Source organism: Haliotis cracherodii, unplaced genomic scaffold, assembly GCF_022045235.1.
Source record: "Haliotis cracherodii isolate W230 unplaced genomic scaffold, xgHalCrac1.p SCAF_30, whole genome shotgun sequence".
NCBI classification, from domain to species: domain Eukaryota; kingdom Metazoa; phylum Mollusca; class Gastropoda; order Lepetellida; family Haliotidae; genus Haliotis; species Haliotis cracherodii.
In genome coordinates, this window is record NW_027266287.1 from 3,831,982 (window position 1) to 3,941,772 (window position 109,791).

The 109,791-nt window shown below is 41.1% G+C and overlaps 5 protein-coding genes across 5 annotated transcripts; 3 read left to right on the forward strand and 2 right to left on the reverse strand.

The window, feature by feature from the left end:
• Window positions 1-6,547: 6,547 nt before the first annotated feature.
• Window positions 6,548-15,657, forward strand: LOC139476906 (sodium-dependent glucose transporter 1A-like). The gene is made up of 3 exons (XM_071259469.1): window positions 6,548-6,688; window positions 12,738-13,023; window positions 14,603-15,657. The coding sequence occupies exons 1-3, from the start codon at window positions 6,548-6,550 to the stop codon at window positions 15,655-15,657; spliced, it is 1,482 nt and encodes a 493-aa protein (XP_071115570.1).
• Window positions 15,658-22,532: 6,875 nt separating this feature from the next.
• On the forward strand, window positions 22,533-36,849 carry LOC139476911 (uncharacterized). The gene is made up of 5 exons (XM_071259475.1): window positions 22,533-22,829; window positions 23,702-23,792; window positions 24,005-24,421; window positions 32,134-32,283; window positions 36,605-36,849. The coding sequence occupies exons 1-5, from the start codon at window positions 22,533-22,535 to the stop codon at window positions 36,847-36,849; spliced, it is 1,200 nt and encodes a 399-aa protein (XP_071115576.1).
• A 15,543-nt stretch (window positions 36,850-52,392) lies between these two features.
• LOC139476919 (C-type lectin domain family 18 member C-like) lies at window positions 52,393-62,196 on the reverse strand. The gene is made up of 4 exons (XM_071259482.1): window positions 61,897-62,196; window positions 61,141-61,222; window positions 57,765-57,938; window positions 52,393-52,730 (listed from the first exon to the last, which is right to left on the reverse strand). Exons 1-4 carry the CDS (start codon window positions 62,194-62,196, stop codon window positions 52,510-52,512), a joined length of 777 nt encoding a protein of 258 aa, XP_071115583.1. The 3' UTR covers window positions 52,393-52,509.
• A 13,814-nt stretch (window positions 62,197-76,010) lies between these two features.
• LOC139476900 (serine/threonine-protein phosphatase 6 regulatory ankyrin repeat subunit C-like) lies at window positions 76,011-84,061 on the reverse strand. Its single transcript, XM_071259456.1, has 4 exons — window positions 84,001-84,061; window positions 81,878-81,976; window positions 81,613-81,645; window positions 76,011-79,287 (listed from the first exon to the last, which is right to left on the reverse strand). The coding sequence occupies exons 1-4, from the start codon at window positions 84,059-84,061 to the stop codon at window positions 76,025-76,027; spliced, it is 3,456 nt and encodes a 1,151-aa protein (XP_071115557.1). The 3' UTR covers window positions 76,011-76,024.
• An 8,168-nt stretch (window positions 84,062-92,229) lies between these two features.
• LOC139476899 (uncharacterized) lies at window positions 92,230-100,336 on the forward strand. The gene is made up of 4 exons (XM_071259455.1): window positions 92,230-92,371; window positions 94,007-94,105; window positions 94,932-94,964; window positions 96,203-100,336. Exons 1-4 carry the CDS (start codon window positions 92,275-92,277, stop codon window positions 99,493-99,495), a joined length of 3,522 nt encoding a protein of 1,173 aa, XP_071115556.1. The 5' UTR covers window positions 92,230-92,274; the 3' UTR covers window positions 99,496-100,336.
• Window positions 100,337-109,791: the final 9,455 nt, after the last annotated feature.

A 109,791-nucleotide genomic window follows, 5' to 3' on the forward strand; every position in this document is an offset into this window, starting at 1 on the left:
AATGATGACTATTTATGAGGTACGTTGTTTCATTTGGATATATGAAAATAATATGAAGACGAGGAATGGGTCCTGGATTAATTATGGTTATTCTTATTACCATTATGATGTTTCAGCTTTCTATTCTCGGCCGTGTGGTTCATTAGAACATTTTTTTGGTGTGTGAACTTTCATTTAAACATATTTTAACAAACTTAAAATAAAATCACAGTGATTTGAACGAAATAAGATGTCTTCATCGAAAAATACATGTTTGCCAAATTTCAGCTTCACCAGACATGATGTATAAGAGGAGAATTTAAGTTAGAACACGCTGAATGTAAAGAGGTATTTCCACTGCTTATGTACAGGGTTATTGGGGACACAGTGTCAAGCGCCTTTAAAGTAGCCCATCACAAGAGCCCTCTTACACTTGCGCTCTTCACTGTCTCAATTATCATTGCATTATGAGAAATAACAAAGTGTGTACCGATCGCCTGTGAGCATCTTCTTGGAGTCTTAAACTCCTGGATAACCTTTGCTGGATAACACTTTTAGTTGACCCACTATTGCTATACGTGGAGTGAATGAGTAGGTGAGTGAGTGAGTTGGTTGTAACGCCACTTTGAACAGTATTCAAGTTATAATTGGTTCCGAACCCACAATCATAGGTTTCAGGCATATGCCCAGGGGACGCAACTCAACGAACTGCGGTGCCTGAAAACGACTGGGCCACACGTCCCCACGCTGAGATCGTGTAGATCGTGCATATATGAATAGAGAAAGCTGTATTGTTTTTTTACAAGCACTGAGTTGGGTCACAAGAGATTTTACTGTTTTGGGGTTGAATTGCTATGAAAAGTAAGGACACAACAAAGAAATGTCTATGTCTTGGCGAGGGCGTATGAATGTTGTGGAGATAAGCGAGTCGATCGAACTCCGTAATTAAAATCCATTCAAAAGTGGATGGCAAATCCAGTATAACACATTCCTCAACGACAAATAAACGAAGATATTTCCTTTAAGTGTCAGCTAGTTTGACCGAGGATGCGCCACTGCACTAAGCCCATTGTCACCCAAACGCTTCCCAAGTACGAGGTGCCTCAATATGGTCATCTTTTGACTTGTTTTCTTTCACACTTTGATCACATTAGCTACGTGGCTGCTTGGTTACAGAGCGTACGTCGAGTGAAGATGCTCAGGATATATAAGGATTGCACAACTTGCTGTCATTTACGTTGCTTGTTTACCAAGCGTTGCAACTTTATTATCACCTTGATACTGGGCATAGTGCAGATTACGTCGCCTTCATGCATATATTAACCCGGTTATTAACGATTAGTTACACCTTACCAAGAATATGTTCCTTTCATTAAACTCCAACACCACCAAGATTAAATAATGACAAAGCGCTTATGTAAGGTAACGAGAGTACATGCGATGCCATTATGGTTTGTGAAATGAGTGTACTTATAATGTCAGGATAGGTAAAGCGCTGACTCGCGCTGTCCGTACGTACGATATAAACTATCCTTCACAGGAACACATATTCTGTGGTTGATCAAGCAGATCTACTTGCAGATAGGCCCGCCCCACTTAACCGTGAATAACACATGAGTTCCCAATCCCTTGATGCATCTGTATACCAAACTTCATCTAAATGCCTTCGTGTTAAATACAAAGACTAACATGGTGGTCGCTATTGTGGCTAATGGATCTAAGGTGCTAATCGTGACTGTTCCATTGGGGTCCCGACACCTCCACTGAGGTTAGAGCCCTTAGCGGACATGATGGCAGAGGGCACAAACTTGCCAAGATTCTTTAGAGGTGCATACAAGTATTTTATGTTTCACTATGATGATGTAGAAGTATAGGGAATGTGTTGCGTATGCAGGAATTATGCGGGTTGTTTGTAAAAATCAATTTTAAAATAATAAAAAGCGACAAAACCCTTTCTATATTCATAAACAAATCTTTGCGATAAGCGATTCCGACTATGTCAGAGCATGTATTTAAGAATCACTATCAAATAGTGATGATACCAGGTGTTCGCGAGATTGTACGCGTCACAGACACCTGCAAAGGCAATAAGAATGGTGTCATCGCCAACATAATATACATTTAACTTTGAAGAAGGCCAACTCCTTTATGGGGATTTGCGGGAACACCTTGCCAATAATATATATATATATATATATATATATATATATATATATATATATATATATATATATATGTGTGTGTGTGTGTGTGTGTGTGTGTGTGTGTGTGTGTTTGTGTGTGCTGTGTTTGTGTGTGCTGTGTGTGTGTGTGTGGTGTGCAGTGTGTGTGTGTGTGTGTGTGTGTATGTGTGTGTGTGTCACAGTGAAGCCCCATAAGCTATACTGTACAACATAGACTATCATTCTGATGCTCAGTTTGATGCTTAAGCAACAAAATAAAAGTTCTCACTTAAACTTATAAGGTCTACCCACAATTCATGGGCCGACTCTGTAACTAAGCAAAAATGTGTAATTACTCCCCTAATAGTTTGTACTAAAGGTGGCGGTGGGGTAGCCTTGTGGTTAAAGCGTTCACACGTCACGCCGAAGACACAGGTTCGGTTCCCCTCATGGGTGCAATGTGTGAAGCCCATTTCTGGTGTCCCCCGCCGTGATATTGCTGGAATATTGCTAAAAGCGGCATAAAACCATACTCACTCACTCACTAGTTCTCTAATTGCTAGATAAAAGCTGTTATGGAACATTTTATGGAAAACCCGGTATTGGAAAATTTTGGAAAATGACCGCCATTGTTGCCAGATTAAAATCTGCAATGGCCTAAAAGCTAAACTTCTTTCTTCGTGCATGCTCTGACAGTGTGCCAAAGATCATGATTGTAATCATCAAAGGCCCAATCCCCTGAAATATTTGATGGAGCTGACAGACCAATGGGGCATATTTTGCACAGGAATCACTGGTGTAGTGATTTGAAGGCTTTTATCAAAGTGCGATTGCGTCATCAGAAGAGATGCCTTCACTGGTTTATCTTTTCTAGATACAATTTTTTACAACCCGCAGTCACAAATGTGGAATATTGCCGAGTTGGGCGTTAAACAAACAAACAAACAAATACCCAGTAATAATGTAAACATGTTTTTGCAAATGTGTTTTTAACGTGTGCCATAATATTGTTCTGATTGTGTTCGGATCATTTAGTGAATCAGTAGGACCGTAGGAAAATGGGTCTTTGCTCTTTTCAGGTGAAAATATAAATTCATTATCAACAGATTAACATGGTTCCTGACACCCCGAACTCGATATCTAGTCCTTTTTAAGCTAGTATGTTTACATGGAGAAACCGACAATCAGCGACAATATCTATAATTAAATCCTTTCATTTAGCATTACTTGCTCCAGCCTTTGATCATAGACATTGATCGATTGTTCATACCGGGTTAAATAGAGAATCTCACCCGAGTGTCTTTTGATATCAAATATATCAACACGAGTTGATAAAAGGGGAAAAATTCCGAGGCTTGCCACTATATCTACAGTGTAGATATCGCTTGATCTCATCCAAGCGATATCTCCTGTGGGAGCCAGTTTTGGATGATAAAATAACATTTTTCCTCCTACCAGGTTCACCACCGACCACTCAAACATCTCCCTCACACACAGCCACCTCCTCCCCCACACCCAGCCACTGTTTACACAATACAAGGCAAGGTCATATGACCTATACCTGTCAAGCAGTAATCGTTTATGTCTAAATACGCCTTATCATGCTATTGTTAGGCATATCGTTGATGTTTTCATTAGCTTTGCTCCGAATGCGTTAAATCCTACTCGGTTAAACTCGTGAATGGAATATTCCTTAAACGATAATATCCGGGCCATTCACGCGTTGACATGTTTATAAAACCCGGGCCTGTGGGGACACTTTGTATTTATCAAAACGCATGACCTCTGATCTATTACGTTTTATTACTTTGTTGAGGATCATTTTCTCGAAATGCATATTGTCGAAATATTTGTGAAATCAACTTAGGTTTACAACTGCTAATTTAAAATGAAATTTCGCAAAGAAATGATTTTTAAAGCCCAAATTGGATTTGAAACATTTCAAAAAGCTTATATTTCTTAATTAGTTAATGAGATCTAGCTACAAAGTGAAATAAAAAAATGTATTTTGATCCACATTTTTGGAAATATTATGTAGGCGAACCCGAAAACCAAAAAAATGAAATTACTTGCCCTAATTATACAATGTTATTGCAATGGTTGCGATGAAGATATAAGATGATATATACATAGGACGTCTATATCTGAAGATGAATCAGCGCTGGCCAGTTTATGTTCATGGACCCTTATATTCGGTCACATTTATTGTTATATCCGATTACCATACAAGCTGTTTCTCTTTGAATGAATTTGTAGTGTCTATGTAATGCTGTGAGGTTCTACATTGGGGGTATCACCATGAGCAGTTTTCTCTTTATATATATTAAATACAGAATGCTGAGACCGTTTAACTCAACATGCAACTCATTGTTGCAACTTTAGGTGTAACTAGCGACTTCTCATGATGTACAAACTTAGCATTACGTTGCCTTGTACATTTGCTGACTGGTATGTTGTACAGAAACTTTGTTAAAATACATGTTCCCAGTAAATGCTTCATGGCTTAAGGTTGCAAATGGACTTGAGGCTTAAAAAGGGACTATGGTCTGTGATCTGATCCCATTTTCAATTGCATTCACTGCACTTGCTTTACTTGTCATTAGTAAGTGTAAGAACCATTCAATGCACTTGTTTTACTTGTCATTAGTAAGTGTAAGAACAATTCACTGCATATGTTTTACTTGTCATAAGTAAGTGTAAGAACCATTCACTGCACTTGTTTTACTTGTCATTAGTAAGTGTAAGAACCATTCACTACACTTGCGTTACTTGTCATTAGTAAGTGTAAGAACCATTCACTGCACTTGTTTTACTTGTCATTAGTAAGTGTAAGAACCATTCACTGCACTTGTTTTACTTGTCATCAGTAAGTGTAAGAACCATTCACTGCACTTGCTTTACTTGTCATTAGTAAGTGTAAGAACCATTCACTACACTTGTTTTACTTATCATGAGTAAGTGTAAGAACCATTCACTGCACTTGCTTTACTTGTCATTAGTAAGTGTAAGAACCATTCACTGCACTTGCTTTACTTGTCATTAGTAAGTGTAAGAACCATTCACTGCACTTGCTTTACTTGTCATTAGTAAGTGTAAGAACCATTCACTGCACTTGCTTTACTTGTCTTTAGTAAGTGTAAGAACCATTCACTGCACTTGCTTTACTTGTCATTAGTAAGTGTAAGAACCATTCACTGCACTTGCTTTACTTGTCATTAGTAAGTGTAAGAACCATTCACTGCACTTGTTTTACTTGTCATTAGTAAGTGTAAGAACCATTCACTGCACTTGCTTTACTTGTCATTAGTAAGTGTAAGAACCCGTCACTGCACTTGCTTTACTTGTCATTAGTAAGTGTAAGAACCATTCACTGCATATGTTCTTCTTCTCATAAGTAACTACAAGAACCATTCACTACACATATTCAACTTTGAATTTATTTAATGCAAGAATAATTCACTTTTAATTTAAGAAATGTGCCAGCTGTAAACTGGCCAGCAGTCACACATTGTTGATACATTTACTCAATTTATATTAGATTTATCAGTGGTAATACATTTACAACGTGTATGTAAATATTCCACCGGTTACACAAACGTGTAACATTTACAACCAGTGATATATATACTGCCTACAATTTACTTTTTTACATGCAATATATTTATTGCTTGCGTGTTACATTTGTCGCATACATAATTGATACACAATCGATACATAATCGATACATAATTATAACATTTACCACGGGTACTACGTCCACTTCATTTATACAAAATTTACCACCGGTAATATATCCATTTCATTTATACAACATTTACAACAGGTAATATATTCACTTCATTTATACAACATGTGCCACCGGTGATACATCCACTTCAATTATACAACATTTACCACCGGTAATACATCCACTTAATTTATATAACATTTACCACCGGTAATACATCCATTTCATTTATACAACATTTACAACAGGTAATATATTCACTTCATTTATACAACATGTGCCACCGGTGATACATCCACTTCATTTATACAACATTTACCACCAATAATACATTCACTTTATTTACACAACATTTACCATCGATAATACATTCACTTTATCCATTCAACATTTACCACCGGTAATACACCCACTTCATTTATACAACATTTACCACCGGTAATATATTCACAGCATTTTACTTCACCATCGTTAATTCATTCAATGCAATTCATATTTAATAAACGATGAACAGGTATATGCCTCGCACGAAATTCCGAACTACCACATGTTTAATGCATATTCTAAACAATCAATAACTCCCACATCTGGAGCCCCATTGAAGTATAAATGTGTGTCATTTCCCGCGTTGTTGCTACACGTGTTCTTAAAATTGCGAGGTAATAGTTGACGAGGAGACATGGAGACAAGTGCAGAAGTTGGATCGTGTGCATCGGAAGAATTTGACCAAAGCCGACGATGGACAAACAAGCTGAAGTCCACACTTTACAGGAAGAAGTTTCTATACACGGCATGCCTTTTGTTCGCCAACTTTATGTCGGTAAGTCAATTTAAGCTGTTGCACACGAGTTCAAATTACACAAACGCACAATTTGAAATCTTCAAACCTTGTAGATAACATGATATCGGTTTCCCGTACGCGGCTTGCACTGAATTGGTCACAGCTGGCTTGTTTTCGGAGGACGTACCACTTAAATCTGATGTAGGCAACATATTTGCCAGTATGACAAGATAATCGTGTATTCTAATTACAGTAAACTACGGTTATAACGAACTCAAAGGGACTATCATATTAGTTCGTAATAACCGTAGCTCGTTATAAGCATGTATACAGCATATATACATCAAATGGTCGGGACTAAAAATAAGTTGGCTATATCCGTCAGTTCGTTATAAGCGTGTTCGTTATAAACGTAGTCTACTGAGGTAATTTTATCTTTTCCAAATCATCAACATTACATAAAACTTGAAACCTTTATTGGGACCTTGGCGTGTGTCATGGCCATTCAGAGACAAGATATGTACATTCTCCGTATGTTTAAACGAGAAGACTAACTGGGACCTTGACTGTGTCTCTTGGCCATTCAGAGACAGGATATGTACATTCTTCGTATGTTTAAACGAGAAGACTAACTGGGACCTTGACTGTGTGTCACGGCCATTCAGAGACATGATATGTACAATCTCCGTATGTTTAAACGAGGAAACTAACTAGGACCTTGACTGTGTCTCATGGCCATGCAGAGACAGGATATGTACAATCTCCGTATGTTTAAACGAGAACTCTAACTGGGACCTTGACTGTGTATCATGGCCATTCAGAGACAGGATATGTACAATCTCCGTATGTTTAAACGAGGAAACTAACTGGGACTTGCGTGGCCACATGGACGACTGGGAATCGATATTCGATCGGGAACAGTTGATAAGAGTTGTGACTGTACTTGTATGTTAAACTCAAGGTACTTGCTCGTGAAACGACATATGGGTAATATGGTAGTTTCGTTGAATGATAAAGATTCCATGACTAAATATATGTACTATATGTGTTTCCCAAACGATAATCTCCGTGAAGTTAAAGCATATATTACAAATGTAATCGCTGGGATCGATTTAAGCAAGTTCAGATACGTGTTAGCTTTTTTACCAAATGCCTTTGGCCAAACCCTATGACATAACATATTAATGAGAGACAAGGTTCTAAATATCAGGATAAGTATGTATTTTTTATATTTTATTAATGTACTGCTTTACCTGATGCCCTCAAGATAATATATTCCTCTTTTATGAGCCACAACCTCGGTCTAGTATATAGTTAATGTATTGCTGACACCAATGTCGAAGTTATACAGACAACCTGTGAAGATCCGGGTCAGAATAGGTCTTCTGTAATCACTGCATGCCCTAAAGGCGACGACGCGATCGATGCTCATGATGTCAATCACTGGATTATTTGGTCCAGACTCGATTATTTACAGGTCGCCGCCATAGGGCTAGAATATTGCTCATTCGCTTACATTCTTACTCACTCCACGTATGGCAAAAGTGCGTCAACTGAAAGTGCTCCCGATTATCAGATTGAAGCACCTTGCTAACATTACGAGGAACATTTACAATAGGTCAAAGTAGGCATGCAATTTCCATAGTAATCATACCTATATATGAACCTATACCACGGTGTGGACAATATTCATCAGCTATTGTACCCACATAGTCCTGGTATATACACCTACATGTTAAGTTATGTACGATTCGTTTCAATTTGGCTTCCTTACACGTACCGTATCATTTTGTCGATCTCAGTGTTGTTCATAACTGATAATGATTTTAGTACTTTGAAATCTCTCAGGTTGTCCTGTTTATCATGTCATGTTTATAGATCGCCAATAATTTACATTACTTAGACTCAATAATTATCATTTCCCATTGTTTTGGCTACATTTGTGTAAACTGTACAATAGTTTGAAAACTCCTCAATACATTGACAATGGCCTACGATAACACTCGCGTTAAGGGATCGCTATTGCAATATCACAAATTCATCATTCCGATGAAAACAGAACTTGAGAGTACAACAATAGTTTATTTTCGGGTTACAGATCCTTGTGTTCAAGTTATATCAATCATATTGTTCACATGTGTACATATGTCATGCCTTGTTCACCACCCATACTAAAAACGTTTCAGAATGAGGTTTGTTTTTCCTCTCCCTAAATACAAGTTACATATTTACATGACCCCCTCGCCCTAAATAAATAAACAGTAAACGTGTTCAAATGTGTTTAACAAAGTATTTGAACAAATAGAACTGTAATTTTTCCATTCCCCCTCCAGATCTCTCCGGCCTCTAATGACCAGTCTCCCCTAATGACCAGTCTCCCCAGTCTCCCCTAATGACCAGTCTCCCCAGTCTCCCCTAATGACTAGTCTCCCCTAATGACCAGTCTCTCCAGTCTCCCCTAATGACCAGTCACCCCAGTCTCCTCTAATGACCAGTCTCCCCAGTCTCCCCTAATGACCAGTCTCTCCAGTCTCCCCTAATGACCAGTCACCCCAGTCTCCTCTAATGACCAGTCTCCCCAGTCTCCCCTAATGACCAGTCTCCCCTAATGATCAGTCTCCCCTAATGACCAGTCACCCCAGTCTCCCCAAATGACCAGTCGCCCCTAATGACCAGTCACCCCAGTCTCCCCTAATGACCAGTCTCTCCAGTATCCCCTAATGACCAGTCTCTCAAAGCTCTCCTAATGACCAGTCTCCCCTAATGATCAGTCTCCCCAGTCTCCCCTTATGACCAGTCTCTCCAGTTACTGCACTTGCTCTACTTGTCATTAGTAAGTGTAAGAACCATTTACTGCACTTGTTTTACTTGTCATTAGTAAGTGTAAGAACCATTTACTGCATATGTTTTACTTGTCATTAGTAAGTGTAAGAACCATTTACTGCATATGTTTTACTTGTCATTAGTAAGTGTAAGAACAATTCACTGCATATGTTTTACTTGTCATTAGTAAGTGAAAGAACCATTTACTGCATATGTTTTACTTGTCACTAGTAAGTGTAAGAACCATTTACTGCATATGTTTTACCTGTCATTAGTAAGTATAAGAACCATTTACTGCATATGTTTTACTTGTCATTAGTAAGTGTAAGAACCATTTACTGCATATGTTTTACTTGTCACTAGTAAGTGTAAGAACCATTTACTGCATATGTTTTACTTGTCATTAGTAAGTGTAAGAACCATTTACTGCATATGTTTTACTTGTCATTAGTAAGTGTAAGAACCATTTACTGCATATGTTTTACTTGTCATTAGTAAGTGTAAGAACCATTTACTGCATATGTTTTACTTGTCACTAGTAAGTGTAAGAACCATTTACTGCACTTGTTTTACTTGTCATTAGTAAGTGTAAGAACCATTTACTGCATATGTTTTACTTGTCATTAGTAAGTGTAAGAACCATTTACTGCATATGTTTTACTTGTCATTAGTGAGTGTAAGAACCATTTACTGCATATGTTTTACTTGTCATTAGTAAGTGTAAGAACCATTTACTGCATATGTTTTACTTGTCACTAGTAAGTGTAAGAACCATTTACTGCATATGTTTTACTTGTCATTAGTGAGTGTAAGAACATACCCGTCCATATGTCAGTAATCCAGACACCATTGTTGACCAACTACAGTCATTGGTTGATGCAATCTCTCTCCTTTCCGTAACCGTAAAGAAGTCTCGGCTGTGAATGTTAGAATTAGGGCGACTGGTCCCATAGCCCCATGATATTTATACGTGACCCCGAGGTCATATTTCGAAATGAGTCTGTGCTAGGATATCTGCCCATGTGACCATCTCGATTACTAGAAAGATATTTGACTCTGCAATGTTCAACTGCAGACCTTGGCACCATCAATAAGCTGTGGACAGTTGTTTGTTTAACATCTTGTTTCCAAGGCCAACTCATGAAGAATATCCTGTAACATCTCAAAGAAGAAATTATCAAATCGTTTGAAGCAGCAAATATGATATCGCACAATGCTCTTACATGTAGTTAATATGATGTCCACAACACTGGCTCTGTTCAATGGCACACGGACAGTTTTCTGAAGAAATCTTCACTTCAGAATATTCTGTCAGGAAAATCTGAAAATATATTGAATCTTGGAAGTTCTACTATTAAACACTAAAAACATCGTGCCCTGTCACATTTATTTTGTTTTAAAAAATATAACTCAAACTAAAACTAAATTTGTGCTGCATGAAAGGTTTGTGCATGACCATGGTTGACACAAACAACAATTTCTATAAACAAAATCAAAATCATTTGCATTTATTACCGTTGCAATGAACATCATATGGTATATAGACTAACCTTGAGATAGGTAGGTAGGTAGGTAGGTAGGTAGGTATTTTATTCGGTATTTTAGGCCACATGACCCATTGTACAGTTGACACTTTCAGTTTCATTATTTTTGTCAAGTGACATACATGATATATAAAAACTATCTGACAGAACATATGCTTCAACAATCATGGCTAATGAACGTATAACAGCAGAGTTCTTGGATTTTATATGACTGATCACTAACACCTGTTTTTATGCCTATTGTTACACATTGGAATATACTTTTCTCTAAGATGTTCATACTTATCACATACTAATAAAACATGAAATTCATCCTCAATTTCTCCTAATTGACAGATTTTACAGATACCCATTTCAACGTCCCCTTTTTCACATCTACGTCTAAAATTTACACTGAAATTGTGTAATGACACTCTGAATTTACATAATGCCCTAACTAGCGATTTATCATCTAACATACTTATATACTTCTCTGGTTCTATAGCAGATTTGATATCCCTGTAATGACTAAGGAAACGAGAAGAAGATATACTATCGTGGCAGTTTTGACTATACATATAGAGCATAAGAACAATTGGTATCCCCTATATCTTGGGCCACATGAAAATAATAAATATCTGATACTGGAGACCAAATTCGTTTTGCCTTTGTCATCAAGAGCTTTCAGTAGTTTATAACATTGGTAAGGATATCTTTGCGGCTCCAACCTTAGTAATTCTAACCAATATTTTGTCATTCGAAGTTGACTTAATACATGAATGGTATAACGTCCTGTTTCACCTAAAATAGCTTTGTTGGGGGCATATTTTCCAACCATTAAAAAGCGCTTAAAGTCGGAAGCATGTACTTTTTCAATAGCGTCATAATATTTTGCGCCCCATAGTTCTGCTCCATAAAGTACAGTATATGCTGTAGAAAAGGATACATGTATATTTTGCTTGAAAAAAATATAGATAGGTATAATTGCTTTTGATGCTTGCGATGCTAGTTGTTTGCAAGCATTGACCATGATAGTTTAGATGATAGCGTCAAGCTTAAATATTTAACAATTTTTAAGGCGATATTACTATATGTCCATTTTTCCTGTTTGGCAATGATACCTCCATTTCTAAAAACAATTACATTTGTTTTTGACAAATACACTTCCAATCCCCATCTACTGCAAACAGAATGCAATACTTTAAATTATTTCTGTAGACCATGAACAGAGTATGAAAACATTATAATATCATCAGCAAATAGAAGTAACATTAAATCTCTAATATCATGTGTGACAAACACACCATGATGACATTCACGAGCTCATTAATGAAAAAAATAAACAAAAATGTATTTAATATACATCCCTGGGGAACACAACTATATATTAAGAAGCACTGTGTTCTACCAGATTGTGTTTTAAGACAAGCCCTTACCGTTCCGATGAATACATATTTTTTAGAACTAGAAACAAATTCCCATGATATCCTTTGGTATGAAGTAAATATAACTGTTTTTTCTCTATCCACATAATCGAAAGCTTTTCTGAAATCTACAAATGCACAAAAAGCGACCCATAGGTTTACATAAGCTTGCAGTATAAATAGATTGTCAACCGTTGAATAGTTAGTTACAGCTTTTCACATTACATGAACACCTTCCTATCAGCTTAGAGGACGATTGCAAAATTGATTTTATGAGAATTCGTTTCGTTCAGTTTCTAAAAACTCTTCTGATTTCAGGGCTGGATAAATGGGCAGAGAGGGCCTTCACTGTTGGACCTACAGCTCATCACAGGGACGGACTTGTCTCAAGGCTCCGCCTTTTTCACTGCTGCTGCTACTGGCGCTCTGGTTGGAGCCGTTGCTGGTGGAGCCATCTATGACCGGTGTAATAAATACCTGTCGTTGTTCATCTCGATGGCCGGGCATGGACTGACTGTCGCTGTCATACCACTGTGTACGCCCTACTGGCTTATGATTGCCGTGTTCCTAGCACATGAGTTCTTCCTTGGCATATTTAAAACAGGTTTGTGTTTCGCCTCTTTTTAGAACAGAATGGAACTTTATTCACAAGACCCTATCAGCTGCATGAGATATAAACTGCCGGGACAAAGATGGTGGCTAAGACAAAAAAAAAAAAAAGAAAGAATTATTCGATGGTTTGAAACGGGTACCAGAAGCCATGTCACATACATCGTATCAATGATTATCTCACAACAGGCGACTGTTTTCAACCTAGTAACGTTTGAAATTTCTTTGTCAATTCAAAGTATATTTTTCACTCCCAGCAGTATCTATGGATGGCATAAATATATACATGGTGTTAATTTATACGTTGTGAATGAGTATTGCTTTACGCTGCTTTTAGCAATATTCCAGCAACATCACGGCGGGGGACACCAGGAATGGGCTTCACACATTGTACCCATGTCGGGAATCGAACCCGGGTCTTCGGCGTGACGAGCGAACGCTTTAACTACTAGGCTACCCGACCGCACCTAATTTATACGTAGACGTACATACATAATATGTACTTACATACAGATATAGTTTTCAGAGGACGCAGAAATAAGGAGAAAGCATCGGGTATTTATTAGTTGGGTGGGATTTGAATGTTCTCATTATTAGAGCGCACATGTTTTAGAGCTTTCTTAACTTTCCGATTTCGTTTGTGCTGATTGCACACTTGAAGCATACTTGCATTTTCATTATAGTGGGCCAAGAAATAGTGTTTGCAATCATGAAATGAAATAGAAAGCAATGAAACAGAGTTAGAATGCACAGACAGCGAAAATACAGGACACACAAAGACAGAAATGACGTTGTCAGTTTGCAGTCACTGTAACACAACATGACAGGTCTCTATGGATGGAGTGAACATGATCACAATCAATGCCGCGTGTGTCCCGCATTGTGACGCACCTTCAAATACAAGACACACCTGCACACGACGGTTTGTAGACTTCTTTGACGTCAGGTTATGTCATTCGGTGTACGGTGCCATGTATGTACCGAATGACGGTATGTACATGTGCGGTGCTAGGTCGTGTACAAATCAACAATTGACGTTACACATTCTGTCTGGGATTGAAGATGGGGTTTAAGCGTAACGGGCAAAAGCATTAGCCACGAGGCTACCATGTGCGTCTTTGTTAACATTTCTGAACTCCTTGTGCATTGACGAATAGTTTGAGTGTCACTCGTATGCATCCTGTGATCACGCTGCACCTTCATTCCCAATTTGAAAAAAATAATTTTACACGGAATTCAGCTGCACCCATGTCTGTTGCATTTCTAGGATTGTTTTGTGTTTGGCTCCTTTTGGAGTTTGGAGTTTCGTTTGCTCCTTTTCTTTGACTTGGTTGATTGCGAGGCATCGTACCCCAAAATAATCTCAATCAACTAATAAACAACAAACGAACAATTAAACATAATGTAATCATTAATAAATGTAACGTTGAACTGGACATATTTGAAAATTATGTTATTTTACATGCATGTGAAAATTGGCAGTGACCACATTCCTTCTTTTTTACATGTCAATATGTTTTTATTAAATAGCAGATAAAATACGTGTATTCAATTGTATGAACTTATGTTTTCAGGTTGCAATGTGGAACTTGTCCGAGTGTGGGGAGTGGAGAGCAAACCTTATATGCAGGCTTTACATTTCCTATGGTCGTTAGGGGGAATTATCTCCCCTTTTGTCCTTGAACCGTTTTTAGCCGTCAGAAAAAATGGAGGTTATAACATAACACAATCTCCTGTCATGGGGACTGAAAACAGTAAATATTTAGTGCAGGATTTCGTTAGTGCATCAAATATATCATCGAATAATCAGCTGCAGACAAGAATCATTTGGCCTTTTTTGATAACTGGGATTCTAACGATCCTTTCGTCACTACCGTTCTTTATTGTGTTTTTATTTGCAAGACAGGATAAACATAAGGACATTACAAAAGCATTAGATGGGAAGAGACAAGGTAAAAGGTTGTCCAGGAAACTACTCGCTCTGACACTTGGCCTCCTGGGTATATTTTACTTCTTCCTGGATGAGGTTGAAGACTCGTCGGTGTCCTTCCTGGCATCATATGTGGTCAAGCAGTTCAAGTGGACAAAGGTCACTGGAGCAAGAATCACATCGGCGTTTTGGGCAGCATACGCCTTTGGTCGTCTAGCTGCCATCTTCTTCATCACCTATGTATCTCACGTAAAGATATGTGGTTTATTCTTTTTCTTTTTAATCCTAGCTCAGCTTGGCATGATATTCGCCGGAATGTACCTGTCAAAAGTATTCATATGGATCACAGCTTGTGCTGTGGGGTTTTCAATATCAATCAGTTTTCCTGCGATGCTAACATGGATCGAGAAGGACTTTGTGCAACTCTCAGGAAAAATCATGTCCGTGATCTTCATAGCTGTAGGTCTTGGCGGAATGGTCAACCCTCAGATCATTGGTCATCTGATGGAAGTATCCAGTCCTCTCTGGTACAATTATATCCTGACCATTGAGAGTGTTCTGTTGTTCCTCAGTTTCCTGGTGTTAGTGTGGCTGGTGAAGAACGTCCTGAGTAAATACCACTCATCCTACAATGTCACTGCAGATGATATGGAAGAAATTGAGGTACCTCTGAATGACAAGCCAACCCTAGCTTCATAGTAATTGTTCATGAATTATTTAAAGGTTCTATTTGAATTGTTCAATCAATGCTGACTTTACTTGCAGACCGTACACTGCCTTCGCGTTTGACAAAATAGAATAAACATTGAAAGTGATTGTTTCATGTGAATAACTAACGAGCTAGGAGAATTACGGTTTATCTATCTCGAGGGATATAATCTCACAGATTATTTAATTCCTAGTTTCGAGTAAGTTATTCTCCTTTATACCCATAATCATACTGGCTCTCGACCCTATCCAATACTACCTTCGAAATTTCTAACGGCTGTAACCCAAAGAAAATGTATCCCTACACGCAAAAACAAACGACGTTTTCACGACATATCGGATTATGTGAAGTAGCTCGCTATTACCATTCAAATTAAGTATGTTTGTACCACTTACTCTTACACAAGAGATCATGCAAAACGTGAAAAACGTGTTGTTACATCTAATTCAGTAACAATAACAAATGCACGTATATATAATACAAATTTTGTAAATCTCAAAACCGATGTCGCCACGTTCACATTTTGAACTTGAGAGTTAAAAGGCCTGAAATTCAGTGTGTTTCATAGATAATTGCACCAAGAAGTCGTCACTCAATACAAATACATCGGAACTGTTATTGATGATGCATTTAACTTTACAGAAAAATACCAATAGAATTTACAAAATAAATTCAAAACAACGTCTCTACAGTTCACGTAAGCAAACGACTTTTAATGACAGCAATTTTACTCTTGTTCTGTTGTACAAATATTTTGTCAAAGCATCCTGTGTTTCTGCATGCCCAGTTGTTAAGGTTCTCTTTCTCTTTAAAACAAAAACAAATTATCGAAAATCATTAACATTGCCATCAAAATATCTGGAGTCCCTTCAGATAGTCTTCCTTTTTTGGCCAGCGGCAAATTGAATACCTATGTGTCAAAATTGTCACAAACTCTGAACACTTCCTTTATAATGAATATAAACTTTTACCTTCAGGATGCCGCTTTCAGATCCCGGTTTCAGAAGGAACAGAGCATAAAAAGCATTCATTCGATGCAGCATTGCTATTTTACACAAAGAATTGCTATCAGCTTATAATTCATTCAACTAATTTTTATCCCATTTATTAATTTTATTTGTATGCTTAATCTACATTGTCAGTGTTTCTTTTTATGTCATTGTGTAAATATTATGTTCTTAATTCTCTTTGTGTTTGTTTCTTGAACATATGTCACCATATAGCTTCCGGCATCACATCAATTGATTTGTACCAAATTCCCTTTCGGGCAAATAAAGTAGTAGTATTTTTGTTCTAAGCACTTTTTAGTAACAGAGTAAATATGATTGCAGTGGAGAGTCAATGTTGCAAACTCTGGAGTTATTGTTGAAATTCGATTTTGCCAGTGGGTAGTTGACACATAATTATCACTTCATTAGTAGGCATGATTAATTGAGGCATTTTGAAATAGGCGCATATGTTTGCTGCACCTAATGAGCCTTCAACCATTTGTTCATCTGAAATATTTATGGTGCTAAATAGTCTTTTAAGCTTTGTTTTGAGGATCTGGTGATATATTGAAATGATAGTCATATTTTGTCCATGTAGAATGGGGTTTCTCTGGGACCTTGGTCTCTGTCCCCAGCACCCTCACGCGGGGCCATACCCTTTATCAGATTTCTTTTGCCTGTCGACACAGGATTGCTCATTTCCTTTTCGTCGTAGCAAGTAGATCAATAACGATACCCTTTTCAGTATAACTGAGCAATTTACTTGACTCGAGAACTTGCTCCTGTGTGAGGCGAGATGATGTAAAAAGTGGTTTACCTCACCATACAAGTTTATTGCACAACTATAGCGACTAATATAGGTGGCGCAATTCGCACGCCAGAAACCTGTTATTGTATGCTCAATTGTCCTTTCGGGGGCACGGGTGACCCAGTCGTCTAAGGCGCCGCCATTTGCTGTGCAGAGTTGCGTCCCTTGGACACGCCAGCAACCTATGATTGTGGGTTCGAATCCCGGTTGGCTCCGATTATGTTTCTAGGTTTGTCAGCACCATACCCATGCTCGTGGGTTTCACCGAAGTGGAAAACGTTCGAGACCTGCATCACTTCGGGCTTACCTCCCACACTAAGTTGACACGCCGTGATATAACTGGAATAGTGTTAAAAGCGGCGTTTACCCCAACTCACTCACTCAATTGGCTGTTCACCCCGATTATGTTTGTAGGTTTGCGGCACCATACCCCAACTCGTGGGTTTCACGGTAGTGGTAAACGTTTGAAACCTGCACCACTTCAGCTTTTCTCCCACATCACGCTGACACACCGTGATATAGCTGAAATACTGTCTCACCATCTCACTCACTCACTTACCATCAGATAGACATATTTACTTTCAACTTCAAGTGAGTGAGTTAATATTTAACGTCACATCGGTAGTATTTCAGCCATATCGTGACGAGAAGTTATACATTAATGATACATATATTTAGACTTAATAAAAAGCTGTCAACGATGGACAGTACAATAACTAGAATATCACAGATATACTAGTTGAGAATATTAAAAAGCAGTAAGTATTAATGAACAACACAAAATAAAAAATGGGCTAGAGATCGTAAGTCACTGAAGAGTAATCACCATACTAGGGACCATGGGGCCTTATAATACCTTTCCTTCCTGCATTGAACCCGGCATGGAGTCATATCACCCTACAGTCACTGGCGATAATTCACCAGTGAAGCCTAAAGTTAAAATAATGAAAATACTACGTTTAAAGGTCTGGTATGCATTGAAATAGTTTGAATGACGTGGGACTTGTATACCCTCTTAGGGGGACAATAATTTTACGCTACTTCAACCCCCCTCGAGGGCACAGCCACTAACAATCTAAGTTATTAATAAGCACAACCAATATATAAAATAACACATTATGTATATCAAAATTTATGAATTAATTCTATTTCTTTTAAAAGCACAATATTAAATTAATTGAGTGAGTGAGTTCAGTTTAACGCCGCTTTTAACATTGTTCCAGTTATATCGCGGCGTGTCAGCTTAATGTGGGAGGAAAGCCCGAAGTGATGCAGGTCTCAGGCGTTTACCACTTCGGTGAAACCCATGAGCACGGGTATGGTGCTGACAAACCTAGAAACATAATTATGTCGAACCGGGATTCGAACCCACAATCATAGGTTTCTGGAATTATCTGATTTAAAATGAAGAGATTTCTTTTCATGCTGCTTTTGGTATTTTTGGAATTTAGGGACATAGTGAGCCGGAACTAATGATCACTTCCGGTCGGGAAATGGTCACTTCCACAAAGGTCAACATGGACTGACCATTCGAATTCATTTAGTAGATCTGTTATTTAGTGGATCTGTTATTGATTAATCTAGAGAGGTATATGTTCCTGTACCATGATAATACAGGGCTTTGGGAGTTGCTCATAGAGTGCCTGCAAATCATTTTGATGAAGAGTTTATGATGGAGGAAGGTACAAAGAGTACAAAGTGAAAACAATGTGCATGGTCACACGGACAGCCCCAGCTTGAAACTGAGTATTTAGAGTAACAGGGCAGTGGATAACAAGCCTCACAAGCCTCACCAAGATTGAAGTACGTCCAGTGGCTTTAGGTCCTGGAGGAGAAATGTAATGATATAAATTATTATACTGTCTTATGTTGATTTGATCTGTTTGTTTCAAGTAAGTTTCTTGAATACAAAATGCTGATGTATCTTGTATCAGTAATTGTAAGTCGTTAAAATTATAGCAGTTCCACTGAATGATTGAACTTGAGATGCTCATGTTGGTTCAACAGGAGACCTTGAGCGAGAGGAAGGTCCATTCCCTCTGAGTGGGAGTGATGGACTAATCTCCATCTCTAGAGGCTCTATAGGATTATGAACCCCTAAGAGTAGGCCAGTAATTCTGTTTGAATATTCTCAGGAAATAAATGAGTTAGGAGCTAGTAGGAGCTTACTCAAAAAGTTGAGATGCATGTTTTGTTAAAACTTACTGTTATGACATATCAACACTATGTTACATCCTATTTAAGGATGTTGATGAAATGGAAAAGCTTTCAAAATATAAAACCCTTTTAAAATAATGATGACTGCCTCAATACTATTCCATTTTAGGCACGTGTGGGTATATCCCGCACATTCCCACAATCGCCACTACGAAAATGAACATGAAACATTCATGAAAACACTGGAGATGCAACAGTAGAATAATCAGGATGGTCGGTTGATCTACTGTAACAATGTAGGCGTATTGTGCAGCCCACCTGTGTGCGCGTAAGTGTAACATAGTGACTGCACATAACCAACATGCTCTGCACCTAGTCCTCTCTGTGGGCATTGTCTTTGTAGGCTTCAGTGGACCTAACTATCAGTACTCCGTGGGTTTTGTAAAGAAATATTGTCACAACTTTCTCCATGAATGCTTGCGGCTCCTCTGCAGTCTTCTCAATATGTTTATCAACGAACCACAGAGAAAAGGTCTATTTAAAAGTTTAAACAATGTTTCCCCTCATGGCGTAGGTAAAAGCATTTATAATTACCTAATCGAGGCCCGTAGGGATCTCCTCACTTTGCCACCACCTATTGTTCCCAGTATGACAATCAGTCAGGCATGCTAATTGGTTAAACAATAGAAGGCACCAGGGGTCATCTCAAAATTTTGATGTATGATATGCACAAAAAATTCATTATTTTATTCTATATAGCAATTAATATCATATCATGAAAATTAACCTTCTTATATAGCAGGATCTACAAACTGAACGTTGATCGTTAATCAGTAATTAATCAACAAATAAGAAAATTCGCTCACCAATATTGCCAGCGAACACTTTTGACATTAATTGAGGGGGTGAACTCAGTTCAGTATTTGGTGACTTTGATATGGCCCCATGCTTGTATAAACATTGCTACTGTTAATCCCTGGTGGCCTGGTGGCAAAGTGAGGATAAACCGTACACACATGTGTTATAGAAGTCACTCATTCACCCGTCACGATGTGTCCATTGAGGGTAATATGCCCTATACGCTCCGTCAACCTATCAGTGTTGGTAGGTCAAATACGTCTCTCGTGAATTTCTTGAACAGACTTATGCTGGACTCGTCAAAGTGTGACAAGTCCTTCAGTGGTATATAGCTCATAAATGAACGACGCCAGACTGCCGATAATTACATGAATAAAAAAAGAACGCCCTCAGCCAATAACATATAATTTCCCTTGTCAATTAAACAATACTACAGAGTTAATTAATTTGTTTCGGTGAAGCCAGAGGTGCCAAATAATCAATGCCTATTAGAGCTAGAGCTCTAAACCGTTTGAAGTGATATAAGACAACATAAACAGACCGTATTTTAAAATAACTAACTGTGTACATGAAAATGTATCATTGAATGATATATCTTTAAAAATCAACACATAACTAAATGAGAACTTATGAGAAGATTAAAATATATTTTGTGTGTGAACTTTTTAAACTTATATCCCTTGTGATGGAAAAATCACTACAGCCGGCTTCGTCATTGACTTTCATCATTCATTTAGCAAATCTACGACTTGTCTTGCTTTCACCAAGTTGGATCTCCCAAAGGTGGTATGTGGAGAAGTGCAGTTTTAATTTGTACATTGTTTCACCACGATCGCGTATGATTACACCCATAATAAGGCCTAAATAAATAACGAAATGAGCTGCTGTTAGTAGGGGTGACTATTGAGCCAAAATGACTATTGCGATATCAATAACTATTGATATTGAGAGATGTTATTGCAATACTATTGCAATAACTATTGGCAAACATTACTTCATCCTTTTAAGATAAAATATTTTAACAAACAATAAAACGTTTGAAACTTTACCAGTTTGTTTTATTTTCAAGTTGTAAACAATACCAACCATACCAAAATGTGAAACAAAACTCTTTCATGGAGTCATGGTAGAATAAGATCTTATTTCACTTCTGATTTAACTTAACAAAACAATGTTAGCACTAGTTAGCACTATATCAATGATATGAAGTAATTGAGAAACTTCTCCATGTCTTATACTCAATAATCTCAATGTATTGTGTGTGTTTTATATCAAAACAATACCTAACAATTAGAATAGAAACTCACTGACACAGAGAATTTCTTTCAAACAAAACAAAGCTTAGCACCTACGGTGAATGGTCAGATTGTTCTATACGTAAAAAATTATCCTGCATACCACCTGTACCAAAGTGCTACGCTTATGGTTCTTATAATATTAAGTATATATAGAAGTAGCTGCAACTAAAATAATACGATTGGAATATATTATTCGTGATAAAATAAAACAATGCCTTGGAGAACCGAAAATACATTTTATTGATTTTAAATGATAAATTATCATGTCTACTGATGTTTTATATCAAATTTCATTCTTTTATTGACAAAGTTTGTTATACCTGTTTATTCATCTGAATTCCCTGAAGGGATACGTTTTCAACGCATGAAGACACCTCTAAATTGCTACAAAATAAAACAAGTCCGTACACTATCGAAACTATCGATATTGGACACTTACATCGATACTATCGATTGCAACACGCGACTCCCATCGATAAATTAATATCGGGGCACTCACTATTGCAATATATCGATAGTGCCATGTATTGTTACACCCTTAGTTGATAGCCGTTCTTCCAAGACTACAAGGATGTTCCTTTTGTTTTATAGATAAACGTGTTTTCCAGTTGCTAGGAAATGACATTGATTATTTTCAGCTTTGTCTTATCTTTTTGCTCTTTGACAATTGGACACAAAGCCCCAGATGCATATAGGATGCTGTTCATTTATCTCAGATGATTGCATAAGCATTTGTCTGCTTGGAGGTTGTGTACATGTTGTGTTCAGGAGATCACTTTCCCCATCTTTTAGGCATGTTGGTGCTTCAGATTACATTACTTTTGTGTATAAATAATGTCAACAGTCTGAACGTTGTAGATTATGTGAACTCCATGCGACGTCCACAGCTACCTGGGTCGGTATTGTGGACTGGCACTACAAGGATGTTTCAAACATGTTCCTCTCTGTGCCACCATTACACCGGATGCGGAAGTGTCCACTACCGACACGTGACCGGAACTTGTACCCTCCTGGCTGCAGTAGAGAATCCGCTTTCTGTATCCTTTCAATCGGTGAGACCTTGCTTATGTTGGTATTGGTAAATGAGACGTTGGTATTTTACAGGAAGGGATTTTAAGGTCTATGACAGTGACGATGCTGATATGAAACCAAGACATAGTTTTCGAAAACCACATAACGCCATGCTGTACCTGAGCAGCCCAACACCACATATATACAAGTAGTTTCACAAGTTCGCTCAGCTCTATTCTCATTTTTTCGTTAACGGAAACTCGTAATGTATAAGGTTCTTGTCTACACTTCTCCCGCAGTATAAGAATTTATGTGTTTTGAAAATAAACGAAAGAGTTAATATAACCGACAGATATCACTTTTCCTTTTACCAATGCCACTGTTCAGTAGTAGTTAGTGAGTGAGTATAGTTTTACGCCGCTTTTTGCAATATTCCAGCAATATCACGGCGGGGGACACCAGAAATGAGCTTCACAAATTGTACCCATGTTGGGAATCGAACCCGGTCCTTCGGCATGACGAGCAAACGCTTCAACCACTAGGCTACCCCACCGACCCTGTTCAGTAGTAAGCTTAATTGGGTATACATATAAATTATATGTTTTTTGCCTGTGTTTTTCTTAATGCAAAAATAGCTGACATAAGTAGGTTCATCATGATGAAATTAAAAATAAGTTGTGCACGTGTGGTTTGGTTCATTTTTGGCACACAGATGAGAAATCTGAAAACCCGGCCTTTCAGCCACCGTGTCCATGACACAAAGAAAGACAAATAGGCGTGCAAAATAAAAAATGCAAGATATTTGTCAGTCACAGCAAGTATTCATTTTATTGAAAATACTCAAATGTCCTGAATACAACTGTGTTGTACATGTTTCTCATCTATTCATTGTTACACATACACTCATCTACAGACTCACGCTTGCAAGTCTGCAGTTTGCGACAATGGACAATTCTGTGTGCCCGTGGAATCTGGAAGAAAACATATATGCATCAAGTCAGAAGGTGAACATGTGTGAGAAAAAACATTTTAGAAAATGGCCATGCCTCTTTGATAAATAAACATTATATGTGATTATTATATGTAGTAAAATATTTTGACCAAATATATTTTCCAAGCTTGCAAAGTAACGACCATGTCAAGAGTCATTATTCCAAGTTTATTGTCATCTTTGTTTACTTAATCACCAATATGGAAATTTTCATTTTGGAACTAGGAGGACCTTCACCAACTACCCAGTCACCCGGAGGACCTTCAGCAACTACCCAGTCACCCGGAGGACCTTCAACAACCACACAGTCACCCGGAGGACCTTCACAAACTACCCAGTCACCCGGAGGACTTTCACCAACTACCCAGTCACCCGGAGGACCTTCACCAACTACCCAGTCACCCGGAGGACCTTCACCAACTACCCAGTCACCCGGAGGAACTTCACTAACTACCCAGTCACCCGGAGGACCTTCACCAACTACCCAGTCACCCGGAGGACCTTCACCAACTACCCAGTCACCCGGAGGAACTTCAACAACTACACAGTCAACTTTTTCATCGGACGGAGAATCCACCGTTGGACCTGCCGAGAGTTCTGGCGGAGTATCGTCCGGTAGTTCATCTGGGGGTACATCCGATGGTAAGTATTTTTCATATGACAGAAATAACAAAGGACATTGTTCCTACTTTTGAAATACAGATTCTCGCCATATAAGGAACACATAAAGTGTCCCATACATGTTTTACTAAAAACAAGGCGCATGCCCCAGCTAAGTAACTCAAGGATTTAATGAGAGCATATAGCACAGCAACTACGTATTCTAACACGAAGAAGGCTCAGCTAAGTGACTCAAGGATTTATTGAGAGCATACAGCACAGCAACTACGTATTCTAACACGAAGTAGGCTCAGCTAAGTGACTCAAGGATTTAATGAGAGCATACAGCACAGCAACTACGTATTCTAACACGAAGTAGGCTCAGCTAAGTGACTCAAGGATTTAATGAGAGCATCCAGCACAGCAACTACGTATTCTAACACGAAGTAGGCTCAGCTAAGTAACTCAAGGATTTATTGAGAGCATCCAGCACAGCAACTACGTATTCTAACACGAAGTAGGCTCAGCTAAGTAACTCAAGGATTTAATGAGAGCATCCAGCACAGCAACTACGTATTCTAACACGAAGTAGGCTCAGCTAAGTAACTCAAGGATTTAATGAGAGCATCCAGCACAGCAACTACGTATTCTAACACGAAGTAGGCACAGCTAAGTGACTCAAGGATTTAATGAGAGCATCCAGCACAGCAACTACGTATTCTAACACGAAGAAGGCACATCTAAGAAACAAAGCAAGCAATGCAATGTTTTCCTTCAACACCGGTATTAGGACGGCATAGTCATTATTGTGACGCAAAAGATATCCCCAAACCTTGAAATACACAAAATCTATTCCCGTATATCATAGTAACCTTAAGTTTGCATTTTACAACCTGTACATGCTAAGTTGCACCTAACACCGACCCCCGGCATACTGGAACATGCACCTAACACCGACCCCAGGCACATCGTAACATGCACCTAACACCGACCCCCGGCACATAGATACATGCACCTAACACCGACACCCGGCACACAGGAACATACACCTAACACCGACCCACGGCACAAAGAACCATGCACCTAACACCGACCCCCAGCACATAGGAACATGCATCTTACACCGACCCCCGGCACAAAGGAACATGCACCTAACACCGACCCACGGCACATAGGAACATGCACCTAACACCGACCCCCAGCACATAGGTACATGCACCTGACACCGACCCCCCGCACAAAGGAACATGCACCTAACACCGACCCACGGCACATAGGAACATGCACCTAACACCGACCCCCAGCACAAAGGAACATGAACCTAACACCGACCCACGGCACATAGGAACATGCACCTAACACCGACCCCCAGCACAAAGGAACATGCACCTGACACCGACCCACGGCACATAGGAACATGCACCTAACACCGACCCCCAGCACATAGGAACATGCACTTAACACCGACCACCGGCACATAGGAACATGCACCTAACACCGACCCCTGGCACATAGGAACATGCACCTAACACAGATCCCCGGCATACAGACCATGCACCTAACACTGACCCACGGCATAGAGGACCATGCACCTGACACCGACCCACGGCACATAGGAACAGGAACCTAACATAGACCACCGGCACATGGGAACATGCACCTGACAGCGACCCCCGGCAGAGGGGAACACACAGCTAACACAGACCCCCGGCACATAGGAACATGCACCTAACACAGACCCCCAGCATACAGAACCATACCCCTGACAACGACCCCCGGCACATAGGAACAGGAACCTAACACAGACCCCCCGGCACATAGGAACATGCACCTGACAGCGACCCCCGGCAGAGAGGAACATACAGCTAACACTGACTCCCAGCACATAGGAACATGCACCTGACACCGACCCCCCAGCACAGAGGAACATACAGCTAACACCGAACCCCAGCACATAGGAACATGCATCTAACACCAACCCACGGCACATAGGAACATACAGCTAACACCGACCCCCGGCATATTGGAATACGCACCTAACACAGACCCCCGGCACATAGGAATATGCATCTAACACCGACCCGCGGCACAGAGGAACAAACATCTAACACCGACCCCCCGGCACAGAGGAAGATGCACCTAACACCGACCCATGGCGCAGAGGAACATTCACCTGACAGCGACCCACGGCACATAGGAATACGCAACCAACACCGACCCACGGCACCGAGAAACATGCACCTGACAGCGACCCACGGCACACAGGAATACGCACCTAACACTGACCCACGGCACATAGGAACATACAGCTAACACCGACCCCCGGCACAGAGGAACATGCACCTGACACCGACCCCCGGCACAGACGAACATGCATCTAACACCAACCCTCGGCACATAGGAACATGCACCTAACACCGATCCCCGGCACATAAGAACATGCACTTAACACCAACCCTAAAACCGACCCACGGCACAGAGGAACATGCACCTGACAGCGACCAACGGCACAGAGGAACATGCACCTGACACCGACCCAAGGCACATAGGAACATGGAGCTAACACCGACCCCCGGCACATAGGAACATGCATCTAACATCGACCAGCGGGAGTTAGGAACAAGCACCTAACACCGACTCCTTGCATATAGGAACATGCACTTAACACCGACCCACCGCACATAGGAACACACACCTAACACCAAACCACGGCATAGAGGAACAGGAACCTAACACAGACCACCGGCATATTGGAACACACAGCTAACACAGACCCCCGGCACATAGGAACATGCACCTAACACAGACCCCCAGCATACAGGACCATGCACCTAACACTGACCCACGGCATATTGGACCATGCACCTGACACCGACCCCCAGCATACAGGACCATGCACCTAACACAGACCCTCAGCATACAGGACCATTCACCTGACACCGACCCACGGTTCATAGGAATAGGAACCTAACACAGACCCCCCGACACATAGGAACATGCACCTGACAGCGACCCCCGGCACAGAGGAATATACAGCTAACACCGACCCCCGGCACATAAGAACATGCACCTAACACCGACCCCCGGCACATAGGAACATGCACCTAGCACCGACCCACGGCACAGAGGAACATGCACCTGACATCGACCCACGGCACATGGGAATACGCACCTAACACCGACCCATGGCACATACGAACATACAGCTAACACCGACCCCCGGCACAGAGGAACATGAACCTAACAGCGACCCCCCGGCACATAGGAACATGCACCTGACAGCGACCCCCGGCACAGAGGAACGTACAGCTAACACCGACCCACGGCACATAGGAACATGCACCTGACACAGACCCACGGCACATAGGAACATGAACCTAACACCGACCCACGGCACAGAGGAACATGCACCTAACACAGACCCACGGCACATAGGAACATGCACCTAACACCAACCCCGGCACAAAGGAACATGCATCTAACACCAACCCCCCGGCACATAGGTACATACACCTAACACCGACCCACGGCACAGAGGAACATACACCTAACACCGACCCACGGCACAGAGGAACATACACCTAACACCGACCCACGGCACAGAGGAACATACACCTAACACCGACCCACGGCACAGAGGAACATACACCTAACACCGACCCCCGGCACAGAGGAACAGGAACCTAACACAGACCACCAGCACATAGGAACATACAGCTAACACTGTCCCATGGCACATAGGAACATACACCTAACACCGACTCACGGCACATAGGAACAGGCACCTAACACTGACCCATGGCACATAGGTACATGCACCTAACACCAACCATTAAGTGATAAAAGCAATACTATATAGAAACAGATCAACGATCTCCAGTTTCTTCATCGATTTTAAAGGGCATGTGAAACGATGCATGTCAAATGGGGTTTTAGACTCAATTACACAAAAATAAATTGACGACACCAACGTCATGATTTACATATGGTGCTAATTTTCTTAACTTCTTTCGTTCGTTCGTACGTTCATTCAAAGCTCTGTATTCATTTTCAGTTCGTTCGTTCGTTCATTCAAAGCTATGTATTCATTGTCAACCCCTGTTTTGAAAAAAACATACCCATACTTCAGATAGTATTACATTCCCTAGTCGTGCAGTGATATTATCATTCCATATCTTCAGTTACGAAGTGAACATGGTGAAAGTCTCACATTTTGTTTGTGGACACATGGCTGAATATTAACTGGTTGTAATTTATTGTATGGAAATATGACATACCCTCCCTGTGAATGGTGGTCATTTTGAAGGGATCTTAGTCTGAAGTCAGTAACTGTTCTCTCGAGTTCTTCAGGACATCAAATATATATACATATGCTGAGTTCATTATCATTTATTAAGTAACATTTTATGAAATTCCAGTTTTTTCGGTTTTCTCTTTTATTGAATGAGTATCTGAGTTTACATTAGTGTTTAGGTACGAACTTCAAAAGATAACCTACCTGGTTTAGTAATGGTCTGAACAGTCTGAACAGTGAGACTGTTCATCATTAATCGTTTGACATCAGATACAAACCAGTTACACTACCAACAAGAACATAATCAGTAAAGACGCAAATATATTACTTACAAGTCAGTATTTACAGATGGATCCAAGGACGGTGTGGCTGTTGCCAACGCCACGTGCACTATCGTTGGAGTTTATCAGTTAGATTACCACATAACACTTCCTTCTTCAAAGGCCATTTTAACACCTCAAGAGTGCATCAATGATTAGTGTAAACATAACCCTTTTATTATTTTGTCAGACTCGCTGTTCTGTCTTCGGGCTATTAAAATAATTCGTTCCAGCATCTAGTTTTACTTGAATGACATAATAATCTTGCTGCTGGTCAATACGACATTGTCTTGTGTTGGTTGCCTCGCCATGTTGGAATGTCTGGTAACATAATGGCTGCTGCTGCTCTTGAAGCAGTATTCCACAAATCTGTGACATCACTTCTAATCCAATAGTGAGATGAAACCTGACTTTAGATGTTACACGAGAGATCTTATTAAAAGAAGTGGGACAAGCATGTATAAATAAATTTAATGCAATAAAGCCAACTATCGGTTACATCTTCTTTGGTTGTCAGTCATTATGCGACGATGTCGTATTGACCATGCAAGATATACACAAGCATATTTATTGAAAGGAGATGATCCTCCGTTCTGTATCCCCTGTGATGAGAGAATCACGGTCAAGCATGTCCTGCTCGACCATGATGATGTTTCCATCACAGCGATCAATATTTCAAAATTGCATCCATTAAGTATAGCTTTGAAAACATAAACTCTCATTTAATTATTGAGTTTTTAAAAGAAGTATATTTGATTGATAAATGTTGATGCACATGTTGTTTCTTATAAACTGATAGTGTATAATTATTAACTGATTGTATTGGCTGGGTTGAAGTACAAAAAAATTCGTCTTCCCCTGAGAGGGCATGTAAGACTACGTCATTCAAAGTATCTTTTATTACTGTCGCTTTAATCGTAGTATATTTGAAAATTTAAGTTAGGAACCCCTCACTCACTAGCAGGTGAAGAGATGGTGAAAGTCCTGCTGGGGAACCTTGCAGGTGGCAGAGATACTGTCAGTCCCTTTGGTACTTATTATGGTGATCTACCTGTTGGTCTATGGCCCGGTTACATTGTACTGTCAATTGATAGTAGTACCTTCCTTATGTTCTGATACAAGTTTCAAATATATTATGTGATATTCTAGTTATTGTACTCTTCGTTGTAAAAAAACTTTAAAGAAATGACTCCGTTTCATTCTGTTTTTCATCATAGTGGTCGAAATGGGTCATGTTTCAAACATGGTCATATATTCAATGAATTCAATATGACTGAACACGTTCTCAATAATCAGGTTTAATTTCCAAATAGCTCAGTCACACATTTTCAATTATATGGTTCCTTGTATACTGGCAAATGCATATGAATAATATTGATCACAAATAACATCAGTATTTTACATTCGCTACAGTTTGAGGTATTATAGTTTGATGCAGTTGCCTTTACAATTTACCGCGGAGCTGCCATTGCAATTTACAGTAGTTGTTTATTACGATTTCCCGCAGAGCGGCTATTGCAGTTTTCACTAGTTGTTTGTTACAGTTACCTCAGATGAGTTATTACAGATTACAATAGAGTTTTTTTACAATTTACCGCAGATGAGCTATTGCAATTTCCAGTAGTTGTTTGTTACAGTTACCTCAGATGAGCTATTGCAGTTTACAGTAGTTGTTTGTTACAGTTACCGCAGATGAGCTATTGCAGTTTACAGTAGTTGTTTGTTACAGTTACCGCAGATGAGCTATTGCAGTTTACAGTAGTTGTTTGTTACAGTTACCGCAGATGAGCTATTGCAGTTTATAGTAGTTGTTTGTTACAGTTACCGCAGATGAGCTATTGCAGTTTACAGTAGTTGTTTGTTACAATTTACCGCAGATGAGCTATTGCAATTTCCAGTAGTTGTTTGTTACAGTTACCTCAGATGAGCTATTGCAATCTCCAGTAGTTTTTTGTTACAATCTACCGCAGATGAACTATTGCAATATACAGTAGTTGTTTGTAACAATTTACCGCAGATGAACTATTGCAATATACAGTAGTTGTTTGTTACAATTTACCGCAGATGAGCTATTGCAATATACAGTAGTTGTTTGTTACAGTTACCGCAGATGAGTTATTGCAATTTCCAGTAGTTGTTTGTTACAGTTTACGGCAGATGAGCTATTGCATTATACAGTTGTTGTTTGTTACAATCTACCGCAGATGAGCTATTGCAATTTCCAGTAGTTGTTTGTAACAATTTAGCGCAGATGAGCTATTGCAATTTCCAGTAGTTGTTTGTTACAGTTACCTCAGATGAGCTGTTGCAATATACAGTTGTTGTTTGTTACAATCTACCGCAGATGAGCTATTGCAATTTACAGTGGTTGTTTATTACAGTTTACCGCAGATGAGCTATTGCAATTTACAGTAGATGTTTGTTACAGTCACCTCAGAGCGGCTATTGGAAATTACGGTTGTTGTTTATGACAAATCACCACTGATTTTAACAATTTACTACGTTATTACACCTTGTAAAAGTTCGAAGTGAATGCAATAGAAAGTTACTTCAAAACCTTCAACTCTTACAGAGTAACAATCATATGTTATTTTTTAATTTACCTTATCACAGTGTCCTGTGGAATTTGAAATTACCTGAACAGAATATATCTAGCAACAATATTAATTAAACATTGCCAATGATTAGGCATTCAATATATTTCATTGTTTCCAATTATGTATGTTGAGCCACCTTCCCTCCTGTCCCTGGTTTAATCAATCAGTGTGTGGAGAGAATAACTGAAGTGGGTTGTATTTAAAGACGAATTATGCCACGTCAGACAAATAATAGGTTCTGGACCAGGCAAACCAATGACTGAAAGCATGAGCGTGGTGAGTCTAACCAACTGATCCCCATTTACTGGGACAAGCAAGAGGTACTAGGAGCCTAGTCTGGGCCCGGAATCCACTCAGATTGCCAGAGGGTTCTTTCCTGCTAACTGTCCCCACGTCAGTACAAATGTAACATATCTCTTATGCTGTCATCATGGGAAGTCAGATGCAAGGGTAAATTTCAGCAACTGAGGCCAAAGCTTCCAAACATGTATCACTCTGTGGACTCGCTGGCTTTAATCGTGTATTATCTTTTTTTAAACTCAGGCACTGCTACAGGAACAAGTTACATCTACACTTACCACCATGTAACGATGTCCTGGGATGATGCTCGCGTTGAGTGCAAGAAGGACGGTGGTGATTTGCTGTCCTTTGACACACCTGAAAAGTTAATGGCTCTGAAGGACTATTTTGCCAGTGAGTAAAAATAGAACATTTAGAACATACCTTTTAACACGATCAGGGTCATGTGACTTTGCAATGGCATGTGAAGTTTTGCGTGCTTTTCTTGACAAAGAATTTTGTTAATCGAAGATGAGTCAAAAATAATTATATAGAGGACCTTTATGTCTTAGGAAAATGTCAAATTATCAAATTATTGATAACCTTGAAATGTTGCCATGGGAATCAGATGTGGCCTTTTCAGTTCTCTTCATATAAAATGTTCTGATCAAGTATGCCTAACGTGAGTGAAAAGGAAACAATGAAATATGTTCCAGAGAGCCATAAAACAATCTCCTGTTAAGCTCTATGTTGTCCTTAAAATACACCCTCTTAGTCTAACGTGTTGTCTGCCCAAAAACTATTGCCACACATAATGTGGAAAGCGTAGTATTTGAAACTCTGTATTGTGTTACCTCAGCTTGCACATACCACGTTCTCACGATTCCTGGTTACGCATGAATAACAATAGGTGTTGAAATCTCACAATTTTAGCATAACATATAACATTCACAGCACTTGACATTATGTTTTTCTATTAACATCTAAGTTTTGTGACAAGAAATAAGCAGTCTGTCATGTTTGCTAAGACACAGTTGCCCTCTTATGTTCTGATAAATCATATATTGCGCTTCATGAACATGACGACAAATGTATTCAAATAAAGATGTTTGCAGCCAAATAACAATACACCTGTATGGCAGACGTCAAAATACACATTTCTGCCCATTCCTTCTTCACGAATTAGGGATATATATTCCGGACAAGCATTCATTCTGCTGAAGCTGAAATCAAATGTTGCCAAGGTTCAGTCTACAAGCAAAAAACCTTCTGCCGAGGATTTCCTGTCTACAGCTTGATGGAAAACGTCCTCTGCTAATATAGGATGTCCTACGTTGGTGAAACCAAACATCTCGAATATCTGTGGAAACAGATTACATCGGGCGAAAAGGCAAAGTCGTTGTGAAAAGCAGATATAACCCAAGGTGTTCGCGGAAAGGCTACCGGTGACATGAACCGGTGACATGTCATTAAAAAAGACGTGCCTGCGGAGGAAGTGAAAAGGTCAATGAAGAGGGTGAAAGTCATACCAACTATGGACAAACATTATTCATTTTTGTTTGTTTGTTGTTTAACGCCGCACTCAGCAATATTCCAGCTATATGACGGCGGACCAGACAACGCGGGGATTGACATCATGAGCATCAATCTACACAAATGGGATACGATAACATGCATCAACCAAGCCTGCGAGCCTGACCACTCGATCATGTTAGACACCTCTTACGACAGGCATACATGTAGTCGCCTGTTACGACAGGCATACATGTAGTCGCCTGTTACGACAGGCATACATGTAGTCGCCTGTTACGACAGGCATACATGTAGTCGCCTGTGACGACAAGCATACTTGTAGTCGCCTGTTACGACAAGCATACATGTAGTCGCCTGTTACGACAAGCATACTTGTAGTCGCCTGTTACGGCAAGCATACATGTAGTCGCCTGTAACGAGAAGCATACATGTAGTCCCCTGTTACGGCAAGCATACATGTAGTCGCCTGTTACGACAAGCATACATGTAGTCGCCTGTTACGACAAGCATACATGTAGTCGCCTGTTACGACAAGCATACTTGTAGTCGCCTGTTACGACAAGCATACATGTAGTCGCCTGTTACGACAGTCATACATGTAGTCGCCTGTTACGACAAGCATACTTGTAGTCGCCTGTTACGGCAAGCATACATGTAGTCGCCTGTAACGAGAAGCATACATGTAGTCCCCTGTTACGACAAGCATACATGTAGTCGCCTGTTACGACAAGCATACATGTAGTCGCCTGTTACGACAAGCATACATGTAGTCGCCTGTTACGACAAGCATACTTGTAATCGCCTGATACGACAAGCATACATGTAGTCGCCTGTTACGACAAGCATACATGTAGTCGCCTGTTACGACAGGCATACATGTAGTCGCCTGTTACGACAAGCATACTTGTAGTCGCCTGTTACGACAAGCATACATGTAGTCGCCTGTTACGACAAGCATACTTGTAGTCGCCTGTTACGACAAGCATACATGTAGTCGCCTGTAACGTGAAGCATACATGTAGTCCCCTGTTACGGCAAGCATACATGTAGTCGCCTGTTACGACAAGCATACATGTAGTCGCCTGTTACGACAAGCATACATGTAGTCGCCTGTTACGACAAGCATACTTGTAGTCGCCTGTTACGACAAGCATACATGTAGTCGCCTGTTACGACAAGCATACTTGTAGTCGCCTGTTACGACAAGCATACTTGTAGTCGCCTGTTACGGCAAGCATACATGTAGTCGCCTGTAACGAGAAGCATACATGTAGTCCCCTGTTACGACAAGCATACATGTAGTCGCCTGTTACGACAAGCATACATGTAGTCGCCTGATACGACAAGCATACATGTAGTCGCCTGTTACGACAAGCATACATGTAGTCGCCTGTTACGGCAAGCATACATGTAGTCGCCTGTTACGACAAGCATACATGTAGTCGCCTGTTACGACAAGCATACGTGTAGTCGCCTGATATGACAAGCATACTTGTAGTCGCCTGTTACGACAAGCATACATGCTGTCGCCTGTTACGGCAAGCATACATGTAGTCGCCTGTAACGAGAAGCATACATGTAGTCCCCTGTTACGGCAAGCATACATGTAGTCGCCTGTTACGGCAAGCATACATGTAGTCGCCTGTTACGACAAGCATACATGTAGTCGCCTGTTACGACAAGCATACTTGTAGTCGCCTGTTACGACAAGCATACATGTAGTCGCCTGTTACGACAGTCATACATGTAGTCGCCTGTTACGACAAGCATACTTGTAGTCGCCTGTTACGGCAAGCATACATGTAGTCGCCTGTAACGAGAAGCATACATGTAGTCGCCTGTTACGACAAGCATACATGTAGTCGCCTGTTACGACAAGCATACATGTAGTCGCCTGTTGCGACAAGCATACTTGTAATCGCCTGATACGACAAGCATACATGTAGTAGCCTGTTACGACAAGCATACATGTAGTCGCCTGTTACGGCAAGCATACATGTAGTCGCCTGTTACGACAAGCATACATGTAGTCGCCTGTTACGACAAGCATACGTGTAGTCGCCTGATACGACAAGCATACTTGTAGTCGCCTGTTACGACAAGCATACATGCTGTCGCCTGTTACGACAGGCATACATGTAGTCGCCTGTTACGACAGGCATACATGCATGTAGTCGCCTGTTACGGCAAGCATACATGTAGTCGCCTGTTACGACAAGCATACATGTAGTCGCCTGTTACGACAAGCATACTTGTAGTCGCCTGATACGACAAGCATACATGTAGTCGCCTGTTACGACAAGCATTGGTTGCCGAAGACCTATTCAGACCAAGATCTTCATGGGTGTTGGGAAAAATAAAGAATAAGAGTATGTTCGTTTCGTCAGGTTGGATAGCTGTTCGAAAAGACATTTTGAATCAGTGACATGACAAATAAATTTTGGTTGAAACAGAAACAGAAACAAAAAACCGACAAACGTCATTGTCTTTGTGTATTGTTTCAGAGAGATAACTATGCGTGTAAATTCCCCATAGTCATATATATAATGATCAAACTCATTAAAATCTGATACACCACAGTTGGTCGCCTCAGGTACTTGGAACGTTATAGTTCCTTCTCGAGATACAGGAGCCATTTATTCTGGTCTGAATGCATAGAAGTTAGAAGCCAAGACGCTGATTGTCTCAAAAGTCACTTGACGGGACCTCTTATGGACATATCCTCGGGTCTTGATGCAAGGTTAAAAAAACATGCTCTTTAACGTTGTTATTTTCTAACATTGTGACAACCTTGTAGCAACGTTATTTTGTTTGCTGAAGAAGAACGTTGCCTCAAGTGATCCCTGAGCGAACACTAGCCATCCGATCTAAATGAACGCTGCGTGAGGGCTGGGGTCAATTAACTGTCAGCATTTTTAAAAACTATTTTGTTTTATTTGTTTTCACCTTGATCTGGAATTTCAATTTGTACAAATGAAAACCGACACAGAACACAAATATTCCTTTGATGGTACTCCCTCGCCCGGAAATAACCTGTGTCGTATCCGAATGATGAATGAAAAAAATATTTACGTTTTACATCGTATAAGCAATGTTACAGCTATTCGCTGCTTATCGTATCCGAGTAAAATATATGATTTCAATTAGGCTGATACATGTTCGCGGATGACACATGGACGTAATTATATCACTTATATTTCAGCTTATAGGCAGTCCCACAGTGTGTATAACAGTGTGTGGGTTGGAGTCAGGAAGAACACAATGGATGGTCTATTCTACTGGGCTAGCAGCAACGTCCTCGGCAGCACCGTTACGTGGGCATCTGGGCACCCTTCATCGATAACTACTAGGCAATGCGGGTACACATCCCCGTTCGAAAATTTTGTGATGAGATCCTTGCAGTGTAGTTATTCTCTTGCCTTTATCTGTGAAACATCAGGTCAATGATTGACGCTGACGCTGGTGTTTCACACAAGCATCGTTAAGACTTTAATTGGGTACCGGTTGGCATGGTATGATCGGTATTAAAGCGTTGATATTCGGTAATGTTTGCGTAATTCGTCCAGTATTTAAAACGTACACATCAAGTTGGACAGTTACACTTTCTGAAACCAAATCAACTATGCATTCTAAAACAATATCCGTGGCTATTAAAAAATAAGTAGTAATTCGCTTTTGAAAGTTATACATTAGAAACATAGCAGGTATATCTAATACATCGAAATATCCATACTGTTACATTTTTTAATTGGGGTTATTAATTTATCATGCTTACAGTTATTTATTGATCTGTACCCCTTATGTTCTGAGAAGTGTTCAGTAGGATTGGCCATGATGGGTAGCTATATATTATGCCCTTAATTTCATTCTTTACCAATATTTATAACATATTTAGCAGAGGCGATCTCCATGGCGATGGAAACTATTTACAATTAATTTGATCAGTAAAGAAAACTAAATGTCAGTGTGTACCTCTCATGATCGTGATGATAAGGTGGATACTGTTAAAATCATTCGCTTTTGAAAGTAAAACATTAGAAACATAGCAGGTATACATAATATACTACTCAAAATAAGTTAAGGATCAACCGATTCGTTCATAATGGTAAAGTTAATATGTCATGACATGAGAGATGAACTATAGTAATGTGAAAGAATCAGGTGATCCTTAACTTCTTTTGAGTAGTATACATCCAAATATTCAAGTTATACTCTTAACATTTTTAATTTTGGTTATTAATTTATAATGCTTAAAGTAAATTATTGTTCTGAGAACCCCTTACGTTCTGAGAAGTGTTCAGTAGCATTGGCCATGATGGGTAGGCTAAATTAAATTCTTTTCCACAATATTTATAACATATTTAGGAGAGTAAATTTCATCATGTCGATGATGGCATCTGGAATTAATTTGATCGTAAAGAAAACTAAACGTCAGTGTGTACCTCTCATGATCATCATAAGAAGGATACTGTGAAAACCATCTTGTTCCCTATTTCTGGACAGTCCGACCAAAGTCTTAATCAAACGATTGGGTCATTGAACTTGGTTTAACGCCGCTTTGAACAATATGTCTGTGCCATAACGGAGATAAAATAATATTGTTGAACCACGTGGAAGGGTTCAGGTCCTCGACGTTTACAAAATTGTTGCAACTGAGAAAAACAGAGGTCGTTGACATGACAAGAATCGTACTGAACAATCTGGCATAATGTTTTGAACTCTGCACAGCGAATTGTTGCGCATTGAACGACGCCCCCCCCCCCCCCCCCCACCCCCCCCCCCACCCCCCCCCCCCCCCCCCCCCCCCCCCCCCACACACACACCGTCAATAATTAAGTGAATAAATAAAAATAATTACCACTGCATTGTAGGTACAGTATCCATTGTTCGTACAACTTTATGTTAGATACAACATCCATTGTTCTCACCTATTCTATGACGTACCAGTGTATATTAGAAACAACACCCACAGTTATCACAAATTCTATATGACGTACCATTGTATGTTAGATAAAATCGCCATTGTTCTCACCTATTTATGACGTACCATTGCATGTTAGATACAGTATCCACACTGACCTATTCTATCTGACGTACCATTGCATGTCAGAACAATATCCACTGTTCTCACCTATTCCATATGACGTACCATTGCATGTCAAATACAATATCCAGTGTTCTCACCTATTCTATATATATGACGTACCATTGCATGTTAGATACAGTATCCACTGTTCTCACCTATTCTATATGACGTACCATTGCATGTTAGATACAGTATCCACTGTTCTCACCTATTCTATATGACGTGCCATTGCATGTTAGATACAGTATCCACTGTTCTCACCTATTCCTTATGATGTACCATTGCATGTTAGATACAGTATCCACTGTTCTCACCTATTCTATATATATGACGTACCATTGCATGTTAGATACATTATCCACTGTTCTCATCTATTCTATATGACGTACCATTGCATGTCAGATACAATATCCATTGTCCTCACCTATTCTATATGACGTACCATTGCATGTTAGATACATTATCCACTGTTCTCATCTATTCCTTATGATGTACCATTGCATGTTACATACAATATCCATTGTCCTCACCTATTCTATATGACGTACCATTGCATGTTAGATACATTATCCACTGTTCTCATCTATTCTGTATTGCGTACACATTGTACACAATAACGTCTGTTATCACCTATGTTAGAGACAATATCCTCTGATATCAGCAAGTCTATATAACGTACCACCGTATGTTAGAGACAATATCCACTGTTCTTACTTGGTGACGTACTATTGTATGTTAGAGACAATATCCACTGTTACTTACTTGGTGTACATGAGGTACCACCATATGTTAGATACAATATTCATTGTTCTTACTTTGTGAATATAACGTACCATTGTATGTTAGAGACAACATTCACTGTTATCAACAAGTGAGTGAGTGAGTGAGTATGGTTTTACGCCGCTTTTAGCAATATTCCAGCAATATCACGGCGGGGGACACCAGAAATGGGTTTCACACATTGTACCCATGTCGGGAATCGAACCCGGCTCTTCGGCGTGACGAGTTAACGCTTTAAACACTAGGCTACCCGACCGCCCCTCGTTATCAACAGGTCTATATGACGTACCACCGTATGTAGATACAATATCCACTCTTCTTATTTGGTGTTTATGACGTACCCCCGTGTGTAAAATACAATATTCACTGTTCTTACTTGATGTGTGTGACGTTCCATTGTATGTTAGAGACAACATTCACTGTTATCAACAAGTCTATATGACGTACCACCGTATGTAGATACAATATCCACTCTTCTTACTTGGTGTTTATGACGTACCCCGTTTGTAAAATACAATATTCACTGTTCTTACTTGATGTGTGTGACGTTCCATTGTATGTTAGAGACAACATTCACTGTTATCAACAAGTCTATATGACGTACCACCGTATGTAGATACAATATCCACTCTTCTTACTTGGTGTTTATGACGTATCCCCGTGTGTAAGATACAATATTCACTGTTCTTACTTGATGTGTGTGACGTTCCATTGTATGTTAGAGACAACATTCACTGTTATCAACAACTCTATATGACGTACCACCGTATATAAGATAGAATATCCACTGTTCTTACATGGTGTATTTGACCGTATGTTGGACACAATATTCTGGACCCGCACACCAAGCTCCTCAAGACCAAGAGTGGCTCTGGTGCACAATGCTTGTCTGAGCGGGAGTCCTGGATTCTGGAGCGGTTCAAGTTCCGGAGTGTGCTCCAGCGCACCAAGGCTGCGCCCATGAAAAATGTAAGTATACTACAGTTTGAATTCAATTTCATGGCAATGAAATAATTTTTGCATTCATTTACTTGTGATTTTCAATAATTTATTACTATCAAATGTGCATTATTGCATTAATGTTTGCCTTCATTTTACTTATGATTTTCTACATTTGTCTTTGCAGTTGAAGGCTACCAGTGAAGCTCATGCTGGTGACTTCGAATCTGCTGCGGCTGCCTGTGCTGAGGCTGGAGCTGCCGCCGTGAAGCTGGACTACCCTACCCATACCTGTACCTCTTCACGCAAGCAGCGGCGTCCCAAGGACGACCCAGACACACCCCTCCTATCCACCCTAAGGAGAGCCTCCAGCAGTCAGGGAAGCTCCTGAAGGATCTTGCAGCATAGCGCCTCCCCGTCAAGCCCACTGCTCGAAGTGCCTTCGCTAACTACGTCAGGGACAGTCTTCTCCGCAAGTCTGACAAGAAGTACAAGACAGCAAGGAGGGACATCTACGAGGTGCCGTCTGACCTCATGCTGGTGGACAGTGATGAGGAGTACATGGAGATGCCGCCCTTGAGGCGCATCCTGGCAAACCCCAACATCCCTCAGCCAGTGCGGCCATGTGCAACACCAGTGTTTAGCCCTGCCTCATCCCCATCCCCGCCTGAGCAGTACCAGCCAAGGCCTGCGATGTGGAAACACCAGCGACCATCTTCTTCAGTGTGGGACTCCCAGACTGCGGATTACGTGGAGAGGTGCTTGCAGCAGTCCCACCAGTACCAGTAATGTCTCCTCTCACCCACACTATCCTGCAGCCGCGACAGCGTACACAGCAGCCGTCCTCCACCCTGTACTCTTTGCAGCCACAGGAGGAGCAGCAGCCCCTCCCCTTCTTGGATGGTAACATGAACTTGGGAAACATTTCAAACCTTTCCACAGTGTTGGACACCAGCCTCCCGAGGGATGCTGAAGGTCCAATGAACACCTCATCAACACAACCACCACAAGACCACTAGAATGGATAGCGACTGTGTATATTGCCATGCGATTGATGTGTCATTGATTGTACCAACTACTGTCATAATACAAGATTTCTGTATAATCTGTATGTAAAAATGAAGTGTTGTTTCGTATAATGATAACATGAAAAACAGTAAAGTACTTACACTCATTGGCACTGAACCGGCTTTAGAGTTGGCCCAATGTTTGATCAGGTACTGCTGCTTCTTCCCGTCCTTGCTGGAGGCGTTGGAGGTGGCCACGACATGGGTGTCCTGTAGGTTTCTGCCCTGGCTCCACGCTCCAGGGATGAAGTCTCTGTTGGCATTCTCCCTACGGTCTAGCTGCTGGTTCTGCAGTGATTGATACCTCATTCTCATCAAGGGGCGGAGAACAATGCATGACTTCACGATGATCTTGACGGTGGATGGGTGGCGTTGCATTGTGGTCAGCAAAACCTGGAAGCGGTTTGCCAGAATTTCAAATGCATTTTCAACAACCCTCCTGGCTCGGGACAGTCTGTAATTGAAGACCACATAAGGTGTATGTCTTTATCGTGTTTTTCCATAGGCCAAATGCATCTTCACCAACGAAGAAGTATGGCACATCCTTGTAGGCATTAGGAAGAGGATCTGGAGTAGGGAAGCCAATGGTTCCATCTTCAGCCAGTTGTTTGAGTTCAGACTTGTTGTAGATCTTGGCGTCAGACGAGGTTCCGGGACTACCAACATCTGCCCAGAGGAATTTGTAGTCCGTATTTACCAGTGCCATGAGCACGATGGAGTAGAATTCTTGTTATTGTAGTATAAGGAACCACTCTTTGGAGGAGCCTTGGAAGGGCCCCACTGTTATGTGGGAAGTTCCACTTCTCCATGAACTGGTCTGAGATCTCATGCCAGCCTTCAGGGGTTGTGGGGCAGGTCATCGCCTCGTCAAGGTACTCCTCAATGATGGCTTGGCAGACTTCTCTCACGGCCAATGACTGGGTGTTGTGGGGTACCCTCCAACCAAACTTCAAGGCCGTGTACATGGTCCCAGAGGCGAGATGGCACAGAGTGATGTTTGGTGATCCTTGGCCCAACTCGCTGTACCAGCTCGTCGTACTTCTCTGGGGGCATTCTGAGGAGGTTCTTGAAGGCCCTCTGGTCCTCTCTGCGGTGCTCCACCAGCAGCTGGTCAAACATCCCAAACTGACGACGCCTGCTGATCCATGGTCTCACCCAGATTGATCGATGTACTTGAGGTCTTCTTCTTTTTCTCCTCCTTCTGGCCTGGATCTGGTAAAGTGTCAACTGGGTCACCTGGTTCTGGTGTTGGAGGACATGTACAGCTATTTGATTATCCTGAAAACACAGGTCCGCCATCCTCGGTGACAAATAAAGGAAGGACGGGCTGGTAATCTGTGCCCCTATTTATATCTAAAGCCATAGCGTATCACATCGCTAAGAACCGTGGTACATCGTTAGTCATCGGTGCCACTGGAGAGCCAACGATCCATTACGCGGCGCAACCGGTGCTCTACCGACATAAACGAAGCTATACCGGAGTACTGCCGTTGTACTGCTGTTTTAGTGGCGTTGCTCGCCCCGGCAGCGCAACGGCGTAAATTTTTGAGCATGTTAAACAATTTCTACCGTCGCCTGCCGTTGCTAAATTTTTCGCCGATGCCCTGAGCGATGTTTTTAGCGATGTAATACCAAATTTATGCTCCGGTATAGCTACGGCGATACAAATCGATAGTATTAAGTTTATTCTAAACAATAATTCTTTTAATTTTATGGTTCTCATTTTAAACAAATTAGAGGCACAGTAATCTGGACAAAAATGGCCTCTTCTTTTGCGACTCTAGTACTCGGTTATTTGCGGAAAACTTTGTACTGAAAAAATTGCAAAAAAATCGGCATTGAATTTTGACAGCGATTTCAAGACAAATAGAAAAGACTTTTAGATGATTGTTCGTTTTGTGGAATAAGAATGAAGACGATTTACGGTGTTTCATAGATATTTTACAGACACTCCATCCAAGCTTTAGCCTTACTTTAGAGATGAGCGATACATCTATCGTTTCTAGATGTAATGGTTACAATTTCAAACAATATCATTGAAACAGATGTATATTACAAACAAACCGATTCCAAACAATGCCTCAATTACAATTCCTAGCACCCCCGTATACTAAAAACAGTGTCCCTTACTTATTAGGACGTAGAATCTGCGCGATAGTATCTAATTAAGATCGTCATCCTACCCTAGAAAAATAGTAGACGAAGCAATAAACAAGGCTAAATCACAACACCATGGTGATCATTTAGAATCTAAAGATTAACCGATGTGCCGGGAATAAAGCACCAAATTTTGTGATATTCCCATTTAAAAAATGTGAAAATGATGCACTGAGAACGATAAAAGATAGTTATAATATTCATACTTTCAAACAAATGATTGTACCTTTTTCTTCAACTACAAATCTTATTACTGTATTTCTGTATGTGTCGTACGCCTGTCATAAGCCTTATAGTGACGTCACAATGTTAGATTCCATTATGACGCCATACTACATGTATGTTAGTGTGCACTGTGACGTCAAAACGGCGTATAACTGTACTTGGTATAACTGTACACTTGAAAATCACATTCGTGAAACTGGTTGAGTAAATTATACAGCTCATCTTTTGACTTTTGTATCTATCTAAGAAAGGATTTCGAAAGAAGACACACATGCATTTTCGTCATGTGGTGACATGATGGTGCAGTTCCGAATGGAGAATTCCAACATTTTCTTCCAAAGAAAGGCTCATTCTCAATTTCACAATACAACTTGTTAATACACTTCATCACTGGCTGATGACTTCGGAATGGGTTTGATAATGTCAAGCCCCCCACATAGATGGTGTACTTCCAGTATTAGGAACCGACCATTTAATATTCTTGGGGGTATCGGAGTCACAACACATTTTGGAGTGTTTCTTCCCTATCCACGAGTGTTTGTCTTTGTGGCCCATCATCCAACCCTTGGAGAAATGCAAAGCGTGAGATAAAATTTAAAGTTTAAAAAAATATAAATTTTAGAATGAAATACGTTTATATACTTATCCTATCTCACACTCTATATGGAGCTTATATTTGACATGATCAATTTCTACCTCCAACATATTAAAGGGAAAATGAAACAAAGCAATACATTTGTCCGCCCTAAAAGACAAAAAGGACCTATGTCCAGACCATAAACTCATATATCAACCAACTGTTGAAGAAGAGGCAATAAAATGAATTGTTGATATCCAAACATTCGATATCGGAAAAGGGAGAGATAGATAAATTAAACAATGAACCAACGAATGGCGGCCTATTCAAATATGAAACAACAATGCCAGAGAAGTCAATCCCTTGTGTTTCAAAACCTCCAGTCTCGCTGAACAATATGTGATAGCATGAGTCTTTTCAACACTACTTTTTCCAAAATATGTCTATTACTGGTTACCATTCGCACGCATTCCCTTCTAGAAGTAACCATGCGTTGATTCACTTTTTAAGGCTAATTATTCTTTTGAGTTCAATTGCAACACCGCTACCTTTTCCATAGTTCATTATAAGTCTATGCACACTACCGGTTCTTGGAAGGGTGATGTGTGGGCAATAAATCCGTGGTCGCAGATGGAGAAATATTCTTGTGTATTGATGGAACTGAAGGGGCACTGGCAAGAAAGATGTCACAGTCTTGCACAATAATCTGTCAGACGACTGCTGGATACCTGTAAAGATGTCAATGATTAGAAGCACCTCCTCGTCTGGCAGATCGTTGAATGCAACCTTTTTATCATATTGTTGTTACCGCCTTACTGGTACTGATCTTTTCGACATGAGAAGTGCACTTCTTGATTGCTGTTGTTGGTACTGTGAAGGCCTTGTTTTGGCAATTCCTTTCTGTTCCCTTTCCATGTCTAAAAAACCCTGATCATCACATTGCGAATGACGTTGTTGAGATACGTTGTATTCTTCGTCGCTACTATTTGTTTGTTTTTTAAATCCTTGTCTTGGCATGTTCCTGTGCCCTTCCATGTCTCGTGGCTGCTCTTCTCTTTGGGTTCCATGAAGTTGTAGAGCAACATCGTGTTCCCCTTCTTCTTCAGCAAAATTGCCAAGATTGATTCTTTGGGTTGCAACACTATGCAGGAATGATTTTTACAGTAGCATCATTGCCAAGCAAGGAGTATAAGATAATATTAACATTAAACATATCTGAGACTGCTTGCAGTGTTGTGTGGTCCATATAGGTATCTTCATCTAGCATACCGGATGTTGATTACCACATGAATTTCAAATTTGATTTTTTTTTTCGTTTCTTATGCACAAACTTCAGATTGACTGTAACAGATAGAAATAATTTCATTGAGTATGTGCCTTCTAAATTTCCTGACGTTAACACATTTACTTCATAATACAGCAGTATTATACTAGGTAGGGCTTGTCTACTTTCACAATGGCATGTACATTTGACAATAATGTAACTTTACACACAAACTTGGAATTACACAAAATATGTAATGATAAAAAAAATGTGCTAAAACAATCCACCAACTGCACTAGATAAACAGGAAGCTTAATATTTCATATGCCCTTCATAACAACACTTATGAACAGAAGTTGAAGTCTAGTATTTCCATAATCCAAGTCTACATCAGCCATTAAACCTAAATTATGAAGAATTAAGTTACTATGTATGGTAGAAATTAAGAAGATGCATTCACCAACAAATTCCTATTTATGAATTATCAAATAAGTGAATAAATGTGTCTCACCATCACTTTAGACATCACAAAACATTCCTCGCACGACTTCCGCATGCATGTTGTTAAAACCACATGGTGATTTGACCTCACCAGTGTGTGATTATCTTGCTTCTTTTTAAGGATGACATAACCTTGGCACATACTCAAAAATGAAACATATCATTCAAAACCAGGAAATTAAAATACAAATCCTAACCGTTATGAATATTTAATATTTTATAATACTGTTGTCATATGCGAAAGACATTGTGTAGAAGTACTATAAACCAGATTGTATACCTCCTTAACAAATTAAGCTATCATAACTGATAGGAAAATAAAATAAAGATTTGACCATTACACCGGACTCCTATGATTGTGAGTTCGAATCCCGGTTCGCCCCGATTATGTTTCTAGGTTTGTCAGCACCATACCCGTGCTTGTGGGTTTCAACGAAGTGGTAAACGTCTGAGACATGCATCACTTCGGGCTTTCCCCCCACAATAAGCTGACACGCCGCGATATAACTGGAATATTGTTAAAAGCAGCGTTAAACCCAACTCACTCACTCATTCACTCCAAAGGGAATCCATCTGAAGTGTACGGATGTTCTCGAAGTGTTCTAGACGATCTGAATAAACCAATTTTAGATAAAAGGTGACACAATCCTGCAAACTGACAGTCGCCGTTCCTCGGATTGTCATAAACGATGTTACCTTGTAATGTAATTGGCCTGTCCGTGTCCAATAATGGTATTTGATACTTTGCTCGATGATGCCCTGCGCTGTAAGCGACAACTGATATCCATTCAGACGTGACTTATTTTCCTGTAATAGGATCTGTGAATGAAATTTTATACATAGATTTCAACTTGCGTGCAAGAACCCTTTCTTTTTAGGGGCCTTTTTGGAACCATAGCTGCATAAAACACCATCGAATACATTGAACACTGAGGTTGCAGTCTTCGTTGTCTTTGTATACTGAATCTGTCGGTTTTGTTTGTCGCAACTTCAGTCCGATGGCTAGTCCGAGAAACGTACTTACTCTTCTTCAACATGTCCGTGGAGTTTGGCTCATGAATATCTACATTCACTACATCATCTTAAAATCATCTTTCGAAATACACTTCAAAAGAACTCTGCCATCCTATACTTTCTTTCTGTTCGTTATTCAGTGTTGAGGCAACGTATCTTCGCTTATGTGATGCTCAGTTGACGCCCTTGGTGCCCTCAGTTACAAAATCATACATTTTTTTCAAATTGTCTATGGGATCTTTCCACTTTCACTTGAGATTCAGGGTGGTAACGTCCACTACGTAAGGGTTTGATATTCAGGGTTTTACATATCATTTAAATTTGAGACCTCGGTCCAATTGTAACTTGTTAGGTGGTCCATGTTCTTCGTAGATCACCCGCAGAGCACTGGCTACACCTTTGCGTTTCTTGGTTTGCAATGCCACAAGCCACGTGTATCTACTGAACACATCCACAGGAGACAGGACGAATGTATATGTTTTCCCTTTCCACCGAACAGCATTTGTGCTGAAATCAACTTGGTTGTGTGATTGGACACACTTTGCTCTCACTGGTCTGATGATAGCTTTATTTGCAAACTTGGCAGATTGGAATACTTCTGCTATGGTAGCCACTGAAATGCCAGTCAGAATCTCTTGAAATATATTTTGTAAGATGTGCAGCTTTAAATGTAATTTGTAACCCCTCCTAAGGAGACATGTACCATATTACATCCTACTAAGTAAACATTTCTTCAGTTACTGTGAACAGTATGCATTTTCAATGAAAGACATTTAGACTTCATTTGATCTTCACTATCAATTTTGACTATTGTAAAACGTCTATCTAGAAATATACCAATTATGAATGATTGAGTGAGTATGGTTTTACGCCGCTTTTAGCAATATTCCAACAATATCACGGCGGGAGACACCAGAAATGGGCTTCACACATTGTGCCCATGTGGGGAATCGAACCCGGGTCTTAAGCGTGACGAGCGATCGCCTGAACCACTGAAATATGGCACATGCTACTCATTCAAAGTAGGTCACTATGTGCAGAAAAGGGCATTTTAGTGATAATGGAAAACATCCTTCACGGCTGACCTTCACCTTTGCATTGACCTTACACTTGGGTCACTCTTGATCCTTTTTCAATCTGAGTCTGTCCTGAACAAAACACATAGCAAATGTGTTTGACCTACTGTAAACCTTTTTTATATTATCACTTTTAATTTGAAAGTGTTGACCTTGAAAGTAAATTTAATATTCAATATCATTAACATGTATTTCATAAACATTTCAAAGGGCTATCCTGCACATCAACCAAATATTATGTCCGTTGGTGGAATTCAAGGTAAGAATTAAACAATATGCTAGTCATAAAAAGTAGATCACATTGACCTACCACTGACATAAATCATTGTCATCACTTGCCGTGAGACCCGTGAAGATCCGGGGTAGAATAGGTCTTCAGCAACCCATGCTTGCCGTAAAAGGCGACTATGCATGTCGTAAGAGGCGACTAACGGGATCGGGTGGTCAGGCTCGCTGACTTGGTTGATACATGTCATCAATCCAAATTGCGTGGATCGATGTTCATGATAATAATCACCGGATTGTCTGGTCCAGACTCGATTATTTACATATCGCCATCATATAGCTTGAATATTGGTGAGTGCGGCGTTAAACAACAAACCAACCAACCAATTGTGTGGTCATTGCCATTGTTGTGTCGGGGCGGTCGGGTAGCCCAGTGGTTAAAGCGTTCGCTCGTCACGCCGAAGACCCAGGATCGATTCCCGACATGGGTACAGTGTGTGAATCCCACATCTGGTGTCATCCGGCGTTGTATTGCTGGAATATTGCTAAAAGCCGCGTTAAACCATACTCACTCACTCATTGTTTTGTGTATCAACTTTTATTAATGTATCCATCGTTTAGGTATGTGATGTGTGAGTTTAAAGTAGTATAAGTATGTTTCATTTGCATCGAACCTAATTTATACCTTTATAAACAATCTTAGTTCGTTGCAGAGAACAAAGTTCAATGGAGGTCAACTCAAAAATACTTGAACAGTGTGTGTTTCGTTTGATTTAATATAAATGTAGCTGCTGACTACATCTTTCCGAAAATTATTTTTTATTTCATTTACCGTTGTTTCGAAATTGTCTTTTTCATAATTTAAAAGGTCAATGTTCACAAATAGATTTAAAGATTCGTGAGCATTGCTGCCATGAACCTTGGCGGCATGTAACTTTTCAATACTCACAAAGGATTCCAAGAAAGTCATTTAGCCCCCTTTACCGTTTTCATTTATCAACATTTTCCTTTTAATTCCGTCTCACCTGCCTGCCCAAACACATTTAAATAAAACTGAATTCAGCCTTTTAAAGAACTGTTGTCTGGGATGGGAAGCGCCACCAAAATTTGTGTAAAGAGAGGGAAAATCTGAAATTTTATTATTGTTATTCTACCTATTATGTTTTGCATATTTTGGTAAAGATCATATCAAAGTTTAAAGCGGTCATTTCCTTTAAGCAAGTTGAAAACATTATTCGTATATTTTGAAGGTTCTTTTGACCATCAAGGTGGTATATGTGAACAAAGTTGCTCATAAGAATTTGTGTTCGATCCAAATCACACCGCAATTGTTTTGTCACAATTGATAATCAGACCAGATATCGATACTTTTGCATTTTTTATAATAGTTACTTATTCTAAAATTCCCCTTCAGACCATTAAAAGTGAAATTTGTATCAACCGCGTATTGAAATATAAGCTATTCTTTTCCTCTAACATCAATTCCCGTTTCATGTTATTTGATATTACTGATAGCGATCCACAGTTTATGGTTGCACTGGAACTATTTTTCGGAAATAGTTCGATCCATTTCCGAAATGAAGGGCCTTCTCAAAATGTAATGATACAAAGTAGACCGTGTTTATTTCATACTCCTCACAGGAACGAGCACAAGCATGGAAACACTACATATACTACATGCGGGATTGGACCCGTGAAGATCCGGGGTAGAATATGTCTTCAGAAACCCATGCATTGACCAGACTCGATTATTTACGGACCGCCGTCATATAGCTGGAATATTGCTGAGTGCGACGTTAAACAAACAAACAAACAAAGAAGTTGAAGATGTTTGTTTTTATATAACCATTTCATAGCTCCTTTAAGGTCTCCCTCTTCTAAAGACAATTATTTTGGTTTTGTTTAAATTCACTTTCATTCCTGTAGAATCACAAATGTTTATAACACGTGTATTTTCTGTATAATTGTAGAGCTGAATAAGCTATTTAAGATGCATCATCAGCAAATAGCAAAGCAAAAATATTTGGAAAGTTAGCCGTTATAAAGCTGACCCTTCCCTTACCATTCTCCTCCAGATCTGATATTGATTTAGTTAGAAAGATGATAAATAATATTGGGCTTAAAACACATCCTTGGCGGGTTCCCACGTCGCACTTTAAATAATCAGATAAAGCTGCTGGATTTCTTATGATGATAGATTAGAATACATGATGCAAGTAATTAAATAAAGTTGCCTTCAAGGCCTACCCTTCTCAAACTATTCATTAAATCTTTATGATTAACTCCATCAAATGCCCTTGAAAAGTCAACGATGAAGCTGTAAAATCTACCCTTAGATTTGGATAGGTATTTTTTGTGCAGCTACCTGTAATGTGAACATGTGATCACAAGTTAACTGTCCGGCTCTAAAACCAGCCTTGAGGTTTGTATAATTAAGAAATCAACGACTCGTGGGAGTTGTTTATCGTACAATAAAACACTGCAGGGAGAATAAACCATGAGGGGCGGAGCCGAGTGGTTTATTCTCACTGCAGTGTTTTATTGTACGATAAACAACGACATCGAGTCGTTTATTTCTCATTAGAGAAATCAACATTACGTGCAGCCTCTTCAAGGATGTTACTAGAAAGGAGACACTTTAAAAATATTTACCCGTATTTAAACAATGATGACTCCCTGAATAGCATCCAACCGCGGCAATGTCGGACAAGTCTTTACCGATTGTCATATCTCTCCCGCTTTTAGATGCGATCGTTCGGCCATTGCGTTTATCTGCGTTACCCAGCTACATCTATGGGGAACAACTCAAGAGACACTCAAAAATAACGTCGTCTATTATACGACGTCATCAAGTTGCGAGCGCGTGTTCGAATCTCCAGAAATGACGTCATGATAGAAAAATGTTTTATCGTGAAATAAACCACACTTCGTTCTTCATTGTTCATTGCGATTTATCACGTAGCTATGCTAGACAATATTATTAATGTCACACCAGGACTGTAGTCCTTTATCCAGAAGGGGGCACGGGTGGCCCAGTCGTCTAAGGCGCCGCGATTCGCTGTGCAGAGTTTCGTCCCTTGGGCACGTCAGAAACCTATGATTGAGTGTTTGAATCCCGGTTCGCCCCGATTATGTTTCTAGGTTTGTCAGCACCATGCACGTGCTCGTGGGTTTCACTGAAGTGGTAAACATCAAGACCTGCATCACTTGGGGCTTTCCTCCTACATTAAGCTGACACGCCGTGATATGACTGGACGGCGTTAAACACAACTCACTCACTCACTCACTCACTCACTTTATCCGGAATATATGTCAGAACATTGCATTGTGATTCAATAAGAGATATGCCACTGTATTTATATGACTGTGGAGTTATGGCTTCCTTGTTTCAAAGTGGTTGTTTACACATGCTGTCGAGCACATGCTCGCTTTGCCCAGAATCAGTCCCGGCTATTTGTTGTACATATGCTGTATATGAGCTTATAACGAACTACGGTTATAACGAACTAAAATTAGTGGTCCCTTTGAGTTCGTTATAACCGTAGTTTACTGTATATATAAGACACGGTGATGCGCTGGAATATAGCCGACGACAGTGTTATACAGTATTTACCCAATTACTCAAATCAACACAAAAAACAACAACGAGCTAAACCGTGATCCCTTATATTCCATAAACATTATGTTGACGTGATGCGCATATTGTGGTTCAATTTCTTCTATACATGTGTGCTGGTGACAAAAGATTCTTTCGGAATAAATGGTCGTGGCAATTGATTCATCGCGAGCTTTACAAGTAATTTACAACACTGTGTTTCAACTCCTCTAAACATGAAAGAAGCGGCGAATATTTGGCGAAGTTTTCCAAGTTCGTGATGGACAAACCGATATTTGCCATGAGACATGTTTGATGTTTGTCACGTTTGATGTGCCGTTTGCGCGATAAGCACTCAACAATCCACGAAACAGGTGAGTATTCAAATAAATCATCGTCAGTGGATCCATTGGGGTGGGGGTGGGGGTGAGGGGTGGTTTGGGGTTTGAGGGTGATATTGAGATTGGGATTGTTAATCGCTCACACACACACGCACGCACGCATGCACACACACACACACACACACACGCATACATGTCGCTATGTAAGTGCAATAATCTTGAACGAGACGTTAAACCCCATTTCACCTCACCGCGCCTGTTCAGTGGAGAGTAGAAGTTTGGCATATGTACATATTTTCATACCAGCACTTCGAATTATACCATTCTAAACTTTTCAAAACCATGCACCGTTGAATGACGTCTGCGTCTGGCTCAGAAGTTGCCCAGTCATTGTACATGAATTCAGTCCCATCCACCCATCGCCAGGTCCTCCACTCTGCAGCATCCGTTCCTCCAAGCCAAAATTTCTTAGAACTGAGACCTGAGAGAAAAATGAAAAGAACTATAACATCAACGCATGGACTCAAAAAATGGGTTAATATTTTTTACGCTGCTTTTATCAACATTTTACGGAGGGTGTCGCCAGAAATGGGCTCAACACATCGAACCCGGGCTTTCGGTGCGAGGAGAGAACATATTACGACCCCATCGTCCCTTGAAATTAATAAAACACACTAATCAGAAGAATCATATTCGCTCACTGATATTTTAACAGTTAATAGATTTAGGCGGTGAGGTGGAATTTCGTGAATTTCACAACGATTTTTCAGTCTATTGCATTTCTGCCATTGGTTTTATATGATTTTGGAGCATCGTATTCGAATCCAAATTCTAATATATTTTAGTTAGGTATGGTTTCTTTTGCTCGTCTGTGTACTTGTTATCCCCCCCCCAAAAAAAAAAAAAAAAAAAACCAAAAAAAAACGTTGTTATTTGCATTTGTATATAAACATACGCACATATACATGATTTCATACACGTGTTTTACAGGCCACCAGAGGGCTAAAACAGCAAAACTTGCTGCGCAAAGCACGAGGTTAACCAGTCAAATACGTATCTCTGGTGAGCGAGAAAGGGACAGACTATTATACTATTAGGCCGGAATGCGCACGGATGGCCGACGTGTAGAGTGTTAGGGGAATTACATATTTTATCGTTATCCTCCCAATTGTCAGATGGCCCAATTATCAGACGACTTATACCGGGATTAGGTAAGGTGAGAGCACAAGTAATTGTTACCTGTTTACCTTAATGCAAAGTGGAACAGCCCTACACAAATGAAAGACACAAACATAGTATCGCTCAACCAAGTTTTAGCAATCTGCACAGACTCACTGTACACCGTCTTCCTGTGTCAGCGTGGCACCCCTTGACTTCTTAATCCCTTGTACCAAATCTGAAGAGGTTGTTGTGCTGCTGATGTGGGAGACTGCGTTTGCACGAGCATGAAAACACTACATATACTACATGTGGGGTTGGGCCCGTGAAGATCCGGGGTAGAATAGGTCTTCAGCAACCCATGCTTGTCGTAAAAGAGGCGACAAACGGGATCCGGTGGTAAGGCTCGCTGACTTGGTTGATGCATGTCATCGATCCAACTTGCGTGGATCGATGCTCATGGTGTCAATCATTGAATTGTCTGGTCCAGACTCGATTATTTACAGACCGCCGTCATATAGCTGAAATATTGCTGAGTGCGGCGTTAAACATCAAACAAACAAAATAATAGTTTGTGTTGTGTATATATGGCCTGAAAATTCAGTTATGTACACTCACACGCAGTATACATGTTATTTATTTTCAACAGTAAAGACAAGAAATACTATTAGGGCAAGATTGACAAATATTTGACTGCAAACAGTTTAATGGATTAAAAGGCAGATGACATAATTGTTTTTTTCAAATGTTAAGGGCTTAGACAGTTTTGGGTCAACACCCAAAATGTCAGTCAATACCTGGTGTGACCACCATTAGCATTGATCACTGCCACACATCTCATGTACATTGAGTGGATCAGACGATTTGTGAAGGCCCTAGGGATCCTCCTGCACACATCCAGAGCAGCTGTGTGTAGTTCATCGGCAGTTGTAGGGACTGGGCGCACATTATGCAGACGTCTTTGAACCTCATCCCAAACGTGTTCGATGGGGTTCAGATCAGGGAAAATGTGTTGTTGATGTTGTGCAAAAAAAGGAACAACGTGGGGTCTGATCACTTGGTCGATATACCGCTGAGCAGTGACGCTGTGTCCCCAACCTTGACCAACATTCAGAAAGCACATGGGTCCAAGTCTCGCATTAAGTCCAATCCCTGTCCATATCATGACGCTAGGTCCACCCAATGGATCCCTTTCCACAACGTTTCTGTCAGCGAAACGATCACCTCGACCCCGCCAAATTCTGACTCTTCCGTCTGCATGGGAGACACAAAAGCGACTTTCATCAGAGAAGATGACACGCCTCCACTCACGATGACGCCAATTGCGATGACCCTGTGCCCACTGAAGTCGTGCTTGCCGATGCCGTGGTTGGAGAACAGGCCGACGTGCTGGTCGGCGACATCTGAGGTTGTTGGAACGGAGACGTCGGATCACAGTGTCCCGGCTAATGTGTCGATTATGTGTTCCTATGGTCTGTCGAGCACTTTCACTTGCGGTTAGGAACGGATGTCGCTGGTGTTGACTGGTAATCTGCCAATGTTGTCGAGGTGTGGTGACCCTAGGACGACCGCTCCGAGGAAGGTCATCTGTGGTCTGTGTAGCATTGTATCGATGCAGGAGACGGTAAATTGTGGTTATATTAACGTTGAAATGACGGGCAACATCTTGGACAGACTCTCCAGCTTCCAAACGTCCGATAGCCTGGTTTCTCTGAATTTGAGTTAGGCGTGGTATTGTTGACCAAAGATTAGGTCCAAGAATCGGGCACAGTTTTATACCCACTACAGTTCGTGCATTTTCGATTTCGCAAGAAATGGGTGCATGATACCCACATATTCATTGAAATGGTGCGTTTTGGCGATTCGTTTTTTATTTTGCGTTTTTACTCGGGGCTTCGAAAATGCAACCAAAAATATTGATAACACCATCAGGCTTCACTGCATGCTAAAACTCGTATCAATTTATGGCTCCGTGTTTGTTACGTATTTGCTTAAAGCCACTTGAGTTTTTTAGCGTGCGAGTATAAAATGTGCATCACGTTGATTTGTTTGACAGTTTATTGCAGGGATTTCAACACGATAGAACCAGAAAAATGAGAAAAATGCTTGTCGTAAACGGCAACTATGCTTGTCGTAAAAGGCGACTATACTTGTCGTAAACGGCAACTATGCTTGTCGTAAAAGGCGACTATGCTTGTCGTAAACGGCGACTATGCTTGTCGTAAAAGGCGACTAACGGGATCGGGTGGTCAGGCTCGCTGACTTGGTTGATGCATGCAATCGTATCCCAATTGCGTTGATCCATGCTCATGATGTCAATCACTGGAATGTCTGGTCCAGACTCGATTATTTACAGACTGCCGTCATAAAGCTGGAATATTGCTGAGTGCGGCGTTAAACATCAAACAAACAAAATGATAATGTGTGTTGTGTATATATGGCCTGAATATTCAGTTACGTATAATGTGCATCATGCTGATTTGTTTGACAGTTTATTACAGGTATTCAACACGTTGGAACCAGAAAATGAGATTGTATTTGTTGGAGACTTAAGAGTGGGAATTATTCTGTTGATAGCGCTCTCCATACATGTTCTATCAATAAGGCAGTGAACAGCTTTGGACGTCTGTCGTTCAACTGGTCTACGAGTTGCCACTGGAAGTTTATAAAATATACTTTTTGAAGTAGTCTGTTAAATATTTTTTGCTATTGAAAGAACAAGATTAAACTGTTTCTTGCCACTACGCCGTACAGTTACCATGCCGCCATTGCTGTTATATTGGGACAGAATTGTTGGACAAATCAGAGAATACCTACAACATATTCACGCAAGGAATATGGGTCACACAAATGGAACGAAAGTTACAGTAAAATGATTAAGAAAGATCTTATGAATCATAAAGACTATAACCGAAACTATTATTAACTGTTGTGAAGAAAATGTTGAGGAAATTGCTGCAAATGTAAGTGATACCCTGCTAAAAACCGTTATACGGAAAGAAGAGTGAGTGAGTATGGTTTTACGCCGCTTTTGGCAATATTCCAGCAATATCACGGCGGGGGACACCAGAAATGGGCTCCACACATTGTACCCATGTCGGGAATCGAACCCGGGTCTTCGGCGTGACGAGTTAACGCTTTAACCACTAGGCTACCCGACCGCCCCTCGTTATCAACAAGTCTATATGACGTACCACCGTATGTAGATACAATATCCACTCTTCTTACTTGGTGTTTATGACGTACCCCCGTGTGTAAAATACAATATTCACTGTTCTTACTTGATGTGTGTGACGTTCCATTGTATGTTAGAGACAACATTCACTGTTATCAACAAGTCTATATGACGTACCACCGTATGTAGATACAATATCCACTCTTCTTACTTGGTGGACTATCAGAGGCCATTCTCGCTTCAAAGGTAACCATACAACATCATCCCATTGGTCTGATAAAATCTGTGTTTCGTGTAAGAAGGATAAAATAAGTACCTTAGAGTTTATCAATAGCGAAGCGAATACATTCGAAGAAGGAAATATAAGAAGATTGTACTGAGGAAGAAAATGTTTTTAAAATAAAAGTAAATTTCAACAAATTTCAAACTTCTTTGGCGATATCCTAAGGAATTTTAGAATTTTTTAAAGCTAAAAAATAATCAAACCTGGGAAACCTTTTTTTTAGCAAATGAAAGAATTTTGACGTGTGTGTAACTCTCTGTTCTATTAATCTGTACATTTGATTTTCGTGCGTTTGTTTTAACTCCGCAAGTTGTGTCACACTGGCTTGTAAATAATTGAATCCTAACAAGACAAACCGATGGTTGATAGTATGAGCAACGTCCTCACCGAGGTACCATGATGTGCAAAGTCCCAGCGAAGTCACCGAGCCTGACCACCCGATCCATTTAGTCGCATTTTACGAAGCCAGGCCTGACTCGGAATTACCAACAGGGTGCACGTGTCTGTGTGCCAGATCCACAATGAATTTCGGGGGGCACGGGTGGCCCAGTCGTCTAAGGCGCCGCCATTCGCTGTGCAGAGTTGCGTCCCTTGGGTACGCCAGAAACCTATGATTGTGGGTTCGAATCCCGGTTTCAAGGTTTGTCAGCACCATACCCGTGCTCGTGGGTTTCACCGAAGTGGTAAACGTCTGAGGCCTGCATCACTTCGGGCTTTCCTCCCACATTAAGCTGACACGCCGTGATATAACTGGAATACTGTTAAAAGCGGCGTTAAACCCAACTCACTCACTCACAATGAATTTCTTCATCACGACATAAAGAAACAGCCATTAATATAAGGATCGACTCTTTCCGGAACTCTCCAAACAGATTATCACTATTTAAAACATTGCCTACCCAGTTCGGTGAGAATTTCATGCAAGAATACATTGATGTCCTGTGTTTTCGGCATCATGAGAGAACCCCCTTTCTTCTGGCATTCGGAACTGGCATTAGTCCAGGTACGGGGGTCAGAGTTCACGGTGAAGGCCATTGTGTCATCACGTTTAAGGTCACGGAGCTGGATTGGGACTACAAGAGATAAAATATACGTGTGTATGTAACGTATAAAACGTATGTGAATTTGTTGGGTTTGTATTTGAAGGGTGCGTTTATTCGTTGTTGAACGCAGCAGCAATATTCAAGCTAAAGGACATGGTCTGACCAGCCGATCCATTTAGTCGCCTCTTATGACATGCTCAGGTTGTCATGGACCTACATTCTTCTGCGGATCCTTACGGGTCTGTTCAAACAAACTTTCAGTTTTGACCAGGTGGTTGATAGCATGAGCAGCGACGTTCGGGGCACGTTAACCCACAATCATCTAGTTCACACATAGTAACAGTCTCATTAACTAGTTTCAAGAACTAGTACTGGGTGTCTGCTCTGCACAGAATGTGCACTATGTACAATTAAACCCGTTAAACCGGACGGTACGGTTCACTGTGAAATCTACAAAATTAACAAATTGCATATAAAAGTTCTCAAAACATAATCGTCCTAATATAATGGTTTTCCGAACTAACAAAGTGCGCACTAGGGGTTTGTGGAACTTTGAAGTGCAGACTAACGGATTGTTGATTAACAGACTGCAGACTAACGGATTGTGGATTATCATAGTTCGGACTAAAGGATTGTAGACTAATATAGTGCGGACTAAAGGTTTGTGGAACTTTGAAGTGCAGACTAACGGATTGTGGACTAACAGACTGCAGACTAACAGATTGTGGACTTTCATAGTGCGGACCAAAGGTTTGTGGACTAACATAGTGCGAACTAGAGGTTTGTGGAACATGGAAGTGCAGACTAAAGGATAGTTGATTAACAGACTGCAGACTAACGGATTGTGGACTATCATAGTGCGGACTAAAGGATTGTGGACTAACATAGTGCGGACTAAAGGATTGTGGAACATTGAAGTGCGGACTAAAGGTTTGTGGAACATTGAAGTGCGGACTAAAGGATTGTGGACTATCATAGTGCGGACTAAAGGTTTGTGGACTAATATCGTGCGGACTAAAGGATTGTGGACTATCATAGTGCAAACTAACGGATTGTGGAGTATCATAGTGCTGACTACAGGATTGTGGACTAATATCGTGCGGACTAAAGGATTGTGGAACATTGAAGTGCAGACTAAAGGATTGTGGACTAACAGAGATTGGATTAATGGTGTGTGGACTAACGGATTGCAGACTAATATAAGTATGTCCTAACGGAGTGTGGAGTAACGGATTGTGGACTAACGAAGTGCGCACTAACGGATTGTGGACTAACGAAGTGCGCACAAACGGCTTGTGGACTAACAAAGCAGGAGTAACGGAGCATGGCCTAAAGTGTTGTGGACTAACAAAGTGTGGACTAAAGGATTGTGGACTTAGTTAAGTGTGAACTAACGGAGAGAGGAACGGATTGTGTTTGCAGACTAACTTAAGTGTGCACTAAGGGAGAGTGATCTAACGGAGTGTGGACAAACGTAATGTGCACAAACGGAGTGTGGACAAACGGATTGTGGACAAACGAAATGTGCTCTAACATCAACTGATTGTTGACTGACAAAATGTTCACGAACGGAGTGTGTACGAACAGAGTGTGCACAAAGGGATTGTGGACAAACGGAGTGTGGACAAACGGCGTGTGCACTAACGGAGTGTGGACAAACGGAGTGTGTACGAACAGAGTGTGCACTAGGATAGGATAGGATAAGTTTTATTCCATACTGAAAGGCCTCAGGCCCATAGTACAATTCTGTTTTCGGGAGTGGTTACAGATCCGTTTAACAGGTCATATTCTAATTAACATAGCATGATAAATGAACATTGATAGATTTTTTTGAGTATCTTTATCAGTTGTTGACATGATCGTTGTAAATCTTTGTATAGTGGGATGTACATAACCAGGCAGATCAATATATTTTCTTCCAAGGTAGTCGTATTTTGGACAAACTAACAGAAAATGAAACTCACATTTAAATCACATTGCTCACATATTCTCAATTCTCTGTCTATGTTTCTATGCCTGCCTACTTCGATCCTAAGTCTTTGAGAGCTGCATCTAAATTGTGCTTAACTTATTCTAAACCTTTTAGAGTTGATGTCAAACAAATAGTATTCTGGGGAAATTGTTGTCTTGAAAAGCTTGTAATAATTGCATTTTTCTGAACTTAAAACATGCGATGCCCATTTTTGCAAGTATATATCCTTAAGTCTTTGGCGTAAAGATACTAAAAATGAATCTGGATTGTTTGGTACACATTGATTACGCCAAACATACCCATAGCCGCAATCATTTAATAACGACTTTACATCATATACCCAATTGCGGCTTCCATGTTTTTCATACAATAACATCATATTGTAACATTTTCTAGGTAATCTATCAATAGGCATTTTAAGAATCTTGAACCAATACTTGATAATTCTAATATGTTGAAATATGTAAAGTGGTACACGTCCACATTCACCATATACCATAACACTCGATGTAGAGTTTTTTACGCCAAGGAATCGTTTACAAGCATATATTAAGTGTGAACTAACGGAGAGAGGAACGGATTGTGTTTGCAGACTAACTTAAGTGTGCACTAAGGGAGAGTGATCTAACGGAGTGTGGACAAACGTAATGTGCACAAACGGAGTGTGGACAAACGGATTGTGGACAAACGAAATGTGCTCTAACATCAACTGATTGTTGACTGACAAAATGTTCACGAACGGAGTGTGTACGAACAGAGTGTGCACAAAGGGATTGTGGACAAACGGAGTGTGCACTAACGGAGTGTGGACAAACGGAGTGTGGACAAACGGATTGTGGACAAACGGAGTGTGCACTAACGGATTGTGGACAAACGGAGTGTGGACAAACGGATTCTGGACAAACGGAGTGTGGACAAACGGAGTGTGCACTAACGGAGTCTGGACAAACGGAGTGTGGACAAACGGATTCTGGACAAACGGAGTGTGGACAATCGGAGTGTGCACTAACGGAGTGTGAACAAACGGAGTGTGCACTAATGGATTCTGGACAAACGGAGTGTGGACAAACGGAGTGTGCACTAACGGGGAGTGGACAAACGGAGTGTGCACTAACGGAGTGTGGACAAACGGAGTGTGGACAAACCGATTGTGCACTAACGGATTGTGGACAAACGGAATGGACCAACAGATGGTTGACTAACAGATTGTTGACTCGGAGTGAGGAATAACGGATTATTGACTAATGCCTACATGCCTACCGCATTCTGCAGTCTTGTTGACCATGACGATACATTTTTCATGTTTGGAACATGTGTGATTCTTGCACAGCCCAGTGACACTCTGGAATAATAAAAATATATAATAAATTCATGTTTATATTAATACCAACAAGAGTTTGCCACTAACGTGGTTATATCCCCCGCCCTTGTTGCAGAATTTATGACATAATTAAATCTAAACAAACCCTAACCTTTTTTAACCGAGGTGGAACTTGTCATGGAAATTGTAAAAAAAAGATGAGTTTGGAACCTAAGTCCATCTTGTTGCCATGGAAGCGTAAAAAATAAATATTTCTAAAATCTAAATAGCAAAAGGCACCAGTTCAGCATGTACCCGACAGACCTGCAAAGTTTGATGAAAAAATATAGAACGGTTTATGAGTTATGCTCCGGAAACGAACCCTAACCTCACAGAACCTAAGTCCATCTTGTTGCCATGGAAACGTAAAAAAATAAATATTTCTAAAATTTCTCAATAGCACAAGGCACCAGTTCAGCATGTACCTGACAGACCTGCAAAGTTTGATGAAAAAATATAGAACGGTTTATGAGTTATGCTGCCACACATACACACACACACTAACTCTAACACTAATACACAATGTTCCCAGTGTATTGTCAAACCAAGTATCGGTGCCGGATCGAATCTGGAGGCTAAGAACGCTTCCATGCATATAGAATTGCAACACACCTTTGATCAATGGCCGCCCTCTTGTCAGACAGAGAACCACATACCTTGGGCCAGTTCTGTACATTACTGTGCAGAAAGTCAGGGTTGTACTCGGGGGATTCAGACACTTCGCTCACGTTCCTGTAGTTGAGGTAACATGTCTTTCTCTTCCTGTCAAAGTCAAAAGACTTGCACAAGTTCCTCTGAACACATTCAGCGGCGCATTTGTAGACGTTAGCGCCTTTGATAAAATCAAATGAGAAACCCTTTAACCTCGAATTATCGACGATTCGATTTTCATAACCACACATCTCGGATGCAAAAGAATAGGACAAGTATAAAGTGACAAGACTTGCAGAGAACATCTTCTCAACGTTTGTTCTCCGAACTCTTTACTAAAACTAGGACGATGTTGTTCTACAAGAAAGGACGTCTAATAATCTCCATTAGCCGTGTGCCTGGCAACGTGTAACAAGGTAACAATATAACAATATAACAATGTAACAATGTATTACTTACTTATTCATAAAGATTGGATGCTTTTAATCAATGTTTCTGCGACATGATGCTGATCCTTATCGTTTCGCTTTAAAGATTTAAACAATGCAGTTTTATGAACCAACCAACGTCATCGACCGAGGCTTGTTTGTCTCTTATTGGTCTCGATCTTGAAAGTAGTTAACAAGATCAATAGGTATAATTTACCACACCTGGTGTTTGCTTGGGTTTAATCGGTAGGGGTCATATGACACTTGGGATCGATAAGTTAAAAATATCTAGTTGAATGTATTATGCCTTGGGATCTTATTTTTGACTATTTAGTATCTGAATATTTAAGCATGTCCCGCTCTCTTTCATGTTCCGTGTGTTCCATGTGCTCCACCATGTATGTCCAGTTCGGTACCATGTACACTACATTTCAAAAGTAACTTCCCCTAGTTACGCGACATTTACGCGAAACGTTTACCGCCACTAATGCGGCAAACATTTCGCTTCTCTTTTGAGGCGTTAACACGACGCTATTGCGCCACTTTCGGGATACTTTCGCGACATTTCCTCGATAATATTGTAGAAGATAGAGGCACTTTCGCGAAACATTTCCCGCCACTAATGCAGCAAACATTTCGCTTCTCTTTTGAGGCGTTAACACGACGCTATTGTGCCACTTTCGAGATACTTTCGCGACATTTCCGCGATAATATTGTAGAAGATAGAGGCACTTTCGCGACACTATCGCGCCACTATTGCGTGGTTATCGCGTCGCTGTTGCGTCACTTTCGCGAAAATATTGCCGCATAATACTCACGCTTTCTGGTCACGTTTGTGACACATTTGCGTTACAAGACTCTGTGTTACTGTTAACATTTGTAGATTAAGCATTCTTGAGTTACCATATTTCCAATGGCATTCTAGACTGCCTCATTTACGATCACATTGTTAATTTTTTGTCTTCTGACAAATACTGTGATGGATATTTCATTTAAACCGTAAATGTTAGATGATCACTAGGTCATAACCTATATCACAGATACTTGTACACACTTTAGCTCAGGCGATTTAATGCTAGAACTGAATTAGAACAGAATCACAGATACTCTTGGTGGGCCTTCAGGAAAGCTCATGACCAACTATTGTTTAGTGCCTGTCTGGTATCCAATAATGTTCCGTACTAAGTTTCGTTCTGAATAGGGGGCACGGGTGGCCCAGTCGCCGCGATTCGCTGTGCAGAGTTGCGTCCCTTGGGCACTCCAGAAACCTATGATTGTGGGTTCGAATCCCGGTTCGCCCCGATTATGTTTCTAGGTTTGTCAGCACCATACCCATGCTCGTGGGTTTCACCGAAGTGGTAAACGTCTAACACCCGCATCACTTCGGGCTTTCCTCCCACATTAAGCTGACACGCCATAATATAACTGGAATACTGTTAAAAGTGGCGTAAAACCAAACTCCCTCAGTCACTCACTCGTTCTGAATATAACGCGAAAGTCTGAACAAAATAGTTCGGTGTTATAGTTATCCTATGATAAATGAAGAGCTCACTAATATTACGTCGTATACGTATATACTGACTTATTCCGTGTTAAGGAGTATCAACATTGTGAAAAAATATACTTTACGTGATGGAAATAAAACTGACAAAAAAGATTTCTATAATTATGAGAATCATTATAAGATTCCGACTAATATTATTTAAAAGCTTGCAGTTTCACATAAACTAACGACAAGTTCTGATAAAACGAATGTGCTTGTATTAAGACGAGGAGGTCGGTTATTTGTGAACGAGAAAAATGGTTCGATGAAGGTGAACTTCTTCAACCACTGCTATAGATATCTTGGGGTCTGGGACAACTACTCCCCGGACAATTGCTACCCGGACGAATGTTCCACGGACGAATGCCATCCAGACAATTGCCACTCCTTATTGTCATTGGTGACAAATGTCCCAGTGGTAATTATCCGGTGGCAATTGTCAGGATGGCAATATCCTGCTCCCAGGTGTCTAAGCTTTGTCTTCCCACATTAATCAGCGTATTTCAGACCAAGCATCAAGAGGTAAACGAGCTTGAATGGAAATTGTTCTTCATCTACAGACAATCTACAGACCATTGTTTTGTCGATACTCCGATTCAACCTGTTTTTTTTATTTGCAGCGGGAATATGGGGTGTAGACATGTGCATATTTGTGCTTGTAAGACGTTTCCAATACAGTAAACTACGGTTATAACGAACTCAAAGGGACCACTAATTTTAGTTCGTTATAACCGTAGTTCGTTATAAGCATATATACAACATATATACAATAATTGGCCAGGACTAAAAATTAAGTTCGTTATATCGGTCAGTTCGTTATAAGCGTGTTCGTTATAACCGTACTTTACTGTATTTGTTTAAAAACACTAAATGCTATTGTGTATGGTAAATACGGTCGATAAACACGCTATGTAAATGTCATTCAGTTAAGGCAGAGTGAGTGAATGAGTGAGTTGGGTTTAACGCCGCTTTTAACAGTATTCCAGTTATATCGCGGCGTGTCAGCTTAATGTGGGAGGAAAGCCCGAAGTGATGCAGGTCTCAGACGTTTACCACTTCGGTGAAACCCACTAGCACGGGTATGGTGCTGACAAACCTAGAAACATAATCGGGGCGAACCGGGATTCGAACCCACAATCATAGGTTTCTGGCATGCCCAAGGGACGCAACTCTGCACAGCGAATGGCGGCGCCTTAGACGACTGGGCCACCCGTGCCCCCCAGTTAAGGCAGAAATTGACCGAAATGAATAATGATAGGATACTAGTGAGTGAGTCAGTCAGTTTGGTTTTACGCCGCTTTTAGCAATATTCCACCACTATCACGGCGGGGGACACCAGAAATGGGCTTCACAGATTGTACCCATGTCGGGATTCGAACCCGGGTCTTCGGCGTGACGAGCGAACGCTTTAACCACTAGGCTACCCGATGGCGCCAGATAGGATACTAAGAAAATCTTATAATTGCTTGTAACGATAAACGTGGCCATCTTAACTATGCTCCTTCCATTCATCTATATCATGTTCTCACGGACTTGGAGCGGTTTGTGTTAGTCAAGCTATTTTTTTATTAATAGCCAGTTTTAAAATGTTGTGATCAATATGTTCTATCAATCATGGAAAAGTACTATCAGTGCTAGTTAAATGTAAAACGAGTAAAGAGTCTCCAAGAATCAGAAAAAAATACCTAAAATAAAATAATATAAAATAAATAAAATATCATTATGTTAAGATAACGCTTAGAGTCGCTTACTAAAGTTTCAGGTAAACGAAGGTAGATGGCCTGATATTGATGTACGATAACAGCTCTGTCCCATATGTGAAACAAATGTAGAGAATGAATATCATTTTACATTAAAATGTGAAAATCAGAAAGATACTAGACAACTGTATTTACCAACAACCTAATGCCATCATCCAAATTCATATAAATGAAGGCAGCTGTCTTTCCACGTAGACAATCACTTGGAAAACTTTTTAAATACCTGTATGACATCTAGGAACGAAGACGTACTTATGAAAAGCTTTTCATTACCTTGGTTCACGTCCCACGCTATTCCAAATGAACGATGGTATATAGGCTAATGGCATTATTGCAAATAAAAGACTTTGAAAAAATCAAAAGCATGTGTTCTTGAAATACAATCATATAGTGACGATAGTTGTTCGGCACATCCCACAAAGGCTAGTCCGGTCGGCCATGGAGAACGGACGTGTTTTGTCTCGCTACGCTTAGCCTATTATGTAGCGCTTTTCTCTGAAGAGCCCAAGGAATTCAGTTAATAAATAAGTGTACTAAATACACTAAGACACATAAGCAACAATTATGAATATTTCATTTTGAAATAACACTAATGGCATTGGATTATGCGTTGTAATATTTCTAATGGAGGTAAGACCACACCCACCATTGTTGTGGAGGACTCCTAAATGAAAACTCGGGTAAATATGAAATTTCCACTATTTTTAGCCCATGCCTTACTCTAAAAGACAAAGACATTATTCCAGAGATTCCAGCTTATCTCAAAATAGTGATCCATTAGCACTTCAAAGAATCCAGAATACATCCACCTCAGAACAGTCCTAGTTGTCTTTTAATTCACGGTAAGACTTTCTGTCTTTCCTTTCTACAATCCAGTCCCTGCGTCAACATCACCATGTCTAAAGTTCCAGGTGAGGAGGGAAGTACAGTAAAGTACGGATATAACGAACTCAAAGGGACTACCAATTTTAGTTCGTTATAACCGTAGTTCGTTATAAGCATATATACAGCATAACTACAGCAAATAGTCGAGACCAAAAAAGTAGATTCGTTATATCCGTCAGTTCGTTATAAGCGTGTTCGTTATAACCGTAGTTTACTGTAGTGAAGAAGTGAACTATCGCTGCTACTGTGAAACAAACCAAGACCTCAACTTTTTAAATTTCAGAATTTTCAGAAACAAACAAGGTGAGGTGAGGTGAGGTGAAATTGGGTTTAACTTCGCGTCCAAGATTATTGCACTTATATAGCGACGTGCATGTACGTGTGTGTGTTTGTTTGTGTGGCTGCTTGTACTAGTCCGGGCTGATGTTGATTTATAGTGCTAGCTCAGTGAGATACCATGCCGCAGTTTAACATGAATACCCCACTCAGACACAGTATACTGACTCACAGCCGACCAGTCCTTGTTTTAGCCCCTTAATGCCGAGCGCCAGACTGGGTAACAACAAGTACCACCTCTTAACGTCTCCGGGCGGACGCTCTACCACCAGACCACGAAGGCAGTCACAGAAACAAACAAGAGTTCATGAACAGAAAATACTCAACTCTGCGAGGCAAATTTCCCTTTGAATATCTTTATAAGACAGAAAATTACCGGCAGGCAGGCAACATAAATGACACTTGGGTATCTGGAGGAGTGATTTTCGTCAAGAAGAAAAATAATAAACTGTTGAGAATCTCCAAAATCTCAAGGTATGAACAATTGAAAGATTCATTAAAACTCAAAGTTGTTTTGAAACTGACACAAAAATAACAAAAGTTGGATGACATAAGTGAGGAGGGTAACATGTTATAGACTCGTGACCAGTTATTCTTGTAACGATATGTTCTTCGACTATGTAGTTACTGCTTCAGAATAACCGTTGTTGTTACTTTAAGTGTTTTGCCTTTAATTTCGGCTGACCTGTCCCTCTTTGGGACTCATGTGTGTGAGTTGGCTACACATATCTATTATGAGTTTGGCTAAACTAAATCTTCTTGATGTCGTCCCAAACTCATCTTCCCGAGGCAAGAGAGTTAACTGACCATAAAAGTCCATTTTTCACCCTTGCCGAATTTGGCAGGAATTCCTGGGCTCGATCGTAGCGCCACCAGTGGTTATAACGAGTTACGTCCCTTCTGAGCCTACCCTATGGACCAATCAGATTCCATCCAGTTCTTGCATTTGTTTCAAACAAAATGGCGGCGCCCGGTCAAGGCGCCCGGTCAAGACGACCTGATTGATAATCAAGATCTATATTGTGATAAAACGGATCTTTACATCGCGAAGTACATCAAATCATGCGAGCACCTTGATTATAAACATGAAAAGGTTTGGAAAATATATGGCGGTGCACATGCTTTGCAAATCCTGCAATCGACCGAAATCTGCACGACAGTTTACGAACCGGATTTCGATTTCGTTGCGCGATTTTGATAGGACTATGCATAGACTCCTTAGTCTAGCCAAAATGTAACTCAATAATACCAGCCTAGTTCGGCAAGAGTGGAAACTGGACTTTAAAAGTCAGTTAACTCTTTTGCCTCGGGGAGATGTCCAAAACTATGCTCATATGTGGCAGCTAAAATATAAGGTAAGCAAGAGTAGTGTTATTCTGTACTTTGGATGCTCAAACAATAAGGTTCAAACCACTAATGTATCAATTGGTGATATGCATGTTCCACAAAGGAAATCTATTAAATATGCAGGTGTATATCTTAGTACAGATAAATCATCACTTGAACGTACAAAATCTGCATGTGAAAAGTTACGTGTACTCACCAACACTAACCATAATAATGGGTTGTATTTTGTTCGTCTGAATCGTATATCTGCAGCACGTGTCTGTGAAAGCGTAATCTGATCATGTGGCCTCAATGGATGCAGCGTATGGGGTAAACTTCCTCTTAAAGAGTATAAAATGTTTGAAGTTGTACAACGTCAATTTTGTAAAAAAAGGTTCAGGGACTACACAGGCGTACTCCCAGTATTGTTGTATTGGATGCTATCGGTATTATGCCACTACAGTATTACATAGATAAAAGAGCACAATACTTCTTAGGAAAGCTATGTAATGCAAAGAATAACTGTGTTTTTAAAGTAATGTTTCTAGTTCGCCGGGGTCAATTTATGTGTACAGATAGTTTTACATGCAATGAATGGAGTAGAAAATCTCCGATATATAATATGCTACAACATGTACAGAAGTATAACCTAAATGATACACTTGTTAACTATGTCATTACTTGTCAATTTATTAATAAGAAGTGCCGGCCCCAGGCCATTAATGATGCTATTAAATCTCATTGACATGATGTATTTTATGTCCATCTTAAATCAATACTAAATCTGTCAAGATATGTTAGTATAAGATCAAATAATGATCACTGTCTCTGGAAACTAGCCGTGGTGAAGTATGACCATTTAAGTAATATACCAAGACTTCTAAGGATCAGCTGAAATTGTCTCTAGAGAATGTTGTTGTAAAACTGTTGCAAAATGATATTGTAAAGCACGTGTTCATGAAATCAATATCAATATGAATGACCGAAATGCTTGTGACTATGCTTGTCGTAAGAGGCGTCTAACGGGATCGGGTGATCGCTGACTTGGTTGATGCATGTCATCGAACCCAATTGCGTAGATCGATGTTCATGATGTCAGTCACTGGTACTGGATTGTTTGGTCCAGACTCGATTATTTTACAGACCTCGTCATCAGTGTTACCGAGCGAGTGAGTCACGCTGATCCCACGCTCCACGTGCTGATGTAAGGACCGAAAACATTGACCACGCCAGGAGTTGATACGTGTGACATGGCTGCTGTTATCTGTAGTCATAAACATCTTCATCTTTACCGAACCACCTCTCATGGGAACTTTGACCCATGAATTGGATTTATATTGTTGTGTACCCTTGATGTAGACCTCATGATATGTAGTGTTATGTGAGTGAGTGAGTGAGTGAGTAGTGAGTAACTTATTCCTGTTAAATAACGGCGTGTCAGCTAAATGTGGGAGGAAAGCCCCAAGTGATGCAGATTTCAGACGTTTACCATTTCGGTGAAACCCACGAGCACGGGTATGGTGCTGACAAACCTAGAAACATAATCGGGGCGAACCGGGATTCGAACCCACAATCATAGGTTTCTGGCTTGCCCAAGGGACGCAACTCTGCACAGCGAATCGCGTCGCCTTAGGCCCCCTAGTGTTATGTATAGTCACACTAGAATGATGATTGAGTGAGTGAGTGAGTATGGATTTACGCCGCTCTTAGCATTATTCAAGCAATATCACGGCGGGGAAAACCAAAAAGGGCCTCAAACATTGTAACCATGTAGGGAATCGAACCCGGGTCTTCGGCGTGACGAGCAAACGCTTTGACCATTAGGCTAGCCGACCGCCCCCTATAATGATGAGATGATAATCGTTTGTTGCTGTCTTTTGTTTGTTTGGTTTTCTTTTCTCATGCCGAGGTCTATTTAAGTTATACCATCTTACACCCACGAGTGTTTTGTTTTTACCTACTTCCCTCTTAAATGGTTTATAGACAAATAATGATTAGTTTATGAACTAATTCCTACTGGGTTATCCCCCTTTAAAACATGTATTTGACACATATTTTTTGTTATAGTTTTGTTAATGTTTGTGTTTTGTTTTGTGGATACAAAGCAAGTATAGACTTGTTCTACAAACATTTAGCGCTGGTTGATCAGGTTCTACGCCGCAGAGGGATAATCAGGCCCAAACAGATAATCATACTCGACAGAATAATCAGAGTAATATTGTCAGTACCTTTGCAACCTCGTCCCAAGTCCTATATCAGATAATTTCTATGACATATTCTTTCATCGGAGTTGATATTGAACAATATCTTCAAAGGATTGGACCATTTTATCTGAAGGTCCTCAGTAATTCTAAATGTGAATAGATGGCAATAATTATATTCCTTCTTTGTTAAGCTGTTCATTTGGCTTCAGAGGTATGAAGTTGCCCTACTGTTATTATTATGCTGTGGAGATATTCGGCGGGTTCCCATTTTATGGGACGCTTTTGTTGTGGTATGGAACCTCCTGGGGTATGATAATCCCTTAAACAATGGAGCATTAAGCCATAGTCTGTTTCGTAGTTTGTTCTGTTCTGTGCGTTGAGGTCTCCGTCATGCATAAAAAGGTATTGGGGGGTTATACACTTTGAAATTATTTCCAAGTCATGGGCTGTAAGGTTTTGTGTGCGACAGATGGTAATAATGTTTACTTTAGTTTTATAGATGGTTGCTTTAATTGCCAGGACTTCGGATTTGGAGTGGGTATAGAAATTGTTTTTCTTTCTATTGATTTCCACTTGTTTCCGCCATTGTGAGCGTGTCTGCCGCCTAGAGCTTGATGCATACAAATAAATGTATGTATGAATGAGCATACGTAGTTAACGTCTCCGGTGTGTGTGTGTGTTTGTGTGTGTGTGTGTGTGTGTGTGTGTGTGTGTGTGTGTGTGTGTGTGTGTGTGTGTGTGTGTATTCCTTCCTGCTGAGAAATACCTTTTCATATTAATATCTTCTATAACACCTTCACCTTCATAAACTTCATCTTCGTCTTTATGTCTTTTCTTGGGGTTTAGCGGTGTTGTTTTAAGTATTGATCGTCAATCAGAGGTGATAACTCATGATGAAAGCACCCTGTCTAATTACTTGGCCTGTTCCAATGTGGTCCAGTAATCGCAGATATTAGGTGATCTGGGCTCTCTAAATAATCAAAATTGTGCAAAGAGAACAACAACTTTCGAAATATATTTTCCCATCATTAATCCTGAAGGCTAAATCTAAAGCGTGAGAAATGGACGTAGTTAATCTCTCCGAAAACCTGTACATCAATATTTACACATTACATCAATATAAATCTGCCAAAGCTCAAGTTCGATAGCGGAGAATCCACACATTCTTGACAAGGAGAATTTCTATGGATTACAATTCTTGTAGCTACATGGTAATTACCGTCTATGTTATAGTGACATTAATGGGGAATAAACAATCGTTTGCAAATTGCAGCTTGAGAGATATAAGAATTACGCACAATGCTGAGCACACATCGTGACATTTGTTCAGTCCTCGCTTTAATGTCAAGTACAAGTACTCACAAAACACAATTAAAACACATCGATCCCATATGGGTTCAATTCAAGAGACAGTCATATAAAAAATAAACCATTACTAACATGCACTGTCTATCTAATCCATATGAAATATGGCATATCGCAATTATTGAAAACAACTTACTTCCTGCTGATGGAAAATTGATTTGAATGAACCTAATGTGAAACATGTGAACAGCCTCTTGAACACCTTTCTTTCAGTTGGACTTTGTTTTGTCGCAACAGTTCCTTTTGGACCGTGACATTGTTTTCATTGTCTTATTTTTGGTTATATACATTTAGTTCTTTTCGGACTCTGTAGAAACTTCTCATATAGAAACATGCCTTCTACCTAGATAATGAGAATGACAAGATCTGTTTCAACTGTATATATCATATACTCAACAACAAAAGTTCCTGTGACACCAATATTTGAGTGTATTTTTCAAACAAGTACAGTTTGGTTTGCAAAATCATAGTATGCGTATGGAATCTATTCACAAAAACGCAACTGCTACGTATACAGAAAAGCATGCATTCCATGCAAAAGCTGACTTTTATGCAAGCCCCATGCATTTCACTACACAAGAATGGGTATAAAAACATGTACGTTAACGGGATTCCATATGCATTGTTTAGCATCGTGCTGACAACAGCTAACAACTCAGAAAACAACAAAATTACGCAATCATTCAACATTACGAGATGCCACGCTACCGCGACGAGATCATCGGCTCTGTTGTTCTGCCGGTTTTGTGTCGTCATGGCCCAGGCATTACCTTTCAACATGACAACGCCCGGCCTCATATTGCTCGACTTGTTCAGGATTCCCCTCAACAACAAAAAGTGAATGTCATCCCCTGGCCCGCTCGCTCCCCTTATCTCTCACCAATCGAGCACATGTGGGATGAGATGGATCGGCGCCTTCAACGTCAACCACGTGTTCCACACGGTAGGTAGGTAGGTAGGTGGGTGGGTGGGTAGGTAGGTAGGTAGGTGGGTGGGTAGGTAGGTAGGTAGGTAGGTAGGAAGTTGTGTACCTAAGTCTACCACTATGGCACCACTACCGTGTCACTATACCGCCACTTTTGCCTCGTTATTGCGCTACAGTCGCACTACTTTTGTGCAACTATCTCGTAACTTTCGCGCCGCCATTGCGCTATTAATGCGATACTTCGAGCCACTTTCGCGGTATTATGGCGCCATTCTCTCCAGCGCGTACTTTCCATCACGTATGTCCCGCTGTGTGCCATATATTCCATACTCTCCATCACGTATGTCCCGCTCTGTATCTTGAACAATGACGGCATGTTGCCAGGCCTTAGGAATAGTCCTAGAACTCCAACAATCATTTAATAGATACTTTAAAAGAGCAGAATCAGGCATATGCTTACACATCTCATTACATGGCACCTTTCAGTGAGACTTGAGACTTCGGTGTTTAATTCAGAGCTACAGCCCAACATAGCAGCAAAAATGTCAGGTAAAATATGGTTTCGAAAGTCCTCTGGAAATTATTAGAGCAGCTAGAAGTTTACTTTTGTTCAGATAGATTAGCCTTCTGAAAATTGGTCACAACAGGTATAGGAAAACGGATATGAGTACAATCAAATACTTTTTATTTCAGACCAAATAGAAGATAGTGGAGAAAATCTATACAATATCACACTTTAAACTGTTTCTTTGATGCTCACTGGCTGAATGGGTGGTCACGTGATCTGATATTAGGTGTTCACACAACTGTGAACGGGCAGAAAAGTTCACACAATGTGAATTTTTGTGTGTGAAATACTAGTAGATCGTGTAAACTTTTTCCGGAAATTCACAGAAATGAAGCTAGCATCAGGTCATACAGTAGATCTTTCCCAGGTGACAAGAAACACCAACAAAACAAAGTATTACAGCACACACGACAAATCCCAAACTCCAAATATATCACGCCCAGACGTTGAAAATTAACACAAAACACACAAGTTTCAGGGCATTCCGTTCCATCCCCACCAGTCCATTCCACATCAGTAAACTACAAAGCATGAAATTATAAGAATTAAACGTCAGTTTGAACGGGTTCATTAAAGTGTGAACGATTTAAAAGCGCTGGTTAAACTTTCATGAGGTTCACACAGCTTAACCAGTGCTGACGTTCAGTTCTTAATTGTACTTGAAATATAGTTGCGCCAGATAGAGCATTTAGTCGCAACGAACAACACGTTGAAACACATCAAGGTCACAGGGAAGTGAAGTATCACACACCCTATTGTAGGCTTGTTTCCTTGCTTTGCTTGCCCTTTCATATTCATCATTACACCAAACTTTGGGGATGAAAGTGGAACGCTTACTTGACGATTTTCCAATGGTTGCTTGGGATATTTCAATAATGTGCTATGTTATCATTTGAAACATCAACATCTTCGTTTATTAGTTTAGATGTAATATGTTTCTCACAAAGAGAAGAGACATCGGAACCAGTTTGTAGTTTAAATTTCCATCGGGGAATGAGTACATTCGAAGATCTAAGCGGACTTGAATTTCGGTGAATACTTGGAAGTGATCACTACCTGGAGAATCTTCTTGGAATACATCCCAGTTACATTAAGGAGCTAATGTGGAGAATATAATCGAAAGGTCTAAGGCCCCAAAACATCCGTCTCCAAAATCCATTAGGGTCATTTTACCATCATATACAATCACCAAGTGATCCATCTGAATCGTTTGCAACAACTGTTCTACCGTAACCTGTTTATTACTTCCTGACGAAACACTGTGACTTAAAATAGCCCCTCATGAAGGAGGCATCATTACCATCCTCTATTAATTTTATCGTTTACATTTGGTTTTCCAAAAATGGCTGTAAACATTAATCACTGTGATAGATTTAGCTTCGTCAAAGAAATCTTACCATCACTGGCTTCAAAAACTGTTTTGTAACTTGTACTCTTTAAAGGACAAATTTTATTTTACAAAAAAGTGCACAGCCTCCTCTATGGCGAATCGTGATATTTTGATTGCTCATTATTCAATCCTGTCGTAAACTGGTGTTGCCCTTGATATTAAAGTGTCTCTCTGGCCTCTGGCCAAATAACGTCGTGAAGCTTAGAATGATTTGAGATTGTGTAAGATTATCGCCATGAGCTAGCAGGCTTTGAACATTCCAGCGCAAAAAAAAGTTAGGAATACAAGAGTTTTATCCATTATTACTTGTCAACATGTAAACTGTACAAATATCTTTGGAGACATCAAGCAGGAGATGGGTTTCAGCAGATGAGACGATTCAATCTCTTTTGTCCTCCTTGCTGGTTGGATTGAAGCAGCCAGCAATGAATTCGAACAAAAAGGTCCTAGGTCTACCTAATCCAATATATGACCCATGCACTTGACAAGTACAAGAACAAAAAGGAACAGCAGGTGGAACAGGGGAGCACGTGCATTACGTATCTCTACTGAAGCCCTACTGGGTGTAGGAGAAACAACACTACTGCCTGCGAAGACAGACGCGTAAGAGGTATAAGGAGTGACTTAACAATGCGAGTGGCCTCCACATAGAGACTTTTTATCAACTCGGACTCGCTGAATTCGGTACGCAGCACTGTGATTTCCTCCACAATTTCGACCCTTGGACACACCATCAGCATTCAACATTATGGTCCCCACTACAATTTGTACACACTGGACATTTACTTGTTGCCAAACTGTTGACAATTATAACACCTAATTGCTGGTAGTACCCAGAAGTGTTTGAAAAAATGTAGTGCTCAGGAAGACGAGGAGTGACAAACGTCTACAAAACAGATGTAGTGATTTCTTATTTTTATCCCTCTTCGTATGATTGCAGTGTATCACTGAATTACCATTTCCAAGTTTTTGCATGAAATCGACCTTAATGGGTTTTTTTTCAGGATATCTCGTGCCAACGAAATTGGACTTAAGTTCCATAAGTTTCGTTTCCTCGGCCATCACTGACAGAAAATGATTTTGAAACTAGTTTCATGCACCTGGCACCTGGCAGCAGTTATACCTCTTGCGACTGCCTGAACTGCTTCCGTTGTTTTGTCTGTTAATAAAAGAGCACACCTAATTTATGTTGTACAGCTCCAAATGTCCGTATGCTCTCTTGCTGCATTGACACAAAATCACAATTCATTCCTATTTCAGTTGTGAAGCATTGTTGCAATGTGGATCTCTGAAATGACTTACAAAGGCTTTTACCAACTGGTTCCACCACCGACGATAATAAATATGAGGATTGTCAAAGTAACTTAGTCACACAACACAACACTGAGGATTATCAAAGTAGCTTAGTCACACGTTGGTAACTCAGATGGAGACAAAAGAGCCTTCACCTCGCCATTTCCCCCTTCAGGTATCAAATCAATGGCTTTGCAACCATCTGAATCCTTTATATCTTTGTCAGCTCCTTTGTCAAGTAGTCGCTTAACAAACTTACTGGCATCATGATATGCTGCAATATGCAGGGGGGTCTTCCCTTCTGAATCTCTATGATTGATATTGGAAGTCCTGTCAATCAAAGTCATCATGTGGTCCTCGAAGAAGTGCCACAATCCTGAATCTAATGCAAGATGCAGAGGTGTTCTTCTATCACGACTGTTGTATAAGTCTGGATCTACGTTGGCCTTGAATAGGAACTTCACTACCTCGTCGTGAATGGAATTAGAATATCTCAGGAATACTGCATGTAGATAAGTGTTGCCATCATTGTCCCTGTCCCTTAAACTAAGACCCCTTTCTACAAGGAACTCCACCACTTCCAAACCTGTTGTCTGTACTGCTGGATAGAGTACCGTTCTGCCATCATGGTCCCTTGTATCAACAGGGACTTTCACAGTGTCTACCAGAAACTGTACCTTTTCCATTGCTTCACTGACCGAGAAGCAAGCGTAGTGAAGCAGCGACCACCCATCAACATCAACTGTAGGCTTAGCATGCATTTTATGCAGATATTTCACCATATCCACTTCCCCATATTCCGCTGCAACGTGAAATGCTGTGACACCACCCTCATCTGGCTGATCAACATTGCATCCTTTGCTGCATAAAAATTTAAGAATATTTAAGTTGTTGAAAAGGGCCGCTGTGTGTAGAGCTGATTTACCTTCTTCGTCTGTTGCATTTATGTCACATTTAGCAGCAACCAGCTTCTGAACTATGTCAAGACGGTTAGCACGCAATAAAACTGGTTGCGCATCTGATGCACTTTTGTTAACAAGAGCTCCGAATTCAAGAAGTACTGTTACGCATGGTAAGCTGTCCCAACCCACAGCTGAAAGAAGAGGTGTGCATCCCTGACCATCCTCCATGTTGACATCAGCACCTTTCTGTATCAGCATTTTCACAGTGTCCACGTTGCCCTGTTGTGATGCTTTAGTCAACGGGGTAAATACTCCAAATATCCTATTCAGTGTTTGACTGTGCGATGGAATGTCGCCAATGTTCGCACAAAGTTTATCAATAAAATTCAACAACAGCTGAATCTTCAGGCAGCTGTCTGTGGTTGATGCTGCAGACAAGCATATGCAGTCAGCAATATTGTCATAGATGCTCTCCGTAATGGTCATATGTTCCAAGAAGATGCGTACACACTCACCACCACCATTTTCACACGCTATCTGCAGACATTCCTTCATGTTATGGTTATCAACCTTATGGAATGTGCATTTGTCTATAACTATCTTCAGAGCTACTGGATACACATATCCTGCACATTTATGCACCAACTGAGCTACTTCCTCCATGTCTGGAAAGCGATTAAACAACAAGTGGAGTATTTCCTCAAGGCTCTGGCGTCTCTTCTCAATCCATTCCAAGTTGTGATACTCTGTGTTGTTTGTCAATTCTTTGAGCAAAGCAGAAAGACATCTGTAACAAAGGTCTTGGCTTCCATCCCCAGCCGTGTCTATGATTCTCTTGACCAAGTCCACATTGCCATTGAGAGATGCCAAGAGAACCATATCAAGTCTATCTTGGAAGCCCTCCCATCCTGTTGATATCAAATCCAGCAATCTCATCGATGTAGGTCCATCAATGCTTTGAGATGCTGAAAGTGCTCTAACGCATGGCTCATCCAGAACAGCCCCTCTGTCAAGTAGCATGTTAATTATGTCATTGTGGCTTTGGTAGACAGCACAAATAATAAATTCCTTCAAAACCTTTTCTGGGATATTTGCAGTTTTCAACAGAATGTACTTGGCCAAGGTGCTTTGCTTCATCGCCATATGAGAAAGGAGAAATCTATAAGTAAATAAGACATGAGGTTCAAGCATATTAGTTATGTCTGGGTAGTATGTGATACTTGAGGAAGTTGTTTTTCTTTTAACTATAGCTTCGCAAACATCTTGTTCCAATTTTGTCTCCAGATATGGTAGAAATTCTTTGTCGTGTAATGAAGGGTGATTGAGGATCTCACTACCATCTTCCGACAGAAGGATGTTTGTAATTCTGTCAGCAAGGATCTCGTAGTGTTCTTCTGACAAGCGAGTCACAACACCATCTTCTTCAGTCTCAGCACTTTGGGTCCTCACCAGCTCAACGAGCATCTGTGCAGGACAAATTTTGATGCACATTTCTGGGTCCTCATCAGCCAGGTCAAGAAAAACCGCATCATATATCGACTGGTGCTGGAATTCATAACCATTCTTTGTGTTAAGGAGATAGACGCCAGATAGAGTAACAGCTTTACTTGCTATTTGGCCATACCCCGGAGGAGCGGGAATATCACAGAATGTAGACAACTCTGCTACAAGGTCACTGAAGTTTCTGTCTTTCCTCGATTTCAAGAGTTTGTGCTCTAGAAACCCTTTTTGACTCATCACCAGTAATAACACAAAGTATCTCAATGGCTCACATTCCTTCAAACAGTCAAGACTTTCTTTCAGACAGGTTTGAGGGTTACGGAAGAAGCTGACTGCCTTTGATGCAGGCAGTTTGTCAGATGCAAAGAATGTACAGCATTGGGGAAAACCAAGAGATGTTTTCATTTCTGCAATTTCTGTCATCTCCTTTTCAGATAGCCTGATCTTCCTCCCAAAGTATTTCTCAAGGAGTTTCTGTTTCTCTGAAACCCTGAGCGAGAACTCGCCATCATCTAGAGTGACGCATTTGATCCGTTTGAATAGTTCGTGAGTCTTCATCTTCTTCTCACACTGGGCACTGATCTCTGGCCTCGAGGTTAAGACAAGGAAGATGTTGCCACTCTCTACTACGGCATTCATGATTTTCAGCACCTTACTCCAATCATCTACCTGGGATTGAAACAGGTTGGAGGAACCAAATATATCGTCAATTAGCACAACATATTTCCCTTTGGACTTACCCACTGGAATGTCTTTCCACTGTTGGGGAAAAGATAATAGCAAAGGTTTTCTTTCTGTCTCTTTTCCAACCTGTGACAAAAGACTGAGGGCAACCCTAGACTTCCCTGTACCGCTTCTTCCTTTGAGGAATACACATCCAGTGTTTTTCAAATGCCTCAAAGCTGACCTTTCTGCATAGGTTGATATGTGTTTGTCAGAATCTTCACGTTTTATCATCATTTCTGTAGAATCTGAAAAAAATAAAATCAAAGCAGATATTCAACAGCAATGAAAATACAACCAAGGAAGTATTAACACTTGTTCAGGATATATTGTGTCTGAATAGGGGTAAGGAGCGATAAGATGGCATTTGTGTTTCAGTTACCTTCAGTTAAATGTAGTAATATACTGAACAACAAAGGTTCCTGTGACATTGAATAAGATTTAATGCAAAGTTATGTTTTTTTATCAAATCTTAAACAATTTCGGTTTGCAACAGATAAAAGACTCATGTAAGTGTTAAAAAGGTTTAAGTTGCCATACTGACTTCAGAAAATGCGTGATTTCATAAAAAAACCATAAAGATGCCAAAATGTAATTTACAAATCAATAGCGTGTGTGTCCACCTCTAGTTGTGATGCAAGCAACGCATCGTCGTCTCATGGAATGGACCAGGCGTCGCACAAAGTCCTGTGGGATATCTGTCCATATCTGCTGGAGCATGTTTCGAAGTTCCTGGAGTGTCTGTGGAACACATGGTTGACGTTGAAGGCGCCGATCCATATCATCCCACATGTGCTCGATTGGTGAGATATCAGGGGAGTGAGCGGGCCAGGGGATGACATTCACGTTGTTTTGTTGAATAGGGTCCCGAACAAGTCGAGCAATATGAGGCCGGGCGTTGTCATGTTGAAAGGTAATGCCTGGGCCATGACGACACAAAAACAGGGCCGATGATCTCGTCGCGGGAGCGCTGTCCATTGAGATTTCCCTCTACCACTATCAAACGGGTCCTCTGTCTTGCTGTAATCCCACCCGATACCATGACGCTGCCGCCCCTGAACCGATCTTCTTCAATGACACAATGATTGAAGTAACGTTCACCTCGACGTCGGTACACTCGAATCCGTCCATCACTGTAGCTGAGGTAAAAACGAGACTCGTCAGTGAATAGAACTTGTCCCCACTGCATGGCCGTCCAGCGTAGACGTTGTCTGCACCACTGTGGACGTGCTTGACGGTGGTTTCCTGTCAAAATGGGACGTCTGGCGGGTCTTCTGGCGACAATCCCTGCACATCTGAGGCGAGTACGGTTTTTGAAGATATTCGTCGAAGGCCAGGGATGCTACTTGCAGTCACTGTTGCTGGCTGTAATCGATTTCGTAGGTGTGTTGTTCAAATCCAGTTGTCTTGTCGATTATTGGTTACGCGTGGCCTGCCACACCGAGGATGGTCTCTGACTGCATTCGTCTGTTGCCAACGTTGCCATAAACACCAAATGGTGTTTCTGTGGACGTTAAATTGTCTTGCAACATCAAATTGACTCGATCCTGCTTCAAGCATAGAAATAGCTCGCAGACGCTCATTTTCTGACAGGCGTGGCATTTCGTAATGTTGAATAATTGCGTAATTTTGTTGTTTTTCTGAGTGGTTGTTGTCAGCACGATGCTAAACAATGCATATGGAATCCCGTTAATGCACATGTTTTTATACCCATTCTTGGGTAGTGAACTGCATGGGTCTTGCAAAAAAAGTCAACTTGTGCATGGAATGCATGCTTTTCTGTAGCTGTTGCGTTTTTGTGTCTTGATTCCATACATGTACTACAATATTGAAAACCAAACTTTACTTGTTTGAAAAATACACTCAAATATTGGTGTCACAGGAACTTTTGTTGTTGAGTATACATGGCTGAACCTTATAAAGACAAGAATCAACTTTGCATGGGTTCAAATTCATGAAAGTCATCTGTGTCTATTATGATCTTTGGAGTGCATTTTGAAATTTTGTATAGCAGTTACATTTCGCTTTCGGTCTAATGACCTGATTTCGGGTCTATGAAAATACATCCACTCTGCACCAGGACATTAAAACTGAAAGACCTATGATTCCTCAGCAAGAAATTGCTTTTCACTTCTTGACCTATCTTCCGGGTATGGGTCACCTCGTTGTTGCAGCATTTCAAACCCGTTAGGCCTATGACTCATTCATCAATAAATGTTAGTCTCACTACCACTGCACACAAACTACTCATATCAACATCTTGATAACTCCAATCGGGATCTTGATTTTAGGAAGTAGAAGCTCTTAAGATGCCATTACTACAAATCTACAAAGTTTGGTGGAAAAGTAACTGCCAAGAAGTCTTTTCAAAATAGTGTAAACGGTGACCGAGTGCCACCGAGATTTGGTAGGGTTTGTCAGAAGAGGAAACCCTTTAACAACAACGCCCAATATTACAGCGGTGCCTTCTGATCCTCATATGTCAATAATAGATTGTGAAGCGGTCGATGTGAAGGTGAAATACCGATGCAACTTTTTAAGCATTCAGATGTCATTTCGTAACGTATACTTACCTATGATGTTCTGCAATGGATAGTTTGGTGTTTCTGGAATGAATAATTTAATCTGTTGTACTACGAGTTTTTCATTTCAAATATACGAGCCGTTTGTGAAACGTTTTTTGACGTTTACTGTGAGCCTTATTCAGTGTTTGGTAAAATCTTGATGGAAGTTTGTTTGGTCAGTTTTGACAGTCTATCATGCCTAACTGTATATGTGGAGGATATGTGGATACTATCGACAAAGATCGGTAGGAGCATGATTGATTTCTGAATTTACCATAGTTTGTTTCCTGCAATGTGACAGTCGAGTCCTTGATGTTGTATAGGTTCGGCCCGTCAGACAAAACCACCGGGGCCTCCACTTGTGTGTTGTTAGCTGGAAAGTAAGTATATCATAAGCATGTTGTTACACTATATCATTGCCGTTAGCATATCGCTAGTATGTTCCAATCATATTGTTAGCATCTCCTCTGCATGTTAACACCATATGTCATAACACATACCATTAGCTTGCCGTTAGTATACCTTTAGCATGTCGTTAGCATATTGTTAACATGTCAGTAGCACGTTCCTGGCATAGCATGTTGTCAGTATGTTGGTGGTATATGGTTAGCATGTTGACATGTCAGTGGCATGTTGATAGCTTGTCAATAGCATGTTGTTAACTTGTCAATAGCATGTTGTTAACTTGTCAATAGCATGTCGTTAACTTGTCAGTGGCATGTCGTTAACTTGTCAGTAGCATGTTGTTAACTTGTCAATAGCATGTTGTTAACTTGTCAGTAGCATGTCGTTAACTTGTCAGTAGCATGTTGTTAACTTGTCAGTAGAGTGTTGTTAGCTTGTCTTTCGCATGTCGTTAACTTGTCAGTAGCATGTCGTTAACTTGTCAGTAGCATGTCGTTAACGTGTCAGTAGCATGTCGTTAGCTTGTGAGAAGCATGTTGTTAACTTGTCAGTAGCATGTCGTTGACTTGTCAGTGGTATGTCGTTAGCTTGTGAGAAGCATGTTGATAGCTTGTCAGTAGCATGTCGTTAACTTGTCAGTAGCATGTCGTTAACTTGTCAGTAGCATGTTGTTAACTTGTCAGTGGCATGTTGTTGGCTTGTCAATAGCATGTTGTTAACTTGTCAATAGCATGTTGTTAACTTGTCAGTAGGATGTTGTTAACTTGTCAGTGGTATGTTGTTAGCTTGTCAGTGGTATGTCGTTAGCCTGTCAGTACCATGTTGTTAACTTGTCAGTAGCATGTCGTTAACTTGTCAATAGCATGTTGTTAGCTTGTCAGTAGCATGTTGTTAACTTGTCAATACCATGTTGTTGACATGTCAGTGGCATGTTGATAGCTTGTCAATAGCATGTTGTTAGCTTGTCAATAGCATGTTGTTAACTTGTCAATAACATGTTGTTAGCTTGTGAGTAGCATGTTGTTAGCTTGTCAGTAGCATGTTGTTAGCTTGTCAGTAGCATGTCGTTAGCTCGTCAGTAGCATGTTGTTAGCTTGTCAGTGGTATGTTGTTAGCTTGTCATTTGCATGATGCTAGTATGTTATAATCATATTGTAAGAAGGTCAATAGAAAGTCGCTGGCATATCGTTTGCATGTTGTAACTCTGTCGTTGGTGTGTTACAGTATAAGAATGTCGTTGGTTGCACGCTCTTGATATTCCTTCAGCATGTCGTAAGCTTATTGTTAGTATGTCAGTAGAGGTGTGGTGAGGTGAAATGGGGTTTGGCGTTTAAGATTATTGCAGTTATATTGGACGTCAATAGTGTGTGTGTGTGTGTGTGTGTGTGTGTGTGTGTGTGTGTGTGTGTGTGTGTGTGTGTGTTATTGTACTAGGCCAGACTAAGGACGGTTTTATCGTGGTAGCTGACTGAGATACCTTGTCGCAGTTACATCGCGGAGACCCTTCTGTGACACAATGCACTGAACAGAGCCAACCCGTGTCTTATCCCTTAATGTCCTAGAGTCAGACAGGGCAACAACAGGTATCATCTTTTTTGGGGCATCACTAGGCTGTGGGATCGAACCACCAACCTTCCGCCCTCTGGGCAGACGCTCTTTTGATGTCTTGATATCGATTTAACTGAATTTGTATTTGCATGTCAACGTGACCGGAAGTTCAAAGTCAGTAAATCTATATTTCTGAATGTTCATTACGTCCACATGTCAATAGGGCTAGATATCTATGCATGTATAGATGGCAGTTTGTCCACATGCTAGCATGTCTCAACGCCAGTGCGTCTAAATATTGGTATGTATAAATTTAAGTATGACGGAAGGTCAGTATGTCCTTGTATGAACATACCTTAACGCTTATCGGATCGCCCACACACATTCCAAAATGGACAAATACAAAAGGACAAATGCACATTTCAAGAATAGCTTTACGCTGACCTGAATCCACCCTCATCCTCTTGATAACTCCACATCCCGATGTACTCTCAACGACCTCCATGGCCTGTCTGCCCTGTCAACAGTTCACCTGCGTCAGGCTACCTGCTACAGGAGGTAAGGGGCACAGTTTTAACAAAACATGCGGGGCATCTATTGTTTGTTTTCCCAGGTGCAATAGCAATAGCATGATTCCGGGCCCGGCTAAATTGAGGATCGGGTGGTAACGATGAGTGGCTTGGTTGATTGTTTGTCATCGTAACCTGACTGCATGCAGGTGGACCGATGTGGATCGATGTCCATGCTTAGTGGAGTCATATCCCTGGAATCCGTGACCACTTTGTTTCTACCTGTTTTATGATGGATTTGTTTAAGTGACATGTTTGACCCCCTGGAAAGTGACGGCTAACTCTACCAGAACACAAAATTCAAAATGGCCGTCGACGCCATTTTGAATAGCATGAAATAGTATATCTCTGGAAGAATATCAGCCACAGACACATATAAGGTGTCCAATTCCGCTAATTTGAACATGATAAATCCATTGGGATCGTTAGTTTTTACATTAGAAGCAATTCTGACATTGAATTCCAAGATGGCCGCCGGCTGCCATCTTGAAAAACAGAACATATCATATCTCGAATACTAGATGGGCTACATGAACAAATGAGGTGTCTTATCTAACTAATTTTAACATGATAAAACTATTGGAATGGTTAATTTTATCCTTGGGATCATATTTATCTCAATATTCAAAATGGTCACCAACAATGTAAGGATATAAGGTATACAAAAGAAACGCATATGCGATAATTTTGTAGGGTTATATCTTGGAAACTATATGGATTTATCATGATCAAATTAGTGGAATTAGACACCTCATATGTGCTATCAACCACACGTTTGTCTTGCCCATATCCATATATTTTCAGGACGCCAGAACAAGGCTAGTTGATATGTGCTATTTAAAACAAAAGTGGCCCAGTCGTCTAAGGCGCCGCAATTTGCTGTTCAGAGCGGCGTCCCATGGGCACACCAGAAAGCTATGATCGTGGGTTCGAATACTGCTTCGCCCTGATTATATTTCTTGATTAATCAGCACCATACCCGTTTTCCATGCTGGCAAACAGTGATATGTCCGGGACACTGTTCAGCCGCCCCCGTGGTCTAGCGGTAGAGAGTCCGCCCGGAGAGCGGAAGATACGGGGTTCGATCCCCGGCCACGTCAAAAGAAGTTAAAAGATAGTACTTGTTGTTACCCTGCCTGGCGCTTGACATTAAGGGGCTAAAACAAGGACTGGTCGGCTCGGAGTCAGTATACTGTGTCTGAGGGAGGTATTCATGTTGCGGCATAGTATCTCCGGCTAGCACTATAAATCGACATCAGTCCGGACTGATACAAGCAGCCAAACACACACACACGTGCATGCACGTCGCTTTAAAAGTACAATAAGCTTGGACGCAACGTTAAACCCCATATCACCTCACTCACACACCCACTCACTCACTCACACACTCACCCACACACTCACCCAATGATATATCTGTTTCGGCAGCCGATCGAGACGTTTAGAATTTATTAGTTACCAAAGGACACACACACAGAGATGTAGTACCTAGAAGTTGACAAATAACATGCCCGATTCCAATGACAGTTTTCCACATTTCTATAATTTATCTCCGACATCATACTGTTATACATCTTCCCGAGGCAAGTGAGTTTACTGACTATAGAAGTCCAGTTTCCACCCTTGCCGAACTAGGCTGGTATTATGGAGTTACATTTTGGCTGGACTGACGACACTATGCATAGTCCAATCAAATCGCGCACCGCCGAAATCGAAATCCGGTTCGTAAAGTGTCATGCAGATTTCGGTCGACTGCAAGATTTGCAAAGCATGTGCACCGCTAACTCGTTGTCAACAGATATTTTCTAAATCTTTTCCTGTTTTTAAACAAGGTGCTCACCTGATTTGATGCACTTCGCGATGTAAGACTCGTTTTATCACAATATAGATCTTGATTATCGATAAGATCGTCTTGACTGGGCGCCACCATTTTGTTTGAAGCAAATGCAAGTGATACGAGAGGTTGAATCTGATTGGTCAATAGGAGAGGCATACAAAGGACATAACTCGTAATAGCCACTGGTGGCGCTACGATCGAGCCCAGGAATTCCAGCCTAGTTCGGCAAGGGTGGAAACTGGACTCTTAAAGCCAGTTCACTCTCTTGCCTAGGGAAGATGACTGTTATACTACGTAAGGGGCAACTGACGAGATCGGGTGGTCAGGCTCGCTGACGTGGTTGATGCATGCCATCGATCCCAATCGACAAACAAACAAAGAAAAGTGTTATAGTGTAGTTTTCTTTTATCAACTATTTTTATCCTTTCTTTTGTGATCCAAGATTAGACAAGGAATGCTAAATTATGATTTCCTGGACCATTTCGTTTCTTTGACAAGACTGGAACAATTTGTATTTACGTCATATACGTGTGTGGAAAATAATCCAGTTGCAACGCGAGTCTTGATCGATCTGCGCCCAAAGCGGTGTTGTTATGCTGCAGTGTTTTTTTAACACTTTGTCTAATGCACGCAGTCGCTTTCAAAATGTCAGCCGGTGCATAGATAGCAAATAAACGAGGCAATCGAAACGTAACATTAGAAGCATATATTGCGTGACTGTAACATTGTAAGTTATATGAGCTTCTGTGCCAAGTGTGGGTTGTGGTGATTGGGAGATTTCTGACGAAGATCGTGTGAGAGGTTTATCTTCAAGTAAAGCAGATTTGGGTATATTTGAATAGATGTACAATCGATATGAATCTAATATATACTCTTTAAAAATGTAGGGGTGAACTTCAAAGTTCAAAATTTGTAAGAGATATTAGTTTCTAGTAATAGCTGTATGGCTATTATAAACGAGTTGGGAACGGTAGTAATGTGTGACAATAAATGTTATGACCACCAACGACCTTGAAGGACGATAGGTCATCTGAAAGTTCATCTGTTCTGGGCATAACAAAACTGTCCATCCTGTAGATTGGAAAAAAAATGTCTTTCACAAATGTGACATAAGTTATAAATTTGTGTACGGTATCATAAAGAGGTTGCCACTCCGTTTAACGTCATATGTTGTTATGAGGTACCAATGTTATGAGTCCCCTTTGCAGTATATGATATTAGAAATTGGGGGTTGAAGATGTGGAGGAGAGTCGTGAGGAGGAGGTTAAGGGGAGACGTTTAGGGGGTGAGGCGTGAGGAGGAGGTTAAGGGGAGACGTTTAGGGGGTGAGGCGTGAGGAGAAGATTAAGGGGAGACGTTTAGAGGGTGAGGCTTGAGGAGAAGGTTAAGGGGAGACGTTTAGGGGTTGAGGCGTGAGGAGGAGGTTAAGGGGGGACGTTTAGGGGTTGAGGCGTGAGGAGAAGGTTAAGGGGAAACGTTTAGGAGGAGAGGCGTGAGGAGGAGGTTAAGGGGAGACGTTGAGGGGGCGAGGCGTGAGGAGGAGGTAAGGGGAGACGTTTAGGGGGTGAGGCGTGAGGAGGAGGTTAAGGGAAGGCGTTTAGGGGGTGAGGCGTGAGGGGGAGGTTAAGGGGAGACGTTTAGGGGGTGAGGCGTGAGGAGGGGGTTAAGGGGAGACGTTTAGGGGGTGAGGCGTGAGAAGGAGGTTAAGGGAAGACGTTTAGGGGGTGAGGCGTGAGGGGGAGGTTAAGGGGAGACGTTTAGGGGGTGAGGCGTGAGGAGGAGGTTAAGGGGAGACGTTTAGGGGGTGAGGCGTGAGGAGGAGGTTAAGGGGAAACGTTTAGGGGTTGAGGCGTGAGGAGGAGGTTAAGGGGAGACGTTTAGGGGGTGAGGCGTGAGGAGGAGTTAAGGGTAGACGTTTAGGGGTTGAGGCGTGAGGAGGAGGTTAAGGGGAGACGTTTAGGGTTTGAGGCGTGAGGAGGAGGTTAAGGGGAGACGTTTAGGGGTTGAGGCGTGAGGAGGAGGTTAAGGGGAGACGTTTAGGGGTGAGGCGTGAGGAGGAGGAGAGGCGTAAGAAGAAGGAGGAGATACGTTAGGGGGAAGCATGAGGGGGAGTTTGAGGGGAGCCGTGAGGAGGAGAAGGCGTAGGAATTAGTTTAAGGGGAGACGTGAGGGAGTTTGTAAGGTTTGCTGAGCTAAGAAATGAGGTGTTGCGGGTTGTTACTGATTCCACTATAAACGTTAGCTTTAATTCAATAACCTCTAGCCCTCTCCACCCTGCTATACCGACAATAAGACATCGGGGCGGAAATCATAGGACACAATAAGTCATATGTATTTCATTAAAAAGTAATTTAATTTAGTGCTTGTTTGCTGCTTAACGCCGCACTTAGCAATATTCCAGCTATATGACGGCGGTCTGTGAATAATAAAGTCTGGACCAGAAAACACAGGGATTGACATCATGAGCACCGATCTACGTAAATGGGATACGATGGCATGCATCAACAAAGCCTGCGAGCCTGACCACCCAGCCCCGTCAGTCGCCTCTTACAACAAGCATTGTTTCTCAATTCTCACCAGGATCTTCACGGGTTGATATAAATTTTTATAACAAAACATTTCAGATGGACAGTTTTTGTGAGGCTGTGCTGAACAACCTGACGAAGCGGGCTGCTTTTCACTTGTTCATCAATACAAGGTATCTTTAATCAATAACCCCTAACCTTCCTGTCCCTGTTATACCGATAAATTGCCACTTGGGCAGATAAATTAGTTTATCTGGGTAATAATGTCAACAAAATGTCTTGAATAACCACGTTTCCAAATACGTTGAATCATCGTTATTTGTCAAGTCGAGGAAGTGAAGAGTATTTTAAGGTCAGTGAAACTCGTATAAACGTCTTGTTTTTATTTGTTTTTACAAAACAAACAAGTATCACAGTGCTACGTATAGTTAGTATAGTTATCATATACCTAATAAATTATATAAGGCATTTTGCAAGTGCGATAGAGCCAGGATATAGAGACAGTCATTTATCGTCCAAAACTGGCTCCCACAGGGCTCGCTTTGGTGAGATCAAGCGATATCTACATTGTAGATATCGCTGCAATGAATTAGCATAACAATGCTTTGCAGACCAAAGGGGATCTCTATATCACATGTGTGCAATAACAAGACCCGTATCCAAACCCTGGCGTGCTGATATGGCTTGTCAATGCATGGGCGATCGATATCAGCCGGCGTGGTAAGCAATTGGAGTTACGTCCCTTAGTGCGCCGTCTGCTCGGCTTGCTTTACGTCACAATGTCTTCCAAACGAAGTGAAAATGTGTAGCATTCACTTGCAAATAGAATTATGGAACAAGATGGTATATATTTGACAAATTTAAAAAGGAAACGGACACGGAGGTGTTGACAACAAAAGGAGACGCTACGTAATAGCGACAGCGACATGAAACTTTTCAAAAACTATTTGGTCTCAGTCGGCGAAAGGCGCGACCCGGCACTTTTCGGAAAAAACATGGAATTTATGGATGTTTATGATAGATTTATTTTACGATTTGGTGTTATTGTATATGATAATAAGGTCATTATATGGTAGTTTTGCCAACCCCAAACCAACTCTGGGCCCTAATATCAGTCCTCTAGCCGGTCCACGGGTAGATATGCGGTCTCTGGTTGATAAGGTTATGACATGAAAACTGTCAGAGACGGTCTGTAACGATTGGTTGAAAAAGATCACGTGACTAAGGCCTGGATGGGATCGTCGCCATGTTGTAACAAAAAAAGAACTAAGGAGACACGAAATAATAGTTGGTTGAATGGAACCAACCCTCTTCCTTATTGAATGTCAAATCGAAGCCACGCATTGATTTCCAACTTCCGTAAGTCAAAATAAGTTGGGGCAAGTGAGATGAGAATGGGTTTAGATAATTTGGCGCCATTTTGTAGTCACAAACTAAAACAAAAACTTTATGTTTTATTTGTGCTATTTTATTTTGTTTGAAACCAGCCTAGGAATTCCAGCCTAGTTCGGCAAGGGTGGAAACTGGACTTTTAAAGTCAGTTAACTCTCTTGCCTCAGGAAGATGAAATGAGACCTGAGTCAAGGTAGATTGCATGAAGCGTTCATAAAATGGCGGATAGGAAATTTATTGAATTGGAGAAAATCGAAGATGTGAGGGACTGCGTTTTTACACCACGCCAAAGACTTTCTTGAAATGAATGTTATTTATCGCCGCAGTCAGTAATGTACCTTTTTTTCACGCCTTTTCACTTTTTAAGTAATATGGATGGCTGCGTCTCTAAATTGATGGCTTAACTCTAACGAAGGTTTAATGTCGAATTTCCGAAGGGAAAATATTTTATTCTTCCTATTTCTAACTCAATCTATTTCCTTTCAAAAAACTCCTTTATTCCCATTTGAATCTGATGATCGTGATATCGCGTGGACCCACTTGCACAAAGCGATCTTAGTGCTAAGATGATCTTAACTCCCATACTTTAACATAGGCTTACAAAAGTCGTAGCGCTAAGATCGCTTTGTGCAAGTGGGCCCATGTCTTACATACACACACTCAAATATTTGGAATATTTCTGACTGTGGCGTAAAACAATATTCACCGACTCCCCCCCCTCACTCACTCAGCATTTGAGAAGTGTCACCTACGTGATATTTAATACTCTCACAGATCAAATAATTCCCGTTTATATTTACCATATTCAGATGCAGAGTGTTATATATCTATAGCGTGACATTTGTTTTAAACCTTGGAGCACGGTATGGGCGCAGTTTTAACAAAACGAGCGTGGCAACCACGTTGCTGATTATTTATCATTGCGCACTTGTACAAACAAGGGTCAAATCAAATGCAAGTCTATATTTAGGATAAAACCCGTCCGAGGATTTTTATGATATTTAAAACCCGCGTCCGCGGGAAAAGGGTTTCACTTTAGGAACAAAGAAATGCATTTGTTGCATTTGAGGTGAAAAGAGACCAAATTATATTTTAAAAACATTATTTAAACTAGAGCTTTGCTGTAAGAATTAGAATTCGAAAAGTTTTTTGAAATATATTATTTCTTCATGTTTTCGTTCACGTAAATGCGTTTTGTAAAACTAATTTCAAATGAAGTGAAATATTCCTAACAAAATATTGTTTTACCGAGAGCAATATTTAGTACTAGGTACTTTTGTGCTTTCAGTATGATATCCACAAATAGCAAAATATAAATGTGATATGTTATTATTGTTATTGTTGTTATATAATCTAGTGTTTCTATTCCCAACATGGGTGCAATGTGTACATCGTATTTCAGGTGTCCCCAGCCCTGATGGTGCTGGAATACTTCACAATCATCATCATCATCATCATCATCATCGACCAGTGAAGATCCGGGGTAGAATAAGTCTTCAGTAACCCAGGCTTGCCGTAAAAGGCGACTATGCTTGTCGAAAGAGGCGTGCATGTCACCGTATCCCAATAGCGTGGATCGATGCTCATGATGTCAGTCACTGGCTTTTCTGATCCAGACTCGATTATTTACAGACCGCCGTCATATAGCTGGAATATTGCAGAGTGCGGCGTTAAACAAAAAACAAACAAACAAACAAACAACACCATCATCATCGCCATCATTATTCCAGCGATATCACAAACACCTGTGAAGATTCAAACCTGGGTCCCGCAAACGAGTGGTTGACAGCATGAGCAGCGACCATGCCGCCGAGGTACGATGACACACAAACACAGACAGATACCTCATTACAACCAACCCGTCCTCCTTTCGCCAGCATGTTCCGCATCACGCGAAGTCAAGGACTCTGCTCCGGAATCTACTAGAAGAGTAGTTTCAGTTGAATCTGGGTCAGTTCAGGCTAGTTCAAACACATGTCTTGTTTCTCTTGACCCAACCAGCCCCATTATTGCCCCAAGATATTTTTAAGTTCATGTTAAAAGAAATATTTTTTTCGCAGCGGATTTCACGCTATGCTGTTAATATTGTGTCAGAATCACAGGGCAACCAAGCCGACCTGTCTCGTCATACTTCAAGCCCCACAGTCTGTCATTAAAGGCAATGTTTTATAATAGAATAAACGTTACTAGATTTGTGATCTAAAGAATTACCTCCCAGCCCAGTAAGTTTTGAAAAAGTTATGAGAAACAAACTTGGTTTCAAATGGCCTTGTAAGTATGGGCCTGTGGTTGCTACGCAAGTTTTGTTAAAATTGCGCCTATACCCGTCTCGTGCCCAGGTGCAGCCTTAACCGTAGAGTCGCAGGGTACGAGGAAACTGGTGACGTTTCAGGTCATGTCGACAGGGATAGAGACAGGAGTTATGGCGATGACCAAATCTACTGTATCAGGGGGTCAGCTGTCCACTGTGACGACGAGGAGTGCGGATTCAGGTCAGTTGTGGATATCTGTTCGAGGGTTTCCGCCCAGCTCGCTCGTCAGTGGGGCCTCTGGCTCTGGCACGTAGCACATCGCCGTCTCGATATCTGCACTGGCAGTATGTCACACTGACATTTATAGGGTCAGCACCGTTATAAGCTCTGGGGTTAGGGCAACGGGGTGATAGGTGCCCGGGGGTCGAGGGAAATCAGTATTGATATGTGTGGTGGGAAATTGGTGCTCAGTTATGAGGGTGTGTGTGTGTGTGTGTGTGTGTGTGTGTGTGTGTGTGTGTGTGTGTGGTGGTGGTTGGTGGGGGGGGAGGTCAGGATCAGGATGTCGGGGATGAAGGAAGATGGGTGACCGAGAGGAATATACATTATCGGGGGGGGGGGGGGGGGGGGGGGGGGTCAGGATGTCGGGGACGAGGGAAAATAGGTGATCGGGAGTATATATTATCAGGGGTAGGGGAGGCAGGTTGTCGGGGATGATGGAAGATAGGTGTTTTGGGGGGTGGAAATACTCTTCAAAAAAAGAAACGCAATACAGATATTTTTGTCCATAAAAGCAAAATTAGCGGACCAAAAGGTGCAAAACGAAGAGGTGTTATAGTGTCAGGTTTCTCTTTCTTACCCATAATCAAATTTACTACAAATGCCTCTAGATCCCAACCCTAACCACCTTTGCAATCTCTGGAGGTTGTAACCCAAAACAAATGTATCCCTATGCAACAGTAAACATTCGACCTTTTCACGGTACATCGGACTGTGTAAAATATCTAGCTATAACCATTCAAATTTAAACACACCATGCAAAACATAAGAAACATGTTGTTGCATTTAATTCATCAACTTTAACAAATGCGACATTCAAAATTGACGAGTGGGAGAATTTCAGTTGAAGTGGGTCACACGTGTTCACGTAACGTTGAAGCAGATCTGTAAGCCAAAACGAACAGGATTTGGTGCATTCGTCACCACTCGCCCCTTTCCGTAACCTGCAAGAAGACTCGTCCCCCGATGAATGTTATGTGCGAAAATACCACAAACCAATCAGAATGCGCGTATGATTTCAAGTTCTTCGCCAAAGAATCCCACAGAAATGTTTTTTGACTTCACATATGTCTTGCATCTAAAATAAACAGTTAAATGTGTTCAATCATACTGTATAATTTCGCATGTCCCGACGTGCTTTAAATTGCATCTGAAATATATATAATATATGGGGAAATATCCATGAACCATTACGCAACGAGCAGGTAGCCATTAGGTATGCCCGGTTGCGCTAAGACGGAACTCGGTCGCAAAATGGCCATGAGATGGGCACGAATCACTTTTCGGCTTGTCCCGGTATAACACGAGTCACGAAATCATTTGGTGGTCAGCCTCGCTGACTTGGTTGATGTATGTCACCGTATCCCAGTTGCGTAAATCGATGCTCATGATTCGGTTATTTACAGACTGTCGTCATTTAGCTGACAGCAAATGCGCGGAGTGCGGCGTTAAACAACAAACAAACAAACTTCATATTAGACCCAAGGAGGAAGGCGATGAGCGTTGCATTCATTTTTCTAAATTATTCATTAAATATTGAAACATGTTGGGACTGATCGATACCCACTGATATACTAACAACATTTCACATTCCAGCCGACAACATACAGGTGCACTCCCCGGTTTGCCTGTCTGATGGCAAAAACTTTTACAACATCCAGGACTCGACTATCACGGTGCAGGAAAAGATCAGTGGTAATTTCAGAACTCTCTCATGCTTCACGCATCTCCTTGCATTCATGACAGTGGTGCTTGTGTATACGGCAATAATCCATGATCATATGTTTCAAAGGTGTCAGACCCGTGAAGATCCGGCCAAGAATAGGTCTTGAGCAACCCCTGCTTGTCGAAAGATGCGACTAACGGGATCGGGTGGTCAGGCTCGCTGACTTGGTTGATGCATGTCATCGTATCCCAATTGTGTGGATCGATCCTCATGGTGTCAATCACTGGATTGTCTGGTCCAGATTCGGGTTTATACAGACTACTGTCATACAGCTGGAATATTGCTGATTGCGGCGTTAAACAACAATAAAAAATGAAAGGTGTAACCTCATGTCGAGAACCATACGCAAATCCGGTCATTGGATGCATTTCCTTAATAGCGTTTGTTTCAAAGATGTAAAATCAGGTTTTTGGTCCTGTGTCTGTCAGTCTGCCGTATCAAAACATCAACCATCAGAAATTGTAACGTGATAGTCAAAACCTACATTATTTATGATCGAGAAACATAGCTTTAAGAGGTACAATAAACGTGCTTCATCACATGTTCAGGGTCACAGGTAGTTCACAATTCGCTATCAAGAGTTGCGTCCCTTAACCATGCCAGGATGTTCATTATGATTGGTTTGCCAGCACAGCAAAAGCCGCTACGCATTTCACACGACAGAACGCTGACAAGCCCTGTTTTTACTGTAATACTTTTGAGAGCCTCGTTAAACCCATTTCAGTCACTCACTCACACTAAAGTTACAAGATGCAAAGGTGCAATGCTACATTGGATTACTTGTACATGTTTCAGTTACGCCAAACTATCCACTGCAGAACATCATAGGTAAGTATGTTAAGTATATTTCACTACATCATTTATTGGAGATTTTACGGTCTACCCCGAGAGAGACACACAGAGAGGGGGAGAGAATGGTAATATTGAACGCGTCGTTAGACCCTGTTTCACATAATTTTTATGTCATTTGACCAGATATAAAAACAGCAACATACACTACTTCAGAATTTAGCCGAACAATGGATTTGTCCTTTTCAATTCGATTATGACAGACAGACATGTTTATTCAGTAAAAGGCCAATGGCCCAAAATACAGACATTTCAACATGACATTTACAGGGAACAGAATTTATCATTAATTATTTTGTGAGCATAATATAAGAATTTACAAACTAGAAATAATGTTTGCTCATTATAATTACAAAGAATATTTATTACATGAGAATTACTGTAATGAGTAGGCATTAACAAGATTAGCAAGGTATTTTTGTCTTAGGGCAGAATATAAATTACAATTAAAGAGTACATGAAATTCATCCTCAATGACATTAACTCCCTTACTACTACAATAGTTACAGAATCTGAGTGAACGGTCTGTTTAACTATATCTGCCAGTTTCTAAAGCTATTTAAAAATTTGAACATATGAATTTAGTAAAAACAATTCTTAAATGGGTAGGGAGTGGACATGACAAGTACCTTTCAACATTTAACATGTATTTAAAATGCTTATAAAGATCACATTTTGGAGAAGAGTTTACAGAAGCACGCCAGATCAATTCGATTATGTGAATAGTACAGTTGTGTTTGTGTTACAGTGTAAACATTTAAGATGTTCCCTGCTTTGAGTGCGGGACAGATGATGAATAAATAGTTGTCTGTGGGTCCCAAAAGTGAGCAGGCTTACTACTTAGTTAACAGGACAAATTCACAAACAGGGCGAATCTTGGATCCGAACCAAGACTCAGCTCAAACTGGCATGGCTGAGTAGATGCAGCGCCTAAAACTGTTAGACCCTCTCAAATAAACACGGCGAGCTGCACTACTTCTCATCAGCATACGTGTCGTAGGTTCTGCATGTGCTGAGACACGAAAGATCATAATCCGGGCGAAAGTGGGATTCAAACGAACGAAAAGCAGATCCATGTCAGGCATAGTGATGCCACTCTGAACCCTGTACCACAAGCCCATCACTACCAACTCACCTGCTGAATGAGATAGTCACTCCAAAACTGACGTACTTCTCTTCCGGCTTAAGGCTTTGATCACCTTTAAATATATTTTCAGATTCTACAGAAATGCTGATAAGACGAGAGGATTCTGACAAACACATATCAACCTATGCAGAAAGGTCAGCTTTGAGGCATTTGAAAAACACTGGATGTGTTTTTATCAAAGGAAGAAGCGGTACAGGGAAGTCTAGGGTTGCCCTCAGTCTTTTGTCACAGATTGAAAAAGAGACAGAAAGAAAACCTTTGCTATTATCTTTTCCCCAACAATGGAAAGACATCCCGGTGGGGAAGTCCAAAGAGAGATATGTTGTGCTAATTGACGATATATTTGGTTCCTCCAACCTGTTTCAATCCCAGGTAGATGATTGGAGTAAGGTGCTGAAAATCATGAATGCCGTAGTAGAGAGTGGCAACATCTTCCTTGTCTTAACCTCGAGGCCAGAGATCAGTGCCCAGTGTGAGAAGAAGATGAAGACTCACGAACTATTCAAACGAATCAAATGCGTCACTCTGGATGACGGCGAGTTCTCACTCAGGGTTTTTGAGAAACAGAAACTCCTGGAGAAATACTTTGGGAGGAAGATCAGGCTATCTAAAAAAGAGATGACAGAAATTGCAGAAATGAAAACATCTCTTGGTTTTCCCCAATGCTGTACATTCTTTGCATCTAACAAACTGCCTGCATCAAAGGCAGTCAGCTTCTTCCGCAACCCTCAAACCTGTCTGAAAGAAAGTCTTGACTGTTTGAAGGAATGTGAGCCATTGAGCTACTTTGTGTTATTACTGGTGATGAGTCAAAAAGGGTTTCTAGAGCACAAGCTCTTGAAATCGAGGAAAGACAGAAACTTCAGTGACCTTGTAGCAGAGTTGTCTACATTCTGTGATATTCCCGCTCCTCCGGGGTATGGCCAAATAGCAAGTAAAGCTGTTACTCTATCTGGCGTCTATCTCCTTAACACAAAGAATGGTTATGAGTTCCAGCACCAGTCGATATATGATGCAGTTTTTCTTGACCTGGCTGATGAGGATCCAGAAATGTGCATCAAAATTTGTCCTGCACAGATGCTCGTTGAGCTGGTGAGGACCCAAAGTGCTGAGACTGAAGAAGATGGTGTTGTGACTCGCTTGTCAGAAGAACACTACGAGATCCTTGCTGACAGAATTACAAACATCCTTCTGTCGGAAGATGGTAGTGAGATCCTCAATCACCCTTCATTACATGACAAAGAATTTCTACCATATCTGGAGACAAAATTGGAACAAGATGTTTGCGAAGCCATAGTTAAAAGAAAAACAACTTCCTCAAGCGTCACATACTACCCTGACATAACTAATATGCTTGAAGTTCATGTTGTGTTTTCTTATTCATTTCTTCTTTCACATATGGTGATGCAGCAAAGCACCTTGGCCAGGTACATTCTGTTGAAAACTGCAAATATCCCAGACACTGTTCTAAAAGAGGTAATGAGTTGTGCCAACTACCGAAGTCAAAACGACATCATTGACATACTGCTGGACAGAGGGGTTGTTCCTGATGAGACAAATGTAAGGGCACTTTCAGCCTCGCAGCGCGTTGATGGACCAACATCGACAAGATTGCTTGATTTGATATCAGCAGCATCAGAGGCTTTCCAAGATAGAAAAGATATGCTTTGCTTGGCATCTCTCAATGGCAATGTGGACTTGGTCAAGAGAATCATAGACACAGCTGGGGATGGAAGCCCCGACCTATGCTACCGATGTCTCAGGACTTTGTTCAGTGAAATGGGAAGCAACAAGGAATATCACAATCTTGAATGGACGGAGAAGAGACGTCAAGGACATAGGGAAATATTCCAGCTGCTGTTATCTCACATCCAAGAAAAGCAGAAAGTGTCTCAATTAGTGTCTTATTGTGCAGGACATATATCACCAGTAGCTCTGAAGATAGCACTTGACAAATACACATTGGATGATGTGAATATCAATTACTGGACGGATTGTCTACATTCAGCATGTTACAGAGGCGCTGGAGAGTGTGTCCGTGTCATCCTTGAACATATTACCATAACAGAAGGAATCTACGACAATATCGCAGACTGTATATGTTCATCTGCAGCATCAAATATAGACAGCTGTTTGAAGACTCAGCTACTATTGAATTTCCTTGACGACTTTTCGGAGAGCATAGGGAGTGTTTCATCACAGAGTCAAACACTCAATAAACAATTTCGATTTAGATATACCCCACTGGGTAGCGCATCAGAACACGGCAACATCGACACTGTGGAGATGTTAATTAAGAAGGGCGCTGATGTCAACAAAGAAGATGGTCAGGGATTTACTCCTCTTCACAGAGCTGTTGGGAGAGATGGTACTCTAGGTTGTGTAATAGCTCTTCTTGAAGCTGGAGCCCTTGTAAACAAACGTACACCAGATTCCAGACCACCGTTATTAGATGCTAGCCGGCTTGACATAGTTCAGAAGCTGGTAGATGCTAAATGTGACATACATGCAACAGATGCAATTGGCAGGTCAGCTGTGCACACAGCGGCCCTTTTCAACAACTTAGATGTCCTTAAATTTTTATGCAACAAAGGATGCAATGTTGATCAGCCAGATGAGAGTGGAGTCACAGCATTTCACGTTGCAGCAGAAAATGGGGACGCGGACATTCTAAAATATCTGCATAAAATAAATGCAAAAGCAACAGTTGACTTGGATGGATGGTCAGTGCTTCACTACGCATGCTGTTCTGAAAATGGAATGGAAAAGGTGCAGTTTTTAGTTGACACAATGAAGGTCCCTATTGATACAAAAGACAGTGATGGTAGAACAGCACTGTATCCAGCAGTACAGAGAGGTGATGTGGAAGTGGTGGAGTTCCTTGTAGAAAGGGGCCTGAGTTTAAGGGACAGGGACAATGATGGGAACACCTATCTTCATGAAGTATTCCTAAGGTACAACGACCACGATAAGGTTGTGAAGTTCTTGTTCAAGGCCAACGTGGATGCAGACCTTTGTAACCATCAGGGACGCACCGCCCTGCATCTTGCATTAGATTCAGGATTGTGGCCCCTATTCGAGGACCATATGATGACTTTGATTGATAGTACTTCCAAAATCAATCAGAGAGATTTCGAAGGGAAGACACCACTCCATCTGGCAGCATACTCTGGCAATACAAAGCTTCTGAAGCGACTCCTGGACAAGGGAGCTGACAAGGCTATAAAGGATTCAGAAGGTTGTAAAGCCATTGAGTTGGTGCCTGAAGATGGAGATGGCGATTTGAAGAGTCTTTTGTCTACATCTGAGTTACCGACGCGTCAAATTGTATATATCAGACCGGGTGTCTCTCCAGAAGACTAAGTTATTTTGAACTGAGTGGTTGAAGCGGTCGCTAATCATGCCCAAAACACTGTATTGGATTCACAACATGTCACAATGGGCGATCTTTTTCAATTTATCTTCCCTTCACTAACCCGCTAGGTGCGCCGACCCTGACGGTCCAACTTTATGCTGACAACGCATGTGGTATGCGCGATACGAGCGTGCGTTACAATGACACCTGTAGACAGTTAACCAGTATAACCTTTACCTCTGTCAGCAACGGTCACGCTGGTGTATGGCCAGTATATCATTTCTCCGAAACAATGATCTATCTATTGTCATGTCCGGAAGTAGAAGTTCCGTGATTCTGTGATACATGAGGGATGATCAGCTGATCGTTCATTCCAGCTTGCTTTGTTGACGTTTTGCAATCAGTACTGAAAGTGATGCCCTTGATGTTTGAATATCACACTTTTAAAAATGAAGTAGATTTTCATTGTATATACGTTCTGTTTGTCTGTGTTGTAGTATCGCCAAGCAGGCGGCATCATATGCATGCATTTCAGTACAGCGGTTAGACAAAGGGGTGCGCGAAATGTGAAGGTCTTATGCAACGTACCATTGCCAGTAGCCGTTATGTTGAATTTTGACAGCAACACATGTAAGTGTTTATCAGGTATATATATAACTGGGCAAAAGAATTGTAAAAGAAACAGGCACTGACAAATTATGTCATCGACTAGATATTATAATTCAATGTTCAATATGAAAGAAATGGAAATCACTGAAATATTTAATATGTTTTCATGTTAAAAGGGTGAGTTGGTGTATGTTGTATAAAAAAAGATTTTGTGGATAAATGGTGGCTGTTTTTGCAAATTAGTACAATTATTATATTCCAATATGATCAATAAAAGATATATGTTATTGTGGCCTTTTTTAATTTGAAAAAAATAATTTTTCAGACACAGAAGACACTTTATTATTATCTAGTTTAAATACAGTCAAGGGTCCAACAACAATTATTCATCTTATAAATTAGAACAAAATATTCATACAAATTTCCAATCTCCATAATGATGATTGTATTAACATTGCAGTGTCTACATCCAGTTTGCTTTGACAAATGATTGTAAAACAGATAGAGTTCATTCTTAATCTCATTAGGATTGTCATTATTTTATTTGACATCTTGGGACGCAACTCTGCACAGCGAATCGCGGCGCCTTTGGTTGATGCATGTCATCGATCCCATTTGCGTGGATCAGTGATCATGTTGTCAATCACTGGATTATCACGGGCTTCACACACTGTACCCGGGAACACCAGAACCTGGCTTCACACATTGTACCCGGGAACACCAGAACCTAGCTTCACACATTGTACCCGGGAACACCAGAACCTGGCTTCAAACACTGTACCCGGGAACACCAGAACCTGGCTTCAAACATTGTACCCGGGAACATCAGAACCTGGCTTCACACATTGTACCCGGGAACACCAGAACCTGGCTTCACACACTGTACCCGGGAACACCAGAACTTGGCTTCACACATTGATTGTACCCGCAAACACAAGAACTTCACACAGTGGTGTTTGACAATGAGCGTGAGGTGTTAGTAGTCATCAAAGCGGACGTAAAATAGAAAGCCTATCCTTTGAACAAATCTTCTTCTATACTGCGGAAGGAAGGCAGCGTTGTACCTGGGAACTCCAGAACTTGACGTTACACATTGTACCCGGGAACACCAGAACTTGGCTTCACACATTGTACCCGGGAACACCAGAACTTGGCTTTATACACTGTACCCGGGAACACCAGAACCTGGCTTCACACACTGTACCCGGGAACACCAGAACTTGGCTTTATACATTGTACGTGGGAACACCAAAACCTGTCTTCACACACTGTACCCGGGAACACCAGAACTTGGCTTTATACATTGTACCCGGGAACACCAGATCTTACCTTTACACATTGTACCCGGGAATACCAGAACTTGGCTTAACACACTGTACCCGGGAACACCAGAACTTGGCTTCACACATTGTACCCGGGAACACCAGAACTTGGCTTTACACACTGTACCCGGGAACACCAGAACTTGGCTTCACACACTGTACCCGGGAACACCAGATCTTACCTTTACACATTGTACCCGGGAATACCAGAACTTGGCTTTATACATTGTACCCGGGAACACCAGATCTTACCTTTACACATTGTACCCAGGAATACCAGAACTTGGCTTAACACACTGTACCCGGGAACACCAGAACTTGGCTTCACACATTGTACCCGGGAACACCAGAACTTGGCTTTACACACTGTACCCGGGAACACCAGAACTTGGCTTCACACATTGTACCCAGGAACACCAGAACTTGGCTTTACACACTGTACCCGGGAACACCAGAACTTGGCTTTACACACTGTACCCGGGAACACCAGAACTTGGCTTTACACACTGTACCCGGGAACACCAGAACCTGGCTTCACACATTGTACCTGGGAACACCAGAACTTGGCTTTATACATTGTACCCGGGAACACCAGAACTTGGCTTTACACACTGTACCCGGGAACACCAGAACTTGGCTTCACACACTGTACCCGGGAACACCAGAACTTGGCTTCACACATTGTACCCGGGAACACCAGAACTTGGCTTTACACACTGTACCCGGGAACACCAGAACTTGGCTTCACACACTGTACCCGGGAACACCAGATCTTACCTTTACACATTGTACCCGGGAATACCAGAACTTGGCTTTATACATTGTACCCGGGAACACCAGATCTTACCTTTACACATTGTACCCGGGAATACCAGAACTTGGCTTAACACACTGTACCCGGGAACACCAGAACTTGGCTTCACACATTGTACCCGGGAACACCAGAACTTGGCTTTACACACTGTACCCGGGAACACCAGAACTTGGCTTTACACATTGTACCCGGGAACACCAGAACTTGGCTTTACACATTGTACCCGGGAACACCAGAACTTGGCTTTACAGACTGTACCCGGGAACACCAGAACCTGGCTTCACACATTGTACCCGGGAACACCAGAACTTGGCTTCACACATTGTACCCGGGAATACCAGAACCTGGCTTCACACACTGTGCCCAGGAACACCCAGAACCTGGCTTCACACATTGTACCCGGGAACACCAGAACTTGGCTTCACACATTGTACCCGGGAATACCAGAACCTGGCTTCACACACTGTACCCGGGAACACCAGAACTTGGCTTCACACATTTATTGTACCCGCAAACACAAGAACTTCACACAGTGGTGTTTGACAATGAGGTTGAGTTGTTAGTAGTCATCAAAGCGGACGTAAAATGTAGAGTCTATCCTCTGAACAAATCTTCTTCTATACTGCGGAGGGAAGGCAGCGTTGTACCTGGAACTTCAGAACTTGGCTTCACACATTGTACCCGGGAACACCAGAACTTGGCTTCACACATTGTACCCGGGAAAACCAGAACTTGGCTTTATACATTGATTGTACCCGGGAACACCAGCACTTGGCTTTACACATTGTACCCGGGAACACAAGAACTTTACACAGTGGTGTTTGATAATGAGGGTGAGTTGTTAGTAGTCATCAAAGCGGACGTAAAATATAGAGCCTATCCTCAGAACAAATCTTCTATACTGCGGAGGGAAGGCAGCGTTTATTTGTTGTTTAACACAGCGCTCAGTGTAAACCGCGACATGTACATGTCTGGGACATAAAAAACAGTGATTAATAGTATGAGCACCGTTCCACGCCCTTGTTGTACCGCGAAGCGCAATCAGCCGAGGTCGACCTCCACAATCCCTTGGAATGAATATAAACCACGACCATATTCTTTATCTATCAATCCCCACCGTCCCAGCAGAAGTAACAGTAGTGGTAGTAGAAGTAGTAGCAGAAGTAGTTGCAGTTGCAGCAGCAGCACTAGTAGTAGTATTAGAAGCAGGAGCAGCAGTAGTAGTAGCAGTAGTCGTAGTTGTGGTCGTAGCCGTGGTAGTTGCAGTAGCAGCAGCAGTAACAGTAGTTGTAGCAGCAGTAGTAGTAGTAGCAATAGTAGCAGTAGTGGTAGTGGCAGTTATAGTAGTAGCAGCAGTAGTAGTAGTAGCACCTATCTTAGCAGTAGTGGTAATAGCAGCAGCAATAGTAGTAGTAGTAGCAGTAGTAGTAGTAGTAGTAGTAGTAGCAGCAGCAGAAGTACTAGCAGTAGTAGTTGATGTAGTTGTAGAAGCAGCAGTAGTAGTAGTTGTGGCAGTAGTAGTAGCAGTAGTAGTAGTAGTAGTCGTAGCAGCAGCAGTAGTACTAGCAGCAGTAGTCGTAGCAGCAGCAGTAGTAGTAGCAGTAGTCGTAGAAGCGATAGTAGCCGTGTTAGTTACAGAAGCAGCAAGAGTAGTAGTAACAGTAATAGTTGAAGAAGCAGCAGTAGTAATAGCAGGAGTAGCAGTAGCAGTAGTAGTAGGAGTAGTAGCAGTAGTAGTTGCAGTAGCAGAAGTAGTAGTACTAGTAGTAATAGAAGTAGTAGGAGTAGCAGTAGAAGCAGCAGCAGTAGTGGTAGTAGCGGTAGAAGTAGTAGCAGTTTCAGTAGTAACAATAGTAGTATTAATAGTAGTAGCACAAGTAGAAGCATCAGTAGTCGTAGCAGTAGTAGCAGTAGAAGTTGCAGTAGCAACTGCAGCAGTAGTAGTAGTAGCAGTAATAGTAGTAGTAGTAGTAGTACCATTACTAGTAGTAGTAGTAGTAATAGAAATAGTAGCTTCTGTTGCAGCAGCCGTAGTAGTACCAGTAGTAGTAGTAGCAGTAGCAGTAGTAGCAGCAGCAGTAGTAGTAGTAGCAGTTACATTAGCAGTAGTAGTAGTAGTAGTAGTAGTAGTAGTAGTAGCAGAAGTAGTAGTAACAATAGTACTTGTTGTAGTAGTAGTAGTAGCAGTAGTAGTAGTAGCAATAGTAGTAGCATCAGTTGTAGTAGCAGGAGTAGCAGTAGTAGCAGTAGCAGAGGTAGCAGTAGTAGTAGTAGCAGCAGCAGCAGCAGCAGCAGCAGTAGTAGTAGTAGTAGTAGTAGTAGTAGTAGTAGTAGTAGTAGTAGCAGTAGTATCTGCTGCTTTAATAAACGTTTTACATATATCAACCTAATCATGTGTTTTGCTGTATGGACTATAATATCTGAAATCAAGCTGTGCTCATCTTGCGGTTTGCCTCCCGAGTAACTTGTGATAATACACGGCACACAGAAAGTATAAGCCCACGTGGCTAAAATGCAACGAACAAGAAATGGTCAATCGATGGTGTTGTATTTGAGACGGGTATGATAGTAGTCCAGTCAATCTACCACTAAAATGTTTATTACATATCAAAAGTATAGATGTGTGGAACTTAAAAAATGTGTTTCCATGGCAACAGCCTCTGAAAAAAGTGAGATATTAGGCCAAGGTCAAGGTAAAAGTCAAGGTCAAATATCAAAAGTTGGCCTTTAAGTATTTTAACAATAACATATCGCCGGTTTCCTAATATAATAACCGTAATCACAGTGTTTCTACGTGATAGACTATGAACACATGACTAATTACAAGTGAAATGGTAATATATGACTAGACAGGGTATGTCATAACATATTATATTCTTTCACTCGCATTCCAGAATGCATCTGGAAAGTTTTACCTAACATTTATCATCAAAAACTGTCTCCCATAGGAGATATCGCTTGGATGAGATCAAGCGATATCTACGCTGTAGATATCGTTGCAATGAAATTACATCACAATGCAAGCCTCGGAATTTTTCCACTTTTATCAACTTGTGTTGATATATTTGATATCAAAAGACACTCGGATGAGATTCTCTATATCTCAAGATATCTGAAAAACAATGTCTACATAAACACTACTAAATAAACACACACTAATAAAAAAACATTTCTGGAGATACTTCATGTTTTCATTTCATATCAATCGTAAAGGTCAATGTCAAGGTTAAATATGGAAACAGTAATGTAAAGACCATTTTAATACAAGCAAATAATCGTCAGAAAAAAACAAAGACATTCTTCATACAATTGTAATACATAAATTTAAATGTCAACATTCAAAAGAACACATATCGAAGAGAATCCCGTTTTAACAAAGTATAATATAATGATTCATTGGTCTCTTTAATCAGGACAATTGTCTGTACAAAACTTTGTCTCTGTCTTGCTCCCTAAGAGATAAATATTCTCGAGGAACTTTATCAAGGACTATATACAAAAGGCAACAATGGGCAGCATACACTGGCGGTATTAATGAGTTACAAGTTTCTCTTAAAATAAACAACACTTCACACGTGAAACTGAAAACATTAACCAATCAGATGACGAAAACAACCTTTGACTTCATCCCTAAGGTGGTCATCGACCAAAGCTGATGTGTTTCAGCAGCAAACGTCCCTATATTCAACACTCAAGTCCGTGTTTTCTGCATGTACATCCTCTGTTGTCACAATCTGTTTTACAGTTACATCTGATCACTCTTAGAAGAGGGGGGCACGGGTGGCCCAGTCGTCTAGGGCGCCGCGATTCGTTGTTCACAGTTGCGTTCCTTGGGCACGCCAGAAACCTATGATTGTGGGTTCGAATCCCGGTTCACCCCGATTATGTTTCTAGGTTTGTCAGCATCATACCCGTGCTCGTGGGTTTCACCGAAGTGGTAAACGTCTGAGACCTGCATCACTTCGGGCTTTCCTCCCACATTAAGCTGACACGCCATGATATAACTGGAATGCTGTTAAAAGCGGCGTTAAACCCAACTCACTCACTCACTCACTCACTCACTCACTCTTAGAAGAGAGGCTGGAGCTGGTTGCAAGTAGGCGGCTGTAGTCTATCTTCTAGGATTGTCCCATCCCCAATCTTCTATACCTAGACTGAGATCGTCACGGTTTGCCATCCACTACTGTGCCTGTAGATACTTGGCTACTGCTGCTGTTGTGTGTTTTTGAACCTGAAGTCTGCAGTGTTTCGGCGCCTTGTAACCTTTAAGCGTCAGGTGCTGAGATCGTATAGTGTTGTCACTACCCTTAGTGTACAGTACATACACCTTGGGCACTCAAAAGAACCCTCGGTACGTGAGGTGGATGTAAAAACCCTAGAGCCCCAGTAGGCAGCTTGGGGTGTATACTCCCCAGGGAGTTGAGAATGCATACTAGTACCTGCGGTATGTAAATGTACAATATATTGAATAATCAGAAATGAAACACTGTGCTTGTTCACAGAGATGAAAATTACATTATGAACATTTAAGGACAGACAACCAAACCATACCTGTCAATCTCACTTTTACTTAACGGGTAACAGAAACAGCGGTGTTGACACACAGGTCATTTTTCAATGGGTTTATGTTATACTATAGTCTCTCTTCACTCAGGGGGGCACGGGTGGCCCAGTCGTCTAAGGCGCCGCGATTCGCTGTGCAGAGTTGCGTCCCTTGGGCACGCCAGAAACCTATGATTGTGGGGTTCGAATCCCGGTTCACCCCGATTATGTTTCTAGGTTTGTCAGCACCATACCCGTGCTCGTGGGTTTCACCGAAGTGGTAAACGTCTAAGACCTGCATCACTTCGGGCTTTCCTCCCACATTAAGCTGACACGCCGTGATATAACTGGAATACTGTTAAAAAGCGGCGTTAAACCCAACTCACTCACTCACTCACTCTCTTCACTCAGGACGTGGACCCCTGAAGCTCCAGAGTTAAAAAGGTCTTCAACAACCAATGCTTGCCGTAAAAAGCGACTAGGCTCATCGAAAGAGGCGACTAACGGGATCGGGTGGACAGGCTCGTTGACTTGGCTGATGCATGTAATCTGCGTGGATCGACAACTGCGTGGATCGATGCCGTCATATAGCTGGATTATTGCTGAGTGCGGCGTTAAACAACAAACCAACCAACCAAACAAAGGCCTGAGGGAACCATGATGACTTCATCACTAATACTGAGAAAGGTTTTCAGCAACTGGTACCAAGGGGTAAGATCGACTACCTTCCTCACCAGATCTATGACACTCTTACTATACCGATTCCCGAACCGCAAACCTCACCAGAGCTCAGAGAAAAGTCATCAAAAGAACTCCGAGATGACAAGTCCATCAAGATCGCCCCTGCTGACAAGGGCAAGGCCACAGTTATCACGGACACTGTCCACCTCTATGGTCGCGTCAACAACATTCTCCAAGACCCGCACCACCTACTCCAAGATTAAAGAGGGACTCAACTGCAAACTCAAATGACTCGCAAACAAATGAGGGGTTGCTGTATGCAATATAATACCATGCCGTTATCAACCTATCCACAACGTTGTATGCAGTACAATACCGTGCCGTTATCCACCGATCCCCAACGTCGTATGCAGTACAATACCATGAGTTTATCCACCGATCCTCAACGTTGTATGCAGTATAACACCATGAGTTTATCCACCGATCCTCAACGTTGTATGCAGTACAATACCATGAGGTTATCCACCGATCCACTAATGTTGTATGCAGTACAATACCATGAGGTTATCCACCGATCCTCAACGTTGTATGCAGTACAATACCATGAGGTTATCCACCGATCCACTAATGTTGTATACTGTACAATACTATGCCGTTATAAACCTATCCACAACGTTGTATGCAGTACTATATCATGCCCTTATCCACCGATCCCCAACGATCTATCCAGGACAATACAATGATGTTATTCATCGATACCAACGATCTATACAGTACAATACAATGATGTTATCCATCGATCCCAACGATCTATACAGTACAATACCACGATGTTATCCACCGATACCGATGTTTTTGTTGTGTTCTATCGAACTTGGATAATCCTCTCATCAAAGACTATTACATGTCTGTACATGGCCGACCGCCTCCGTGGTCTAGTGGTAGAGCGTCCGACGGAGAGCGGAAGGTCCGGGGTTCGATCCCCGACCGCGTCATACCAAAAGAGGTTAAAAGATGGTAATTGTTGTTAACCGTCTGGCGCTCGGCATTAAGGGGCTAAAACGAGGACTGGTCGGCTCGGAGTCGGTATACTGTGTCTGAGTGGCGTATTCATGTTAAACTGCGGCATGGTACCTCAGTGAGCTAGCACTATAAATCGGTATCAGTCCGGACTAGTACAAGCAGCCACACAAACACTCACACGTTAAACCCCATTTCACCTCACCTCACCTGCAAATGGGGTCTATAACGACGTATATGTCATTATTCTAGAAGAGGTATTTCTCGAGTGAGTATCACACACCTCATGACGTTGGTCGCGAAAATAACCTTTTAACCTTTTTTTCAGAAACTAGTGCTAAGATCAGATCGTGGCATTCGTTGCACGTGCAGAATTGACACGTGATGCATTACAAACGTTAGTATTAGTGAGTGAATGAGTTGGGTTTAACGCCGCTTTTAACATTATTCCAGTTATATCACGGCGGGTCAGCTTAATGTGTGTGTGGGGGGGGGGGGGGAAGCCCGAAGTAATGCAGGTCTCAGACGTTTACCACTTCGGTGAAACCCACGAGCACGGGTATGGTGCTGACAAACCTAGAAACATAATCGGGGTGAACCGGGATTCGAACCCACCATCATAGGTTTCTGGCGTGCCCAAGGAACGCAACTCTGCACAGCGAATCGCAGGGCCCTAGACGACTGGGCCACCCGTGCCCCCTCAACAGGAGTGATAAGAACAGACAAGAAAGGGTGTGTTCGTAATAGCAGGATTGTCTCCATAGCTGGAACCGCGTCGATGATATCACTGAAAACATGGTATCATTTGATATCACGACAGACCACGAGAACCCAGCAGGGGCGAACATCAAGTCATCATATGTTTCCAAGTCATATGAATTGATCAAAGAACCCACGTCAAATACGAATCAATGGTCGCGTCCGGAATTTCATTTCTGTACTTGCCTAATGCACAACGTCTGACTTTAACCGCATGGTGTTTACAGTACATCAATAATTCCCAACAGGGGAGATTTGAGCAATATTTTAACCTCGGAAATCATACATTTAGGGTCATACCTCGTCAAGCGAGCGAGGTGAAATCGACACGAGACGAGTACCGAGTTCAAAATACGGAAAAATTATTATCATCAGCGGCGGTCGAAATCGTTGAAGAGCATAATGTGATCAAAGCTTGTCATTTCGTGTCTTTAATTTTCCTACAGGGCAAATGTGCCTTCCGATCAATAGCAGATACCTGTTATTTCATATGAGAGAGAAAACGACATCACCGAGCGTGTAATTATAAATACTGGTTTGCTATTGACATTATGCTA

Bases quoted from the DNA above. Each gene is read 5' to 3' on its own strand.
- LOC139476911 (XM_071259475.1), top strand. From the start codon at position 22,533: ATGTTGTGTTCAGGAGATCACTTTCCCCATCTTTTAGGCATGTTGGTG. The intron at 22,830-23,701 runs GTGAGACCTTGC...ACTCATCTACAG, and splicing joins TTTCTGTATCCTTTCAATCG to ACTCACGCTTGCAAGTCTGC. The intron at 23,793-24,004 runs GTGAACATGTGT...TTTTGGAACTAG, and splicing joins TATATGCATCAAGTCAGAAG to GAGGACCTTCACCAACTACC.
- LOC139476900 (XM_071259456.1), bottom strand. From the start codon at position 84,061: ATGGAGGTCGTTGAGAGTACATCGGGATGTGGAGTTATCAAGAGGATG. The intron at 81,977-84,000 runs GTCAGCGTAAAG...CTTACTTTCCAG, and splicing joins GAGGATGAGGGTGGATTCAG to CTAACAACACACAAGTGGAG. The intron at 81,646-81,877 runs GTAAATTCAGAA...TATTCATTCCAG, and splicing joins ATTGCAGGAAACAAACTATG to AAACACCAAACTATCCATTG.
- LOC139476899 (XM_071259455.1), top strand. From the start codon at position 92,275: ATGTCGACAGGGATAGAGACAGGAGTTATGGCGATGACCAAATCTACT. The intron at 92,372-94,006 runs GTCAGTTGTGGA...TTCACATTCCAG, and splicing joins GACGAGGAGTGCGGATTCAG to CCGACAACATACAGGTGCAC. The intron at 94,106-94,931 runs GTAATTTCAGAA...TACATGTTTCAG, and splicing joins GGTGCAGGAAAAGATCAGTG to TTACGCCAAACTATCCACTG.
- LOC139476906 (XM_071259469.1), top strand. From the start codon at position 6,548: ATGGAGACAAGTGCAGAAGTTGGATCGTGTGCATCGGAAGAATTTGAC. The intron at 6,689-12,737 runs GTAAGTCAATTT...TTCTGATTTCAG, and splicing joins TGTTCGCCAACTTTATGTCG to GGCTGGATAAATGGGCAGAG. The intron at 13,024-14,602 runs GTTTGTGTTTCG...TTATGTTTTCAG, and splicing joins CCTTGGCATATTTAAAACAG to GTTGCAATGTGGAACTTGTC.
- LOC139476919 (XM_071259482.1), bottom strand. From the start codon at position 62,196: ATGTTCTCTGCAAGTCTTGTCACTTTATACTTGTCCTATTCTTTTGCA. The intron at 61,223-61,896 runs GTATGTGGTTCT...TTATTATTCCAG, and splicing joins ATGTACAGAACTGGCCCAAG to AGTGTCACTGGGCTGTGCAA. The intron at 52,731-57,764 runs GTAGGCAATGTT...TTTTTCTCTCAG, and splicing joins TGAAATTCTCACCGAACTGG to GTCTCAGTTCTAAGAAATTT.